General features: G+C 44.2%; 2 protein-coding genes across 6 annotated transcripts in view; one reads left to right on the forward strand and one right to left on the reverse strand.

The window, feature by feature from the left end:
- The first annotated feature begins 31,042 nt into the window (after positions 1-31,042).
- Positions 31,043-121,566, forward strand: rfc1 (replication factor C (activator 1) 1). Of its 3 annotated transcripts, XM_070870433.1 has the most exons (26): positions 31,091-31,111; positions 39,009-39,221; positions 52,738-52,863; positions 53,050-53,125; positions 56,531-56,647; positions 66,467-66,702; positions 71,401-71,475; positions 74,638-74,715; positions 76,389-76,485; positions 85,299-85,684; positions 86,457-86,564; positions 89,514-89,693; positions 90,138-90,242; positions 94,635-95,022; positions 97,468-97,577; positions 100,361-100,475; positions 100,595-100,683; positions 102,190-102,327; positions 102,910-103,005; positions 106,926-107,024; positions 107,531-107,685; positions 108,633-108,750; positions 117,996-118,141; positions 118,828-119,041; positions 119,260-119,454; positions 121,157-121,566. In XM_070870433.1, exons 3-26 carry the CDS (start codon positions 52,810-52,812, stop codon positions 121,250-121,252), a joined length of 3,471 nt encoding a protein of 1,156 aa, XP_070726534.1. In that variant the 5' UTR covers positions 31,091-31,111; positions 39,009-39,221; positions 52,738-52,809; the 3' UTR covers positions 121,253-121,566. The 3 variants fall into 3 exon arrangements, with proteins under 3 accessions (XP_070726533.1, XP_070726539.1, XP_070726534.1); XM_070870432.1 differs by lacking the exon at positions 39,009-39,221 and having other exon boundaries at positions 31,043-31,111; XM_070870438.1 differs by lacking the exons at positions 39,009-39,221; positions 86,457-86,564 and having other exon boundaries at positions 31,043-31,111.
- Positions 121,567-127,802: 6,236 nt separating this feature from the next.
- wdr19 (WD repeat domain 19) overlaps positions 127,803-142,312 on the reverse strand; it is a 207,555-nt gene continuing 193,045 nt past the window's right edge. For all 3 annotated transcript variants that reach the window (XM_070870424.1, XM_070870419.1, XM_070870426.1), the window contains 7 exons: positions 141,401-141,525; positions 140,650-140,731; positions 137,075-137,225; positions 135,427-135,550; positions 134,006-134,082; positions 133,594-133,738; positions 127,803-127,947 (listed from right to left, as the gene is read on the reverse strand). In XM_070870424.1, coding sequence (XP_070726525.1) covers positions 133,627-133,738; positions 134,006-134,082; positions 135,427-135,550; positions 137,075-137,225; positions 140,650-140,731; positions 141,401-141,525 — 671 coding nt within the window. In that variant the 3' untranslated portion in view covers positions 127,803-127,947; positions 133,594-133,626. The remainder of the gene's footprint in view (positions 127,948-133,593; positions 133,739-134,005; positions 134,083-135,426; positions 135,551-137,074; positions 137,226-140,649; positions 140,732-141,400; positions 141,526-142,312) is intronic.

Here is a 142,312-nt window from a genome sequence, read left to right on the forward strand (position 1 = left end):
TGTCCATAATTGAGTGCAAACACAGGATCATTGACCTCAATATCACGTGACAAATTTGCGCGGTCATGGTACATACTTTGTTGATGTCACCTGCCCTCGACGTGATCATGGAGATTAGGGTGGACAAAAGAGAGCCTTGTTTTAAGCGCCCTTTCCATTAGCAGCTCGGCTGGGGGAACCCCGGTGAGCGAGTGAGGTCTTGTGCGGTAGCTGAGCAGAACTCGGGACAATCGGGTCTGCAGGGAGCCTTCCGACATTCGTTTCAAGCTTTGCTTGATGGTCTGGACTGCCCGCTATGCCTGGCCGTTGGATGCGGGCTTGAACAGAGCAGATTTGATGTGCTTGATCCCATTGCGGGTCATGAATTCCTTGAATTCAGCACTGGTGAAACGCGGCCCATTGTCGCTGACGAGGACATCAGGCAGGCTGTGTGTGGCAAACATGGCTCGTAGGCTTTTGATGGTGGCGGTGGACGTGCTTACAGACATTATTACACATTCAATCCATTTCGAATAAGCATCCACGACAACCAAGAACATTTTGCCTAGAAATGGGCCCGCATAGTCAACGTGGATCCTAGACCACGGTTTGGAGGGCCACGACCACAAACTTAGTGGTGCCTCTCTGGGTGCATTGCTCAGTTGAGAGCAAGTATTGCATTGGCGCACGCATGACTCTAAATCTGAGTCAGTGCTGGGCCACCATACATGGGATCTGGCTATGGCTTTCATCATTACAATGCTTGGGTGGGTGCTGTGTAGGTCACGAATGAACGCTTCTCTGCCTTTCTTGGACAGAACCACGCGATTGCCCCACAAGAGACAGTCCACCTGCAAAGACATCTCGTCTTTGTGCCTGTGGAACGGCTTAATCGCCTCCTGCATCTCCACTGGGACGCTGGACCAGTTCCCATGGAGGACACAGATTTTTACCAGGGACAATAAAGGATCCTGGCTGGTCCAGGTCTGATCTGGCAGGCCGTAACGGGTGACTTTTCGTTTTCGAATGCATCCATCACCATGAGCAAGTCTGCAGGCTGTGCCATTTCCACCCCGGTGGTGGGCATTGGAGCTGACTGAGAGCATCAGCGCAGTTCTCTGTGCCCGGTCTGTGGCGGATTACATAGTTGTATGCTGACAGTGTGAGCGCCCATCTTTGGATGCGGGCAGAGGCATTGGTGTTAATCCCTTTGCTCTCTGAGAACAGCGATATGAGCGGCTTGTGGTCAGTTTCAAGCTCAAACTTGAGACCAAACAAGCACTGGTGCATTTTTTTCACCCTGTAAATGCACACCAGAGCCTCTTTTTCAATCATGCTGTCGGCCCTTTCGGCTGTGGGCAGACTCCTGGATGCATAAGCGACCGGTTGCAAAATTCCCGATTCGTTAGCCTGTTGTAACACACACCCGACCCTGTATGATGACGCATCGCAAGCTAGCACTAATTGTTTACATGGGTTATACAGAACAAGGAGTTTGTTTGAACATAACAGATTTCTGGCTTTCTCAAAGGCAGCCTCTTGTGAATTCCCCCATATCCAGTCGTCTCCCTTGGGCAGTAGCACATGTAAGGGTTCTAGCAAGGTGCTTAACACGGGTAGGAAATTACTGAAATAGTTGAGGAGTCCCAGGAACGACCGCAGATTTGTCACGTTCTGTGTTCTCGGCGCGTTCCTGATGGCCTCCGTCTTGGCGTCGGAGTGTCTGATGCCGTCTGCTACGATTCTTCTTCAAAAGAACTCGACCTCTGGCGCCAGGAAAACACACTTCCAGCATTTCAACCTGAGTCCCAAGCGATCTAGCCGATTTAGAACCTCTTCCAGATTCTTCAAAGTGTTCGATGGTGTCCCGACCTGTGACCAGTACGTCGTCCTGGAAAACTACGGTGCGAGAAACCAACTTTAGCAGGCTCTCCATGTTTCGTTGGAAAATTGCCACGGCCGACCGAATCCCGAACGGGCATCTGTTACAGATGAACAGACCTTTGTGCGTGTTGATGCAGGTGAGGCCTTTCGAAGATTCCTCCAGCTCCTGCATCATGTAGGCCGAGGTCAGGTCCAACTTGGTGAACGTCTTTCCTCCAGCCAGGGTCGCAAATAGGTCGTTTGCCTTGGGTAGCGGGTACTGGTCCTTTAGTGAAAAACGGTTAATCATTACTTTATAGTCTCCACAAATTCTGACCGTGCCATCACCTTTAAGTACCGGGACAATCGAACTGGTCCACTCATTGAATTCCACCAGCACGATGATGCCTTCTCGCTGCAGCCTGTCCAGCTTAATTTCCACTTTCTCTCACATCATATACGGTACCGCCTGTGCCTTGAGGTGGATGGGTCGTGTACCGGGAACCAAATGGATCTGCACTTTCGCTCCCGAGAAACATCCAATTCCTAGCTCAAACAACGATGGAAATCTGCTGAGAACCTGGGTACGTGAGGCGTCGTCGACGGACAAAAGCGCTCGGATGTCGTCCCTGTTCCAGTGGATTTTTCCCAGCCAGCTTCTGCCGAACAGTGTGGGGTCATCCCCGGTACAATCCATAGTGGGAGTTCGTGCACTGCTCCATCATATGAGACTTTGACTTCTGCACTGACAATTACAGGGATCAGTTATTTGATCTAAGTCCTTAGCTTGGTGTGAATGGGGCTGAGCTTGGGCCTGTGTGCCTTGTTGCACCACAGCCTGTCAAAGGCCTTTTTGCTCATTATGGACTGACTCACCCCCGTGTCCAGTTCCATGGATACTGGAATTCCGTTCAATTCAACTTTTAACATTATTGGTATACATTTCGTAGTGAAGGTGTGTACCCCGTACACTTCTGCCTCCTCGGTTCAAGTTGCTAGTTCAGCCTGATCCACCATGGATCGATCTTCCTCTGCAACGTGGTGGTTTGCAGGGCTTGCAGCTCACCTGCACATTCGCTGGAGGTGCCCCATTGTTCTGCAGTCATTGCATGCATTGTGCTTGAAGCGGCATTGATGGGCCCGATGATCACCTCCACAACGCCAACAAAGTGTTAACTGCCTCGCATTAACGATTGATGGCAGACTCTGGGTCATCTGGGATTGTACAGCAGCTGGCGTGTTCATTCTGCCATGTATATTCCTGCTCGAAAACGATGTTATTTTGTGCACAGTACTGGCCGAAACCTCTTTATGTTGCGAAATTTGTTTGGTGTTATCGTTGGTGGACGTAAACGCCTGGGCTATCATTATGGCTTTGCTCAGATTCGGAGTTTCAACAGTCAATAGTTTGCAAAGGATTACCTCATGGCCAATGCCAAGCGCAAAAAAGTCTTTCAGCACTTGTAGAAATCCTTCAAATTCACAATGTCCTGCGAGGCACCTTCGTTCGGCGATGTAGCTCGCCACTTCCTGGCCCTCCGACCATTGACACGTGTAGAACCGATACCTCACCATCAAAACGCTTTTCTTTGGATTTAGGTGCTTCTGGACCAGCGTACACAATTCTTCATAGGATTTGGTTGTTGGCTTTACCAGAGCTAGAAGATTCTCAATGAGGCCATAGATTGTTGCCCCACAGACGGTTAGGAGGATCGCCTTTCGTTTGGCAGCGTTCTTGTCCCCTTCCAGTTCGTTGACCACGAAGTATTGGTCAAGTCTCTCCATGAAGGCCTCCCAATCGTCCCCTTCTGAGAACTTCTCCAGGATGCCAACTGTTCTTTGCACTTTTGCGTGGTTGTTCGGCATCTCCTGGCCAATTGTTACGTTCATAATAAAGGATGAAACTGAGTACTGTATGCAATGAGTAAGTGTGACCTTAGCTTCTTTAATTAGACTCCAGAGTGCAGGTACCGCTTGGGTGGCCTGCTTATATACAGTGCTCCCAAGGGATGCTAGGATCCCTTGGGACTCCAACAGGTAGGCCTTCTGGTGGTGGTGTGATACAGGTTGCCAAGGGTTAAATACATAACAAGTCCCTTACAAGATAAGATACTGATGGATAAGGAAGGCCCCCCTTATATACAGTCGGGAGGGAGTGGCCCTGGGAGTCCTCAATATTGACTCTGGACCCCATGAAGTCTCATGGCTTCAGGTCTCAAGCATGTGCAAGGAAACCTCCTGCTGATTACCATCTACCGCCCTCCCTCAGCTGATGAATCAGTACTCCTCCATATTGAACACCACTTGGAAGAAGCACTGAGGGTAGCAAGGGCACAGAATGTACTCTGGATGGGGGACTTCAATGTGCATCACCAAGATTGGCTCGGTAGCACCACTACTTACCGAGCTGGCCGAGTCCTGTGACAGGTGGTGAGAGAACCAAATCGAGGGAAAAACCTATTTGACCTCGTCCTCACCAATCTACCCATTGCTGATGCATCTATCCATGATAGAATTGGTAGCAGTGACCCGCACAGTCATTGTGGAGAAGAATTCCCGTCTTCACACTGAGGACACCCTCCATCATGTTGTGTGGCACTACCACTGTGATAAATGGAATAGATTCAAAACAGAGCTAGCAGCTCAAAACTGGGCATCCATGAGGCGCTGTGGGCCATCAGTAGCAGCAGAATTGCATTCCATCACACTATGTAACCTCATGGCCTGGCATATCCCTCACTCTACCATTACCATTAAGCCAAAGGACCAACCCTGGTTCAATGAGGAGTATAGAAGAACATGCCAGGAGCAGCACCAGGCATACCTAAAAATGAGGTGCCAACCTGGGGAAGCTGCAACACAGGACTACATACATGCTACATGCATGCTAAACAGTATCCTATAGTCAGAGCTAAGCAATCCCACAATCAACAGATCAGATGAAAGCTCTGCAATCCTACCACATCCAGTTGTGAATGGTGGTGGACCATTAAACAACTAATGGGAGGAGGAAGCTCCATGAATATCCCCATCCTCAATGATGGCAGAGCCCAGCATGTGAGTGCAAAAGACAAGGCTGATGTGTTTGCAACCATCTTCAGCCAGAAGTGCCAAGTGGATGATCCAAATTGGCCTCCTCCTGAGGTCCCCACCATCACAGAAGCCAGTCTTCAGCCAATTCGATTCACTCCACATGATATCAAGAAACAGCTGAGCACACTGGATACAGCAAAGGCTATAGGCCCTGACAACATCCTGGCTGTTGTGTTGAAGACTTGTGCTCCAGTACTAGCCGTGCCTCTAGCCAAGCTGTTCCAGTACAGCTACAACACTGGCATCTATCCGACAATATGGAAAACTGCCCAGGTATGTCCTGTCCACAAAAAGCAGGACAAATCCAATCCGGCCAATTATCACCCCATCAGTCTAATCTCAATCATCAGCAAAGTGATGGAAGATGTCGTCAGCAGTACAATCAAGCGGAACTTGCTCACCAATAATCTGCTCACAGGTGTCCAGTTTGGGTTCTGCCGGGATCACTTGGCTCCAGACCTCATTACAGCCTTGGTCCAAGCATGGACAAAAGAGCTGAATTCCAGAGATGAGGTGAGAGTGACTGCCCTTGACATCAAGGCAGCTTTTGACCAAGTGTGGCATCAAGAAGCCCTAGTAAAATTAAAGTCAATGGGAATCAGAGGGAAAACTTTCCACTGGCTGGAGTCATACCTAGCACAAAAGAAGATGGTTGCGGTGGTTGGAGGTCAATCATCACAGCCCCAGGACTTCACTTCAGGAATTCCTTAGGGCAGTGTCCTTGGCCCAACCATCTTCAGCTGCTTGATCAATGACCTTCTCTCCGTCATAAGGTTAGAAGTGGGGATGTTCGCTGATGACTGTACAGTGTTCAATGCAATTCGCAACTCCTCAGATAATGAAGCAGTGCATGCCCGCATGCAGCAAGACCTGGACAACATTCAGGCTTGGGCTGATAAGTTGTAAGTAACATTCGCGCCACACGAGTGTCAGACAATGACTATCTCCAACAAGCGAGAGTCTAACCAATGCCCTTTGACATTCAACAGCATTACCATCGTCGAATCCCCCACCATCAACATACTGGGAGTCACCATTGACCAGAAACTTAACTGGACCAACCACATAAATACTGTGGCCACAAGAGCAGGTTAGAGGCTGAGTATTCTGTGGTGAGTGTCTCACCTCCTGTCTCCCCAAAACCTTTCCACTATCTAAAAGGCACAAGTTAGGTGTGTGGTGGAATACTCTCTACTTGCCTGGATGATTGTAGCTCCAACAACACTCAAAAAGCTCTACACCATCCAGGACAAAGCAACCTGTATGATTGGCACCCCAGCCACCACCTTAAACATCCACTCCCTCCACCACCGGCGCACCATGTTTGCAGTGTGTACCAACTGCAAGACGCACTACAGCAACTTGCTAAGGCTTCTTCAGCAGCAACTCCCAAACCCGTGACCTCTACCATCTAAAAGGACAAAGGCAGCAAGCACACGGGATCACGGGAACCTCCAAATTCCCCTCCAAGTCACACACCATCCTGACTTGGAAGTATATCGCCGTTCCTTCATCGTCGCTGGGTCAAAATCCTGGAACTCCCTACCTAACAGCACCGTGGGAATACCTTCACCACATGGATTGCAGCAGTTCAAGAAGATGACTCACCACCACCTTCTCAAGGACAATTAGGGATGGCAATAAATGCTGGCCATGCCAGCAACGCCCATATCCCATGAACAAATTTTTTTAAAACCTTAAATCATTCCTCCTGAAGACCCTACATTTCCCCTTCCTCCACGCCCATTGCTACATCTAATTGTTTCTTAAGTGATTCCAGGGTGTTTGTGTTTTGGAAGTTAAAGTACACGAAGTTATAGGTTTACCACTTGCCACTTGGATTTCATTTTCTCAAAGAAATGAAGGAGATTGGTCAGGCAGGATCTTCCACTTCGAAAGCTCTATTGACTGCTGTTTACAAATTCGATTATAGAGATGCTCCTCAGACTTACTGCTGCTAATCGATTCCATTATTTTACATAGAATTCAAGTACAACAAATACTATCTCCAATATCTCATCCATAGCATAAAACAGATGCACGCAATCAAAGAGGGTAGGAAGAACCATACCAGCATCCGCAGTATTTTGCTTTGGTGTTGTTGCTCCAAGTACTTTTGCAGGTTCAGTAAGACAGAGGTCCTCCGCCAGCCTGTCCTCACCGCACAGCACTGTCTCCCAGTCATCAAGATCCACGGCGCGGCCCTGGACACCGTGGACCACTTTCCATATCTCGGGAGCCTCCTATCAACAAGAGCAGGCATCGACGATGAGATTCAACACTGCCTCCGGTGCGCCAGTGCAGCCTTCGGTCACCTGAGGAAAAGAGTGTTTGAAGACCAGGCCCTCCAAACTGCCACCAAGCTCATGGTCTACAGGGCTGTAGTAATACCTGCCCTCCTGTATGGCTCAGAGACATGGACCATGTACAGTAGACACCTCAAGTTGCTGGAGAAATATCACCAACGATGTCTCCGCAAGATCCTACAAATCCCCTGGGAGGACAAGCGCACCAACATCAACGTCCTCACTCAGGCTAACATCCCCAGCATTGAAGCACTGACCACACTCGATCAGCTCCGCTGGGCAGGCCACATAGTCCACATGCCAGACACGAGACTCCCAAAGCAAGTGCTCTACTCGGAGTTCCTTCATGGCAAACGAGCCAAAGGTGGGCAGTGGAAACGCTACAAGGACACCCTCAATGCCTCCCTGATAAAGTGCAACATCCCCATTGATACCTGGGAGTCCCTGGCCCAAGACTGCCCTAAGTGGAGGAAGTGCATCCAAGAGGGTGCTGAGCACCTCGAGTCTCAACGCCAAGAGCATGCAGAAATCAAGGGCAGGCAGCAGAAAGAGCGTGCGGCAAACCAGTCCCACCCACCCCTTCCCTCGACGACTATCTGTCCCACCTGTGACAGAGTCTGTGGTTCTCATATTGGACTGTTCAGCCACCAAAGAACTCACTTCAGGAGTGGAAGCAAGTCTTCCTCGATCCCGAGGGACTGCCTATGATGATGATGATGATTTTGATAAAATTAATTTGGATTTGCATTGGATATCAAATACCTGTATAATTAAAATAAATTATTGTTTTGATGCAAATTGAATAATATCTTGGGTGTTAATCAAAAGTTATTTTAGATTTGTGATTTCTATTAAACAGAACTTTCACTCTTCAGGTAAACCAAAGGCGACATAAGATAAAACTTTTTTTACACAGCAAGTGCTCAGGATCTGGAATACGCCACCTGAAAGGATGGTGGAGGCAGACTCAATCACAGCTTTCAAAAGGGAATTGGATAAGTACCTGAAAGAAAAAAAGTGCAGGTTTACGGGGAAAGGGCGGGGGAGTGGGACTAGCTGAGGTGTTCTTGCAGAGAGCTGGCATGGGCTCGCGGATCTAATATCCTTCTTCTGTGCTGTAACCATTTTATGATTCTATGATTCTATAATCCCTAAGTGGGTGATAATGACTGTGTCATAGAGTTTACTCCTTTAAAATTACACTGCAGCATTGTGCATGTTGTTGTCAAATAAAGTATCGACTTAATTGATCATTGTCCTACATGCATTTGCACACCTTCACGGTACCATTACCATCTTTCGCTCCCTTCTTACATACAGTAATGGTCCATTGGACTACACATCAACTGAACCTGCAAAAGTATTTGGAGCAACAACACCAAAGCAAAATACTGCGGATGCTGGAATCTGCAAAGTACTTGCAGCAGTTTATATTTATCAAATTAAAACTTTTGACAAAAATTCTGCAGAGAACATTACAAGTAAATATATCGACCCGGATTTTACAGTAATAATAACAATGAGGCGAACAGCGCTCACCGTTATTGTGGAGTAAATCGGACAGCAACTTCTGGAATCTGCACATGCACAATTAAACTCAGAAATCCAGTAGTTGCTGTCTGATTTGCTCTGCTCCTCCACAAGCTTTGCTTTATGGCCCGCAGGGGAAATTGCCCTGCAGGAGCAAGGTTGGCGCGAGGCGATACCATCGTCAGCTTTACGGGTCACAAAGCTGTGCTGGCTGGGGTGCCCCAGCTGCCATTAAATGGTGCCGCGGCCGGCATCTTTTTTTTGTCGGACGACTTTGTAGTCGACCCGACAATGGCAGCATTGGCCCGGCCAAAACCCTCCCTGCTGGCCCAGTGGATGCCAGGAAAGCAGCTGCAAAGTTCGCAGCGGCCCTCACCTTTAAAAGGGGAGGGATGTTGTGTCGCGCTGGTGTCATCAGTGCTGTGCTTCCACCCCTCTATCACCCCGCTACCGCCCCGCATAGGCGAATTAAGCCTCCGATACTGCCCTGCAGATTTTTTTCATTCAAAGACCCCCAATTCCGGAATATTTAGCTGCCCATCTCGCTGGATGCTAAATTTTCATTTATTTTGAATTTAGCGCCCCAAATGAGGCACAGGGCAATCTCACCCCCTATGTGTCTCAGTGAGGATTCTTCAATGTGATTGGTTGAAGAGCCATGCTGTTGCTTGACATGCTTACACAGGTCTCAGATCCCCTGCACTTTCCCCATTGTATGTAATTGGTATACTTGAAAAACATTCCTTAAAAACATTGTGTAGAAAATCATAGCATCATACAGCACAGAAGGAGGCCTTCCTGCCCATGTGTCTGTGTTGAGACTTTGAAAGAGCTATCCAATTAGTCCCACTCTCCTGCTTTTTCCCCATAGCCCTGAAAAGTATTCCTTTTCAAGTATGTATCCAATTCACTTTTGAAAGTTACTACTGAATCTGCTGCCACCACCTTTTTAGGCAGTGCATTCCAGATATTAACAACTCGCTGCGTAAAAGAAATTCTAATTTCCCTTGTTTTTTTTGCCAATTATCTTAAATCTATTCCGGCTGGTTACCCATCCTCTTGTCAGTGGAAATAGTTTCTCCTTATTTCGTCTCTGAAAACCCCTCATACTTTTGAAAGCCTCTATTAAATCTGCCCTTAACCTTCTCTGCTCTAAGGTAAACAATCCCAGCTTCTCTAGTCACTTCACATAACTGAAGTCTCTCATTCCTGGTACCATTCTAGTAAATATTCTCCGCACTCTCTCCAACACCTTGACATCTGTCCTAAAATGTGGTGCCCAGAATTGTACATTATACTCTAGCTGAGGTCGAACCAGTGATTATTAAAGTTTTACCCTAACTTCCTTGCTTTTGTACTCTATGCCTGTATTTATAAAGCCAAAGGTCTCATAGGTTTTATTTAACAGAATTCTCAACTTGTTTTGCTACCTTCAAAGATTTGTGTATACGAACCCCCAGGGCTTTCTGTTCCAGCACCCCTTTTAAAATTGTACCATTTAATTTATATTGCTGTTCCTCATTTTTCCTCAAAATGCATTCTTCACACTTCTCTGCGGTAAATTTGATGTGACATGTGTCTGCCCATTTCACCATCCTATAACCTCCTGAAATCTGCTCTATCGTCTGTTTACTACATTTCCAAACTTTGTGTCATCTGCAAACAACTTGTATTTATAAAATGCCTTTAACGTAGTAAAACATCTCAAGGCACTTCACAGGAGTGTTATAAGACCAACATCCCCAACATCGAAGCGCTGACCACACTCGACCAGCTCCATTGGGCAGGCCACATCGTCCACATGCCCGGCACGAGACTCCCTAAGCAAGTACTCTATTCAGAACTCCTACGTGGCAAGCGAGCCCCAGGTGGGCAGAGGAAACGCTTCAAGGACACCCTCAAAGCCTCCTTGATAAAGTGTAACATCTCCACCGGCACCTGGGAATCCCTGGCCCAAAACCGCCAAAAGCGGAGGAAGAGCATTCAGGAGGGCGCTAAGCACCTTGAGTCTCATCGCCGAGAGCATTAAGAAACTAAGCGCAGACAACGGAAGGAGCATGCGGTAAACCAGGCTCCCCACCCACCCTTTCCTTCAAACACTGTCTGCCCCACCTGTTACAGAGACTGTAATTCCTGCATTGGACTGTACAGCAACCTGAGAGCTCACATTTAGAGCGGAAGCAAGTCTTCCTCGATTTCGAGGGACTGCCTATGATGAGATGATATGACAAAATAAAAATTTGACACCGAGCCACATAAGAAGAAATTAAGGCAGATGACACAAGTTTGGTCAAAGAGGTAGGTAAACTTTGAAATTATGCCCACTACACCCAAGTCCAGGCCGTGGATGTATATCAAATTATTTTATCATAGAATCACATAAGCTTACAGCACGGAAAGAGGCCATTTCGGCCCATCATATCCATGCCGGCCAATAATCCCACTTTCCAGCTCTAGGACCGTTACGGCATTTCAGGTGCACATCCAAATACTTTTTAAATGTGGCGAAGGTTTCTGCCTCTACCACTATTTCAGGCAGTGAGTTCCAGACCCCCACAACTCTCTGCATGAGGAAATTTCCCCTCAAATCCTCACTAAACTTTAGAAACATAGAAACATAGAAAATAGGTGCAGGAGTAGGCCATTCGGCCCTTCGATCCTGCACCATCTCTGATCATGCAACTTCATTACCCCTTTCCTGCTTTCTCTACATACCCCTTGATCCCTTTAGCCGTAAGGGCCACATCTAACTCCCTTTTGAATATATCTAATGAACTGGCCTCAATAACTTTCTGTGGTAGAGAATTCCACAGGTTCACAATTCTCTGAGTGAAGAAGTTTCTCCTCATCATGGTCCTAAACGGCTTACCCCTTATCCTTAGACTGTGACCCCTGGTTCTGGATTTCCCCAACATTGGGAACATTTTTCCTGCATCTAATCTGTCCAATCCCATCAGAATTGTATGTGTTTCTATGAGATCTCCTCTCATTCTTCTAAATTCCAGTGAATATAAGCCTAGTTGATCCAGTCTTTCTTCATATGTCAGTCCTGCCATCCCGGGAATCAGTCTAGTGAACCTTCGCTGCACTCCCTCAATAGCAAGGATGTCCTTCCTCAGATTAGGAGACCAAAACTGTACACAATATTCAAGGTGTGGTCTCACCAAGGCCCTGTACAACTCAGTAAGACCTCCCTGCTCCTTTACTCAAATCCACTGCTATGAAGTCCAACATGCCATTTGCCTTCTTCACTGCCCGCTATACCTGCATGCCAACTTTCAATGACTGATGTACCATGACACCCAGGGCTCGTTGCATCTCCCTTTTTCCTAATCTGTCACCATTCAGATAATATTCTGCCTTCCTGTTTTTGCCACCAAAGTTGATAACCTCACATTTATCTACATTATACTGCATCTGCCATGCATTTGCCCACTCACCTAACCTGTCCAAGTCACCCTGCAGCCTCTTGGCATCCTCCTCACAGCTCACACTGCCACCCAGCTTAGTGTCATCTGCAAACTTGGAGATATTACATTCAATTCCTTTGTCTAAATCATTAATGTATATTGTAAATAGCTGAGGTCCCAGCACTGAACCTTGCGGTACCCCACTAGTCACTGCCTGCCATTCTGAAAAGGACCCGTTTATTCCTACTCTTTGCTTCCTGTCTGCCAACCAGTTCTCTATCCACGTCAATACATTACCCGCAATACCATGTGCTTTAATTTTGCACACCAATCTCTTGTGTGAGACCTTGTCAAAAGCCTTTTGAAAGTCCAAATACACCACATCCACTGGTTCTCCATTGTCCACTCTACTAGTTACATCCTCAAAAAATTCTAGAAGATTTGTCAAGCATGATTTCCCTTTCATAAATCCATGCTGACTTGGACCGATCCTGTCACTGCTTTCCAAATGCACTGCTATTACATCTTTAATAACTGATTCCAACATTTTCCCCACTACCGATGTCAGGCTAACCGGTCTATAATTCCCTGTTTTCTCTCTCCCTCCTTTTTTAAAAAGTGGGGTTACATTACCTACCCTCCAATCCATAGGAACTGATCCAGAGTTGATAGACTGTTGGAAAATGATCACCTACTATTTCTAGGGCCACTTTCTTAAGTACTCTGGGATGCAGACTATCAGACCCTGGGGATTTGTCGGCCTTCAATCTCATCAATTTCCCTAACATAATTTTCTGACTAATAAGGATTTCCTTCAGTTCCTCCTTCTCGCTAGACCTTCGGTCCCCTAGTACTTCCGGAAGGTTATTTGTGTCTTCCTTAGTGAAGACAGAACCAAAGTTTTTGTTCAATTGGTCTGCCATTTCTTTGTTCCCCATTATAAATTCACCTGATTCTGACTGCAAGGGACCTACATTTGTCTTCACTAATCTTTTTCTCTTCACATATCTATAGAAGTTTTTGCAGTCAGTTTTTATGTTCGCTGCAAGCAAGCTTCCTCTCATACTCTATTTTCCCCCTCCTAATTAAACCCTTTGACCTCCTCTGCTGAATTCTAAATTTCTCCCAGTCCTCAGGTTTGCTGCTTTTTCTGGCCAATTTATATGCCTCTTTCTTGGATTTAACACTATCCCTAATTTCCCTTGTTAGCCACGGTTGAGCCACCTTCCCCGTTTTATTTTTACTCCAGACAGAGATGTACAATTGCTGAAGTTCATCCATGTGATCTTTAAATGTTTGCTATTGCCTATTCCACCGTCAACCCTTTAAGTATAATTTGCCAATCTATCTTAGCCAATTCACGTCTCATACCATCGAAGTTACCTTTCCTTAAGTTCAGGACCCTAGTCTCTGACTTAACTATGTTGCTCTCCATCTTAATGAAGAATTCTACCATATTATGGTCACTCTTCCTGAAGGGGCCTCGCACAACAAGATTGCTAATCTTTACCAATTACTTTAAATTTATGACCCCTGGTTGTTGACCCCTCTGCTGAGAGAAATATGTCCTTTCTATCCACTATATCTAGGCCCCTCATAATTTTATACACCTCAATGAGGTCTCCCCTCAGTCTCCTCTGTTCCAATGAAAACAAATTCAGCCTATCTAATCTGCCCTCATAGCTTCGATTCTCCACTCCCGGCAACATCCTCGTAAATCTCCTCTGTACCCTCTCCAGTGCAATCACGTCCTTTCTGTAATGCAGTGACCAGAACTGCACGCAATACTCTAGCTGTGCCCTAACCAGTGTTTTATACAATTCAAGCATAACCTCCTTGCTCTTGTATTCTATGTCTCGGCTAATAAAGGCAAACATTCCGTATTCCTTCTTAACCATCTTATCGACCTGGCCTGCTACTTTCAGCGAACTGTGGACATGCACTCCAAGGTCCCTTTGTTCCTCTACACTTCTTAGTATCCTACCAGTTAATGTGTACAGGTGCAGCATCGAGAATCCGGAGTTCCGGAATCCGGAATGTTCCAGTATCCGGACGATCGGTGGCAGGGTCTTCCGTAATCAATAAAATGTTCCGGAATCCGGACCCGACGACCCTGCCGATCTCGGGGCCTCCTTGCCAACCCGCCCTAACACCTCCTCGGGGGGGCCCGCCCAAACACCTCCTCGGGGGGGCCCGCCCAAACACCTCCTCGGGGGGGCCCGCCCAAACACCTCCTCGGCGGGCCCCTCCTGACGACATCCTTGGCGATCCGGCATGCCCAACAACCTCCTTGGCGGGGCCCACCCAACAATCTCCTTGGCGGGGCCCACCTGAATACCATCTTGGCGGGCCCCGTCTGAACACCACCTCGGCAGGCCCCGCCCGAACACCACCTTGACGGGCCGCGCCTGAACACCGCCTTGGCGGGCCCCGCCCGCCGACATCCTCGGCAATCCGGCCCGCTCGACAGCCTCCTTGACGGGGTTCGCCCGACAACAATATCTTTGTCGGGGCCGGCCCGACTGTTATGTATTGATGCTTGGGGTCACTAGACACCAGGGGGCGCCACTGTCGGAGGTAATCGGGCTTTACGTGCTTTGGCGCGGGCCTTGTATATAAGAGCGAGTACCATGTCATGTGCACATTTTGGGCACAAATAAAGTTGAACCAGGTTTGCACCTGAGTGAGTTTACAGTAAAAGTCTTTCGAGTCATTACATAGAACATAGAAACATAGAAAATAGGTGCAGGAGTAGGCCATTCGGCCCTTCTAGCCTGCACCGCCATTCAATGAGTTCATGGCTGAACATTCAACTTCAGTACCCCATTCCTGCTTTCTCGCCATACCCCTTGATCCCCCTAGCAGTAAGGACCTCATCTAACTCCTTTTTGAATATATTTAGTGAATTGGCCTCAACAACTTTCTGTGGTAGAGAATTCCACAGGTTCACCACTCTCTGGGTGAAGAAGTTCCTCCGCATCTCGGTCCTAAATGGCTTACCCCTTATCCTTAGACTGTGACCCCTGGTTCTGGACTTCCCCAACATTGGGAACATTCTTCCTGCATCTAACCTGTCTAACCCTGTCAGAATTTTATATGTTTCTATGAGGTCCCCTCTCATTCTTCTGAACTCCAGTGAATACAAGCCCAGTTGATCCAGTCTTTCTTGATAGGTCAGTCCCGCCATCCCGGGAATCAGTCTGGTGAACCTTCGCTGCACTCCCTCAATAGCAAGAATGTCCTTCCTCAGGTGAGGAGACCAAAACTGTACACAATACTCCAGGTGTGGCCTCACCAATGCCCTGTACAACTGTAGCAACACCTCCCTGCCCCTGTACTCAAATCCCCTTGCTATGAAGGCCAACATGCCATTTGCTTTCTTAACCGCCTGCTGCACCTGCATGCCAACCTTCAATGGCTGATGTACCATGACACCCAGGTCTCTTTGCACCTCCCCTTTTCCTAATCTGTCACCATTCAGATAATAGTCTGTCTCTCTGTTTTTACCACCAAAGTGGATAACCTCACATTTATCCACATTATACTTCATCTGCCATGCATTTGCCCACTCACCTAACCTATCCAAGTCGCTCTGCAGCCTCACAGCATCCTCCTCGCAGCTCACACTGCCACCCAACTTAGTGTCATCCGCAAATTTGGAGATACTACATTTAATCCCCTCATCTAAATCATTAATGTACAGTGTAAACAGCTGGGGCCCCAGCACAGAACCTTGCGGTACCCCACTAGTCACTGCCTGCCATTCTGAAAAGTACCCATTTACTCCTACTCTTTGCTTCCTGTCTGACAACCAGTTCTCAATCCATGTCAGTACACTACCCCCAATCCCATGTGCTCTAACTTTGCACATCAATCTCTTGTGTGGAACCTTGTCGAACGCCTTCTGAAAGTCCAAATATACCACATCAACTGGTTCTCCCTTATCCACTCTACTGGAAACATCCTCAAAAAATTCCAGAAGATTTGTCAAGCATGATTTCCCTTTCACAAATCCATGCTGACTTGGACCTATCATGTCACCTCTTTCCAAATGCACTGCTATGACATCCTTAATAATTGATTCCATCATTTTACCCACTACCGATGTCAGGCTGACCGGTCTATAATTCCCTGTTTTCTCTCTCCCTCCTTTTTTAAAAAGTGGGGTTACATTGGCTACCCTCCACTCCATAGGAACTGATCCAGAGTCAATGGAATGTTGGAAAATGACTGTCAACGCATCCACTATTTCCAAGGCCACCTCCTTAAGTACTCTGGGATGCAGTCCATCAGGCCCTGGGGATTTATCGGCCTTCAATCCCATCAATTTCCCCAACACAATTTCCCGGCTAATAAGGATTTCCCTCAGTTCCTCCTCCTTACTAGACCCCCCGACCCCTTTTATAACCGGAAGGTTGTTCGTGTCCTCCTTCGTGAATACCGAACCAAAGTACTTGTTCAATTGGTCCGCCATTTCTTTGTTCCCCGTTATGACTTCCCCTGATTCTGACTGCAGGGGACCTACATTTGTCTTTACTAACCTTTTTCTCTTTACATATCTATAGAAACTTTTGCAATCCGTCTTAATGTTCCCTGCAAGCTTCTTCTCATACTCCATTTTCCCTGCCCTAATCAAACCCTTTGTCCTCCTCTGCTGAGTTCTAAATTTCTCCCAGTCCCCAGGTTCGCTGCTATTTCTGGCCAATTTGTATGCCACTTCCTTGGCTTTAATACTATCCCTGATTTCCTTTGATAGCCACGGTTGAGCCACCTTCCCTTTTTTATTTCTATGCCAGACAGGAATGTACAATTATATACATTACATTTGGTAATGAGGTAACTTAAGAACCTTCGCATGCACAATGGGCACCATTGGAATTCTGGAGAGATTCGTGGATGGCAAGGATTGGGCGGATTTTATCGACCGCCTGGATCAGTATTTCGTGGCCAACAAAATGGAGGAAGCTGGTGATGCAGTTCGGCGCAGGACGGTTTTCCTCACCGTTTGTGGTCCAAAAATTTATGGCCTCATAAAGAATCTTCTCTCGCCTGCACGTCCAATGGACAAAGAGTATGGGATTTGTGCGCTTTGGTGCATGAACAAATCAAGCCAAAAGAGGGGATCATCATCTCCCGCTATCGCTTCTACACACATGTTCATGCTGAGGGCCAGGATGTGTCGGGATTCGTCGCAGACCTAAGACATCTGGCTGAGCCGTGTAAGTTCGAAAATGCGTTGGAAGACATGCTGTGAGATTTCTTTGTGATAGGCATCAACCATGATGTGATCCTTTGAAAATGATTGGCTGCAGAAACACTGGATTTGAGCAAGGCCATCGCGACTGCCCAGGCATGCATGGCGACCGATGATATTTAAGGCAGATATCATCAAATATCATCAAAGAGTCGGAGCTCCACGGCAAGTACTGTAAACAAGATTGTGTCGTCGTCTGGCAGAGCTGCTTATGGCAGGGCCTACTCAACTGCTTATGTGAAAACTGTAGCTACTCAAAGTCTGCCAACTGGTACGAATCCGATTTCACCCTATTGGCGTGGTGGGACCTATCATCGGCCTCATCAGTGTCGGTTTAAACAGTACATCTGTAAAGACTGTTCGAAAGTGGGGCATCTTCAGCGAATGTGCGCACAATTGAGCAAGCATGCTGCTGCTCATCACATTGATGATGATGACCAGTCCAGTGCCAGCCCGGATATGCAACCTAAGATACCAGAGGAGGAAGTGTATGGCCTGTATTCATTCCTGACAAAGAGCCAACCGATAATGGTTCATCATCATAGGCAGTGCCTCAAAGCGAGGATGGCTTGCTTCCACTCAAAAAGGGATGAGTTCACAAGTGTTTCAATGAAGGACCTAATATTCCAGGTCCTGAACTACATCGTGAGGGGTGGAAGATGCCTGTGCATGGATTTTTTTAACGTGGGTAGCCGTTGCACACCAGCCACCACACGGGCTTGACGGAGCTAGGTCTTGGTCCAGTGGCAAGGATTACTCAAGACTAACTGGAGATCAGCTCTGCTGCACGGACCTAGTGCGCACACATATCGCAGTGTGGGCTGGCCCGTGCTGCCCCTGGGCCCTCGCCGTTTCTGGGCCCCAAACTCACGCCTCTCCTGGGCTCCGGTCACTTCCCTCTACAAACTCTTGCCGCTCCTTCGCCCCTCCTGCTGTGTCTGCTCGCACTGCAATCAGCGACCTGACTTCGCAGCCGTCGCCCTCCTGCAGCAGCACGTGCTGCTCCCTGCAGTGGTATCCCGCAGGACACTGCTCCCTCCAATGGCCCCAGCCTGCTGATGGTCTTGCAGGCCGGGACCACGCCGATTTCCGAGCTGGACCGCTGCACAAACACACACACACAGAAACACATACACAGACAGAGACACACACACGCACACACACACATAGAAACACACACACAGAAACACACACACACACACACACACACAGAGAAACACACACACACAAACACACACACACACACAGAAACAGACACACACACACACAGACACACACAAACAGAAACACACACACACAAACACACACACACACAGAAACAGACACACACACACACACACACACACACACAGAAACACACACACACACACACACACAGAAACACACACACACACACACACACACACACACACAGACAGACACACATGTCGAGGAGGCCAGCTGGTGCAGGGGCCAAAGGTAAAACAAAGAAGCAGAAAGAAATCAAAGGGTGACGTCACAGCCAAGCGAGTAAGCGGTTGGTTGGTGGATTGGTATTTAATCTTTTTTTTCTTCTTTTTGTTTCCTTATCGGTTTTCTGACATTGTTGCCAAATTAAGTTAATCTAAGGGTTAAGTCATGGCAGGAGAGCCCAGACCCGTGTCATGCTCCTCCTGTGCTATGTGGGAAGTCAGGGATGCCCCCATTGTCCTTCACTGCTATATGTGCAGGAAGTGCATCCAGCTGCAGCTCCAGACAGACTGCATTGCGGCATTGGAGCTGCGCATGGATTCACTCTGGAGCATCTGCGACGCTGAGGATGTCATGAAAAGCACGTTTAGTGAGTTGGTCACACCGCAGGTAAAGGTTACTCAGGCAGATAGGAAATGGGTGACCATCAGGCAGAGCAGCGGAAGGTAGTGCAGGAGTCTCCTGCAATCATCCCTCTCCAAAACAGATACACCACCTTGGGTGCTGTTGGAGGGGATGACTCATCAGCAGCCAAGTTCATGGCACCATGGGTGGCTCTGCTGCACAGGAGGGCAGGAGAGTTATAGTGGTAGGAGATTCTATTGTAAGGGGAATAGATAGGTGTTTCTGCGGCCGCAATTGAGACTCCAGGATGGTATGTTACCTCCCTGGTGCAAGGCTCAAGGATGTCTCGGAGCGGCTGCAGGACATTTTGGAAGGGGAGGGTGAACAGCCAGTTGCTGTGGTGCATATAGGTAGCAATGATATAGGTAAAAAAACAAGCTAAATTCAGGAAGCTAGGAGTTAAATTAAAAAGCAGGACCTCAAAGGTAGTCATCATCAAGGCAGTCCCTCGGAATCGAGGAAGACTTGCTTCCACTCCCAAAATGAGTTCTTTGATGGCTGAACAGTCCGATACGAGAGTCACAAACCCTGTTACAGGTGGGACAGACATTCGTCGAGGGAAGGGGTCGGTGGGGCTGGTTTACAGCGTGCTCCTTTCGCTGCCTGCGCTTGGCCTCTTCATGCTCTTTGCGTTGGGACTCGAAGAGCTCGACGCCCTCCCAGATGTACTTTTTCCACCTCGAGCGGTCTTCGGCCAGGGTCTCCCAGGTGTCAGTGGTGATGTCGCACTTTACCAGGGAGGCTTTGAGGGTGTCTTTATAACTTTTCCGCTGTCCTCCTTTGGTTCGTTTACCATGAAGGAGCTCCGTATAAAGCATTTGCTTCGGGAGTCTCGTATCTGACATGCGAACTATGTGGCTTGCCCAGCGAAGCTGATCAAGTGTGGTCAGTGCTTCGATACTGTGGATGTTAGCCTGGTCGAGGAGACTGATATTGGTGCGCCTGTCCTCCCAGGGATTTGCAGGATCTTGTGGAGACATCATTGGTGATATATCTCCAGCGACTTGAGGTGCCTTCTATACATCATCCGTGCCTCAGATCCATACGGGAGGGCGAGTATTACTACAGCCCAGTAGACCATGAGCTTGATGGTAGATTTGAGGGCCTGGTCTTCAAAGACTCTTTTCCTCAGATGGCCGAAGGCTGCACTGGCGCACTGGAGGCGATGCTGAATCTCCGCATCAAGGTCTGCCTTTGTTGATAAGAGGCTCTCGAGATATGGGAAATGGTCCATGTTGTCCAGGGCCGCGCCGTGGATCTTGATGATTGGAGGGCAGTGCTGAACGGCGGTGACAGGCTGGTGGAGGACCTTTGTCTTACAGATGTTAAGCGTAAGGCCCATGCTTTCATATGCCTCAGTGAATACATTGATTATATCCTGGAGTTCAGCCTCTGAATGTGCGCAGTCACAGGCGTCGTCCGCATACTGCAGCTCAACGACAGAGGTTGAGGTGATCTTGGACCTGGCCTGGAGGCGGCGTAGGTTAAACAGCTTCCCACTGGTTCTGTAGTTTAGTTCCACTCCAGCGAGGAGCTTGTTGATTGTGAGGTGCAGCATGGTGGCAAGGAAGATTGAGAAGAGGGTTGGATCGATGACGCAGCCCTGTTTGATCCCGGTCCGAACGTGAATTGGGTCTGTAATGGATCCGTTGGTAAGAATCACGGTCTGCATGTCATCGTGAAGCAGGCGAAGGATGTTGTCAAACCTTTGGGGGCATCCGAAACGGAGGAGGACGCTCCATAGACCCTCACGGTTGACAGTGTCAAAGGCCTTTGTAAGATCGAAAAAGGCCACATATAAGGGCTGGCGCTGCTCCCTGCATTTTTCCTGCAACTGTCGCGCTGCAAAGATCATGTCTGTTGTGCCCCGTAGGGGACGAAATCCGCATTGCGATTCCGGGAGGAGCTCCTCGGCCACAGGGAGAAGATGATCGAGGAGAACTCTAGCGACAACTTTCCCAGTGGCTGATAGCAGGGAGTTTCCCCTGTAGTTGCCGCAGTTGGACTTGTCCCCTTTTTAAAAAATGGTCACAATCACTGCATCTCTGAGATCTCCCGGCATGCTTTCCTCCCTCCAGATGAGAGAGATGAGGTCATGTATCCGCGCCAACAGCGCCTCTCCGCCATTCTTTAGCGCCTCAGCAGGGATTCCATCCGCACCCGTAGTTTTGTTATTCTTGAGCTGTTTTATGGCTTTGCCTACCTCGTGCAACGTTGGAATTTCACTGAGTTGGTGGCGGGTTGTGGCGCATTGGTTCCGGGATAGGGTAATACGAAGAGTCATGAGGCGTTCGTTAACTCCACAGGGGGACTATTTGAGGCGGTCGACCAGCTCATTCTTAACGGCAAAGCCGACTCCATGAAGGTGGCGTTCTGCCTCTGGTTTCCCTTTCCAGAAGAAGGTGTAACCTCCACCATGTTCCTTCAACTGGCCTTCCCCTGCCCACCGGGTCTCGCTTAGAGCGGTGATGTCAATGTCAAAACGCCTGAGTTCCCGGGCAACTATGGCGGTGCGGCGTTCTGGTCTGTTGCTGTTGGAGTTGTCCATGTGGGTCCTGATGTTCCAGGTCCCAAACTTCATACTGACGAAGTGGAAGATGCCTGTGCGTGAGTTCTTTTAACCGCTGCACACCGGCAACCACACGGGCTTAGCTGAACAAGGTCTTGGTCCAGTGGCAAGGGGGTCCAAGACAACTGGAGACCAGGCACAGCTCTATAAGTCTAATTGCCTACGGCGAAGTGTTGGCCGCAAGCTCGGCGCCAAGTAGCGCCATTGATGGTAGATGGCCCGAGGATTGGTTGGGGGGCAGGCATTAGGAAGGTGACTTCCAAAGTTATTTTAAAAGTTAAAGGTTGATAAAGATTCCAAATTTATTTCAAAAGTTTCTAAGAGTTGTTAAAAAGTCTAAGATGTAAATCAATAATAGGTTATAAAAGTTTCCCCAATTTAAAAAGTTTCTAAAGGTTGTTAAAAAGTCAAGGATGTAGTTCAATAATAGATGTTTAAAAGTATTTTGATTAAAAGTCTAAAATGCAAGTTTTAAAAGTTCTCCCAAATTGTTTAGAAAGTTTAAAAGTTGATTAAAAGTTAAAAAATTTATTAAAAGTTGGTTAGGAGTTTAAGACGTTGGGTTGAACGCCGCTGCCGCGGTCCCTTCGGCCAGTTCAGTGCCGGCGTGGAGTCCCTTCGGCCAGTTCGACATCCCCCCGAATCTGTCAGCACAATGAACACCTAATGTACAACCACAGGGACAGGTGTGGAGTCCTTTCGGCCCGTGCCTGCCGCTTCTGTCCCGGCCGAAGGGACCCCGTGCCGGCTGCTTCTATCCCGGGCCAAAAGGGCCCTGCGCCAGTCCCGGGCCCCAGCGGGACAACATACAGCAGGCCCTGAACAACCCAACGGGCCCTGAGCAGCCCCAGTGGGACAACATACAGTGGGCCCTGAGCAGCCCCAGCAGGATAACAAATAAACATTACCTTGCAGTTATCAAAGGGAACCCGTGCCGGCTGCTTCTGTCCCGGGCCAAAGGGATCCCGCGCCGACCGAAAGGACTCCTTCAAAGGTAGTAATCTCAGGATTGCTACCAGTGCCATGTGCTAGTCAGAGTAGGAATTGCAGGATAGCTGAGATGAATACGTGGCTTGAGAAGTGGTGCAGGAGGGAGGGATTCAAATTCCTGGGACATTGGAACCGGTTCTGGGGAAGGGGGGACCAGTACAAACCAGACGGTCTGCACCTGGGCAGGGCCGGAACCAATGTCCGAGGGGGAGTGTTTGCTAGTGCTGTTGGGGAGGGGTTATACTATTATGGCAGGAGGATGGGAACATATGCAGAGAGACAGAGGGAAGTAAAATGCGGGCAGAAGCAAAAGATAGAAAGAAGAAAAGTAAAAGTGGAGGGCAGAGAAACCCAAGGCAAAAATCAAAAAGGGCCACATTACAGCAAAATTCTAAAGGGACAAAGTGTGTTAAAAAGACAAGCCTGAAGGCTCTGCATCTCAATGCGAGGAGTATTCATAATAAAGTGGACGAATTAACTGCACAGGCAGCTAATAACGAATATGATATAATTAGGATTATGGAGACATGGCTCCAGGGTCAACAAGACTGGGAACTCAACATCCAGGGGTATTCAACATTCAAGAGATAGACAGAATGGAAAAGGAGGTGGGGTAGCATTGCTGGTTAAAGAGGAAATTAATAAGGAAGGACATTAGCTTGGATGATGTGGAATCGGTATGGGTGGAACTGCGGAATACCAAAGGGCAGAAAACGCTAGTGGGAGCTGTGGACAGACCACCAAACAGTAGTAGTGAGGTTGGGGACAGCATCAAACAAGAAATTAGGGATGCATGCAATAAAGGTATAGCAGCTATCATGGGCGACTTTAATCTACATATAGATTGGGCTAATCAAACTGGTAGCAATACGGTGGAGGAGTATTTCCTGGCGTGTATTAAGGATGGTTTTCTACACCAATATGTTGAAGAACCAACTAGAGGGCTGGCCATCCTAGATTGGGTGATGTGTAATGAGAAAGGACTAATTAACAATCTTGTTGTGCGAGGCCCCTTGGGAAAGAGTGACCATAATATGGTAGAATTCTTTATTAAGATGGAGAGTGATACAGTTAATTCAGAGACTAGGGTCCTGAACTTAAGGAAAGGTAGCTTCGATGATATGAGACATGAATTGGCTAGAATAGACTGGCGAATAATAGTAAAAGGGTTGACGGTGGATAGGCAATGGCAAACATTTAAAGATTACATGGATGAACTTCAACAATTGTACATCTCTGTCTGGAGTAAAAATAAAATGGGGAAGGTGGCTCAACCGTGGCTAACAAGGGAAATTAGGGATAGGGTTAAATCCAAGAAAGAGGCATATAAATTGTCCAGAAAACGCAGCAAACCTGAGGACTGGGAGAAATTTAGAATTCAGCAGAGGAGGACAAAGGGTTTAATTAGGAGGGGGAAAATAGAGTATGAGACGAAGCTTGCTGGGAACATAAAAACTAACTGCAAAAGCTTCTATAGATATGCGAAGAGAAAAAGATTAGATAAGACAAACATAGGTCCCTTGCAGTCAGAATCAGGTGAATTTATAATGGTGAACAAAGAAAGGGCAGACCAATTGAATAAATACTTTGGTTCTGTCTTCACTAAAGAAGACACAAATAACCTTCCGGAAATACTGCGTGACCGAGGGTCGAGCGAGAAGGAGGAACTGAAGGAAATCCTTATTAGTCAGGAAATTGTGTTAGAGAAATTGATGGGATTGAAGGCCGATAAATCCTGATGGCCTGATAGTCTGCATCCCAGAGTATTTAAGGAAGTGGCCCTAGAAATAATGGATGCATTGGTGATCATTTTCCAACAGTCTATCGATTCTGGATCAGTTCCTATGGACTGGAGGGTAACTAATGTAACCCCACTTTTTAAAAAAGGAGGGAGAGAGAAAATGCGGAATTATAGACCGGTTAGCCTGACATCAGTAGTGGGGAAAATGTTGGAATCAATTATTAAGGATGAAATAGCAGCACATTTGGAAAGCAGTGACAGGATCGGTCCAAGTCAGCATGGATTTATGGAAGGGAAATCATGCTTGACAAATCTTCTAGAATTTTTTGAGGATGTAACTAGTAGAGTGGACAATGGAGAACCAGTGGTTGTGGTGTATTTGGACTTTCAAAGGCTTTTGACAAGGTCCCACACAAGAGATTGGTGTGCAAAATTAAAGCACATGGTTTTGGGGGTAATATATTGACGTGGATAGAGAACTGGTTGGCAGAGAAGAAGCAGAGAGTCGGGATAAACGGGTCCTTTTCAGAATGGCAGGCAGTGACTAGTGGGGTGCCACAGGGTTCAGTGCTGGGACCCCACCTATTTTCAATATACATCAATGATTTAGTTGAGTGTAATATCTCCAAGTTTGCAGATGACACTAAGCTGGGTGGTGGTGTGAGCTGTGAGGAGGATGCTAAGAGGCTGCAGGGTGACTTGGACAGGTTAGGTGAGTGGGCAAATGCAAGGCAGATGCAGTATAATGTGGATAAATGTGAGGTATCCACTTTGGTGGCAAAAACATGAAGGCAGAATATTATCTGAATGGCGGCAGTTTAGGAAAAGGAGAGGTGCAATGAGACCTGGGTGTCATGGTTCATCAGTCATTTAAAGTTGGCATGCAGATACGGCAGGCGGTGAAGAAGGCAAATGGCATGTTGGCCTTCATAGTGAGTGGATTTGAGTATAGGAGCAGGGAGGTCTTACTGAGTTGTACAGGGCCTTGATGAGACCTCACCTGGAATATTGTGTTCAGTTTTGGTCTCCTAATCTGCGGAAGGACCTTCTTGCTATTGAGGGAGTGCAGCGAAGGTTCACCAGACTGATTCCCGAGATGGCAGGACTGACATATGAGGAGAGACTGGATCGACTGGGCCTGTATTCACTGGCGTTTAGAAGAAAGATAGGGGATCTCATTGAAACATATAAAATTCTGATGGGACTGGACAGGTTAGATGCAGAAAGAATGTTCCCGATGTTGGGGAAGTCCTGTACCGGGGACTAAGGATAAGGGGTAAGCCATTTAGGATTGAGATGAGGAGAAACATCTTCACTCAGAGTTGTTAACCTGTGGAATTCTCTACTGCAGAGGGTTGTTGATGCCAGTTCATTGGATATATTCAAGAGGGAGTTAGATATAGCCCTTACGGCTAAAGGGATCAAGGGGTATGGAGAGAAATCAGGAAAGGGGTACTGAGGTGAATGATCAGCCATGATCTTATTGAATGGTGGTGCAGGCTCGAAAGGCCGAATGGCCTACTCCTGCACCTATTTTCTATGTTTCACACACATACAGAAACACACACACACAAAGAGCAACACACACACACACACAGAAACACACAGTTAATGTGAAGCTGAATGGTGTGCTTGTATCAATGGAGCTGGACACGGGTGCGAGCCTGTCAATAATGAGCCAAAGGACATTCGACAAGCTGTGGGACACTGAGGCTGTGAAGTCTAAGCTGAGTCCAGTCAATACCAAGTCGCGTGCTTACACTAAGAAACTCATACCGGTGATTGGCAGTGCAGTAGTCAAGGTGTCGTATGATGGTGTGGTTCACGATTTACCATTATGGATCGTCCCAGGCAATGGCCCAATGCTGTTCAGCAGGAATTGGCTCGAGAAAATCAAGTGGAACTGGAATGATATCAAAGCGTTGTTCTCGGTGGATGACACTTCGTGTGCTCAAGTGCTGAAGTAGTTTCCTTCTTTGTTTGAACTGAGCATTGCCAATTTTACTGGAGCCAAGGTGCAGATTCACCTGGATTCTGATGCAAGGTCTGTCTATCACAAAGCTCAGTCTGTGCCGTACATGATGAGGGAGAAGGTCGAAATTGAGCTTGACAGACTCCAACGTGAAAGGGTCATATCACCAGTCGAATTTAACGAATGAGCCAGTCCTATCATTCCTGTGTTAAAGAGTGATGGCACTGCCAGGATCTGTGGAGACTATGGTTATGATTAACCGATTTTTGAAACAGGATCAGTATTCCCTACTGAAGGCTGATGACCTGTTCACCAAGCTAGCTGGTGGAAAGTCATTCACTAAACTCCATCTGACGTCGGCCTACATGACACAGGAGTTTGTCGGCACTTCATAGAAACTCACCTGCATGAACACTCATAAAGGACTGTTTGTTTACAACAGGTGTCCTTTTGGAATCTGTTCGGCTGCAGCCATATTTCAGATGAATATGGAGAGCCTACTGAAGTCCGTTCCTAGAACTGTCGTGTTTCAAGATGACATTCTGGTCACAGCGACATTGCTGAACATGTGAACAATCTTAAAGAAGTCCTACACCGTCTGGACAAAGTGGGACTCAGGCTGAAACATTCGAAGTGTGTCTTCATGGCAGCTGAAGTTGAATTCCTGGGGAGGAAGGTTGCTGCTGATGGCATCAGGCCTACTGATTTGAAAACCAAGGCCATCAAAAATACACCCAGACATCAGAATGTGACGGAGCTGCATTCATTCCTTGGGCTACTCAACTACTTCGATAATTTATTACCCAGATTGAGCACTTTGTTAGAGCCACTGCACATGCTGCTAAGAAAAGGTGACAACTGAGTCTGGGGTGTATCTCAAGATAAAGCTTTTGAGAAAGTCAAGAATCTGCTCTGTTCGAACAAGCTGCTTGTTCACTATGATCCATGTAAGTGTCTTGTATTGGCCTGTAATGCTTCATCATATGGGGTTGGCTGTGTACTCCAACAAGCAAATGAGTCGGGTAAGCTACAACCTGTTGCGTATGCTTCGAAAAGTTTGTCAAAGGCAGAAAGTGCTTACAGCATGGTAGAAAAAGAAGCTTTGGCCTGTGTGTATGGGGTCAAAAAGATGCATCAGTACCTGTTTGGTCTTTATTTTGAACTCTAAACGGATCACAAGACACTCATTTCATTGTTTTCGGAAAATAAAAGTATTAATACCAATGCATCGTTCTGTATCCAGAGGTGGGCGTTGACATTGTCTGCCTATGATTATGTTATTTGTCATAGACCTGGCACTGAGAATTGAGTCATCTGCCGCTGCCCACACCTGAAGTGGACATGCCTCAACCTGCAGATCTACTGTTAGTAATGGATGCTTTTGAGAGTGAAGGAACACCTGTCACTGCTCAACAAGTTAGGATCTGGACCAGCCATGACCTTATTTTATCGGTTGTGAAACGTGTCCTCAGTGGTGCTTGGTCTGCAATACCTATGGAGATGTGTGGTGAGACCAAACCTTACAATCGTCGCAAAGATGAACTATCCATTCAGTCAGATTGTCTACTGTGGGGCAATCGTGTTATAATGCCCAAGAAAGGCAGAGAAAGATTTGTATGTGAACTACATAGCACTCATCCTGGTATTGTCATGGTGAAAGCCATTGCCAGGGCTCATGTATGGTGGCCTGGAATTGATTTTGATCTGGAACCATGTGTGCATCAGTGCAATACTTGCATGCAGCTAAGTAAAGTACCAGTGGAATTTCCGCTGATTCTTTGGTCGTGGCCATCTAAACCATGGTTGAGGATGCACATCGGTTTTACGGGTCCTTTCCTGGGAAAGATATTTTTTGCTGCGGTGGATGCATATTCTAAGTGGATAGAATGTATTATTATGTCATCCAGTCCATCCACAGCTACTATTGAGAGCCTTTGTGTCATGTTTGCTACTCATGGTTTGCCTGACATTGTTGTGAACGATAACGGATCTTGCTTCACAAGTCTTGAGTTTCAGGAATTCATGAAACTCAATGGTATCAGACATGTAAGGCCTGCTCCATTCAGTCCTGTGTCTAATGGTCAAGCAGAGCGTGCGCTTCAAACGATCAAGCAAAGCATGAGCATGAAACATGTGACTCAGGGTTCACTACACACTCATTTGTCATGTATATTGCTTAGTTACATGACAAAATCTCACACGCTTACTGGGGTCTCCCCTGCTGAACTATTGATGAAGAGAAGTCTCAAGACCAAGCTTTCTCTTGTCCATCCTGATTTGAATGAGCATGTTGAAAACAGACGTCAAAAATCAGCAATGGTATCATGATCGTGCTACTGCGTCATGTGACATCTCTTTCAACGATCCAGTTTATGTGCTGAATTATGGTCAAGGTCCAAAATGAATCGTCGATACTGTTACGGCCAAGGAGGGTAACAGATTGTTTATTGTCGTGCTCAAGAATGGGCAAACATGCAGGAAACATGTTGATCGGATAAAACTGCGGCACACGGATGAACTCGAACCGGTTGAGGAAGATGCAGTCAGTGACCAACCAACCAATGTTCATTCATCAGAAGACTCTGCTGTCATTACTGAATCTGGACTTTAAGTCTCTGATAGGGTCATTACCACTCCCATCAGATCGGTTACTCAGTCTCCAGTTATAGCTGACTCAGAACGCTCGCCCAGAACTGGAGTTGAACTGAGACGATCAACTCATGGGCAAAAAGCCCCAGACCGTCTTCATTTGTAAAAAGACTGATACTAAGATCTTGAAGGGGGATGTTGTCATGTATTGATGCTTGGGGTCACTAGACACCAGGGGGCGCCACTGTCGGAGATCATCAGGCTGTACACGCGTTGGCGCGGGCCCTGGTATATAAGAGCGAGTACCATGTCATGTGCGCACTTTGGGTGCGAATAAAGTTGAACCAGGTTTGCACCTGAGTGAATTTACAGTAATAAGTCTTTCGAGTCATTATATACATTACATCGACGACATCCTCCTCGGCAGGGCCGGCCTGTCGACATCCTCCTCGGCTTGAACAGCTCCTTGGCGGGGAATCTCCCCCCACCACCACCCCCTGCCTTTCTGACATTCCGAAATCCGGAAATACATGAACCTGGGCTCGGGTGTTTCCGGATTCGAGACGTCAGAAAGCAAATCGAAAGTACTGGAAAAGCCTGGAATCCGTAACGGCCTCGGTCCCGAGGGTTCCGGATTTTAGGCGCTGCACCTGTAATCCCTTTCCTTTTTTGCTCTCCACAAATGCATTACCTTACACTTCTCTGGATTAAATTCAATTTGCCACTGTTCTGCCCACCTGACCAGTTGATTGATATCTTCCTGCAGTCTGCAGCTTTCTTCTTCATTATCAACCACACAGCCCGTATTTGTATCATCTGCAAACTTCTTAATCATACCCCCTATATTCAAGTCTAGATCATTGATGTATACCACAAAAAGCAAGGGACCGAATACTGAGCCCTGCAGAACCCCACTGGAAACATCCTTCCAGTTGCAAAAACACCTATCAACCTTCACCCTTTGCTTCCTGCCTCTCAGCCAATTTTGGATCCAACTTGCCACTTTGCCCTGGATCCCATGGGCTTTTACATTTGTGACCAGTCTGCCATGTGGGAACTTACCAAAAGCTTTGCTAAAATTCATATACACTACATCATACACTTTGCCTTCGTCGACCCTCCAGATTACCTCCTTGAAAAATTCAAATCAAGTTAGTCAGATACAACTTTCCCTTAGCAAATCCGTGCTGACTGTCCTTGATTAATCTGTGTCTTTCTAAGTGAAGATTTATCCTGTCCTTCAAGATTTTTTCCAATAATTTTCCCACCACTGACGTTAAGCTGACTGGCCTGTAATTACTCGGTCTATCCCTTTCTCCCTTCTTAAACAAAGGTATCACATCAGCAGTCCTACAATCCTCTGGCACCACACCTGAAGCCAGAGAGGACTGGAAAATGATTGTCAATGCCTCTGCGATTTCCTCTTTTGCTTCGCTTAACAAAGTAAGGATGCACAAAATAAATGTATGATTTAAGAATTTAAAATCCTGAGATAAGGATATTTCAGCTGTGGATCAATGAGACAGCACTCGAGGTAGTGGATCTTATTTTTAGCAGTGTCATTCGTGATGAGCAAGAGTGAGTTGGAGTAAAAGCACAAACAAATGCAATAGCTGGTCTCCATGATGTTGTCTGACAGTAATCTGGGTCTGGAGAGTGTAATATTTAGCTGCTAAAATGGAGCTGTTTTAACCTGGCTTGTACCGTGTAGGCGGCTGCTGAAGAAGGAAATGGTCCAAATATGCACATCCCGAGGTAAAATACAGTTTTCATTGTAACTGCTTGCTTTCTTCTTTGTGACCTAAATGTCGCCAGTTGCCTGCTGGCTCGGCACCTGTCAATCAAACGTCACCTGATTCGAGCTCCGCGGCCAGCTGGAGCCTGACGTCATCCCCATGCGCCGCACGCCTGCGCGTTGAAATTGTTGGCGCCAAATGTAGTGGCGGAAGGACGGCGACATGGTGAGTGCGCAGGGAGTGAGAGGGCCGCGGTGAGTGAGTGAGTGAGGGCGGGCCCTGGCCGGGAGCAGTCTCCGTGCACCGGCCTTTGCTGCCGGCCGAGTGGTCCCGGGGCCGAGTGTTTGGTGAATGGGCCCGGTGTCGGGGCGGGGCCTGCTCCGCTCCTCTCTCTCTCTTCCCCCCCTCCCCCCCCCCCTGCTCTCTCTCCCTCCCACCCCTGCTCTCTCTCCCCCGCTCCCCTCTCTCGGGTCTCACCGACACTCCGCCCTTCTCTCTCGGGTCTGCACCTCTTCTTTGGCCGCAGTTCCGTCGCGATCATGACATTTGTTTTTTTTATTGTAATCTCTTTTTTTCCCTCCTTTTTGAGCATTTGATGGATGGGGTGGGGTTGGTCTGCCGTGGTTCCCTGACTGTTATATATGAAGGAATCTAGGTAAAGCCCATCACTCTGATTACTCTGCCTGTGTGTTGGGGTCAGATGGCATTTGAAAAGCTCCCTGTGTAAATATTTGCCTGTCTTGAGTCCAGCTGATTGAGACACTTCTTCTGGCTGAAAATCATAACTTATGGAGGGAGTGGAGTTTTTCTGTGACAAGGAGTTGAATTGGTCAGTAGAGTTATACATAGAAATCTAAGCATGTACAGTTGATCTAATAAAGGTGATCCATGTTAGTGAATGGGAACAGTGGGTCCACACCCTGCTGAAATCTCCTGTTCAGGCTGAGGGAGGGGAAGTGAATTCCATCAAAAGTTGTGGATGATCATCTCTGGGAGAATTCAGAAGTGAAGTGACCACTCATGGAGCTGAAACCCCAAGGGCAACTTTTGAACTTTTCATATCTTGGGGATCAGGAGTAGGACAAGAGCCTGTTTTGTGAAAGCTCCTTTATGTTCCTCTGGATTGATGAGGGACTTCTGAGACTTGTCTGTCAATAAGTGCATTTGTGTGTGTGTGTGTGTGTATATGTTGTGCAAAGATGTAAATTCCTTGCAACCAGATTGGAAGAACAATATACAAACCAGCTCCAAAACTTCTATGACTTGACCAAGGAGAAATCGGGTAACTACAGATGTCTCTGTTTAAAGTCAGGTGTGGAGAACATAAGAAATAGGAGCAGGAGTAGGCCATCTGGCCCCTTGAGCCTGCCCCACCATTTAATAAGATCATGCCTGATCTGATGGGCTTAGCTCCACTTTCCTACCTGCTCCCCATAACCCTTCACTCCCTTATCGCTCAAAAATCTGTCTATCTCCACCTCAATGGCTCAGCTCTGTGGGGCAGAAAATTGCACAGATTTAATGACCCTCTGAGAGAAGAAATTACTCCTCGTCTCAGTTCTAACTAGGCGATCCCTTATTTTGAAACTATGCCCCCTCATTCTAGATTCCCCCTCTGCATCTACCTTGTCGAGCCCCCACATTATCAACATGTTTCAATAAGATTCTTCTGAACTCCAATGAGTATAGGCCCAGCCTGCTCAACATTTCTATGTAAGTCAACCCCTTCATCTCAACAATCAACCAAGTGAACCTTGATATTGGCTGAAATGATCAGGATGTTGAAACAGTTTGGGTGGAGATAAGGAACAATAAGGGGGAAAAGTCACTGGTGGGCGTAGTCTATAGACCCCCTAACAGTAGCAAATCTGTTGGTCGGAGCATAAACCAAGAAATAGTGGGGGCTTGTAAAAAGGGGACAGCAATAATCATGGGTGATTTTAACCTCTTATATTGATTGACAAATCAAGTGGATCAGGGTAGTCTTGAGGTAGAGTTCATAGACTGCATAAGGGATGGGTTGGAGCAGTATGTAATGGAACCAACCAGGAGACAGGCTATCTAAGATCTGGTCCTGTGTGATGAGACAGGATTGATAAACTATTTCCTAGTAAAGGTTCTCCCTGGAATAAGTGACCATAGCATGGTTGAATTTCAAATTCAGATGGAGGGTGAGAAAGTTGGATCTCAAACCAGTGTACTAAACTTAAATAAAGGTGACTACAAAAGTATGAAGGCAGAGTTGGCTAAAGTGGACTGGGAAAATAGATTAAAGTGTGGGGCGGTTGATGAACAGTGGTGTACATTTAAGGAGATATTTCATAACTCTTAAAATATATTCTAGTGAGGAGGAAAGGGTGTAAAAGAAAAGATAGCCATCTGTGGCTAACCTAAACAATAAAGGATGGTATTCAATTTAAAAACAAGGGCATACAAAGTGGCCAAAACTAGTGGGAGGACAGAAGATTGGAAAGCTTTTAAAAGCCAGCAAAGAATGACTATAAAAGAATGATTTAAGAAAGAGACGATAGACTATGAAAGTAAGCTAGTATGGAATATAAAAACAGATAGCAAGAGTTTCTAAAGGTATATAAAAAGGAAAAGAGTGGCTAAAGTAAATGTTGGTCCCTTTAGAGAATGAGACCAGGGAATTAATGATGGGGAACATGGAGATGTCAAACTCCGAACAAATATTTTGTATCAGTCTTTACGGTAGAGGACACTCAAAATATCCCAACAGTGGATAGTCAAGGGTCTATAGGTAGGGAGGAACTTATCACAATCACTAAGGAGGTGGTACTCGGTAAGATAATGGGACTAAAGGTGAATAAATGCCCTGGACCTGATTACTTGCATCCCAGGGTCTTGAGACAAGTAGCGGCAGGGATAGTGGATGCATTGGTTGTAATTTACCAAAATTCCCTGGATTTTGGGGAGGTCTCAGCAAATTGGAAAACTGCAAATGTAATGCCCCTATTTAAAAAAGGAGGCAGACAAAAAGCAGGAAACTATAGACCAGTTAGCTTAACATCTGTGGTTGGGAAATTGTTGGAGTCCATTATTAAGGAAGCAGTAGCAGGACATTTGGAAAAGCATAATTCAGTCAGGAAGAGTCAGCATGGATTTATGAAGGGGAAGTCACGTTTGATAAATTTGCTGGAATTCTTTGAGGATGTAATGAACAGGGTGGATAAAGGGGAACCAGTGGATGTGGTGTATTTGGACTTCCAGAAGGCATTTGACAAGGTGCCACATAAAAGGCTACTGCACAAGATAAAAGTTCATGGGGTTGGGGGTAATATATTAGCATGGATAGAAGATTAGCTAACGGAAAACAGAGTCGGGATAAATGGTTCATTCTCGGGTTGGCAATCAGTAACTAGTGGGGTGTGGCAGGGATCAGTGCTGGGACCCCAACTATTTACAATCTATATTAACGACTTGGATGAAGGGACCGAATGTAAAGTAGCCAAGTTTTCTGACTATACAAAGATAGGCGGAAAAGCAATGAGTGAGGGGGACACAAACCTGCAAAAGGACATAGACAGGCTAAGTGGGTGGGCAAAAACTTAGCAGGTGGAGTATAATATTGGAAAGTGTGAGATTATGCACTTTGACAGAAAAAGATCGAAGAGCAAGTTATTATTTAAATGGAGAAAAATTGCAAAGTGCTGCAGTACAGTGGGATCTAGGGGTCATGGTGCATGAAACACAAAAGGTTAGTATGCAAGTACAGCAAGTGATCAGGAAGGCCAATGGAATCTTGGCCTTTATTGCAAAGGGGATGGAGTATAAAAGCAGGAAAGTCTTGCTACAGTTATGCAGGGTATTGGTGAGTCCACACCTGGATGTTGCTTTCCATATTTAGGAAAGGATATATTTGCTTTGGAGGCAGTTCAGAGAAGGTTCACTAAGTTGATTCCGGAGATGAAGGGGTTAACTTACGAGGAAAGGTTGAGTAGATTGGGCCTCTACTCATTGAAATTCAGAAAAATGAGAGGTGATCTTATCAAAATGTATAAGATTATGAGGGGGCTTGACAAGGTGGATGCAGAGAGGATGTTTCCACTGATGGAGGAGACTAGAACTAGGGGGCATAATCTTAGAATAAGGGGCCATCCATTTAAAACTGAGATGAGGAATTTCTTAGAGTTGTAAATCTGTGGTATTCGCTGCCTCAGAGAGCTGTGGAAGCTGGGTCATTGAATAAATTTAAGACTGAGATAGACAGCTTCTTAACTGATAAGGGGTTATGGGGAGCAGACAAGGAAGTGGACCCGAATCCATGGTCGGATCGTCCATGATCATATTAATGACGGAGCAGGCTCGAGGGGCCGTATGGCCTACTCTTGCTCCTGTTTCTGATGTTCTCTGAACTGCCTCCAATGCAAGTATATCCTTCCTTAAATAAGGTGTACACAGTACTCTAGGTGTGGCCTCATCAATACCCTGTACAGTTGTAGCACGACTTACCTATTTTTATACTCTATTCCCCTTGCAATAAAGGCTAGCATTCCATTTGCCTTCCTGATTAACTTGCTGCACCTGCATGCTAATTTTGTGTTTCATGCACAAGGACCCGCAGGTCCCTCTGCACTACAGCATTTTTTAATTTTTCTCAGCTAATTTGTTTATTTTTCCTGCTAAAGTGAATAACCTCACACTTTCCCACATACTCCATCTGCCAAATGTTTGCTCACTCACTTAGCCTGTCTATAATCCCTTTGCAGATTTTTTGTCTCCTCACAACTTGCTTTCCCAACCATCTATGTATCATCACCAAACTTGGCAACATTACACTCGGTCCCTTCATCCAAGTCATTAATATAGATTGTAAATAGTTGAGGCCCCAGCACTGATCCCTGTGGCACCCCACTAGTTATCGTTTGCCAATCGGAAAATTATCCATTTATCCCGACTCTGTTTTCTGTTAGTTAGCCAATCCTCTATCCATGTTAATATATTATCCCAACCCTGTGAGGTTTTATCGTGTGCAGTAGCCTTTTATGTGGCACCTTATCGAATGCCTTTTCGAAATCCAAATACACCACATCCACTGGTTCCCCCTTATCCACCCTACTCGTTACATCCTCAAAGAACTCCAGCAAGTTTGTCAAACATAATTTCTCTTTCATAAAACCATGCTGACTGCATATTTTATGTTTTTGTTTTTCCAAATGTCCTGCTACTGCTTCCTTAATAATGGACTCCAGCATTTTCCCAACGACAGATGTTAGGCTAACTGGTCTATAGTTTCCTGCGTATTGTCTGCCTCCTTTTTTTAAACAGGGGCATGGCATTTGCGATTTTCCAATCCGCTGGGTGCTCTCCAGAATCCAGGGAATTTTGGTAGATTACAACCAATGCATCCACTATTTCTGCAGCCACTTTTAAGACTCTAGGATGTAAGCCATCAGGTCCAGGGGACTTGTCCACCTTTAGTCCCATTATTTTACTGGCTACTTTTTCTTTAGTTTTAGTGATTGTTTTAAGTTCCTCTCTCCCTATAGCCCCTTTATTATCCACTATTGGGATGTTTTTAGTGTCTTCTACTGGGAAGACTGATACAAAATATTTGTTCAAAGTCTCAGCCATTTCCCTGTTCCCCATTAATTCCCCAGTCTCATCCTCTAAGGGAACAATGTTTACTTTAGCTACTCTCTTCCTTTTTATATACCTGTAGAAGCTCTTACTATCTGTTTTTATATTTCTTGATTTACTCTCATAATCTATCTTCCCTCTTTTTTTTATCGTCCTTTGCTGGTTTTTAAAAAAAATTCCCAATGCTCTGGCCTCCCACTAATCTTGGCCACTTTGTATGCCTTTGTTTTCAATTTGATGCCATCCTTTACTTCCTTAATTAGCCACGGATGGTTCTCTCTTCTCTTCGTCTATCCTTCTCACTGAAATATTTTTTTGTTGAGAGTTATGAAATATCTCCTTAAATGCCTGCCACTGCTCCTCAACCATTTTGAACTTTAATCTATTTTCCCAGACTACTTTAGCCAATTCTGTTTTCATACCTTTGTAATCACCTTTTATTTAGAATCAGGAGACTGATTTGGTTTGAGATCCGACTTTCTCACCCTCCAACTGAATTTGAAATTCAACCATGTTATCGCTCTTTCCTAGAGGATCTTTTACTAAGATAATTTATTAATCCTGTCTCATTACACAGTACCAGATCTAAGATAGCCTGCTCCCTGGTTGGTTCCGCAATGTACTGTTCAAGGAAACCATCCCGGATACACTCTGAACTCTTCCTCAAGGCTACCTTGGCCAATCAATCATCTGTGCTCTATGATCAGAGACATAGTGATTGCTCAGCCCATATTTATTCTAATGCTCAGAGCATGAATTTCAGCTGTGTTTCAATTGGTAGTGCACTCATCTGACTCAGAAGGTTGTGGGTTCAAGACCCACTTCAGAGATGAGCACAATATCTAGGCTGACACTCCAGTGCAGTACAAGGGAGTGCTGCACTGTCAGAAGTGCATCTTTTGGATGAAACATTAAAGCTAGCTCCCCGTCTGTCCTCGGGTGGATGTAAAAGATCCCATGGCACTACTTCAAAGAAGTCCTGGCCAATATTTATCCCTTAACCAACATTGCTAAAACAGATTATCTGGTCATTATCACATTGCTGTTTGGTAGACCTTGCTGTGCATAAATTGGCTGCTGCGTTTCAATGACAAGTTGCAATTATATAGCACCTTCATTTGTAGTAAAACGTCCCCAGGAGCATCATGAAACAAAATTTGACACCAAGGTGATATTGGGTGGGTTTTAAGGTGTGCCTTAAAGGAGGAGAGCGTGCTAGGGAGGCGGAGAAGTTTAGTGAGGGAATTCCAGAACATAGGGCTGAAGGCACAGCTGCCAATGGTGAAGCAATGAAAATTGGGATTGTGCAAGAGGGCAGAATTGGAGTGTGGTGATCCCGGGGGGTTGTACGACTGGAGGAGGTTAGAGAGATGGCAGGGCGGGGCCATGGAGGGATTTTAAAATAAAGATGAGAATTTTAAAATTTCATACATTACAACAGTGACTACACCAAAATAAATACTTCATTGGCTGCATACTGTTTTGGGATGTCCTGAGGTTGTGACAGGTGCTATATAAATGCAAGTTTGCTGTTTAAAGGGATTTTGAAAGTGGGATGTAATGATGCGAAGGGAGAGAAGTTTCGAAGTGTGTGGATAAGATGTTGAAGGATCTGCTGTTGATAGCAGAGTCATAACTGGTGTTTGAAAAGTGGAGGGCACAAGTCATGGCACAAGCCTAGTTGAGGTTGGGAGAAGCAGTACTGTGGAGGGATTTGACCGGTGGAGAACTTTGAAATCAATGCACTGAAGGGTCAGAAACCAGTTGGGAAAGCTGGTTGGGAAGGATAAGGTAAAAGGTGAGTGGGAATTTATGTGGAATAGGATGTGGGCAAGAGTTTTGGCGAACTGTATGCAAGCTGGCGTTTGGGAGGGTGTTGAAAAAATAGTCTGAAAGTGACAAAAAGCATTAATGAGGATTTCAGTGAGGTTGGGGTGGCGACTAGTGGGGTTGGAGGTGAAGTAGATGATCTTGGTAATGGATGGGATGTTGGGTTTGAAGCCCAGTGTCGTGCAGTGGTATTCAATTTAGCAATGGGGAAATCTGGGTTTCATCAGCATACATGTGAAAGCCAAACTCATGCTTGCAGATGATACTGAAATGCAACATGAAAATGAGGAATGGGACAATGTCAGGGATGGAACTTTGGTCTGAATTGGAGAAAAATGTATTGCAGGAGATGTGGTGGGATATGTAAGAATGGAACAACGCGAGGGCAGTGCCACTGAGGTAAGACGGTGAAGGAGGATGGTGTGGTTCACTATCAAATGCTGCCGGGAGGATGAGGAGGAATAAGATGTATATATGCACAGAATCTGTCAATCTGAGCATAGCAGGATCATGTCTTCGGCACCCGATTATGTCCTTGCAGGTTTTCTACTGGCTCTGTTGCTTCTATTGAGATTACAAGCTGACAAAAAAGATGTGCTGTAGTGTTTATTTCTGCCAAAAACTTTTTCTGTCTAATGTGGGTGCAATGAACAGGGGCCTTGTTCTGTAGTATTTGTACATCACTGTACAGGTTTTGTGTTGGTGTGGAACCACCCAACTGTCCATGGCTTCAAAGAACTGCCGATGTGAAAAGATGCTTTCTCTTCCGACTTTATTCTGCTGCGATGTTACTACTGACATCCTAAACTGGACAACAAGCAGCCTGAGAACAAGAACTTTTCTAACATTGTGGCAGTGCTGAATTGGACCGTCACAGCAAGTGGCATGAGACCCACCTGTTGAGGTATGACTGTAGATAGTATAATTTCAAAAACTGCTGGTATTAGGATATTAATGCTAATTTGAATTGGGAGGGAGAAGAAACTGGAGCTTTTCATAATTTAGAGCTTATCCTGAGTGAGTATTTCAAAATCTTTTTTTTGCGAGAAGGAAATGTGATGCAAAATCAATCAATTTTTATTCCTCTTCTCCCTTGGTTTAAAAAGCCCAAAAGGGCAGACACCCTCTGTGCTTGTGATATTACTTAAGTTGTCCTAAATTTTATCTTCCATCCTTTTCTACCCTCATTCTCCAAGATTTTATAAATGGCGGGCGCAAAAAAAATAGGAAATTACTTGTCAAATTTTAGCATAGGATCTTTTCTATATTAGAGTTTCTTGCTAAATGTGCAGTTTTGATTCATGTTACTCACTTCCATTAAATGAGATTAATTATGTAAATTTTATATTTTGGGACCATGGGTCTTGCAGCGATCGTACTGGTTTTCCTAGTGTGAAATGTTTCTTGACTGGAAAGTGAATTGAGGTGACCGCCCATTTGAGTGAAGGTGGGACAAGCAATAGACAATACAAAATTAAGAGGAATTGGTCTGCAGCTGGAGTGGTGGGAACTGCACTCGAAATGAAGAGCAACGGGAAGATTTGCCTGCACAGAGGCACTGACTGATCTCAATATAGCTGTCCTTTTTGAAGACTGGTCTGTCTCCTGTTAAGCCATGTACAATTACAGTTTGAGAGTTTATTTTAATGTCACCATATTCACACTGCGCTGACCTGTAACACACTTTGATATTCTTGTACTCACACATAAAAATAAACACGGTGTAGAAAAACTCCTGAATTTTGAATTCTCTTTTTTTTGGGGCATCAGAAATGTGGAATCGAGGACTGCGCAAGCCTGGAGCACTATTGCACAGGGATAGTAGGGGACCGGATTCTCTTTGCCAGTCAGAAGCTTTCATTGAACATGCATCAACAAAGTTATACAGTTTGGGGGGTGGTGGTGGTGGGGGGGGGGGGGGGGGCGGCTGAGCTCAATTCTTTTTTTCCTGCTCTTAAAGGTGTTGACACTTTGCTGTGTTATGGCTATACGGGCACTGGTTCCCCTCCATTGTCTCGCCCAAGTGCATTTTATTCATTTGTGAACCTTGAAAATAATCTCCAGCAGGTTGTTCAGCTATGAGGTGGACATCACAGTTAAGTCCAATCGTCTTTATCTAATGCTCACAAATGCACTTTCAGCAGGAGTTACAGGAAAGCAATAGAGGAGATCCAAATTTTGAGCCATCTTGGCTGAATCAGCAAAGACTGGGAATTGAATTTTGGACTTTCTTGGTCTGTATGACTCTGCTATTTACTGGGTAGATTCGCTGGTGTGTCAAACCACTTGTTGCTAATGTTTTGTTGACTAGGTTCTTGCTTTGAAATAAGTAGTGGGCTCAGCAGTGTTTGTTTATTGCCTCTTGAAATGGTGAGTTCCTAGTCTCAGCCAGGCTGTCTGGAGATGTAGTTTGGTGGAATAATTGGATGTGTCATTGTGCACCATTCCAGCACCATCTCAGCACTGTTGGAGGAAACTGGTCATTTACCTGCCCCGTGCATAATTGTCTAGTGTGGAATAAGAACGTATTAAAAAAAGTTATTGATGGAGGAGGTGGGGATACCTGCATTGATCATTTTAGGCTTGAACATTGTTACTGAACTGTCCACCATTTTATATATTGAAATATTAGCAAAAGAAGCAGTAGCAGGACATTTGGATAAGCAAAATTCGGTCAGGCAGACTCAGCATGGATTTATGAAGGGGGAAGTCATGTTTGACAAATTTGCTGGAGTTCTTCGAGGATGTAACGAACAGGGTGGATAAAGGGGAACCAGTGGATGTGGTGTATTTGGACTTCCAGAAGGCATTTGACAAGGTGCCACATTAAAAAGTTACTGCACAAGATAAAAGTAAACAAGGTTGGCGATAATATATTAGCATGGAGAGAGGCTAGGCTAACTAACAGAAAACAGAGTCGGGATAAATGGTTCATTCTCTGGTTGGCAACCAGTGGGGTGCTGCAGGGATCAGTGCTGGGACCCCAACTATTTACAATCTATATTAACGACTTGGAAGAAGGGACTGAGTGTAACGTAGCCAAGTTTGCTGACGTTACAAAGATGGGAGGAAAAGCAATGTGTGAGAAGGACACAAAATCTGCAAAAGGACATAGACAGGCTAAGTGAGTGGCAAAAGTTTGGCAGATGGAGTACAATGTTGGAAAGTGTGAGATCATGCAATTTGGCAGAAAAAAAATCAAAGAGCAAGTTATTATTTAAATGGAGAAAGATTGAAAAGTGCCAGTTTCAGCAGGTACAGCAAGTGATCAGGAAGGCCAATGATATCTTGGTCTTTATTGCAAAGGGGATAAAGTATAAAAGCAGGGAAGTCTTGCTACAGCTAGACAAGATAGTGGTGAGGCCACACCTGGAATACTGTGCAGCTTTGGTTTCCATATTTACGAAAGGGTATACTTGCTTTTGGAGGCAGTTCAGAGAAAGTTCACTAGGTTGATTCTGGAGAATGAGGGTTGACTTATGAGGAAAGATTGAATAGGTAGGGCTTCTACTCATTGGAATTCAGAAGAATGAATGGTGATTTTATCTAAACAGAGAAGATTGAGGGGGCTTGACAAGGTGGATGCAGAGAGGATGTTTCCATTGATGGGGGAGACTAGAACTGGAGGGCATGATCTTAGAATAAGGAGTTACCCATTTAAAAAAGATGCGGAGACATTTCTTGTTGTAAATCTATGGAATTTGTTGCATCAGAGAGCTGTGGAAGCTGGGACATTGAATAAATTTACGACAGATTTAAGACAGAAATAGAAAGTTTCTTAATATAGAAACATAGAAAATAGGTGCAGGAGTAGGCCATTCATCCCTTTGAGCCTGCACCACCATTCAATAAGATCATGGCTGAGCATTCCCTCAGTACCCCTTTCCTGTTTTCTCTCCACACCCCTTGATTCCTTTAGTCGTAAGGGCCATATCTAACTCCCTCGAATATATCCAATGAACTGGCATCAACAACTCTCTGCGGTAGGGAATTCCACAGGTTGACAACTGAGTGAAGAAGTTTCTCCTCATCTCAGTCCTAAATGGCCTACCTCTTATCCTAAGACTGTGTCCCCTGGTTCTGGACTTCCCCAACATCGGGAACATTCTTCCTGCATCTAACCTGTCCAGTCCCGTCAGAATCTTATGTTTCTATGAGATCCCCTCATCCTTCTAAACTCCAGTGTATAAAGGCCCAGTTGATCCAGTCTCTCCCCATGTCAGTCCAGCCATCCCGGGAATCAGTCTGGTGAACCTTCACTGTACTCCCTCAATAGCAAGAATGTCCTTCCTCAGATTAGGAGACCAAAACTGAACACCATATTCCAGGTGAGGCCTCACCAAGGCTCTCTACAACTGCAGTAAGACCTCCCTGCTCCTATATTCAAATCCCCTAGCTATGAAGGCCAACATACCATTTGCTGCCTTCACTGCTTGCATGCCAACTTTCAATGACTGATGAACCATGAAACCCAGGTCTCGTTGCACCTCCCCTTTTCCTAATCTGCCACCATTCAGATAATCTGCCTGTGTGTTTTTGCCCCCAAAGTGGATAACTTCACATTTATCCACATTATACTGCATCTGCCATGCATTTGCTCACTCACCTAACCTTAAATGATAAGGGGTTATTGGGAGCGGGCGGGGAAGTGGAACTGAGTCCATGATCAGATCAGCCTTATTTTATTGAATGGCGAAGCAGGCTTGAGGGGCTATATGGCCTACTCCTGTTCCTATTTCTTATGTTCTTATAAAAGATATTACTGAGAAACTTTGATCCTGTTTGCCTGAATGCGTTAGAATTGTTTTTTTTGGTTGGGTGCCACTTGGATAGAGCTTGACTGTTTTAAACTGTGTGGAGAAAAAAGATGCATTGTGTATGTCAGTCTTGCTAAATAGATTGTTTTGCTCTAAAGTTATCTTGCTGTTAGTATTGCATTACATATTTTCCTGATGTTCATAGCAGAGAATGACTAGTTACCTAAATGTTAATATGTAGATAACCCTGGTAGTTGGTGCTGGTGTCTCGTTCTTTGAGGGTGTTGTCGGGTTTCTTGCAGAGGCAGTTATGCCGCCTTATCTGGTTGTCCTGATTTTTGGATACTTTAGAAACATAGAAAATAGGTGCAGGCGTAGGCCATTCGGCCCTTCGAGCCTGCACTGCCATTCAATGAGTTCATGGCTGAACATGCAACTTCAGTACCCCCTTCCTGCTTTCTCGCCATACCCCTTGATTCCCCTAGTAGTAAGGACGACATCTAACTCCTTTTGAATATATTTAGTGAATTGGCCTCAACAACTTTCTGTGGTAGAGAATTCCACAGGTTCACCACTCTCTGGGTGAAGAAGTTTCTCCATCTCGGTCCTAAATGGCTTACACCTTATCCTTAGACTGTGACCCCTGGTTCTGGACTTCCCCAACATTGGGAACATTCTTCCTGCATCTAACCTGTCTAAACCCGTCAGAATTTTAAATGTTTCTATGAGATCCTCTCTCATTCTTCTGAACTCCAGTGAATACAAGCCCAGTTGATCCAGTCTTTCTTGATATGTCAGTCCCGCCATCCCGGGAATCAGTCTGGTGAACCTTCGCTGCACTCCCTCAATAGCAAGAATGTCCTTCCTCAAGTTAGGAAACCAAAACTCCAGGTGTGGCCTCACCAAGGCCCTGTACAACTGTAGTAACACCTCCCTGCCCCTGTACTCAAATCCCCTCACTATGAAGGCCAACATGCCATTTGCTTTCTTAACCGCCTGCTGTACCTGCATGCCAACCTTCAATGACTGATTTACCATGACGCCCAGGTCTCGTTGCACCTCCCCTTTTCCTAATCTGTCACCATTCAGATAATAGTCTGTCTCTCTGTTTTTACCACCAAAGTGGATAACCTCACATTTATCCACATTATACTTCATCTGCCATGCATTTGCCCACTCACCTAACCTATCCAAGTCACTCTGCAGCCTCATAGCATCCTCCTCGCAGCTCACACTGCCACCCAACTTAGTGTCATCCGCAAATTTGGAGATACTACATTTAATCCCCTCGTCTAAATCATTAATGTACAATGTAAACAGCTGGGGCCCCAGCACAGAACCTTGCGGTACCCCACTAGTCACTGCCTGCCATTCTGAAAAGTACCCATTTACTCCTACTCTTTGCTTCCTGTCTGCCAGCCAGTTCTCAATCGACGTCAGCACATTACCCCCAATCCCATGTGCTTTAACTTTGCACATTAATCTCTTGTGTGGGACCTTGTCGAAAGCCTTCTGAAAGTCCAAATATACCACATCAACTGGTTCTCCCTTGTCCACTCTACTGGAAACATCCTCTCAAAATTCCAGAAGATTTGTCGAGCATGATTTCCCTTTCACAAATCCATGCTGACTTGGACCTATCACGTCACCTCTTTCCAAATGCGCTGCTATGACATCCTTAATAATTGATTCCATCATTTTACCCACTACCGATGTCAGGCTGACCGGTCTATATTCAAGTGGATCGCTCTCGACCCCTCCATTGCCTCTGATTTGTCACGTTGCTTGTCTGACATCCAATATTCAATAAATGGAAATTTCCTCTATCTAAAGATAGAGGAAACATTAAGACGGATTGCAAAAGTTTCTATAGATATGTAAAGAGAAAAAGGTTAGTAAAGACAAACGTAGGTCCCCTGCAGTCAGAATCAGGGGAAGTCATAACGGGGAACAAAGAAATGGCGGACCAATTGAACAAGTACTTTGGTTCGGTATTCACTGAGGAGGACACAAACAACCTTCCGGATATAAAAGGGGTCGGAGGGTCTAGTAAGGAGGAGGAACTGAGGGAAATCCTTATTAGTCGGGAAATTGTGTTGGGGAAATTGATGGGATTGAAGGCCGATAAATCCCCAGGGCCTGATGGACTGCATCCCAGAGTACTTAAGGAGGTGGCCTTGGAAATAGTGGATGCATTGACAGTCATTTTCCAACATTCCATTGACTCTGGATCAGTTCCTATGGAGTGGAGGGTAGCCAATGTAACCCCACTTTTTAAAAAAGGAGGGAGAGAGAAAACAGGGAATTACAGACCGGTCAGCCTGACATCGGTAGTGGGTAAAATGATGGAATCAATTATTAAGGATGTCATCGCAGTGCATTTGGAAAGAGGTAATATGATAGGTCCAAGTCAGCATGGATTTGTGAAAGGGAAATCATGCTTGACAAATCTTCTGGAATTTTTTGAGGATGTTTCCAGTAGAGTGGACAAGGGAGAACCAGTCGATGTGGTATATTTGGACTTTCAGAAGGCTTTCGACAAGGTCCCACACAAGAGATTAATGTGCAAAGTTAAAGCACATGGGATTGGGGGTAGTGTGCTGACATGGATTGAGAACTGGTTGTCAGACAGGAAGCAAAGAGTAGGAGTAAATGGGGACTTTTCAGAATGGCAGGCAGTGACTAGTGGGGTACCGCAAGGTTCTGTGCTGGGGCCCCAGCTGTTTACACTGTACATTAATGATTTAGACGAGGGGATTAAATGTAGTATCTCCAAATTTGCGGATGACACTAAGTTGGGTGGCAGTGTGAGCTGCAAGGAGGATTCTATGAGGCTGCAGAGCGACTTGGATAGGTTAGGTGAGTGGGCAAATGCATGGCAGATGAAGTATAATGTGGATAAATGTGAGGTTATCCACTTTGGTGGTAAAAACAGAGAGACAGACTATTATCTGAATGGTGACAGATTAGGAAAAGGAGAGGTGCAACGAGACCTGGGTGTCATGGTACATCAGTCATTGAAGGTTGGCATGCAGGTACAGCAGGCGGTTAAGAAAGCAAATGGCATGTTGGCCTTCATAGCGAGGGGATTTGAGTACAAGGGCAGGGAGGTGTTGCTACAATTGTACAGGGCCTTGGTGAGGCCACACCTGGAGTATTGTGTACAGTTTTGGTCTCCTAACCTGAGGAAGGACATTCTTGCTATTGAGGGAGTGCAGCGAAGGTTCACCAGACTGATTCCCGGGATGGCGGGACTGACCTATCAAGAAAGACTGGATCAACTGGGCTTGTATTCACTGGAGTTCAGAAGAATGAGAGGGGACCTCATAGAAACGTTTAAAATTCTGACGGGGTTAGACAGGTTAGATGCAGGAAGAATGTTCCCAATGTTTGGGAAGTCCAGAACCAGGGGACACAGTCTAAGGATAAGGGGGAAGCCATTTAGGACCGAGATGAGGAGAAATTTCTTCACCCAGAGAGTGGTGAACCTGTGGAATTCTCTACCACAGAAAGTTGTTGAGGCCAATTCACTAAATATATTCAAAAAGGAGTTGGATGAAGTCCTTACTACTAGGGGAATCAAGGGGTATGGTGAGAAAGCAGGAATGGGGTACTGAAGTTGCATGTTCAGCCATGAACTCATTGAATGGCGGTGCAGGCTAGAAGGGCCGAATGGCCTACTCCTGCACCTATTTTCTATGTTTCTATGTTTCTATTGCAAAGTCAATGGCCCCCACCATAAACTCCATTCCCTAGCTACCAACTCCATTCCTCTCCCTGTCCACTGTTTGAAGCTGAAGCAGACTCTTCGCAACATTGGCGTGCTATTTGACCGTGAGCCCATATCCTCTCCCGTCACCAAGACCTACTTCCACCTTCATAAGTTGCCCGTCTCAGTCCCAGCCTCAGCCCATCTGCTGCTGAAATCTTCATCCATGCCTTTGCTACCTGAACTTGACCACTCCAATGCTCTCCTGGCCTCCTCGCCTCTCCCACCCTCTAAACTTGAGCTCATCCAAATCTCTGGTACGAGTTGGGATACAGGCGGCAATCATCGATTACTCTTGTGATTGCTGACCTTCATTGGCTCCCGGATCAGCAATGCTTCGAATTTGAAATTCTCATCTTTGTGTTCAAATTCCTCCTTGACATCGCCCCTCCCTATCTCCTGTAACCTCCTCCAGCCGACAACTCTGAGGCTTTTCAAAAGGGAACAAGCAATAATCATGGGTGATTTTAACCTCCATATTGATTGGACAAATAAAATTGGTCAGGGTAGCCTTGAGGAAGAGTTCATAGAGTGCATAAGGGATGGGTTCCTTGAGCAGTATGTAACGGAACGAACCAGGGGGCAGGCTATCTTGGATCTGGTCCTGTGTAATGAGACAGGATTAATAAACAATATCCTCGTAAAGGATCCCCTTGGAATGAGTGATCATAGCATGGTTAAGTTTCAAATTCAGATGGAGGGTGAGAAAGTTGGATCTCAAACCAGCGTACTAAGCTTAAATAAAGGAGACTATGAAGGTATGAGGGCAGATTTGGCTAAAATGGACTAGGAAAATAGATTAAAGTGTAGGACAGTTGATGAACCGTGGTGTACGTTTAAGGAGTTATTTCACAACTCAAGAAAAATGTATTCTAGTGAGGAGAAAAGGGTGTAAAAGAAAAGATAGCCATCTGTGGCTAACTAAAGAAATAAAGGACGGTATCTAATTAAAAACAAGGGCATACACAGTGGCCAAAACTAGTTAGAGGACAGAAGATTGGGAAGCTTTTAAAAGCCAGCAAAGAAAAGCCCCAAAAAAATGATCAAAGAAGGACGATAGACTATGAAAGTAAACTAGCGCGAAATTTAAAAACAGATAGCAAGAGTTTCTATAGGTATATAAAAAGGAAAAGAGTGGCTAAAGTAAATGTTGGTCCCTTAGAGGATGAGACTGGGGAATTAGTAATGGGGAATATGGAGATGGCAGAAACTCTGTTTAATCAGTCTTAATGGTAGAGGACACAAACAATGTCCCAACGGTGGAATAGTCGAGGGACTATGGGCGGAGGAGGGGGGAGGGAGGAAGTTAATACAATCACTAAGGAGGTGCTCAGTAAGATAATGGGACTAAAGGCGGATAAATCCCCTGGACCTGATTGCTTGCATCCAAGGGTCTTGAGAAGTAACAGCAGGGATAGTGGATGCATTGGTTGTAATTTACCAAAATTCCCTGGATTCTGGAGAGGTTGCAGCAGATTGGAAAACTGCAAATGTAAGGCCCCTATTTAAAAAAGGAGGCAGACAAAAAGCAGGAACCTATAGACCAGTTAGCCTAATATCTGTGGTTGGGAAAATGTTGCAGTCAATTATTAAAGAAGCAGTAGCAGGACATTTGGAAAAGCATAATTCAGTCAGGCAGAGTCAGCATGGATTTATGAAGGGCAAGTCATGTTTGACAAATTTGCTGGAATTCTTTGAGGATGTAACGAACAGAGTAGATAAAGGGGAACCAGTGGTGTGGTGTATTTGGACTTCCAGAAGGCATTTGACAAGATGCCACATAAAAGGTTACTGCACAAGATAAAAGTTCATGTGGTTGGGGGTAATATATTGGCATGGATAGAGGATTGGCTAACTAACAGAAAAGAGAGTCGGGATAAATAGTTCATTCTCGGATTGGCAATCAGTAACTAGTGGGGTGCCGCAGGGATCAGTGCTGGGACCCCCAACTATTTACAATCTATATTAACGACTTGGAAGAAAGGACTGAGTGTAACGTAGTTAAGTTTTCTGACGGATACAAAGATAGGAGGAAAAGCAATGTGTGAGGAGGACACACAAAATCTGCAAAAGGACATTGACAGGCTTAGTGAGTGGGCAAAAATTTGGCAGATAGAGTATAATGCTAGAAAGACACAAAAATATCAGAGCAACTTCTTATTTAAATAGAGAAAAATTGCAAAGTGCTGCAGTATAGCGGGACCTGGGGGGTATTTGTGCATGAAACACAAAAGGTTAGTATGTAGCTACAGCAAGTGATCAGGAAGGCCAATGGAATCTTGGCCTTTATTGCAAAGGGGATAGAGTATAAAAGCAGGGAAGTCTTGCTGCAGTTATACAGGGTATTGGTGAGGCCACACCTGGAATACTTCATACGGTTTTGGTTTCTATATTTACGAAAGGATATACTTGCTTTGGGGGCAGTTCAGAGAAGATTCACCAGGTTGATTCCGGAGATTAGGGGGTTGACTTATGAGGAAAGGTTGAGTAGGTTGAGCCTCTACTCCATTGGAATTCAGAAGAATGAGATGTGATCTTATCGAAACGTGTAAGGTTGAGGGGGCTTGATTAAGGTGGATGCAGAGAGGATGTTTCCACTGATGGGGGAGACTAGAACTAGGGGGCATAATCTTAGAATAAGGGGCTGTCTATTTAAAACTGGGATGAGGAGGAATTTCTTCTGAGGGTTGTAAATCTGTGGAATCGCTGCATCAGAGAGCTGTGGAAGCTGGGACATTGAATAAATTTAAGACGGAGATAGACAGCTTCTTAACTGATAAGGGATTAAGGGGTGATGGAGAGCGGGCAGGGAAGTGGACCTGAGTCCATGATCGTATTAAATGGCGGAGCAGGCTCAAGGGATCATATGGCCTACTCCTGCTCCTAATTCTTATGTTCTTATGTCACTGCATTTCTCTAATTCTGGCCAGTTGCGCAGCCTCAATTTCCTTTGCCACTGTCTAAACCTGAAGTTCTGGAATTTACTCCCTAAACCTCTCTGCCCTCTCTCTCCTCCTTTAAGACGCTTTTTAAAACCTACCTCTTTGACCAAGCTTTTGGTCTCCTGTCCTCATGACAAATGACACATTTTGTCTGATAACCCTCCTGTGAAGCTCTTTGGGCCATTTTACAGCAGTAAAGGCTCTATATGCATGAAGTGGTTGTGACTATTGACTTGACCCATACATGTGCAGTGACTGCTTTAGCTTTAGGGTTGTTGGTTTTATTGCTTGCTGTGAGAAATACACCAAGAATGAGGGCCAAGTTTTCTCACATCCAAGTTATTCAACCAGTATATAATTTCTTCAGATCCGCCCATCTGCTGCATTTGTACTTGTTTGAATTGGGGAGGGGTGTGTTCGGTCACTTCAGAGGGATATACCATGATGAACTTGCAAGCAGGAGGATCCCAGAATTTTTTCCACCATCGACCTTGAGGGAATTTCTTTCAAGGGAAGTCCTAGGATGCACTGTATCTTTTTGATTGCTGGCATGTTTATAATCTTTGGACCATTCAGAAGATGTGTAAGATTGTGCTTTCTCCACATCCCGCCAGCATTTTTCAGATGTCTTGTGATGCCACTTGGCCACACAGGTATGGTATGCCCTGTGTTTTTTCTTAATTTCTGGACTCTCTCGATACTAACCACAGTAAGACACACATTGTGTAATTGTAGTACAATGGCGAGAAAAGCAGGACATTCATGTCATTGCTTTATTACATACAGTGGAATGAAACTACAATTCTGATGGTGTTGCTGCCTCCAGAGAAACCACTTCCTGGGGTGAATCTCTCATCCTCTGGAGGCAGCAACATTTCATTCGTTACAGCGTTGCTGGCAAAGTCAAGTCTGCTGTCGAAAGAAACACTGCCACTGATAAGGGCCATTTAACTGGAACCGTTCTTGCTCGACAGTGGACTGTGGAGATGAGACAACAGAAAGCAGAGGCAAATCGGGACAAGAATTCAAAACCCTGCTGAACAAATTAAATCTGTGTTGTCATTGAGTAATACCATCTAATTGTACCGGACTGTACAAGACCTCCAATGTATACATTGGGAAGTACCATGTATTCTATTATACCACAATCAAGAAAGTGGTCCTAATTTGTGCTGCTCAATAATTTTCTTTTAAGAAAGGAGGAAAAAATGGAAATTGTGCCTGTTTTTTTTTTAAAGAGTGGATTAATATCCCTCTCAATGGCTCAACCCGGTTAAGGCGATTGAAAAGATTCCAGGTTTGATCATGTATAAGACAGTGGTTAAGCCTCAGCTGGGATATTGTTTAATTCTGGGCATCACACTTTAGGAAGGATGTCTACGATTGGATCGGGTGCAGAAGAAATTTACTGGAATGGCACCCGGGGTGAGGGACTTAAGTTATTTGGAGAGAGTGGAGAAGCTGGGGTGGTTCTCCTTAGAGCAGAGAAGGTTAAAAGGAGATTTGATAGAGGTGTTCAAAATCATGAAGGGTTTTGATAGAGTAATTAAGGAGAAACTATTTCCAGTGACAAGGGTCAGTAACCATAGGACATAGATTTGAGGGCGCTTGAGCATCCCTGATTGTAAGTGCTCCACCATTGGTGGCCATGCCTTCAGCTGCCAAGGCCCTAAGCTCTGGAATTCTCTACCTCTCTTTCCTTCTTTAAGATGTTCCTATCACTTTGACCAAGCTTTCCTTATGTGGCTCGGTGTCGATTTTTTTTTGATAATGCTCCTGCGAAGCGCCGTGAGCCATGTTAAAGGCATTATGTAAATGCAAGTTGTCGTCGCCTTCGTCCGAACCAGAGGCGAGATGAGGAAACTTTTTTTACGCAGCAAGTTGTTGTAATCTGGAATGCACTGCTTGAAAGGATGGTGGAAACTGATTCAATAGTAACAGTCAAAAGAGAATTAGATAAATACTTGAAGGGAAAAACATCATCAGGCTATGGGGAAAGAGCAAGGGACTTGGGACTAATTAGATAGCTCTACCAAAGAGCTGGCAGAGGCATGATTGGCTGAATGGCCGCCTCTTGTGATGTATCATTCTATGATTGGTTATTGCTGAGATGCTTGTAGCAGTGTTACAGTTGGCCAATTGCCAGGGATCTGCCCCTGTTGGAAGTGTGAGTGCACTGATGTCATTTGAGGACAGGATTGAGCTTACATAAGAACATATGGCTGAGACACCCATGGTAGGATAGTCTGCTGACACTACATGAAAATTGACCATTTCTGTGAGGAAGCTACATGCATCTGTGGAATTGCACCTCAGCGAGGAGTTCAATCTTTCAGGAGGGAATGGAGCTAATTAGCAAGAAAAAAAATGGAGTAATTATTGTCTTTAAATCTTGGGGTTTATTGTATGAAACATGCTGGCTGTTAGTTCACAGAAGTTTTCCAGAATAAGTAATAAAATTGGCCTATTTGGCCCGTCCCCCTTCGAGAGAGACTCTATACCCCACAATTGCAGCATCTAATTTCTTTCTAAAATTGATCCATGAATTTTGCCTTCAGTAGTCCACCCGGAGGTCTATTTGATGTATTGGATCAGTCCTTGCGTGAAGAAATTTGTGATGCATTGGTTTTACATTTGCTATTCACTAGTTTTGAAGTCGGAAGTCCCCTTGTCCTAACCTTGCCCTAGTTTGAAATAATATTCCAGATATACCCTTCCATAGTGTTTACTATCCATCTGCTTTCAGGGCAGAAGTGTTTTCAGGCTTCCCTTGTAACTCTGATCTCCGACACTGAGTGTGTCTGTGAATTGCCACTGATGGGCCATTTAGTGTACATATGTTCACTCAATCTGAATTTTGGTGCACCAGCCTATGTGCATTTTTCTATTATGGAAATGCAATTTATCTCAACATTCTCACTAAACAGTTGTTTTAATGTTTTATATTCATAGGACATCAGAAGATTCTTTGGTGGACTTCCTACTGGGAAAAAAACTGGGAGTGAGGCTTTGGAAAAGAACAAAATGAAAAATGTTGGCAAGGGAACTTCAGACGCGAAGAAGAAAACGGATGTCAAGGTCAGTTACTTTATGCCCATTTTATAAGGTACTGAATGCTTCACTGGCATTAATGCTTCATTGAAATAAGGTGTAGATACAAGGACTGCCAACTTGCATCTCAGGCAATGGGCAATATAATCAGGACTCTTGTCCAACTTCAGCTAATGATGCACGCTGACTGGTTTGTTTGCTTTTTATTTTCAGGGAAAGGATTCATCCAATTCGATATCAGCAAAACAAAAACCAATACACAGGAAAAAGCACATTATTTATGATTCAGGTAATGTTTTGAGGAAATTGTCTTTTCTGTATGAAATATAATTAGCGTAGAATGAGCTACCTGGAAGAGAGCTGATCTCTCCAATTTTCCTTCTTCCAGTAAAGGTATTGACTCATTGTTAGTGTGGTTTCACTGGCGCTGGCCGCTCTCTGACGCCTTTTCTATATGGCCATTATTAATGTGTGAGTCTTCTCGATGAGTATCGGCACAGGTGAGTAGGGAGCATCAGAGCCTGGCCCTGTTTTCAGCAGACATCCAGATGCCTGAACGTTATTGGCCGGCAATCAGGAATCGGACCCCTGACTGAATTTACACCCCTCACACCAACCTATGGATGTTGAGGCCTATTGTAGTGTCTGTACCACTGCTCTGGCTGAGATCAGCTATTTCCCACCCCTCACAGGTGGGGCATTGAACGCAAGATTTTCCTGTTATGTGTTTTTATTAAAAGGCTGTAATTGTGTTGGGGAGCAGTGGACCATCCACATGACATAAATTGCTGAAGTTTGTTTCTCATGGCTTTTTAGCTCTATGTTTGCAGTTTGAGCACTCTTGGTTAGCTAGCTTTATTGGTGATGCTGGCCAGGCCTCTTGCCTCTGCCCATTAATTCTAGTAGATGAACAGCCCTGTGCCAGAGCAAGATGTTGGGGCTGAGATGTTTTGATGGCAGTTGTTCGTCCTTTTTGTTGTTGTGGGTGATTGTGGATGATGTTTGGTCAGATTGGCAGCTTTCATATGGACTGTTTATTTTTCGAGCATGAAGCTGCAGCTGAGATTTAGTTAGACAGGGGTCTGTCTGGATAGCTGTTTCATTTTTTTTTCTTGTAGAACCCTGTTGGTGAATCAAAAAAAATGAGTGTTCTTTTGATGGGTCACCTTCCACATAAACATTCACAAGAAAGCAGTTTTCTGTGATATTCATGGATTTGTATGGATCAAACTCATAGTTTAAAATATCAAATGAAATTAATTAGCGAAAAAACAGAATTAAACGCAGTACAACTTCAAGTTCACTCTCATGATCAAGAAAATTGTTTATGAAGCAGGAATTGTTCAGAAAATATCTTCAAAAATAATCAGCACAAACCATTAATTTAAGCAGAATAAATTTACAACAAAACAAAAAGTAATCAATAGCAGACACTGAAGGCTTAGTGCTAAATTAGGAGGGCCCTGGCCTCCCTCCCCTGTGTTGGTGAGGGTTGGTGCTTTTTTTTTGCTCTCAGTTGGAGCATGAAGTGGGAGGGAAGTGGTGGCCATGTCATGGCAGTAACCTGGGTGGGCATATCCCAGAGGGCTGCACAGCCCTGGCAAGTGAGATGTTTTATCTTGCACTCCTTTTTTTTCTGTTTCTTGGGCGTGCTGTAGAGACCAAAGGTGAAATTGATGGAGAAATACCATGGCGACATGTCTTTTTTTTTTGTGGAATACGATTGATGAGATAGGGAGATGCAATAATAACTTTTATTTATTATAGCGCCTTTAATATAGTAAGTACAGGAATATCCCAAGGTGCTTCACAGCAGTGTTATAAGACAAAACAGATAAATTTGACACCGAGCCACAAAAGAAGAAATTGAGGCAGATGACCAAAAGCTTGGTTAAAAAGAGAGGTTTTAAGGAGCATCTTAAAGGAGGAAAGAGAGGGGGAGAGGTTTAGGGAGGGAGTTCCAGAGCTTAGGGTCCAAACAGCTAAAGGCACTGACACCGATGGTTGAGCAGTTATAGGGCTCAATTTTGGCCTGGAGTTGCTTCATTTTTTTTTTGGAGTAACTTGGTTTTTCTGGCATAACTTAAAAATCCCCATTTTCCCCAATCAATTTGCACCAGTGTAACTGAGTTAGTTATGATTTTTTTGGGTTAGTTTTTTTTCTCAAAAGGGGACGTTACCAGCCACCTACGCCAGTTCTGCACATTTAGGCAACTTTGGCCAGCGAATAGTTACTCCATTTACTTAGGTGGCCACTTCAGAAAACCCTTGCGGAGAGTTAAAGAAATTGACGCAGGTAGGTACATCGGAGGCCATTCGACCTGGGATAGGGGCGGGAAGGGAAGCGGAGAGGACCTGCACCTAAACCACCAAGCCTGGCAAACAAAAATTGAAGTAAGTCCTACTTTCATCTTCAAACTCTGCCCGGAAAGGCAGCGGGCCAGCTGGTGCGAGAGGCCACTCGGCCAGGGCTAGGGGCGGTACAACGCACCGGGAGACCACTCGGCCTGAGCTAGGGGCGGTACAACGCACCGGGAGACCACTCGGCCTGAGCTAGGGACGGTACAACGCACCGGGAGGCCACTCGGCCTGAGCTAGGGGCAGGTAGGAGAACTGAGAGTGCACCTGCCTGCCGATGATTTCTATTTTTTTTAAAACTACCAGGGATGCAGTTGGTATGTTCTGTGTGAATTGCAGTCATTCTAAAAGTATTCCGCTGTGCAGTGGGCTGTGCTGACCTTAGACCTATTCAGCAACATTTCCATGTACTTTTGTTTTCCGTTTACTTGGTAAATACTTCTCTATATAAACATTGAAAACATCTGCATAGTAACAAAGTAAGCAGAGAGATTGGCAAGTACTCCTGAGGGGTATACCAGCGATGGTTGTAAATTTTAACTCTTGTGAATAACAATGATGGAAGCTGCTGGATTGTCATTAAAAACCCAACTACTTCACTATTGTTCCCTACCTGACCTATAAGTGGTTCCTGTCCCACACTATGTGGTTGATTCTTAATGCCCTCGGGGCAGAAAATGTTGACTTGAAGGTGTTGACCATATTCCAAGAACAAATAAAAAATTATTTGTTTTAATAAACTGAACAGTCAAGTGTAGTGAGTAGATTTTTTTTTTTCTGTTTCCTCCCCTCCTTTCTGAAAGTGCTTAATACAGCTGGGATACAGTTCCATTGGTGTCAGAAGCTCTGTGGTACCTTACTCAAATGGCTGTTCTGCATGTGCGAGTCTAGACAATGAGTGTTGGCAGGTAATTTGATCATGGGAGGCATCACAGCTGATGCTGATCCTGGTCCAGCAGGGTCACTGGAGTTCCCTGGTTTTTCCTTCCCTCTTCTGTAGCACGGGTGCATTGATGGGTGATAGAAAACATGAGCACAGATTTAATGGGTAACATAGCATGTTCCTGTACTGTAATAGTCTATGATTCTACGATGGCAGTTGTGTCCCTCCTTCCATCTCTCATCTCCAAATCAGCTAATGCAGCAAAGGCCACCGAAGAACATTGGTCCTTCTGCGTCTCTGATTTAGTACACCACCACATAGTGCATTTACCCACTGGGCTACGGTGCAAGCTTGTCATTCCAGCATGTTTTGCATTGATTTGTATTGGCATAAAGATATGCTACCTGTAAAGAAATGTATATTTAAAAAAAAACATCTATTACTATAATGCAGATTCTGAACCAGAAGAATCACCTCCAGTTAAGAAATCTAAGAAAAGTTCCTCCTCTTCCTCCTCCAAACCTACAAAACCCACCAAATCGGCAATTGTTACTGTGGTTTCTGAAACTGGTAAGAAACTGATTTGATCTGTGTTCCTGTATATAGTCCTATTCTCAGTTCTTGTGAAATAGCAGAATAATGACAGATTGCCTGTGTTTTCACTAATTCTCACTTATATTTTTACTTGTGCCTGTTGTACATACACTAATCTAGGCCAGTACATTTAAAAACCCTGATCATTTTATTGTCTGTATTCTTAACTTAAATTATAGTTTGAAAGTTCTGAAATTAAGTTCGTGCAATCCAACTATGATGGAAAATAAATTACTACAGGAGATTGAATGTTAGCCTGATGATGAGCAGAGATGTCTGAACAGCTAGGTGCACCACTTTTGTGTAGGATCTATTTCAATAATAGAAACATAGAAAATAGGTACAGGAGTAGGCCATTTGGCCCTTAGAGCCTGCACCACCATTCAATAAGTTCATGGCTGATCATTCACCTCAGTTACCCCTTTTCTGCTTTCTCTCCATACTCCTTGATCCCTTTAGCCGTCAGGGTCATATCTAACTCCCTCTTGAATATAATCTAACGAACTGGCATTAACAATTCTCTGCAGTAGAGAATTCCAGAGGTTAACAACTCTTGAGTGAAGAAGTTTCTCCTCATCTCAGTCCTAAATGGCTTACCCCATATCCTTCGACTGTGACCCCTGGTTCTGGACTTCCCCAACATCGGGAACATTCTTCCTGCATCTAACCTGTCCAGTCCTGTCAGAATTTTATGTTTCTATGAGGTCCCCTCTCATTCTTCTAAACTCCAGTGAATACAGGCCCAGTCGATCCAGAGTCTCCTCCTATGTCAGACCCGCCATCCTGGGAATCAGTTTGGTGAACCTTTGCTGCACTCCCTCAATAGCAAGAACGTCCTTCCTCAGACTAGTAGACCAGAACTGAACACAATATTCCAAATGAGACCTCACCAAGGCCCTGTACAACTGCATTAAGACCTCCCTGCTCCTATACTCAAATCCCCTAGCTCTGAAGGCCAACATACCATTTGGGGCCTTCACTACCTGCTGTACCTGCATGACAATGACTGATGTACAATGATACCTAGGTCTCGTTGCAGCTCCCCTTTTCCTAATCTGCCGCCATTCAGATAATATTCTGCCTTCATGTTTTTGCCACCAAAGTGGATAATCTCTCATTTATCCACATTATACTGCATCTGCCATGCATTTGCCCACTCACCTAGCCTGTCCAAGTCACCCTGCGGCCTCTTAGCATCCTCGTCACAACTCACACTGCCACCCAGCTTAGTGTCGTCTGCAAACTTGGAGATATTACTCAATTCCTTCATCTAAATCATTGATGTATATTGTAAATAGCTGGGGTCCCAGCACTGAAACCTGTGGCACCCCACTAGTCACTGCCTGCTATTGAGAAGGACCAGTTTATCCCTACTCTCTGCTTCCTGTCTGCTATCCACGTCAATACATTACCCCCAATACCATGTGCTTTAATTTTACACACTAATCTCTTGTGTGGGACCTTGTCAAAAGCCTTTTGAAAGTCCAAATACACCACACCCACTGGTTCTCCCTTGTCCACTCTACTAGTTACATCCTCAAAAAATTCCAGAAGATTTGTCAAGCATGATTTCCCTTTCATAAATCCATGCTGACTTGGACCGATCCTGTCACTGCTTTCCAAATGCGCTGCTATTTCATCTTTAATAATTGATTCCAACATTTTCCCCACCACTGATGTCAGGCTAACCGGTCTAATTCCCTGGTTTCTCTCTCCCTCCTTTTTTTTTTTAAAAGTGGTGTTACATTAGCTACCCTCCAGTCCATAGGAATTGATCCAGAGTTGATAGACTGTTGGAAAATGATCACCAATGCATCCACTATTTCTAGGGCCACTTCCTCAAGTACTCTGGGATACAGACTATTAGGCCCTGGGGATTTATCGGCCTTCAGTCCCATCAATTTCCCTAACACAATTTCCTGACTAATAAGAATGGTGTTTACTGCCTTGAGCTTGTAACTCTTTGCAGAAACATTCCATTCAGTTTGACTTCAGTTGGAAGCATGCTGATGTTTATTGCCATCTCTAACCAATAGGATAAGGGGTGAGCCATTTAGGACTGAGATGAGGAAAAATGTCTTCACTCAGAGTTATGAATCTTTGGAATTCTCTATCCCAGAGGGTTGTTGATGCTTAGTCGATGAGTATATTCAAGGCTGAGATCGATAAATTTTTGGACTCTCCTAAGGCAATTAAGGGATATGGGGATCGGGTGGGAAAGTGGAGTTGAGGTTGAAGATCAGCCATGATCTTATTGAATAGCGGACAGGCTCGAGCGGCCGTATGCTGCTCATATTTCTTGTGTTTTAATGATATAGAGCAACACTTAACGGTTGAACCCTTACTCAGTAATTTGCTTGCACTAATAAATCATAAATGCATTTCTGATTTGTATCTGTGGCATATTTCAAACTTTGAGGAATTAAGATAAGAATTGGTATTTTAACCCCCTCCAAGATCTAAAATTGTTCCTGAGATGCGATGCCCAAAACTGAATGCAGTACTCCAGGTGGGGTCTGACCAAGGCTCTATACAACTGAAGCATGACTTCCACCCCTTTGTATTCCAACCCTCTTGAGATAAGCCCAACATTACATTAGCCTCTTGATTGTTTTTGTATGGTTTGTGTAGTTGCAATCTCAAATCTCTACAGTCCCTAGGGCCTGAAATTGATGTCTCACTGCCGCCCGTTTCTTGGCGGTATTCGGGCGGCCCTTATTTTTTTACAGCCAGCTGCTGCTGAGATCCTCCAGCGGGAATTTCATGGTGATGTAGTGGGGTTTGGCGGGCGGTGCAGGCCATTAGACTTGGCAAAGTTCGGAGGCTGAGTTCTGCGTATGCGCGATTTTTTTTTTTGACAAATTAATTCTGCGCATGGGGTGGGGGGGGAAGAGAGAGAGGGAGACGGAGGAGGAGGGGGGGGAATACTTTGTACTTTGGCTGGGGGATAGATGCACTTGGACTGCATAGTTCCCTATAAATCCTACTATTAAGCTCTCAGCAGCCTTTCATCAACTACTCCCATTTTCAAAATGGCGTCCGCTTAAGATCGGCTAGGATCAGGTAACACCTCACTTTTCAGTGAATGGATCTTATTGATCAAATTTGCGTTTTTGGGGCCGTGGGCAGTAATTGATTTTTTTTGATCAAATTCGCATTTCTGGGCGGTAATGTGATGAATTTCCAGCCCCTAGTTTCTCTATTTAGAAAATTCTTCAATTTATCTTTCATGGGTTAAAATGGATGACCTCACACTTGCCCACATTAAACTCCATCTGCCATAGTTTTACCCACTGACTTGTGACTCCACAGCAATGTGGTTGACTCTTAAGTACCCTGCTTCTCAAGGGCAATTAGGGATGGACAATAAATGCTGGCCTTGCCAGCGACGCCCACATCCCAGAAACAATTTTTTTTTAATTCTATGATTCTAAGTCAAAAGACTGCCTCCAATTCCGTGCGCTCCCATTTTTGCTGCTAATCTTTTTCATGGAACTTATTGAATGCCTTCTCGAAGTTCATATAAATAATGCCTATAGCCACTCCCTTATGTACCTTGAGAGTGACCTCAAAATTGAACTCTATTAGTTAGATATTACTTGGCTTTAACAAATCCATGCTGGCTCTGCCTAACCAGCTTATATTTGTTCAAGTGTTCAGTCGCTCTATCCCCAACAAGTTCTAGTTGCTGCCCCAGAACTGACGTTAAACTGGCAGGCCTGTAGTTACCGAGGGGCCGGTTTTCATCAAGGCCTCCGCCCGCCGATGGCCGCCGAGGTACGGGATATTCATCGCAGAGGTCCCTCGAAGGTTGGCGGGTGGCAAATGGATGACGTATGCCGCCAATCTGGGTGGCAGTGGGCGGGAGGTCTCATTCTCAGCGGCAGAGATGCTTGCTGCCTAAGTGCCGCCGAGGTTGGAGTTGGGCCCACGGAGGATCGAAGACCTGAAAAAAAAATCAACGGTAAAAATAAAAAAACTATTGGAAGACCTTCGGGGGACCCCATCCAGGTAAGTCGCTGTGGAAAATTAAAAAAAAATGTTCTTATCTTTTTTCAGGTTCTTCAAACTTACTGTTGGGGACAGACCAGCCTTCTCGCAGCGGTCCATCCCCATTCTGCCGCAGATTCCGCAGGAATCTGAGAGTTCGGCGGGCGGGAGGTCCGTTGCGCCATTCGGCCGTCCGCTGACTTCAGCGGGTGGTTCCCGGCGGCTCTGTCCTCCGGCCCGTGCCAGGCCACCTCCAAAATGGCACTGGGCGGATCTTCACGAGGAATGTCGGCCGCAGCGGGCGGTGAGTTGCTGAATTTCGGCCCGCTGGTTTCTCTCTCGCCCAGCTTTCTTAAATAATGGAGTTCCATTAGTAAATTTCCAGTCTAACGGTAACATTCTCAATCAAGAGAGCTTTGAAAGCTTATAACTAATGCTTCTGTGTTTTTCTCTACTACTTTCAATACCGTGGGCAGCATCTGTAGAGAAAGAAACTCTCCACTTCACCTGAGTGTCTCCAGCATTTTCTGTTCTTATTTCAGATTTCCGGCATCTGCAGTATTTTGCTTTTGTTGTATATAATAAATACATTGGGGCAGAAATTGCCCTCCGCCCAAAACGGGGCACACTTACCGCTTTGTAAGTGTTCTGTCATGGGGTGGATAATCCGGCAAAATTCAGGACTTTTTTTTTCTGGTCGGAGCAGTGTTGCAGTTGTCAGCGGGGCGGAGGTGCGGGCGGGTCGGAACAGCCGTCGCTCCAAGTCACCAAAGCCTCGCTGATGACTCCCTCCTTCAGTTAAAGGGGAGGGCTACAGCGAACAGTGCAGCCACTTTAGTGCGAAGCACTGGGCCAGTCGCTGTAGAAAATTCAAAAGCGGGGGTGCCAGACTGCCTGTTGGCGGCCCGGCCGAACCTATGGGCATAATTGTCGGCCGACAATAAAAAAAATAACGTGAAGTCACCAACAGCGCAACCTCCCCTTTAAGGGCTGTCACGTCGCCAAGCCACAGACAGCTCTCCGCTGGGGAAAGTTGCCAGTGGCATCGACTAGTGGCGGTGCCGCTCTCTGACCGAGGGGGTGGGGGGCAATTCCGCACGGGTGTCGGAAAGGGGGCCGCCGCCAGTTGGTAAGGGGTTGGCACGTGCCTGACGCTGTGGGAAAATGGGCAGTGTGGTAACCGGTTCTTGCTGCTTCCGGCCCGGGGGCAATTTCAGTCGGGCCGGTCCATCCATCTGCCCCCCCGGTCGATAAGGCCCCTCTGCTCCATTACCGCCTCTGAGGTTGACGAAGAAGCATATGGCAGAAGCTGGGCAGCAGGATACAGGGGGTGGGGAGTTTTAAGTTACCTACGAAGCAGTTGAAAGCAATAGAATAAATGGGTTTAGGAGGCAACTGAATCTGTTTCTTGAGTGAAATGGTGAGGGCAGAGAGCTGAGGCTGAGATCAACCAATAGGAGTGGGTTTATTGAGCTAAATGGCCTTTTCCTGATGAAAAATTTCTATATGTAAAAAACCACAGCATATGCACAACAAAAGCACCACCACTATCAAAATCATCAGAGACTTCACATTTCATAACCATCAACACATGCTGCATTATAATGATTTTCATTAGGCCAGCATTATTTATAGGACAATTTTAGAAATCATCTATTATATTATTGTTCGGATGTGAGTGGGTGTGGTACCTATTGACTGAATTGGTGCTAATCCACTGTGTTCTTTAAAAAGAGGTTGCACAATTAACTGCCTGGATTATTGGGAAGAATTTAGGCCTAGTGGTTAAGTAATTAGGGAACACTGGTGATTTATTCAGTGAATGTTTGTAGGAAGTTGATAAGGCTGTTGTGGATTTTTCTGAAAGTTCTGGCTGGTCTTCTCCCTTTCCTCAAACTTTGGATGGCTAGGTGGAGGCCATGACAAAAATAGTTGTGTATAATATAGAGATTGGGCCTGATGGGCTGAACGGCCTTTACTGTTTCATAGTTTCTTATATTAAAACTAAATGGTTGAACATTCTATTTTTGGAAATTATGATTTGAGCACTGTCGTATGGTCACTTCTGGCAGTGGATCTGGTGTACATGATGCTTCTGATTTTGGTGAGTGGTGGAGTCACTTTAGTTTAACACAACATTTAGATTACACCTTTGACACGAGGGACCGCAAACTATAAACCAGATGCCATTAATGCTCCGGTGCCACAGATGCACCCACAGAGGTGGCTTCTACCTGTGTCGCTGGAATAAGCACAAACGGTGCCGTATGCAGGATGTGCTGAACTCTCAGTGGAAGCAATTTTCAATGTAAATGTGGTAACCTGTGTCATGTTGGCTTTGTTCTCTGATGGGATGTAACACGTTAGTGCTCACTTTCTCACACCATTGCATACCTTGCAGCAAAGTTTTGTTTTATATCCTGTGAAATATATTCAGTTTGTGTGAGCTTGTATAGCTGAAATTGTGGGTTGTGCTTCTGACATCACCTGGATCCATTTTGCAGTAAGGCACTTGCAGCAGGTCGGTTATTTCGTGCTGTGTCTGCTCACTTGAGTTTGGCTTTTAATCGTGTTTCCTTACTGTCAATTTTCTCCCCATTCCTCCTGAAGGTGGTAAATCCTGCTGGGCTATGGTTCTATGGACACTGGCAGCACTGAGATACTTGCATTCAAATGCAAATTAGACAGATTTCCTTCAGAAAATAGTATTTTAGGTTGCAGTATGAGTAATTTGAGGCGTAGCATATGGTAAGTGAAACATGCTTGGGAGGTACAGGTGACTTTGGATCTATGGTTCCCAAAGCTTTCCGCCACTGGGATTTTCATAATCCAGCATGCCTCTGACCACATAATATCCATTAAATTCTTCCCCATATGGTGTCTGTGAGAAGCACAGAGAAGAGGTAAAGTGGGAGACAGCCTCAGAACAAGTTAAATCTTGATGTCCAGCACCACTTCGTGTCTGGAACAGAACATATTTGGTTTTGGGCACAGGCTTTGTTTCCACAGTCATGGGCTGACAAAATAGAGAGATAAAAAAAGAATAAAACTTGACTAACAGCAGCTTGGATTTATATAACGCATTTAATGTAGTAAAAGCATCCAAAGGCACTTCATGAGCGTTACCAGACATAATTTGACACCGAGCCACATAGAGATAGTAGGACAGGTGACCAAAGCATTGGTCAAAGAGGTAGGTTTTAAGGAGCGACTTATAGGAGTGGAGAGAAGCAGAAAGGTTTAGGAAGGGAATTCCAGAGCTTAGAGCCTTGGCAGCTGAAGGCACAGTCACCAATGGTGGAGTGATGAGAATCGGGGATGCGCAAGAAGCCAGAATTGGACGAGCACGGAGATCTGAGTGTTGTAGGGCTGGAGGAGGTTAGAGAGACAGTTGCAAAACCACGGAGGGATTTGAACACAAGGATGAGAATTTTAAAATCAAGGTGTTACCGGACCAGGAGCCAATGTGGGTCAGCGAGCACAGTGGTGAGGGGTGAACGGGACCTGATGAAAGTTAGGATACGGGCAGCAGAGTTTTGGATGAGCTCAAGCTTACGGACGGGAAGGCCTCATTTAATCTGGATGTCAGACAAGCAGCTTGACAAATCAGGCAGTGGAGAGCTTGAGAGGTAGGAGGGTTTGTGCGGCTGAAGGAGACTAGAGATAGGGAGGAGTGAGGCCATGGAGGGATTTGTAAACCAGGATGAGAATTTTGAAATCGAGGCATTGCTTAACTGGGAGCCAACATAGGTCAGCGCGCATAGAGGTGATGGGTGAGCGGGACTTGGTGAGGGTTAGGACACGGGCTGCTGAGTTTTGGATGGCCTCAAGTTTATGTAGGGTAGAATGTAGGCGGCTAGCTAGGAATGTCTTGGAGTAGTCAAGTCTAGAGGTAACAAAAGGCATGGCCGAGGGTTTCAGCAGCAGATGAACTGAGGCAGGGGCAGAGATGGGCAATGTTGCAGAGGTGGAAAATAGGCAGTTTTAGTTATGCTGCAGATATGTGGCCGGAAGCTCATTTCAGGGTCAAATATGACCCCTAGATTGCGAACAGTCTGGTTCAGCCTCAGACTGATACTAGGTAGAGGGATGGAGTCGGTGGCTAGGGAACGCAGTTTGTGGTGGGGCCCGAAAACAATGGCTTCAGTCATCCCAATATTTAATTGGAGGAAATTTCTGCTCATCCATTACTGGATGTCGGACAAGCAATCTGACAATTTAGAGACTGTGGAGGGGTCGAGAGAAGTGGCATGGAAAATCTGGCAAAGAGCAGAAGACTCTTATGGCCCAGGAATTTGGTGGAGAAAGTAGTAAACCCTAGGGGTGCAGACCACCATACAGGCTGTGTACCTATAGAGGATCCCCAGCCCACACCACCTTCACTCTGATGCAGCCACCCTCGATTACCAGCACCTGCTTTCTGAGAAAATGGGAGTGGTGGTTAAGATCTATAGTTTTTCAACAATGTTGAGGTGGAAGGTTGTAAAGTGTTTAATAGAAAGATGAGATGTCGTTCTCTGAGCATGCATTTAGCTTCGTTGGAACAGTATAGGAGGTAGAGGTCAGAGTGGGGCGGAGAATTAAAAGGACAAGTGACCAGAAGCTCAGGGTCATGCGTGCAGACTGAACGGAGATGTTCAGCAGTTCACCCATTCTGTGTATGGTCTCCAATGTAGAGGAGACCGCATTGTGAGCAGTGAATACAGTATACCAAGTTGGAAGAGATGCAAGTAAATTATGGTTTCACCTGAAAGGACTGTTTGGGACCCTGGATGGTGGGAAAAGAGGAGGTAAAATGGCAGGTGTTGCAACTCCTGTGCATGCACGGGAAGATGCTGTGGGAAGGGGAGCGAGTGTTGGGGATGCTCTAGAACAACATCTGTTGTTTGTGTTCTGTCAAGTGATCTAAGGAACACCAGCATGGTGCCAATATGAGATATTGTCCCATATCGACATCTGGCGGAGCAGATAGCCATGGGATAGCACTTGTTTGATTATCTTTAGTAAAGTTAACCTGATTGAAGAATCCCTCTGCTGTAATGCACTGAACAAAAAGGAAAAAGTGTGAAGCCTACAATATATCAGCAAGTAGTCTACTTTGGAGAAACTGTAGCAGACTCTATTTCACTGACCATTGTGTGAGGTACTTCTTTCTAGTCTGACAGTTTATTGTACTAATGAGACTCAGCCGCTGGCAAATACTGAAGCTGTCACTCTTGTGCCTTGTGTTTCTGGCCGTGTATGAGTTAATTCCCTCCAAAGCTAGAAATTGTATTGTGTGCAAGTTTTCCTCTCCAGAAACAGTGTGATTTTTAAGGTCAAAACTTCCCATACTTCTCTTGCGACTGCAGTGTGACCTGGTGCAGAACTCTTCACAAAGCAATTTGTATTTTGCTTTCCTGTAATAGTCCCTAGCTAGTATATTTAGTAAGTAACCAGGGATATAGTAGAGTACTCTTTCTTTCTGTTTCCTCTTTTCTTTCCTCACTGTATCCTATCAGTAAAGTTCATTGAAATTTGGAGATGCTAGATTATCTCTGGACAGCTAGGCTTTGAAGGAGGAGTTTTTTTTTGAAGATTTGTTGACCAATGGAAGAAATGGGTTAAATTCACTGCAATTAAACGGTTCAGATATCCTGCAGGGTGATATTGGTTGCATTTAAAAGTGTATTTTCAAAAGCCACATTAGCAGCTTTCATACGCACTTACTGATGCTATCTGGCACTTAGTACTGTATATCCTTTGGAATGCAGGCAACACTTCTCATCATGTTTTTCACCCTCTTCCTCCCGCCATCATCTCAAGATGAAGAGGATGATTTTCTGCAAAGTAGGAAGATGACCCAGAAATCCAGAGAAAATGGCGGCCACCCTGGAACGTCAGGCTCTGGAAGGTCCGCAGACAATAAATCACAGGTCAAACCGACGCAATCCAAACCAGCGAGTCCAGTGAAATCCACCCGCACGTCAGTACGCGATTACTTTGGCACAAGCAATGTGCAGAGATCAAATAAAAAACTGGTGGCTAGCAAAAGGAAAGCAGTAAGGATTGTTTACATTTATTTTTTGTACAAATACAATCCCTGTCTTTATCATATTTACCCTTGGTTCTATTTGCAACTGGGTTGTCTGGACATGGTGCAAGTGTATTAAAAACAGAAAATGCTGGAAATACTCAGCAGGTTAGGCAGCATCTGAGGAGAGAGAAACAGAGTTAACGTTTCAGGTCGATGATCTTTTAATCAGAACTGGAAAAAGTTAGAGTTGTAACAGGTTTTAAGCAAGTACAGAGGCGGGAAAAGGGAAGGGAGGAAAGAACAAAGGGAAAAGTCTGATCTGGTGGAAGATAGGTGAGATTAAATGATAAGGGATGATGGTGCAAGGCAAAGGCACATGGTAATGGGACAAATACAAGATGGGTGTAGAACAGGTGTAAATGGAAATCTCAGAATCATCAGCAACAGCTGCCGTCCGAAACAAATGGGGGCAGAGCTTATGATCTGAAATTGTTAAACTCGATATGGAGTCCGGAAGACTGAAATGTGCCTAATAAAAAGATGAGGTGCTGTTCCTTGAGCTTGTGTGAAGCTGAGCCCATGATCAGATCAGCCATGATCTATTGAATGACGGAGCAGGCTCGAAGGACCAAATAGCCTACTCCTGCTATTTCTTTTATGTTCATTGGAACAGTGTAGGGGGTTGATGGCAGAAGTCAACTTGGGAGTGGGGTGGAGAATTAAAATGACAGGTGACCGGTAGCTCGTGAAATAGAACGGACATGTGGTTCACGGGGCCCTCGACTGTGTCCGTTCCATTTCCCGCACTTCTGCTTTCACCCCCTTCTCCCTCCCAGAACTATGATCGGGTTCCCCTTGTCCTCACCTTCCGCCTCATCAGCCTCCACCACCTCCAGCGGGATCCGACTATCAAACACGTCTTCCACTTTCAGCATTCTGAAGGGACTGCTTCTTCCGCGACACACTGATCCACTCCGCAATCACCCCCTCCCCTTCCCACGCCACCTTCCCACACAAGTGCAGGGGATGCAACACTTGTCTTTTTACCTCATCCCTTTCCACTGTCCAGGGCCCCAAACACTCCTTCCAGATGAAACAGCGATTTACTTGTAATATCAATTTAGTATACTGTATTCGCTGCTCACAATGCGGTCTCCTCTACATTGGGGAGACTGAATGCAGATTGGGTGACCGCTTTGTGGAACACCTCCCAGTCTGCAGGTGTGACCTCGAGTTTCCGGTCGCCTGTCACTTTAATTCTCTGCTCCACTCCCACTCTGACCTCTGCCCTCGGTGTCCTTTGCTGTTCCAACGAAGCGCAATGCAAGCTCGAGTCACAGCACCTCGTCTTTCTATTGGGCACTTTACAGCCTTCTGAACTCAACATTGAGTTCAACAATTTCAGATCATAACCTCTGCCCCCCTTTTTTTTTGGACGGCAACTGTTGATGATTCTGGTATTGCCATTTACATCTACTCAAGACCCATCTTTTTGTTTCTTTACTTGTCCCATTATCATCTCCTTTGCCTTGCACCATCATTCCTTTTGACATTTAATCTCTCCTGCTTTTCACCCTATCACAGATCTATTTAGTTCTTCCCCCTCCCCCACCTTTCCCTACCCCTACACTTGCTTAAAACCTGGTACAACTCTTAACTTTTTCCAGTACTGATGAAAGGTTATCAACCTGAACCATTATCTGTTTCTCTCTCCAGAGATGCTGCCTGACCTGAGTATTTCCAGCATTTTGTGATTTTAAAAAAATCAGATTTCCAGCATTTTTAGTATTTTGCTTTTGTCTAAAATCACAAGATTATTACCTTGTTAAAAGGGACCATCCATAATTATTAGACTTTTCACTTTTCTTCTCCCCTCTTGCATTTGTTTACTTTTGCGAAATCAGTGATATTGGATGACCATGAACTTTAGATCTGTCTTTCCCTTCCCTACCCCTCTTTTTTCCTTTTGTGGGAGTCATTCTGCATGAGTTTAGATAGTGAGTATTACGTAGAAACATAGAAAATAGGTGCAGGAGTAGGCCATTCTGCCCTTCGAGCCTGCACCGCCATTCAATGAGTTCAAGGCTGAACATGCAACTTCAGTACCCCATTCCTGCTTTCTCGCCATACCCCTTGATCCCCCGAGTAGTAAGGACTACATCTAACTCCTTTTCGAATATATTCAGTGACCCGGCCCCAACAACCCTCTGTGGCAGAGAACTCCACAGGTTCACCACCCTCCGGGTGAAGAAGTTTCTCCCCATCCCGGTCCCAAATGGCCCACACCCCATCCCTAGACCGTGACCCTGGTTCCGGACCTCCCCAACATTGGGAACATTCTTCCTGCATCTAACCTGTCTAAACTCATCAGAATTTTAAACGTTTCTATGAGATCCCCTCTCATTTCTCTGAACTCCAGTGAATATAAGCCCAGTTGATCCAGTCTTTCTTGATATGTCAATCCCGCCATCCCAGGAATCAGTCTGGTAAACCTTCGCTGCACTCCCCCAATAGCAAGAACGTCCTTCCTCAAGTTAGGAGACCAAAACTGTACACAATACTCCAGGTGTGGCCTCACCAAGGCCCTGTACAACTGTAGCAACACTTCCCTGCCCCTGTACTCAAATCCCCTCGCTATGAAGGCCAACATGCCATTTGCTTTCTTAACCGCCTGCTGTACCTGCATGCCAACCTTCAATGACTGATGTACCATGACACCCAGGTCTCGTTGCACCTCCCCTTTTCCTAATCTGTCACCATTCAGATAATAGTCTGTCTCTCTGTTTTTACCACCAAAGTGGATAACCTCACATTTATCCACATTATACTTCATCTGCCATGCATTTGCCCACTCACCTAACCTATCCAAGTCACTCTGCAGCCTCATAGCATCCTCCTCGCAGCTCACACTGCCACCCAACTTAGTGTCATCCGCAAATTTGGAAATACTACATCTAATCCCCTCGTCTAAATCATTAATGTAGAATGTAAACAGCTGGGGCCCCAGCACAGAACCTTGCGGTACCCTACTAGTCACTGCCTGCCATTCTGAAAAGTACCCATTTACTCCTACTCTTTGCTTCCTGTCTGCCAACCAGTTCTCAATCCACGTCAGCACACTTACCCCCCCCCCCCCCCCAATCCCATGTGCTTTAACTTTGCACATTAATCTTTTGTGTGGGATCTTGTCGAAAGCCTTCTGAAAGTCCAAATATACCACATCAACTGGTTCTCCCTTGTCCACTCTACTGGAAACATCCTCAAAAAATTCCCGAAGATTTGTCAAGCATGATTTCCCTTTCACAAATCCATGCTGACTTGGACCTATTATGTCACCTCTTTCCAAATGCGCTGCTATGAGATAGAGGATCAGCCATGACCTTGTTGAATGTCAGAGCAGGCTCGAGGGACCAAATGGCCACTACAGCTGTGGCCCGATATCAAATTTTAAGTTATAATGCTGTGTAGCGCTTTGGAATGTTTAATTACATTAACAGCGCTATATAAATACAAGTTGTTGTTGCTGTATTAAGCTAGGCTGTTAAATCCCTCCTACCCCACATTTTACTGTCAACAGGAATGATGCCAATATACGCACTTTATCTTTTGCACACTCGCTCAATGGTGTAGAGGGGTCACTGACCCAGACACTCAGCTGTGAAGTATGTTTATGAGCTACTTAAACCGCCTCTGCCCACCTGCTGCTGAATCTCTCCTCCATGCCTCTGTTATCTCCAAACTCCATTATTCCAACCCTCTCCACCCTTCCTTCCACCCTCTGTAAACTGGAGCTTATCCAAAACTCGGCAGCCTGTGTCCCAACTCGCACCGAGTCCCGCTAATTAGTGACCTATTTGGCTGTGGAAGCCATCTCAACTGGAAGAGGGTTGTTTCGCTGTGGGTTTTGTTCCTTTTTCAAGCAGTGGGATTCTGAGGACAATAATAACACACCATCTGAACTCGACCAATGCAGAACTGATTGGGTATTGAACCTCACTCACCCCCGACCCTCCTAAACCTGCAACCCCCAGGCTTCACTCACTCACCCCAAACCACCCCCCAAATCTGCGAACCCTAGCCCCATACATATTTAGCAGTTGTGCCAAGGTTGAGGTAATTGATGTATCCCTCTGGAATGCTAAAGTGGAGTTTACTTTTTTTTTCCAGGTGGAAGTCAGCTAGCTCAGCAGAGACTGGGAATTGAACCTGGGGCCACCTTATTTGTATACTTAGTAATACATTTGCTGATCTCGTTATCCATTTGTTCATTAGAGGAGTTAAAACAATTTTTTAAAAAAGTGGTTAGAGATAAAGTCGCTGCCACTGAGCTGGTCAAACCAGGAATGTTCCAGGTTCAAGGCCTGGCCTGTATGGAGTAGCTGATCTCAGCTGAGGCAACAGTAGAGGAACAGCAATTGACTAACACCCTTGGATTAGGGAAAGCAAAATTGGTAGTGGTTCCAACTCCTGATTGCTATGCAGCATTTCTCGCTGAAAGTGTATGTGTGTGAGGACAAGACTGGGTCTGCTGTGATGCCCTATGCATTTGAATAGCCAGATGATGTGCGCTACTAAGGCTCATGCATGGTTGGCCACTTGGTGAGGAAGTGAAGGGTGAAGCTGTTGGTGGAACAATACACCAGTAAGGGAGTCAACAACCTGAGATGGGGAAGAAAATTGGAGGGAAAGATAAAATGGGTTAACTTTGTTCCTGTGATCTTAGCCTACAGGCAGCGCTGATTCCACAGTAGATGATGAGGAACTAGCCCGACAGCTGCAGCTTGATGATGATGCAGAGGTAACAGAACCTGAAAGACTTATTATGCATTTGAAGGGAAGATGCAGTTTTTTTTAATGCAATGTCTCTTCTAGAATTAATCCACTTTTATTTAATCTGAACAGTAAACATAAGCATCAGTGAATGTTTTATACTTACTGCATAGAAAGTGAGTACGTGTGCTAGCCCAACTTGTTTTCATAGAATCATAGAAATTTACAGCACAGATGGGGGCCATTTCGGCTCCTCATGTCAGTGTCGGTCGACCAAGAGCTATCCAGCCTAATCCCACTTTCCAACTCTTTGTAGTCTTGTAGGTTACGGCATTTAAGTGCACATCCAAGTATTTTTTAAATGTGAGGGTTTCTGCCTCTACCACCCTTTCAGGTCATGAGTTCCAGACCCCCACCACCTTCTGGGTGAAGAAATTTTCCCTCATATCTCCTTTAAACCGCCCCCCGATTACTTTAAATCTATCCCCCCTGGTTGTTGCCCCCTCTGCCAAGGGAAACAGGTCCTCCTTATCCACTCTATCCAGACACCTCCATTTTATACACCTCTAAGTTCTCACCTCAGCCTCCTCTGTTCCAAAGAAAACAGATCCAGCTTTCCTCATAGCCAAAATTCTCCAGTCCAGGCATCATTCTTGTAAATCTCCTCTGTACCCTCTCCAATGCAATCACATCTTTCCTGTAATGCGGTGACCAGAACTGCACACAGTATTGCAGCTGCGGCCTAACCAGTGTTTTATACAGTTCAATCATAATCTCCTTGCTCTTGTATTCCATACCTCGACTTATCAAGGCAAGTATGCCATATGCCGTCTTAACCACCTTATCTACCTGGCTTGCTACCTTTAGGAATCTGTGGACCCTGTACTACTTTGCTCCTCTACACGTTTCAGTGTCATACCATTTAATGTGTATTCTCTTGCCTTGTTAGACCTCCCCAAATGCATTATCTCACACTTGAATTCCATTTACCACTGTTCCACCCACCTGACCAGTACATTGATATCGTCCTGCAGTCTGCAGCTTTCTTCTTCATTATCAACCACACAGCCTATTTTAGTGTCATCTGCAAACTACTTAATCATACCCCCAACATTCAAGTCCAGTCATTGACATATGCTGTACCACAAACAGCAAGGGAACCAGTACTGAGCCCTGCCTTTAGAGATCTGTGGACCCTGTACTACTTTGCTCCTCTACACGTTTCAGTGTCATACCATTTAATGTGTATTCTCTTGCCTTGTTAGACCTCCCCAAATGCATTATCTCACACTTGAATTCCATTTACCACTGTTCCACCCACCTGACCAGTACATTGATATCGTCCTGCAGTCTGCAGCTTTCTTCTTCATTATCAACCACACAGCCTATTTTAGTGTCATCTGCAAACTACTTAATCATACCCCCAACATTCAAGTCCAGTCATTGACATATGCTGTACCACAAACAGCAAGGGAACCAGTACTGAGCCCTGCCTTTAGAGATCTGTGGACCCTGTACTACTTTGCTCCTCTACACGTTTCAGTGTCATACAGCCTTCCAGTCACAAAAACACCCATCAACCATTACCCTTTGCTTCCTGCCTCTGACACAATTTTGGATCCAACTTGCCACTTTGCCCTGGATCCCATGGACTTTTATTTTCGTAACCAGTCTGCCATGTGGGACCTTATCAGAAGCTTTGATAAAATCCATATACACTACATCATACGCACTGCCCTCATTGACCCACTTGGTTACCTACTCAAAAAAACTCCATTTGGTTAGTCAGACACGTCCTTCCCTTAACAAATCCATGCTGACTGTCTTGATTGATCCATGTCTTTTCAAATGAAGATTTATCCTGTCCCTCAGGGTTTTTTCCAATATTTTTCATAGCACTGAGGTTAGGCTGATCGCCCTATAATTACTCAGTCTATCCCTTTCTCCCTTTTTAAACAAAGATGCAACATTAGCAGTCTTCTGGCACCACACCTGTAGCCAGAGAGGATTGGAAAATGATGGTCAGAGCCTCTGTTATTTCCTCTTTTGCCTCTTTTAACAGCGTGGGATACATTTCATCGTGGCCTGGGGATTTATCTACTTTCAGAGCTGCTAAGTCCCTTAATACTTCCTCTCTCCCTATGTTTATCTCCTCTAATATTTCACACTCCTCCCTCATTGCAAAGTCTGCATCGCCCCTCTCTTTTGTGAAAGATGCAAAGTATTCATTAAGAATCATACCCACGTCTTCTGCCTCCAGACACACATTTCCCTTTATGGTCTCTAATAGCCCCCATGCTTTCTCTAGTTATCCTCTTGCTCTTAATGTATTTATAAATCATCTTTGGGTTTTCCCTGATTTTACTTGCCAACATTCTTTCATGCACTCTTTGCTTTCCTGATATCTTTTTTAATTGCACCCATGCACATCTTGTACTCTAGAGTCTTTGCAGCATTGAGTTCTCTGTATCTGTCACAAGCTTCCCTTTTTTTCTTTCTTGCCTTGTATGTCCCTTGACATCCAGGAGGCTCTAGATTTGTTAGCCCCGCTTTTTTTTTAAGGGAACATACTTGCTCTGTACCCTCATGATCTCCTTGAATGCCTCCCAGTGCTCTGTCACTGATTTATCATCAAGTAGCTGTTTGCAGTCCACTTTGGCCAAATCCCATCTCAGCTCAGCAAAATTGGCTTTACCACAAATTGAGAACTTTTATTCCTGGTCCACCTTTGTCCTTTTCCATAACTACCCTAAATCTTACTGAATTATGATCACTAGCACCAAAATGCTCTCCCACTGATACCCCTTCCACCTGTCCCTCTTCATTCCCCAAAACAAGTCCAGAACCACCCCCTCTCTTGTTGGGCTTGATCTGGCATAGCCATTCTCATCCATGTTCATGTTAGGTGAGGTCTCCATTCTCCTCCAATCAATTGGTGTCTGATGGGGATTGTTGATCTGACTGCACCCATTTTCTCTTGGGATTGTGCCACTTTCCTCATATAGCCTTTGTTTGCAGGTTTGCCCTTTGCAAATCATTGTGGCCAAGTTGATTGAGACACCTATTACGTGTTGGTACTTTTGTTTGCTCACTTGTTATCTGGGGAATAATCCAAAGACTTTGTATGTAATGCTTATGGATTTTTGTCCAGTTTCTTTTTAACCATGTTCTGTTTTCTGACCTTTTTCAGCTTGAGAGGCAGCTCCATGAGGATGAGGAATTTGCTAGAACATTGGCCATGTTGGATGAACTGCCAAAAAGCAAAAAGGTAACTTCTGAAATAAAGATCTACCATTTTAAACTAAACCTACTTTGTATTTCATTGTGATATTTAATTTGAAAATGTTTTAATTGCAGCTAGTAGCAAAAAGTGGTGTTTTAATATTTCTTTTATGCAAGGAATGTATTTCAATGCAGCACTATTATCCATGTGGAAGGAAGGAATGGATATAGTTTCTTCAAAAATATAAATGAATAGGAAAAAAGGCTAAAGAAGCCTGTGCTTTTCAGGCCTGAGCTGCACTGACCAGTTTTGGATCATATTTATCAATTTACTTGTTAATTCTGTCTTAGAGAATCTAAACTCCAAAGCAGACCTCTTTGAGCTCTTGTCCCTGATCAGCCCAGAGAATTGAATGGCCTCCACACTATGTGTATAGGGAAAATTATTTATTCCAACAGCTGGGCATTCGTGGGTCTCATCCCAAGCAGCCATGTAGTGAATACAACTCTGCCAAATGAAATAAACAATCTGGTTGCAACACCAGAAGGCCTTGGAGCTCTATACACACAAAGTAATGATTTTTCAGACACATCATCTGCAGAAAGACTTTGACACTGACTCTGGATGACTAACAGTGACTAATCAGGTTTTATCAAAGACTTGCCCCTCGAAGTATTCAGCACAGGCTTGGATGCTTTGCTACACAGTTGGAGGCAAGAAACAGGAGAGTGATGATCACGCTTAGCTACTTAGATTGACTTTCCAGGGAAACATTTCAGTAGACACAATGGTAACCTGTGAGCAGGTTTCTTTCTGGACCTGTAGTAAAAAAGAGTAAGGACTTGTGGTTAAAGGCACACTGTAGGACTGAGTCATACAGACAAGAATGTCCCATGTTCGATTCTTAGTCTGCTGAAGTAGATAAACTCAATTGGGGTAACGATAGGGTTATGAGAGGAAGAACTTGCATGTGTATAATATATTTCACATCCTCAGGACCTGCTGAAGACCTTGCAGCCAATTAATAAATGCAGCAGCCAATTTGTGCACAACAATGTTCCACAAATGGCAAGATAAATTATTAGCCAGGTCTCCAGGAGAACTCCCCTGCTCTTCTCAGAATCATGATAGAACAGCACAGAAGGCGGCAAGTCAGCCCATTGAGTCTGCACCGGAATTGTTTGTATTCACCTGAATGCAGGTTTAACAACTCCTCTGAAAGGCCGCACCTCCAGTAATGCAGTACTCCATCAGCATTGCACTGAACTGTCAACCTAGATTATGCACTAGTGTCCTGGAGTGAGGCTTGAACTCACGAGTTTCTGATTGAGTCAAGAGTGCTACTGCTCTACCAATGCTGACTCTTACTAGTCAGCTACAGTGGCTCTGGGGTAGAAAGAAAAGTCCAGATTCCTACTGCAGAACACTCCAGGAATTCCTGATAGGGAGGTGCTAGTGTGTGGTGTCATGTGCTTGGCTGTGATGCTGTCCACAAAGGCTCGTGCAAGTAGAACATCGCTCACCAAGGAATATACACATTCAGGAGAGGTGGTGTGAAACTTGAAGATGGAGCCATGTCCTCAAAATTTTGGGAACTTTTTAATTTATTGGATTGTAGGAGCAGTTTTTTTTTCAAACCAGTACCATAATTAAAGCCATTATAGGCCCCCTCCTTGATTTATTTCTTCAACAATTAACTTTACTTCAATCCTTTTCAGGCACGCACTGATTCTGAAGGCCAGGAACTGTCTTTATCCTTGGTTGTAAAGGCTGAACCTAGAAAAACGGCAGATGAACAAACAGCAGAACACTCTGGTAAATGCACGTTTTAAAAATGTGGTACATACACTTTCCAGAGGCCCCAAGGTTAAGCCCTAAGATTGTTTAACCCTTAATTTGCTGGCAGCTCCAGGCTGCCAAGGTCAATCAGTTTTTTTGAATTATACTGCAGTAGACTCTAATACTGGGGTAATGCTAGTTAGATGCCAAGAGTGGCTTTATTTCTTTGGTGTTGAGTTTTAAATACTTTAACTCTGCTTTCCCAATTACTTTTTCCCCTGTTCATTGTTTTCTAACTTCTGAATAATATACCAAATTTAAAATGTTCTGAAATTTAAACAAAACCTTTTTTTTTAAGTTTGCCTGTATCCCAGTGCCACTGGAATCCCTTCATCCACTCTGGAAGTGAGGCAATAAAACATCTTAATCAACTTTTGGCTGATTGTTTCCCAAGTACATTTTTACCCCAACCATTTGAGGCTCAGTACAATAAGTCTTTAGTGCTTCACAATATTGAAGCCATGTAAAAGGAACGCTAGCAGCCTGGACACAATTTAGTTGACTGGTATGAAGTAAAATGTTGGGGTTAATGGGTGTTGTTTGGTCTGGGGAATGGTTAGATTCCCAGGGTACACTTTTGTTTTTGGTATATACAGATGATTTGAACTTGGGCAATGGCAGCATGATGATGGAATTTGTTGAAGACCCAAAAGTAGGGCAAAGTTTTGGCAAATCTGTTAAGTTTAAAAAAAAAAACAACTTCAGAGAGACACAAACAGGTTAGCGGAATGGAAAGATAGCAGGTGCAATTTAATGCGGAGAAGGGTGAGGTAAGAACTTTTGGGAGGAAAAACAAGGAATAGGAGTATACGCTCAATGTAAAGATGCAGAAGGGTGTGGATGAACAGATTCCCAAAGCAAAATACTGCGGATGCTGGAAATCGGAAATGAAAACCGAAAATGATGTAAATACTCAGCAGGTCAGGCAGCATCTGTGGAGAAAGAAACAGTTAATGTTTCAGGTCACTGACCTTTTGTCTGACTGGTAAAAATGACAGATGTAACAGGTTTTAAGCAAGTACGGAGGTGGGGCAAGGGTGGGAGGAGAGGAAGTAACAAAAGGGAAGGTCTGTGATGGGTTGGAAGGCAAGAGTGATTAAATGACAAGAGGGATGATGGTGCAAGGCAAAAAGAGGTGGTAATGGGATAAGTAAAGAAACAAAAGATGGGTCGAGAGGAGCTGTAAAGGGTAACAGGAGAAGCATTACATGCACCTGCTGTTTGGGGAAATAAATGGGATCAGTGGTTATGCTCTAATTGTTGAACTCCGTGTTGAGTCCGGAAGGCTGTAAAGTGCCTAATAGAAAGATGAGATGCTGTTTCTTGAGTTTCCGTTGAGCTTCATTGGAACAGTGTAGGAGGCCAAGGTGGGACAGAAAATTAAAATGACTGGCAACCGGAAGCTCGGGGTCACGCCTGCGGACGGAATGGAGGTATAAGAAACATAGAAAATAGGTGCAGGAGTAGGCCATTCGGCCCTTTGAGCCTGCACGACCATTCAATAAGATCATAGCTGATCATTCGCCTCAGTATCTCTTTCCTGCTTTCTCTCCATACCCCTTGATCCCTTTAGCCGTAAGGGCCATATCTAACTCCCTCTTGATGCCAGTTCATTGGATATATTCAAAAACTCTCTGCAGGAGGAAATTCCACAGGTTAACAACTCTGAGTGAAGAAGTTTTTCTTCATCTCAGTCCTAAATGGCCTACCCCTTATCCTTAGACTGTGTCCCCTGATTCTGGACTTTCCCAACATCGGGAACATTCTTCCCACATCTAACTTGTCCAGTCCCGTTAGAATCTTATAAGTTTCTATGAGATCCGCTCTCCTTCTAAACTCCAGCGTATAAAGGCCCAGTTGATCCAGTCTCTCCTCATGTCAGTCCAGCCACCCCTGGAATCAGTCTATTGAACCTTCACTGCACTCCCTCAATAGCAAGAGCATCCTTCCTCAGATTAGGAGACCAAAACTGAACACACTATTCCAGGTGAGGTTTCACCAAGGCCCTGTACAACTGCAGTAAGACCTCCCTGCTCCTATACTCAAATCCCCTAGCTATGAAGGACAACATACCATTTGCCGCCTTCACCGCCTGCTGTACCTGCATGCTAACTTTCAATGACTGATGAACCATTACACCGAGGTCTTGTTGCACCTCCCCTTTTCCTAATCTGCCTTTGTGTTTTTGCCCCCAAAGTGGATAACCTCACATTTATCCACATTATACTGCATCTGCCATGCATTTGCCCACGCACCTAACCTGTCCAAGTCACCCTGCAGCCTCTTGGCGTCCTCCTCACAGCTCACACCGCCACCCAGCTTAGTGTCATCTGCAAACTTGGAGATACTACACTCAATTCCTTCATCTAAATCATTGATGTATATTGTAAAGAGCTGGGGTCCCAGCACTGAGCCCTGCGGCACTCCACTAGTCACTGCCTGCCATTCTGAAAAGGACCCGTTTATCCCGACTCTCTGCTTCCTGTCTGCCAACCAGTTTTCTATCCATGTCAGTACATTAACCCCAATACCATGTGCTTTGATTTTGCACACCAATCTCTTGTGTGGGACCTTGTCAAAAGCCTTTTGAAAGTCCAAATACACCACATCCACTTGTTTTCCCTTGTCCACTCTGCTAGTTACACCCTCAAAAATTCCAGAAGATTAGATGAGCATGATTTCCCTTTCATAAATCCATGCTGACTTGGACCGATCCTGTCACTGCTTTCCAAATGCGCTGCTATTTCATCCTTAATGATTGATTCCAACATTTTCCCCACTACTGATGTCAGGCTAACCGGTCTATAATTACCTGTTTTCTTTCTCCCTTTTTAAAAAAAAGTGGTGTTCCATTAGCTGCCCTCCAGTCCATAGGAACTGATTCAGAGTCGATAAAATGATCACCAATGCATCCACTATTTCTAGGGCCACTTCCTTAAGTACTCTGGGATGTAGACTATCAGGCCCTGGGGATTTATTGGCCTTCAATCCCATCAATTTCCCTAACACAATTTCCCGCCTAATAAGGATATCCTTCAGTTCCTGCTTCTCACTAGACCCTCGGTCCCCTAGTACATCCGGAAGGTTATTTGTGTCTTCCTTTGTGAAGTCAGAACAAAAATATTTGTTCCCCATTATAAATTCACCTGAATCCGACTGCAAGGGACCTACGTTTGTCTTCAGTAATCTTTTTCTCTTCACACATCTATAGAAGCTTTTGCAGTCAGTTTTTATGTTCCCGGCAAGCTTCCTCTTGTATTCTATTTTCTACCTCTTAATTAAACCCTTTGTCCTCCTCTGCTGAATTCTAAATTTCTCCCAGTCCTCAGGTTTGCTGCTTTTTCTGGCCAATTTATATGCCTCTTCCGTGGATTTAACACTATCCTTAATTTCCCTTGTTAGCCACGGTTGAGCCACCTTCCCCGTTTTATTTTTACTCCAGACAGGGATGTACAATTGTTGAAGTTCATCCATGTGATATATAAATGTTTGCCATTGCCTATCCACCGTCAACCCTTTAAGTATCATTTGCCAGTCTATTTTATCCAATTGACGCCTCATACTGTTGAAGTTACCTTTCCTTAAGTTCAGGACCATTGTTTCTGAATTAACTGTGTCACTCTCCATCTTAATAAAGAATTCTACCATATTATGGTCACTCTTCCCCAAGGGGCCTCGCACAATAAGATTGCCAATTAGTCCCTTCTCATTACACATCACCCAGTCTAGGATGGCTAGCTCTTTAGTTGGTTCATCGACATATTGGTCTAGAAAATCATCCCGAATACACTCCAGGAAATCCTCAACCGCATTGCTACCAGTTTGGTTAGCCCAATCAATATGTAGATTAGTCACCCATGATAACTGCTGTAACTTTATTGCGCAAACCCCGCATTTCTTCTTTAATGCTGTCCCCAACCTCACTACTACTGTTTGGTGGTATGTACACAACTCCCACTAGCGTTTTCTGCCCTTTGGTATTCCGCAGCTCCACCCATACCGATTCCACATCATCCAAGCTAATGTCCCTCCTTACTATTGCTTTAATTTCCTCTTTAACCAGCAACGCCACCCCACCTCCTTTTCCTTTCTGTCTATCCTTCCTAAATGTTGAATACCCTTGGATGTTGAATTCCCAGCCTTGGTCACCCTGGAGCCATGTCTCCGTGATGCCAATTACATCATATCCGTTAACTGCTATCTGCGCAGTTAATTCGTCCACCTTATTCCGAATACTCCTCGCATTGAGGCACAGAGCCTTCAGGCTTGTCTTTTTAACGCACTTTGCCCCTTTAGAATTTTGCTGTAATATGGCCCTTTTTGTTTTTTGCCTTGGGTTTCTCTGCCCTCCACTTTTACTATTCTCCTTTCTATCTTTTGCCTCTGCCTCCATTTTATTTCCCTCTGTCTCCCTGCATAGGTTCCCATCTCCCTGCCATATTAGTTTAACTCCTCCCCAACAGCACTAGCAAACACTCCCCCTAGGACATTGGTTCCGGTCCTGCCCAGGTGCAGACCGTCCGGTTTGTGCTGGTCCCACCTCCCCCAGAACCGGTTCCAATGTCCAAGGAATTTGAATCCCTCCCTTCTGCACTACTCCTCAAGCCACGTATTCATCTGAGCTATCCTGCGATTTCTACTCTGGCTATTACGTGGCATTGGTAGCAATCCTGAGATTACTACTTTTGAGGTCCTACTTTTTAATTTAGCTCCTAGCTCCCTAAATTCGTCTCGTAGGACCTCATCCCGTTTTTTTACCTATATCGTTGGTACCTATATGCAACATGACAACTGGCTGTTCACCCTCCCTTTTCAGAATGTCCTGCACCCGCTCCGAGACATCCTTGACCCTTGCACCAGGGAGGCAACATACCATCCTGGAGTCTCGGTTGGTGCCGCAGAAACGTATATCTATTCCCCTTACATTTGAATCCCCTATCACTATCGCTCGCCCACTCTTTTTCCTGTGCAGGATAGCCACCCACGGTGCCATGAACTTGGCTGCTGCTGCTCTCCCCGATGAGTCATCCCCCTCAACAGTACCCAAAGCGGTGTCAGTTTTGCAGGGGGATGACCGCAGGGGACCCCTGCACTACCTTCCTCTTCCTGTTGGTCACCCATTCCCTATCTGGCTGTGTACCCTTTACCTGCGGTAAGACCAACTTGCTAAACGTACTATTCAGGTCATTCTCAGCATCGTGGATGCTCCAGAGTTAATCCACCCGCAGCTCCAGTGCCACAATGCGGTCCGTCAGGAGCTGCAGGCGGATACACATCCTGCACACGTCGTCAGGGGCACTGGAAGCGTCCCTGGCTTCCCACATAGTACAGGAGGAGCATAACACGTGTCTGAACTGTCGTGCCATGACTTAACCCCTAGATTAACTAAATCTGGCAACAACAATGCTAAAAGGTTACTTACTGAAAGAAAAAATAAAACTACTTACCAATCACTTATCCCCTTGGCTGTGACGTCACCTTTCGATTTCTTTCTACTACTTTTTTGCCTCCCTGCTACAGCTGCACCAGCTGGCCTCCTTGAACTCCCCGCTGCCTCCCCAACTCTACGCTGGCCTTTCGTAGGCCTCTCCGACGCTGCTCCGCGTCCTAGAACTCCCCGACTCAACGTGGCCTTTTGTAGGTCTCTCCGATGCTGCTCCGCCTCCTTGAACTCTCCACTGCCTCCCCTCCCCGACTCGACGTGGCCTTTTGTAGGCTTCTCCGACGCTGCTCCGCCTCCTTGATCTGCGTTTGGTCTTCCCAATTTCAAGGAGACTGCATTGTGAGTTGCGAATACATTGAAAGGAGTACAAGTAAGTTGCTGTTTCACCTGGAAGTAGTGTTTGGGGGCCCTGAATGGTGGGAAGGGAGGCGTTGAAAGAGCTAGTGTTGCATCTTCTACGCTTGCACGGGAAGGTGCTGTGGGAAGAAGAGTGGGTTTGGGGGGTTCGAATTCACAATTCCTTGAGTGCAGCTGGATGATCCTGTTAAAAGGCCAGTAGTATTATAAATACGGGCATAGAGTACATGAGTGAAGAAGTGATAATAGATTTCTACTAAACATTGGTTAGGCTAAAGCTAAGAGTCCTGTGTACTGTCAGACATTCCATTATGGAAAGGATATTGAAACTGTAGTGAGTGTATATTTACCAGGGTGATCCCAGGGATAGGAAACAATAGTTGTGAGGAGATACTTGGACTCTCCACTGAAGCAGCAAAAGCCAAGAAGAGATTTAATAGAGAATTTTAAAATTACGAAGTGCTTAGAATCAGAGGAAGATGCAGGACCTATGGGGAGAGAGCAGAGCAGTGGGTTTAGTTTTTGACTGCGTTGGCAAAGAGCCAGCACAAATGTAATGGGCTGAATGACCACTTGTGTCGTAAACCTCTGGTTCTAAGGATCAGTTCAGTCTTTTGGCCTTTATTTCTTGCGCATGCTATTGAGTGCTCCAGCTGCTTAATGTGAGCTTATCACTGGCCACTGAAGGTGCCGTTGATGACTCCTGCTGGAAGTGCACATGTTGGGTTGGGTGTGCTATGAATGCTTCCTCCCTTGAGCTCAAACAGGAAAGATAGCCACTGGATGAGATACTTCAAAATTAGTGAAACTATATCTCGGAATAGGAGAGATGGAGAGTGGACAATGGGGGAATGTCTTTATCTGTTCTTGCACGAGCCACTAGTTAATCTGTGATTAAATGTCACGTTCACATTTTCGGAAAATGTATGATCAATGGTTTCTCCTTGACAACTCCTGTTACTGTTCTCAAATTTCTGTTTAAAAAGACTTAAATAAATGTGTGCTTTTTGTCACCAAAGTTGAAAAGGTTAAGTCACAATTTTTTAAAGCACTTTTGTTCCTAGTTCCATTCTGTAAAAAAAAAAATTGTCACCGTCTAAAATCACAAAAGCAGTAAGAAAACAAATGTTCTGGAATTTGAAATGTGTTTGTGCCGGCTCTTTGCTAGAGAAATCCAAAACTATTCCCACTGCCCTGTTCTCTCCCCGCAGCCCTGTATCCTTTCTCAGCTTTGAAATTCTTCATAATTTTAAAAACCTCTCTCAAATCTTCTGTTAGCTTTTTCTGCTCCAATAGCAGGCATTTGTAACAGTTTAGTCTATAAAATATTTAACTAGGAAAATGCAGAAAGATTTCTGTTTCAGCATGAATACACAGGAATAGCAGTAGGCCATTCAACCCCTTGTACCACTATTCAATTAGATCCTGGTTGATCTGTATCTTCACTCCTTTTACCTGCTTTGGTTCCATATCCTTTTCTATCAATCTCAGTTTTGAAATTTCCAATTGACTTAGCCTGAATAAGAATACTCATTAGAATCCAGTATCAAAAGTTTATTCCTTTAAAATCTCCACTTAATAACTGCTGATTACAGAAAAATAACAGTCCATTGTATTTAAATTATGGCATCTTTTAATGAGCAACAAAAATACATAGAATTAGATGGAATACATAGAAAGACTTAAGTTACAACACAGAAACAGGCCAATCAGCCCAACCACTCTGTTGGTGTTTATGCTCCACTTGAACAAATAGTTCTAAACATATTTACCTCATCATAGGCAGTCCCTCGGAATCGAGGAAGACTTGCTTCTATTCCTAATGTGAGTTCTTTGGTGGCTGAACAGTACAACAAGAGAGCCACAGACCCTGTCACAGGTGGGACAGATATCCGTGGGGGGTGGGACTGATTTAACGCACGCTCCTTCCACTGCCTGTGCCTGACTTCTTCACGCTGGCAGCGTTGCGATTCGAAGAACTCGACGTCCCCCCGGATGCATTTTCTCCACCTACGGCGGTCTTCGGCCAGGGTCTCCCAGGTGTCAGTGGTGATGTTGCACTTCACCTGGGAGGCTTTGAAGGTGTCCTTGTAATGTTTCCGCTGTCCACCTTGGGCTTCTTTGTCATGAAGGAGCTCCGCGTAGAGCGTTGGTTAAGGGAGTCTCGTGTCTGGCATGTGGACTAAGCGGTCTGCCCAGCAAAGCTGATCGAGTGATGGTTAGTGCTTCAATGCTGGGGATGTTATTTACATTTACATACCCTGTTCCCATATCCCTTTGACCACTTTGCCTTCATCCAGCTAACCAATCTAATCTTGCATGTTGAAATAGTGACTGCATCAACCACTAACACTGAAAGTGAATTCTATGGCCTCACCGCTCTCTGAAGTTTCTCCTGCTTCATCTTCTAAATCTCTTGCATTTAATCTTGGATCTGTGGCCCCTCATTCTTGACCCTTCAGCTACTGGAAAATATTTACTTCTATGTACCCTGTCTTATCCTTTCATCATTTTAAAAACTGCTATTGTACAATGTCATGATCAGTGTTGTTCCAATGAAGAAAGACTGCATTAGGGTCAAGTCTGTCGTCTTATTTGTATTTCCTCAGACCAGGCAGCACCTCGTGAATCTACATTCTATCCTCTCGAGCATCAATATCCTTCCTATTGCACACAGTGTCACCTTTAATAAAAAAACTGAATCTGGTATATTGTGGTGAAAATGTTTTTTTAATGTTGCCTGTGGAGTTCCATGCTAAGCAACTGCGTGTACAGAAAGAGAAAATGGTTGGACACCCCCCCCTTCCCCCCCCCCCCCCCCCCCACTGGAGCAGAGGGAGCTATACTCTTTAGTTAGCTATACCTTGTTGGGAAAGCTTAATGCTGACACTGGATAGCTGGATTCCATTCCACAGCATCCTCACCTTGATACCTTGATGTGCACATTTTAAAAAAAACTTCACTCATCAATCTCTACCTTAATTTTCAGCCAAGATGTTGAGTGAAACTGAGAGCAGTGTGAAAAACAGCAGTGAAAATTTAGGAAGTAGTAAATCACAGAGCATGAGGACTTCTTCTCAACCTTCATCTGAATCTTCCAGTACTAAAGTGGAAAAGTCATTTAGTAAAATGTCTCCTGTGACAAAAAGTACAAAATTGGCCATCATGAAACGTAAAGAAGAATTGACACGAGTGATCGAGAACAGTCCAACAAGACCAGTCCGAGAGAAGAGGATTTCGCCAAAGAAAGAAGAGAAAACTGGTTCTTCAAAGAATGGAGCAAAAAAGATTTCTCCAAAGAAAGAGAAAACTCTTTCTCCAAACAACAAGATTTCCCCAAGCAAAGAGGAGAAAATATCTCCAAATAAGTCTGAGGTAGGAAGCACGTTAGTCACATTTGGTGTATTTTGGGTCAGGTACATGCTGGGTCACCTTAGGTTGTGATCTCTTTCAACTTAATGGGGAAAGGAGTATTTTCTGTTCAGATTCCTTCCCCCTCACCTGCCCCCACCCCTCGTCATCATGGGAAAACAATTAAAAAAAAACAATCTTTTTTACTTTTTAAAAAAAAAAGGCCAATTTCCTACTACAGTTAGAGCCCTGCTGCTTTGGGCCACCTTCCCTCCAGTACATGCCACTGATTGAGAGGAGTTGCAACTGTCCAGGTTTGACTCCATATATTTTTACGTGTCACAGTTTTGGAATGGCTTGGAAGTGGAAGTACCTAAAATCCAGGAAAATATGCTACTGATATTGGGCAAGTACTTTGAACAGAAAATACTTGCCTAGACTTTTCCTTACCGTTAACTAATAAAACGAGTTGATTAGATTTCATGAGACAGAGAATTTAAATGAATGAATGGAAACAGGTCAACCATACTAAATGCATTTTATTAAAATGTGTTCATACCAGCTAGTTGGCATGATTGTGTTATATTTTACAACTGGAATGGCTGTACTGACTGAACGTCGAGGAATGTGTTGGTTGCATATGTAGTTTAGTCTATTTTTCATACTGAAGCACACTGATGTTGAACACATTACGCTGAAATGTACGCAGTTTGGTTCAGCATAGTTGTTTCTGGGGTAGTTTGGTATTTTGAAGGCAGCTGCTGAGAGAGCGCTGTTTGCATCTTTGTTTCTCTAGTCCAAAAGTCCAGAGAATGCTGAAAAGAAGCAGCAGAATTACCTGGCCTATCGCAGCTTCCTGAATCGTGATGGACCTCGCGCTCTGGGGTCTAAAGAAATTCCCCAGGTAGGTTGGTAGAAAGATACAGAAGAAAGCAAACCAAAGATATTTGTAGTTATAAACAGAAGCTAAGTTCTTATAATTTCAATGGAAACTAGTATGTTTGAAAACCAACGTATGCTATAGTGTTCTTTTATGCTAATTAATTGTGTGAATTACAAAAATGTTTAAACCAATTGCATAGTTTTATGGTATAGGTCATTCTTATATAATCAGCCAAGGTGGAAGATTATTTCTAAATGTATACCAATTATTTGCTCTTAATTTTTCTACAATTTGGATTTTATTGTACCATTTGTGATGGTATAGTACATAATTTCAAATCTTGTTTAGACAGCATGGTATTCAATAAATTGGGGAATCACTGGATGTCGCATTGCTTTTTTGTGCATTTAATGGAAACTCAATAGGCACTTGAATCTTTATCTAAGTCTGGTGTAAGTTCACTGCAGATGGCACAGAAATGGGCAGAATGATTAACTGAGGAGGGCAAAGACAGGTTAGTGGATTGGGCAGACAGATGCTAAGCTGAACTTGATGCCGAAAAATGTGATGTGATTAATTTTGGAACGAAGAATGAGGAAATATACATTCAGTTTTTTTTTTAAATCGCAGAGACTTGTGTGCTCAGATACTCAAATCTTTAAAAGTGGGCTGTCAAGTGGTTAAGTTTTTTAAAAAGCAGGGGTAATGCCAAATCTATACAAATCATTGTTTAAGTGTAGTTACAACCTTACTTTAGGAAGGATGTCAAATCCAGAGAGAATAGACTCACTAAGATACCAAGGATGAGCGACTAGAGGAGCTGGGGCTCTTTTTATTGGAATTGAAATTGATGGATGTGTTTTAGGAATGGTTTTGATGAGGTAATTAGTGAAAATCTATTTCCACTGGTTAGTGAGTTGGTAACTAGAGGGCATAAATTTAAGATCAAAAGAACATAGGGAGAAGTTAGAAGACTATTTTAATGCATCAAACAGGTGTGAGCAGATTATGGTTTTCAGAGGGAAGTGGATAAATATTTGAAAAAGAATCTACTTTAAAATGGGTATGAGGAAAGGCCAAGAGATTGGGACTAAGTGGATGCTTCTTTTTAAAGAGATCTGGCATGGGTGTGAAGAGTTAAATTGCTTCCAGCTGCACTATAAAATTCTATGATTTTATTTGTTTATAGATTGAAGTGGAAGAAAGATATGTTGTGTGTAATGTTTGCCAGACAAGGAGCACTGTGCTGCTCCTCACTATAGCTCGATTGGTCAGACCCTCTCTTTCCTATGCACCCCCTCTCCCCTTCATTAAACTGTCATGAACCAGGAAGATCCCAGATGTTTTTCTCCATGATCTGTGCTTAGCGTCAGCTAGGTGGCATTAGGGGTGCTGCAAATGGCTTGTGTGTTCCTGGGGGAGGGGAAGGGGGAAATTGGCCACATGTCTTGCTCCTGATTGCTTTTCAGAGATTCCCTATTAGTGTGTGTGCCTGCATGTAAAAATGGAATTGGATGGGGACAGGATTGGTTGTGATGTCCCAAATGGTGGAATAGCTGTGAACACGGAATGTTGAGGCTCATGTACAAAGAATGTCTGAGTGAGATATTTTCCAAACTAGAAAAGGGAAGGAGGAAAAACAATCATAAGTGAGCAAGCTTTGAAAAGAAACCTTTTGTAAATAAGTCCTCATTGACAATGCCATTGACAGTTGCCTGGATAGCTCTGGCAAAGACATAAGATGTGGCTCGTTTTGATGGATGTTAAGTGTCTTCCAAGAGAAGGGGAAAACGGCTTTTTCCTCATTGTGTGAGCTAAAAAAAAGATTTGACAACTCATCCGTTCAAAAGGTTGAAAATTGGAATTTGCTGGAGTTGCGATGTTTGACTGGCCTCTCACTGAGAGTCAGCCATCTGTCATTTCCTCATCTCCTGTAGCCACTCCTGTGAGAATAATTGTCTAAGATCAGGGAGAAGGAAATCCATGTTTTTTTTCTCTTGTTTGTGTTTTAATTCAAAGATGTCTTTGGGCAAATCCAAGCTGAAAACTGAACGCTTTGTGCTCCCAGTCCAGATTGAAATCTCTAGCCAACCAGGGGGATTGGTATTGCTGGGGAAGGAAAGTGACATTTGCACTGACCTCCACCTCCCCACCCTCTGCATCTATCTATTATTTTTCAGTGCATTGGTCAATAGCTGGCAAAGTCAGCATTCGCATTGAGTTATCGGTGACCAATACCTCTAAAGATGCTGTTAGGGAAAGGGAGCAGCACATGCTGCTGTAATAGTTACAAGGGATGCTACAATTGACGTCAACGGCAACACTTCTTTTCAACTGTACTACTCTGTAGAACTGCCCATTTTACTATTTACTTTTGCTGAAAATTTCTCTTTACATTCGAATTTCTTTAGATTGTATGACCTCGGTGCACATAACCTTCATTGCTTTCACAGTGCAGTGCTTAAATCGTTACTTCTTGATGTCCTTCAATGGATCAGTGTAAGTCTTGTTTCACTACATTCTTTGAAGAAATTGTTTCTTCACCTCTCACAAATCAAAAGTACCATGTAGCCATTCTTGCCTTTTTGGCAGCTACTCAGTCTTTCCTCATCTACTGACTTCGGTGTCTCCCGTGCACTCAGGTGGGGCTCTCGCATCTTCTCTATTGTTAAAGCTACCTTCAGGAAATGTTTCCTTTCTGCCAATCACTTTCATTCCTCTCACCAGCTCTTAATTCTCTCTAAAGGCCAAGTCCATCTATTGCTCCCATATATGGGTAGGCTCTTCTAACACCTCTCACTCCTGGAAAGGATACAAAAAAAAGCTTGCCATCTGGTCGGCAATTCTTCTACCTCTAGCCTCAAATCTATTGTCTCGTTGTGTCACACCCTCTCTCAAACATAAAGACCTAGTACAAAGAGTGATTAGTACTTAATAATTAGAATGACTCTTCAAACTCTTATCATTAAGGGAGCTGAGAACTGCTTGGAAGGACTTTCGTTCGTCATTACAGGAGTCCTGGAGTCCATGGAACGCGATGATGCCAAGTCTTTAATTGAACGCCATGGAGGCAAGCTGACAGGAAATGTTAGTAAGAAAACAAATTACCTGGTGACGGGTCGCGAAGGTGGACGATCCAAACTGGACAAAGTGAGTACCTGTCGGTAGCATGAGCTTAGTGAGCACCACTCATATGGCCCAAGTTTCCCAGGGAGTTGCTCCTTTTTTTTTGGAGCAACTTGATTTTTCTGGACTATCTTTTTAATTGTAATTCTGGCCATTTAATTTGCACCAATGTAAGTGAGTTAGTTGGGTTTTTTTAGTTCACGAGTGTTGAAGGTTTCTGTGGCATATGTGATCTGTAATACAGGTATTGCCATTATAAAACTGTAGTGTAATATTCTAACTGCATACAAGTTAGAGATCAGATGTAACTTTTTCATAGTTGCTGTCTTGTCATTCTTTGCTGACCTGAAATGTGTAATAGTGACCTTCCATGACTTTCTGAAAGCACCAAATATATTATCCATTCATAAGTTTTCATTGAAATTAAACGTGGTTTTATTTATTTTATTTAAAAAAAAAACTTTTTAGGCAGAGAGTATTGGAACAAAACAAATTGATGAAGATGGACTACTGGATCTGATCCGTAGAATGCCGGGAAAGAAATCCAAGTATGAAATTGCAGCTGAAGACGAGGTCAGTTTTAAAGAAATAAAGTACTCCATCTATAATCCTTCAGCTTTGTGTCCTGCGTAGGGTTCATCTCGCCAAGATAACAGAACTATGAGTTAGTCAGGTTTGGCGTCCTTTCGATTAAAGCAATTGATAGGTGTATGCTTCTGTTATGGTAGTGAGTTTAGTTAGTATCTGATATCCACACTATTTCCTCATGGGATGATCTAACTTAGAATTATAGAAATTTACAGCACAGAAGGAGGCCGTTCAGCCCATTGTGTCTGCGCTAGTCAAGAAAAAGCTATCCAGCTCTTGGCCTGTAGCCTTGTATATCCAAGTATTTTTTAAATGTGATGTGATGAGGGGTTCTGCCTCTACCACCTTTCAGGCAGTGCATTCCAGACCCTCACCGCCCTCGGTGAAAAGATTTCTCCTCAACTCGCTTCCAATCCTTCCACCAATTAACTTTAGATCTATGCCCCCTAATTATTGACCTCTGCTAAGAGAAATAGGTGCTTCCTATCCAATCTTATCTAGGCTCCTCATAATTTTATACACCTCAATTAAGTCTCTCCTCAGCCTCCTCTGTTCCAAAGAAAGCAACCCTAGCTTATCCAATCTTTCCTCATAGCTTAAAAAATTCTCCAATCCCAGCTACATCCTCGTCAATCTCCTCTGTACCCTCTGTAGTGCAATCACATCTTTCGTGTAATGTGGCGACCAGAACTGTACACAGTACTCTAGCTGTGGCCTAACTGGTGTTTTATACAGTTCAAACATAACCTCTCTGCTCTCTTGTATTCTATGCCTCGGCTAATAAAGGAAAGTATCCCATATGCCGCCTTCACCGTACCCCTACATTGAAGTCTAAATCATTGACTTATACCACAAAAAGCAAGGAACCTAGTTACTGAGCCCTGCGGAACCCTACTGGAAACAGCCTTCCAGTCATATAAACACTGGTTGAACATTATCCTTTGCTTTCTGCCACTGAGCCAATTTTGCATCCAACTTGCCACTTTCCCTTGGATCCCATGAACTTTTACTTTTTTGACTAAACTGCCATGTGGTATCTTGTCAAAGGCCTTGCTAAAATCCATGTAGGCTACATCAAATGCGCTACCCTCATCGACCCTCCTCGTTACCACCTCAAAAAATTCAATCAAGTTAGTCGGCCACGACCTTCCCGCAACAAATCCATTTTTTCCAACAATTTTCCTGATACCGAGACTAGGCTGATTGGCCTGTAATTACTCAGTCTATCCCTTTCTCCCCTTTTAAACAATCGCATAATGTTAGCAGTCCTATGGCACCACACCTGTAGCCAGAGAGGATTAGAAAATGATGGTCAGAACCTCCGCTATTTCCTCCCTTACCTCTCAACAGCCTGGGATACATTTCATCCGGCCTGTCGATTTATCTACTTTCAACAATGCTAAACTTCTTGGGCCCAAGTTTCGGGTCGCGCCTAAAATGGCGCAGCCTGGACCTGGATGCCCGTTTTTCATGCCACAAAGTGCGCCTAAAAAAAAATTAGCTATTCTCCGGCTCCCTGCTGGTCCTCTGGAGCTGGGCGCGGCGCAGCATGAGCTGTGGGGGGCGGAGCCAGGTCCCTGTGCTGAAACCAGTGCCGGGACCTCTGCACATGCGCGCTACAGTGGGCGCGCATGTGCAGTAGCTCCAGGCGCCCAAAACTGTGGGAGGGGCCCGAAGCATGCAGCCCCTAGCCCTGGTCGAATGGCCTCACTGGGGCTGCGTGGATAAGGCTCACCCGACCCGACCCCCGCTCTCTTTTTTCCCCCCCTCCCCGCCCGGAGAAGACCCGATGCCACCAACCTGTAAATCCAGCCCGAAGTCTTCGGCCCAGCCGTTCAGCCTCCATCTCTCCCTCCTCTCCCCTCTCCTTCCTTCCTTCCTTCCTTCCTTCCTTCCTTCCTTCCTTCCTTCCTTCCTTCCTTCCTTCCTTCCTTCCCTCCCTCCCTCCCTCCCTCCCTCCCTCCCTCCCTCCCTCCCTCCCTCCCTCCCTCCCTCCCTCCCTCCCTCCTCTCTCTCTCTCTCTCTCTCTCCCTCTCTCCCTCTCTCCCTCTCTCCCTCTCTCCATCCCTCCCTCTCTCCCTCTCTCCCTCTCTCCCTCTCTCCATCCCTCCATCCCTCCCTCCATCCCTCCCTCTCTCCATCCCTCCCTCTCTCCATCCCTCCCTCTCTCCATCCCTCCCTCCCTCCATCCCTCCTCCCTCCCTCCATCCCTCCTCCCTCCATCCCTCCTCCCTCCCTCCATCCCTCCTCCCTCCCTCCATCCCTCTCTCCCTCCTTCTCTCCCTCCTTCTCTCACCCCTCCTCCTTCTTCTCTCACCCCTCCTCCTTCTTCTCTCACCCCTCCTCCTTCTTCTCTCACCCCTCCTCCTTCTTCTCTCACCCCTCCTCCTTCTTCTCTCACCCCTCCTCCTCCCCCTCTCACCCCTCCTCCTTCCCCTCTCACCCCCCGCCCACACAGACACTGACAGACAGAGAGTGATAGAGACACTGACAGAGGCACACTGGGGGGGCCGACCCAGCACGCTGTTGGAGGACTCCCGGTGCTGCAGTCAGTAAGTAGAAAATGTTTTATTTATTGATTTTTAAATTTTTAAAAAAATTTTTATTAATTTTTTTTGATTTATTGGTTGATATATTGATGTATTTATCATTGATGATGGCTCTATTTGTAAAGCTGAAGTGTTTAATGTTTGTAAACTTCCCTTTTAAACCCCCCCCCCCCCCACCCCCATTCGCTACGCCTAATTTGTAACCTACGCCTGATTTTCTAAAGTGTAGACAAGGTTTTTTCGAACGTACAAAAATCTTCACTTACTCCATTCTAAGTTAGTTTGGAGTAAGTTTTCGCTGCCTAAACTTTGAAAACAGGTGTAAGTGGCCGGACATGTCCCCTTTTGGAATAAAAAATTCTGTTCTAAAGTGAAACTGTTCTAATTGACTAGAACTGGAGCAAACTAAATGCCGAGAATTCAAATTTCTAAGATACTCCATTTTAAACCAGTTGCTCCAAAAAAATCAGGAGCAACTGAGGCCGAAACTTGGCCCCCTTAATACTTCCCCTCCCTCTATGTTTATCCCATCTAATATTTCACACTCCTCCTCCTTAACTACAATGTCCGCATCGTCCCTTTCCTATGAAGACATTTTCAAAGTATTCATTAAGAACTATACCCACGTCCTCCGCCTCCACACACGGATTACCTTTTTGGTTTCCAATAGGTCTTCCGAAAGTGATCCGGTGTGGAAAACCTGGCTATTTCCCCCCCCTTACCTCGTCCAGACACGAGCCTGTTTCACCCTCCACCACTTCTCTGACTGAGATCAGCTAATTCAGCGCAAACCAGGGATTGAACCTAGGACCTTGGTTTGTGTGACTGAGTCCCACATTGCATACGGTATTTTTGTGGTGAGAATAATCTTACTATTTGTATATTAGTGGAGTTTCGATCTTTCACTTTTCACTCTGGTATTTTACATAATTTTCATTCCCACTTGTAGCCAGCTGCACTCCTGGAATAAGGTCTTGGCCAAACACAAAGGCATCTGTGGAATTATGATTGTACCTTTTTTTGGAATCAAACACTTCCAATATGTATTTCCGAGGTCCCAATAAGTGCAGCTGTGATCACATTGATGTGTCCTATGGCAATTTAGCTTCCTAGTGGAAAGTGGCACTGTTTAACTCCCTCTCGGCAAACCAGAAAGGTGCTGTTTGCCAAATGTGTTCCCCTTTAATATAGCTACATAATTAATTTGAAGTTATTGTTGTGGCTGGTTTACAGAATGCTTTTGATGTGAGTTCAGTCCTTTTGATTTAATTTGTGAGATTCAGACTGCAATATTTTTTTCATGAAGATTTTAAATCACAAAATTTAGTTTTGCAACACCCTAAGCTTGGTGTGAGCTGTGTCTTAGTACTGAATGTTAACCATTATTAGAGGTAACAAATGAGTATTTGTGCATGCACAAATCAATTAAGACAGCTCACCTGTAAGGTACAATTTCATAATGCAAGTGATGTCCGGCTATCCCTCGTCTGGCTATCCCTCGTTCAGTTATCCCTCGTCACTTTTTAAAAAAAAAAACCTATAGATTATCTGGTTATTTATCTCATTGCTGTTTGTGGGACCTTGCTGTATGCAGATTGGCTGTCACTGTTCCCTGCTTTACAACAGTGAAGGTACTTCAAAAATGCTTAATTGACCGTGAAGCACTTTAGGATGTTTTCGGGTCATGAAATGCTTTCTTTCATTGTATGTTGCTTAATGAGCACCTCTGCAAATGACCAAAAAGAAACTTGCCTTCAGAACTATGTATTGATTTAAACCTCAGTTGACTTGATGATATATTTTCTTTTCTTAATTTTTAAAATTACAGGTTAGAAAATCAAAGTCCAATGTAAGAGAAGCAGGTAAGGTCACTGCAAAAGGTGAGCACAGCAGGAACATCTCGCCAGCATCAAAGAAACAAACTGAACATAAAAAGACCAGTCCTTCACCACCAGAGAAAGGCGAGTCCTGGAGATGTATGAACAGGAGTATTTCATTCAAAGCAGAATCTTTCACCAATAGGTCTGCACTGAAGTGTGAACCTCAGTCGCGGACTTTAGCGAAGGAGGAACCAAGTTTGCTGTGGGTGGATAAATATAGACCTGCAGCACTGAAGAATATAATAGGACAACAAGGGGAGCAAAGCTGTGCAAATAAACTAGTCCGCTGGCTGAAAAAGTGGCACATGAACAACTCTGGAGACAGCAAGCCTGTAGGTGAGGATGACACAACGTTTCTTTGCAACTTTCTTGGTGCACCATAAGTTTAGTCCGAATTGGTTGAGTCTTGAGCTGGCCCTATAATCAGTAAGTTCCTGCTTCTCCGCCAATTCCACTTGCGCTTCTTATCCTGTGTGCTTCACCCAGTGCTCGCCCCTGAATCTCAAAATCTAAATCCTGGCGTTAATGCTGATGCTTGGGATGAGTGGAATGAGTGATGATGGGTGCTGTGAGATGATCGTGTGGCTGCCAGCTCCTCAGTCTTCTATAGAAACACAGGAGCAATATCTATTACAATGGTATCAGTGACACACTCCTTACCCATGACTTGCCAATACGTGGTGTGCTCTGATCCTGTGGTGCCTGCTAGATTTACAAATGACAAGACTGCCTAAGCGTGTCAATGCAACAGCATCTACGATGTGTACTAGCCTGCAACTGGGGAGACACACTGCAGCATAAACCTTTTCAATTGGTTCTTTTGATTCCAGGCCCACTGCATGGAGAATCATTTTCCCGAGAGGGTTTTGAGGATGGGGATCCCATTATCTGTTCTTTGTGTCTCCCTTCCATTTTGTGCTGCATTTTCCTGCAAGTTGAAACAAGTTGAAGTGCTGGTGCTTTGACGAGCACAGCCATTACGGTACATGGCCACCATGCCTCCTAAAGTATGCAGGAGTTAGTGAGCATGCCGCATGGTGAAAGATAAATTAGTGGGCCAAAATTTTCTGATTGAGCCACTTTTAAAGGTTTCCTTGGAAACCTGAAGGTGTAATACCTATCTATATTGGCTGGTTTTGTATTTGTGTAATTAAAAAAAAAAAATCTAGGCTAAACCATCTAAAATCTCAAAGTGCAGCTGTATGCAGTGAAAGCCTTTGTTCTAGGCATGCTGTACCATTATACTTGAAGCAGCTATATGCAGGGGACACTTACCTTCCTCAACTTGACAAAAATGTTGCTCGTCTGTGTGCTAACCTCCATGTCTGAAACTATGCTCGCCTGCTTTGCCAGATTCTCCCTGGCAGCAGCAGGGAGGCGAGTAAGGGGAGAGGAGTGACCCGCTGTCCTTTGCTGCACTTCCCCTCAGCATGACCTCCTCCAGGGCTCGTTCAATTTTCTTTCCCCTGTGCCATTGTGCCGCCTTCAACCATCAATTGCAAACCAGTGAATGGAATTTCTGCAGCATCCACAAATTGACACAATCTGTGGCTGCCCCTTGAGGCACAACAGCAGCTCTTTAAATTTGTAGCCGCGCTGGATATTCTGCACCCGCGACCTACATGTTTCCTCCACGGTGTTATTTAATTATCATCTGGGTACAACTAACCCGTCTCGGACAGTTGACATATATTACGTGACCCAAGCCACTGGCAGACATGTCTGGGTGTTTGTTTGATTTCAATGTGACTTGAGAATAGAGGGAGACAGAGGCTCTAGTTTCTTTTAAATTGATTTATAATCATTTAATATTCCAGCAGAACATTCTGTATGACTTGCTGCGTGCTTTCCTCTGAGAGAACCTGGGTCTTGTGCCTAATAAGTCTGTCGGCTCTGTTATCACATTGCCAGACTAACCTGTTTTGGGGTATTCCTAACCTGCGACTCCTCTTGTCAGATGAAAGCAGTTCACCTCTCCTCTACTGACTTTTATAACCTACTTGTCAGCACCAGTTCCCATGACATCTTTGGAACATCACATCAGACCCGGCATCTGTTGTTCTCCCTTATGTTTTTAAACATCCTTGAGGTCTTTTTGCTTGTTAGCAGTCCTTTGTTATTCATTCGTAATTTGTCTAATGAGCACAACCTTTACCCGTGTTTTTAATCATATGCACATCTTCATATAACAATTTGCTCTAGACAAATCACAATTTTGTCGTCTTCCGTTAGAAATGTCCTTGTTTATAGGCACATTTGATTCCAACTGGCATTGGAATCTAATCTTTTTCCTGCATAGTTAAATTTTTTCCAGAAGCTTAACTTTAGTTAACCTAGTATAATGATCCACAATAAACATGCATATCATAGAATCATACAGCATAGGAGGTCATTCAGCCCATCGTGCCAGTGTTAGTTCTTTGAAAGAGGTATTCAATTAGTCCCACTCCCCTTCTCTTTCACCATAACCCTGCAAATTATATATTCAATTCCTTTTTGAATGTTACTATTGAATCTGCATCCACCACCCTTTTGGGCAGTGCATTCCAAATCATCATAACTCATTGCAGAAAAAAAATTCTCATCTCACCTCCGATTCTTTTACCAACAATAAGGTCCAGTCAGTGCAGGATCACCAAATAATTGCTAATGAGGGGATCTCAAGATCACTAGGGACATGAGTTGTACAAAAAACAGCCCTTGTATGCTTTCTCTTAGTAATAAATTGTGCCCTGCTTGGCTGTATAATGTAGAGCAAGGAATTACTTTGTCTTTGTGCAGTGAAATTCGGCAAATTTGGTGGGAAGGACAATGGTTCAAGTTTCAAAGCTGCTCTGCTGTCCGGTCCTCCTGGTGTAGGTAAAACGACCACAGCCACTCTAGTCTGTAAGGTAAGAACACAGTGCTGGAATAGAATGTCTTTCCCTTCCACGATTAACATGCGATGTATTTATAATGCAATTTTTGAGTTTCACAGTAACACTAAAGCTGCAATATCAATCCAGAGATGGGATCCAACCTGAATCCAGAGAGATGCAATGTGATACTCTGAGCAGATAGTCTCATTACTTGGGTTTGAGAACACCATGGAGTATTCCTCCAACACCATGTGTTCTGACAATAGTCATGGACTGAAACATTAACTGTTTCTCTCTCCACAGACGCTGCCTGACCCGCTGAGTATTTCCAGCATTTTCTGTTTCTATTTGATTTCCAGCATCCGCAGTATTTTGCTTTTGTACCATAGAGTATTACTCCAACTATGATTGATTTAGGAAGTGCCAGTCAGTCCCTTTAACTTACGGGACAATTTTTAAACCCACTTGCAGTTCATTTATTTTTACAGTGTGGATCTTGCTGCTCGCATTCTCTAAACATTTACATTTTAATTGCCTGTGTGCGCAGAGCTCTCCTCGGCAGGAGCACAGCAATTCCAGCCAGTCAGTGTAAAGAAGGTGCTGACTGACTACAATCCTGCTACAGCTTTTCACAGCAGGATAAATGCAGCAATGGATCAGTGCACTAACATTGAGTACAGTGAACTTTCTTAATGTCGAAACACAAATATCACAATCTCGTGTTATCTCAGCACTTTGTTCAGTTATACGCATATGTCACGATGAGAACTAGGCAGTGTTTGTATTTGTTTCTCCCTAGTAATGCACAGTATTTAATTAATAGATGAATCACAGCACTGAATGGATTGGTACAAAAGAGAAAATGTGCAAATATTGATGAATATTTACAATCAATTTGCACAATCTTTGAAGCAACTCTCAATGGAAGCGTTGATATCAATCTTCATGACCTATAAACTTGAATTTTGGAAATGATACAGGACCTGAGATTATTTTTCCCCCAGAGAAAGCATTATGATGATGGATTGTTTTGCATGAACAATTGGAGAAGATAATTCTGTTCACGTGGCACTGATTACCTGCAGATTTTACAGCTAGGTTTAAATAAAGAAGGCTGTTTGGCTCATTTGATCGGATTCTTCCAGAATACCAACCTTGTCCTCTCTGTATTGCAGCATCTATTTGTTTCATAAATGAGTCCAATGTCCTGGTGTGTCTCTTCCTGGAAAACCCATCCTAGCTATAGAGCCCACTCATTACTTCAATCTGTGCCCTCTTGTCTTTCTGCCCTGCTGCATAAGAAAGTACTATTTGGATTAATTTTCTCCATTCCCATTGAGTATGGTCTGTACCTTTTTTTTTTTATAAGGTGCCATCTGAGATGTGTCTTTACCCTAGTTTATCAAGTCGTTCCTCTTCCTTCGGACACTAGGAATCGGCCTCATTTCTCTCCTCTGCACTGCCTGTAAGGCCTGGATGGCTCCCTTGTTATGGTGTCCAGAAGTGTGCATAGCACTCCAGGTTTGACCTGACCAGACTAGTATCTTGCAGTGCATTCCCTCAAGTCCCGGTCCTATGCTTACCCTACCATACTCTTAGACACTCGTGCAGGCTGACAGTATTACCTATCTCAAGCCTTTGTAAATCTTTCATTAAGTATTCATATGAACACCATCGGTAATAAAAAAAAACACTGCTAAGATCTGCTGAGTTGAAGGCTTTTGAAACCTTTATGTGCCCAACCACTATAGTACTAGATGCTTGGACAATTTAACAACTTCATTATTTTACTTGGTACACTGCTATGATTCATAAAGAAGTAGAATTACAGTATTATTCATTGGTAAGAATCATAAAGTGACACATTCACGGGAGCTAATTTCTCAGAGCTGCATCCCTGTTTGCAAAGACATTTTGGTTAGTTGGGACAATGCAGGTTTTAAACACTGGAGCATATAATACATAAATCTAACCAAGAGCAAATGGGAAAAAATGAATATGATGATAAACACAATTCTCTTGATGGCAAAGTGTCCTTATCCAATGAGTTGAGCTATACAGATGGGTGTGGACAGAATATGACTGAGCAGTGATTCTTTCTTCAGTGAAATAGCCTGCCAACACTCCTGATCAAGTCTCACATCTAAAGAATGGCCCCTTGAGTGAGGCACTAGAGGATCATTGGAGTCTGTGGAATCTTACCCCAGCAAGGAGTAAATATATTTGAGGGGAGAACTTTGTGCAGAAAATGGACAAAGAAAGGGAGAAATTTGACAAACATTGCATTAGGATGTCCTGTTGTCGTCATTAACCATGGCTCTGCCTCATCAAATTGCTGTGACTTGAAACTCTAGTTATGAAATCTGAGATGAAACTGATTTCCGTATCCAAGGGAACAGTAAGCAATTGGGTTGTACATTGAATGCGCCCATCAAAACATATCTTTGCACACTCATCTCTCATAAAAAGCCTAATAATGAACTGAGTGGCTATAACACTAATGGAAGTCAATTTAGTTTCTTGCACTCAGCAAAACTGTTTTCTGTTTTGCTGCTTTTGTTCAGTTGGTAAGTTTGTTTCTGAATAGGGGAACTTACTTTCTCCTCGGTTCTTCAACTTAAATAAAGAACCCTACAATCTACAGGTCTCTAGATCCCAAGCTTGGTGTCACTTAACCCGTTTCTTTATTTGCTTTACCTTCTCTGACTTTGGTGTCCTTCAACAAGGGTCTTGGCCCTTCCTCTGGATTTTCTTTAAATAAATTTTAACAAAGAAAAAAAATTGACAACAAATTGTATTTTTTTTTTCCCTGGAAGGATATGGGGTACAGCTATGTTGAACTCAATGCCAGTGACACTCGCAGCAAGAACACATTGAAGGAAGTGATAGCAGAGTCGCTGAACAACACCAGTATCAAAGGATTCTATTGTGGTATGTGCAGATGGGTGTAGTGGGTTCAGATCAGTATTTGCCAGGACACTGCTGGTACGGTTTGAGAGTTGGTTGACAAGAATTTTTTTTATTACAAATTAATGCTTTCTTCTTTCCAGGAGCTTCATCATTAGTAAGCACCAAACACTTACTAATCATGGATGAGGTGGATGGTATGGCTGGTAATGAGGACAGGGGCGGGATTCAGGTAACACAGTTTGACTGCTTCATTTGATGTAGAGCATTGTTCATTTAAATAACATTTAACCAGGGAACTCAATCAAATACCACATCTTGTTTATGTTTGAGCACTGGGGTGGCTGTAGAAAGAGGAACTGTTGTTTATCATTATATTTGCAGGGCGCTGTTTCCAACAACACAGTTAGTATTTAGTGTGAACGCCAGTGACCCAGTGCAATCTTACTGATTTCCTGTAGTATTGACTGAGCTGGAGACTTCTATCCAGTAAAGTTGTTTTTGGAGTACAGATTTCTTTTTTTTTTAATCTCCCTGCCAATGTGCAATTGGTTCCTGAGAATCTCTTTGTTCTTGAGATGCGGTGACACTGGTAAGCCAGTTTTTATTGCCCATTCCTCATTGCCACGGTGGCATTCAGAGTCAACCACGTATGGGACTGGAGTGACACGTCGGCCAGACTGGGGAGGGGTGGCGATTCCCTTCCTGTTGGTGAACTAGTTGGATTTTACGATAATCCGCCATGGCCACTTTCTGGTGCTCGCTCACAAATGACCAGATTTGTTGAATTCACATTCGTACCATGATAGAATTTGAACTCCCGATCTCTGGGTAACTACTCCAGTACCATAACCACTGGGCTACCGCAGTAGTATTAGTCTTAATCTGGAAGAGAAATCTCTGGTTGGGAACTGGGGATGTTTGGGTGGGGGATAAGGAGTCTACATTCTGTGCTTAGTCTGCTGATCTTAGCTGAAGCAGCAGTTAAAGTGCAACAATTGGCTTCAGTACGCTCTGGGCTAAGATGAAGAAAATTAGCCAGAATTCCTACTCCTGATTCGTAACTAGTGATCACTCTTGGAGAGTTCTAATGATGACAGACTGTAAAAGACCCACTGGATCATCCAGCCTGACCCATACAACTGCAATACCTTGTGTATCTCAATATATATACTCCCCACCCAAAAGCCATGATATATCCTGGGAGAGGTGCAACACCAGATTAAAAACCCAGGACAATTAAAGGAAAAAAATCTGGAAAATTCCTGACCTAATTACAGTTGCATGTCTGGACCTGAAATGAGGACTGCCTTGGGATCAGTGGTGATGCTAACATTGACTGTCTAGGTGAAGAATGGCCCCTTGGGGGAGGTACCAGAGGGTGACTTAGCCAATGGAATCCTTAGAATCCTACCATGGAGGGGGAAACCAGGATACATAGAAAAATTATCCAGAAAACCATTTTCTCATCACGGTGGAATAAGATGCCAAAATGCCAGGTTTGGATACCACCTACTAATCTGAGCAGCACAGATCCACCTCATAGTAACAAAGGAAAACGATATGCTGTAATTATTGAGGTGTGACGTAATCCGACTGTCCGTCTGTGTAGGACCTGGATTAACATTCATGATTTCCTTCTCGGTTTTGTCACGAGGGCAGATTCAGAGTGGCTGTTCTAACCATCTTAACAGGAACTTGGGTGTGACATTGGATGTATTGTGTTTTTCTGTTTCAGGAACTGATTTCTCTCATTAAACAGACCAAGGTTCCTATAATCTGTATGTGTAATGACCGTAACCATCCCAAGATCCGTTCATTGGCCAATTACTGCTTCGACCTCCGCTTCCAGCGGCCTCGAGTTGAACAAATAAAGGTGGGGTTTCAATAGTTCTCCAGGTTTTGTTAAATGACTCCGCTCTGCTACTGTGTGGGTTCCTGGCTGTTTATATTTTAGTTTACTAGTCTCGCTGCCATGAAGGTAGCAACTATTACACAGTTTAGCCACCCAAGTATTGATCCTTTTGACGCATGAATTGTGTGTCCAATGTCACCCCACCCCCATTTTTCTGATTTTTGCCCTCGCTTGCCATGCTTGCAGAAGAGCTGGGTATAAGCTCTTTCATACATGCTCGGGTATAAATAGCAGGTGAGTGTAGTACTGAGAACTCATCACCGTTGTGTTCAGCGCGTCCAATTAAACTGCTGATTTTAGCACTTTGGAAAAGTAGAAGGGGTGACGATTGAAGAGGCTATTTTGTGAAGTAGAGTAAATTTGTGTTTTCCCCATGGGGACAAAAGCAGCATTATATTTTATAGCAACATATAACTCCCATCATCCACAAACACACCAATAAACGCGATTGAAAATAAAACTAACATCGTACGCTGTGCAATTTCTGTAGAAGAACTGATATTGACCCTTCAATGACTTCTGAAAGCGCCTCTCTCTTTTCAGGGTGCTATGATGACTGTTGCTTTTAAAGAAGGCTTGAAGATTCCCCCTCCAGCTATGAATGAAATTATACTTGCAGCCAATCAGGATATCAGACAGGTTAGTGATTGCAGTGATGATGTGACCCGAAATCTTGGCAGAGAGCTAAATTTGATGACTAAATGTTTGTAAGACCGTAAAATGAAATGTTAGAACTGTCAGTTTGCATGTATCTTCTCGTCACCTCAATAATGTAAAAATCTTTTACTAGACTTGTATCAAAATTAATGATACTAATTATCACCACTAAGTCCCTTTTAAGGTGCAGAATACGTTTTCCTACTCTTGGTTTTCAATATGATTTGACTTCTTAATACAGTGCATATTGCAGTTACAACAGTGGCTAAAACTTCATAACTTGTATCTTACAACTACTCCCAGAATTATCTGAAAATGGGAACAAAAATAAAAGAAAGGTATAGATAAGGCAAAGGCAGACAATTTTCTTCAAATAGGAGCTAGGGGTAGAGGACTGAGGATCATTGAGTTAGCTTGCACAGATGTAATTAGGAACATGGGAACAAGAGCAGGATATTCAGCCCTTCGAGCTGGTTCCGTCAGTTAGATCATAGCTAATCTACCCCAACTCCATTTAGAAACACAAACATAGAAAATAGGTGCAGGAGTAAGCCATTCGCCCCTTCGAGCCTGCACGACTATTCAATAAGATCATGGCTGATCATTCGCCTCAGTACCCCTTTCCTGCTTTCTCTCCATACCCCTTGATCCCTTTAGCCGTAAGGGCCCTCTTGAATATATCCAATGAACTTGCATCAACAACTCTCTGCGGTAGAGAATTCCACAGGTTAACAACTCTGAGTGAAGAATTTTCTCCTTATCTCGGTCCTAAATGGCTTACCCCTTATCTTTAGACTGTGACCCCTGGTTCTGGACTTTCCCAACATCAGGAACATTCTTCCTGCATCTAACCTGTCCAATCCCATCAGAATTTTATGTTTCTATGAGATCCCCTCTCATCCTTCTAAACTCCAGTGAATACAGGCCCAGTCTCTCCTCATATGTCAGTCCTGCCATCCCGGGAATCAGTCTGGTGAACCTTTGCTGCAATCCCTCAATAGCAAGAACATCCTTCCTCAGATTAGGAGACCAAAACTGAACACAATATTCCAGGTGTGGCCTCACCAAGGCCCTGTACAACTGCAGTAAGACCTCCCTGCTCCTGTACTCAAATCCCCTAGCCAACATGCCATTTGCCGTCTTCACCGCCTGCTGTACCTGCATGACAACTTTCAATGACTGACGTACCATGACACCCAGGTCTCGTTGCATCTCCCCTTTTCCTAATCTGCCGCCATTCAGATAATCTGTCTTTGTGTTTTTGCCACCAAAGTGGATAAACTCACATTTATCTACATTATACTGTATCTGTGATGCATATGCCTACTCATCTAACCTGTCCAAGTCACCCTGCAGCCTCTTAGCATCCTCCTCAGAGCTCACACTGCCACCCAGCTTAGTGTCATCTACAAACTTGGAAATATTACATGCAATTCCTTCATCTAAATCATTGATGTATATTGTAAATAGCTGGGATCCCAGCACTGAGCCCTGCAACACCCCACTAGTCACTGCCTGCCATTCTGAGAAGGATCCGTTTATCCCGACTCTCTGCTTCCTGTCTGCCAACCAGTTCTCTATCCACGTCAATACATTACCCCCAATACCATGTGCTTTAATTTTGCACACCAATCTCTTGTGTGGGACCTTGTCAAAAGCTTTTTGAAAGTCCAAATACACCACATCCACTTGTTCTCCCTTGTCCACTCTACCAGTTACATCCTCCCAAAATTCTAGAAGATTTGTCGAGCATGATTTTCCTTTCATAAATCCATGCTGACTTGGACCGATCCTGTCACTGCTTTCCAAATACACTGCTATTTTATCTTTAATAATTGATTCCAACATTTTCCCCACTACTGATGTCAGGCTAACCGGTCTATAATTCCCTGTTTTCTCTCTCCCTCCTCTTTTAAAAAGTGGTGTTACATTATCTACCCTCCAGTCCATAGGAACTGATCCAGAGTCGATAGATTGGTGATCATTTTCCAACAATGTATCCACTATTTCTAGGGCCACTTCCTTAAGTACTCTGGGATGCAGACTATCAGGCCCTGGGGATTTATCGGCCTTCAATCCCATCAATTTCCCTAACACCATTTCCTGACTAGGATTTCCTTCAGTTCCTCCTTCTCACTAGACCCTCGGACCCCTAGTATTTCCAGAAGTATTTGTTCAATTGGTCTGCCATTTCTTTGTTCCCCATTATAAATTCACCTGAATCTGAATGCAAGGGACCTATGTGTGTCTTCACTAATCTTTTTCTCTCCAAATATCTATAGAAGCTTTTGCAGTCAGTTTTTATGTTCCCAGCAAGCTTCCTCTCAGACTCTCTTTTCCCCCTCCTAATTAAACCCTTTGTCCTCCTCTGCTGAATTCTAAATTTCTCCCAGTCCTTAGATTTGCTGCTTTTTCTGACCAATTTATATGCCTCTTCCTTGGATTTAACACTATCCTTAATTTCCCTTGTTAGCCATGGTTGAGCCACCTTCCCCATTTTATTTTTACTCCAGACAGGGATGTACGATTGTTGAAGTTCATCCATGTGATCTTTAAATGTTTGCCATTGCCTATCCACCGTCAACCCTTTAAGTAGCATTCGCCAGTCTATTCTAGACAATTCACGTCTCATACCATCGAAGTTACCTTTCCTTAAGTTCAGGACACTAGTCTCTGAATTAACTGTCACTCTCCAACTTAATAAAGAATTCTACCATATTATGGTCACTCTTCCCCAAGGGGCCTCTCACAACAAGATTGCTAATTAGTCCTTTCTCATCTGCCTTTGCTCTGTATCCCTTGATACGTTTACCTAACAAAAATCTATCGATCTCTGTCTTGAAAGCTTCAATTGTCCTTGGAGCCACAGCCTTTTGAGTCAGTCCCAGATTTTTACCACCCTTTGTGTGGAAAAGTGCTTCCTAATTTCACTCAATGGCATAGCTCTAATTATAAGATTATGTCCCCTTGTTCTAGATTCCTGCACCAGAGGAAATACTTTCTCGATATCGAACCTATCAAATTGTTAATATTTTAAACACCTCGATCAGACCACCCCTCAAATCTTCTGTGCTCAAGGCAATACAAGTCAAGTTTATGCAACCTGTCCCCATAATTTAACCCTCTAAGCCCCGGTATCATTCTGGTGAACCTGTGATGCACCCCTCCATGGCTAATATACTCATTCTGAGGTGCGGTGGTCAAACTGAATGCAGTAATCAAGATGGGGTCTGACCAAGGCTTTGTACAACTGAATCATGACTTTCTCATTTTTATTCCATCCCCCTTGAGATGAATTCCATTAGCCATTTTGATTACTTTTTGTGATTTGTGTACCTGGACATCCAAATCTCGTTGCTCCTCTAACAGTGCAAACTCCTTGGCACTATCCAGTACCGGGAATTAATTTTAATTAATTTACTTCCCTTGTTTCCCAGTATTACTTTACAGCAAGCCTTTGAATATAGAGTCTCTTCAATTGTGAGAGGGACCTACACTCGTTGCTCACGAGTATCTTGGTCAACCTGCACTTGTTTCATCAGTTAATTTTTCAGCTTCAACAAAAGTTTAAATAACATTGGTAATAATGTCATCAGATTTTTAAAAAACTTGAATGGTAAGGCCCTACAATGGACATATTGTTGGGTATTTGTTGGAAAGTACTCCACCACTTTTTCCTCTTACATTTTAAACAAAATCGTGCCAGATGTTGGGGGCGGGAGAAGAAAATAATTCCAAAGTCCTCAGTATGCAGTTTCTATTCTGGAACAGGGCCCTTGAGCTGTTGTGGTCTTGTACTTTGCCATCTGCCCACCAACCCAGCCTGAGTCCTACATGTTCATAAACTCTATTATTGACCTTGTATTTTGAAGCTGTATGCCTTTCTTTCCCATGCTTTCTAGGTTCTGCATAATCTCAGTATGTGGTGTGCAGAAAACAAGACTCTGACTTACGATCAGGCCAAAATCAATGGCAGCCAGACCAGGAAAGATATTAAACTGGTGAGGACATCATTTAGACAATAATTTATTCTTTATTGTTGAACATATTGTAGGAATAGAATTCTTGTATAATTTGTGGAGTTTTGGACTTCCCGTCAAACGCAAGAATTTGTATCTCAGCGCTGACTGATTTGCTCTTGGTGTAATTTGGTAACCTTTAGAATTGTCTTTTGGTGAATTTTCTGGTCAAGGGTGGGGAATGTTGGTGCTGGGAAGTGGATCACATTCCCATTTAGGACATCCAGCATTAGTATCAAGTACTCCCAGGAAAAACTACGAAGGGGAAAAGGGATATAAATACAAATTAAGTATTTGGGGAAAATCACATTGTTCTCTCCTTAGTGTTATATTTGAGTATTATTTGTGACTATTAATATTTTGAGCAAGACATGAATCTTGATTTTTTTTTTTTAAAAGACCTTTTGGATATTCCATTAGATAAACAGACCATTTTACTTATTTACAAAATAACACCTATATAAAACAGTGATACCTCCTGATTTCAGGGTCCCTTTGATATTGTGAGAAAAGTGTTTGCTGCTGGGGAGGAAACAGCCCATATGAGTCTGATAGACAAGTCAGACCTCTTCTTTCATGATTACTCAATAGCACCACTTTTTGTGCAAGAGAACTACTTGCATGTGAAGCCAGCGGCTGCTGGGTAAGTAGCAGAGTATATTCCCCATGTCCTGTAGTATTACATTTTGTGTAATATCTTTTGGAATGTATTTCCGTCTTTGAATTTAAATGTTTCTGTACAAAAAGATTGAAATAAGGTTGGGGTGAGTGTGTGTTCTCTGATCTGGTGATGCCATTGTTAGTTTATTAGTAATGTGTCCAAATGACTTCATCGAGGACTATTAAGCCATTCTGGGTTCAATATGACAATTGATGATTACCTGTTGACTTGAAGTAATTTGGTAACGAAACCTTTCAACTGCTGCCTAAGGTTAAAACCAGGTGATTCAGCAGTAGACCAGTAGATTGTTGTAAAGGGTAATGTCACGGCAGAGATAGTTTCACCGGAAACTGCCCAAGAGAGTGCAGAGCACAATTTTTAAATTATATATAGAACTTTTAAGGTGTGTGGTTATATAGCAGGTCCTTGAATCCCTTTGACTTCACATAGCCATGATGATGATATCTCACTTGGACAAATTGCATAAAGTTTATATATCATTAATATTTACATAATGTACAGTCCTTCCATAGTGATGCCACAAGCTGGAGTTTTCCACAGCACAGCGACATGTAACTTAGGGCATCAGGCAGTGGGTTGTGTTGGAATAAATGACTGACTAGAATTCACCATTTTTGTTAAATGGACTCTCCTTTTAATAGTTATACATTTGCACAGAATGAACCTTAAAATCGCAATACTGAATGCCAGTTTTGAATATTTGTGTCTAAACACTTTCATCCTGTAGGTTAGACAGTTGCTGAGTTTAATTGCTTTCATTGTTTGAATCTCTTTTTATAAACTGTCGATCTGCTTGTTCAAGGCTGTCTTTCCCCAGTATCTTTCATTTGTTGCTCATTACATGATGAGTGTAGTCTCTGAATCCCACTGCACTTGCAGCTGTTATTTGTGCTGTGCTTATGATTCAGAACGAACCTGAGGAAGCACCTAATGCTGTTGAGTAAGACAGCAGAAAGTATCTGTGATGGGGATCTTGTTGATAAACGAATCCGTTCTCTGCAGACGTGGAACCTACTCCCAACTCAGGTCAGTGCTGGTGTGAGGTGTCCTGTGTTGATTAGGAAGGCATTCTCTCATTCTTTCCTGTTGCTTTGTATATCTGTTGATCCCAAAATGTGCCTCTGTTGAATTGTTTGAAATAACTTTGTTTCACAAGTTCTAGAATTGCGGTTTGAAGTTAGTTTCCATAGTTGCAGGCTACTTTGCAAGTAACTAAGAATAAACCAATTTATTTATAATGCAGTATGTCAGTTTAGCTCTATTGGATACTATTAATGAATAAAAAGAATGTGGGTTCAAGGCCCACTCCAGGCCAGAAGTTTATAATCCAGCCTGACACTTCAGGCTGGATTTTAGGGTGGTTTGCAAGCGGGTTTTCATCACGTTTTGACCCTCCGCCAGTGAAAACCCAGTTGCTAAGCCTGGTCGCGATCCTTGGTTCCTTGTTTGCGGCCACGCTTGGAAGCACCGCTGGGGAGAGCTGTGCCGGACATGTAACTACTCGAATTGTGTTACCGTCTTGAGCTTCGGCACTCACCCGGACCCGTATGCTGCGCCCAGAACACCGCCAGGTAAAACCTAGCGGTGCAGCCCTGCCAGCAGCAGTAAGTTGGAAAACCTGAAAAAAAGGTAAATTATCAAGTTTTTTTTTTTTTTGCAGCGATTTGTTATGGTATTATGGTAAGGGTCTTGGCAATGAGTCTTGAATGTTTTCTTGGATTTTTTTTCTCCTTCCCCTCCTCCTCCCCTCCCCCCAGGCCCCTCTTGAGCGCTCCTGGCCCTGCACTAAAGTTGGCGAGGATCGCGTTTTTGAGCTGCGAATATTTGTGCGATGCCTCCCTTTGCGATGCAGACACCAAGTACCGAAAGTTAGGCCTTAAATTGGTAACGCAGCGAAAATGGTAATTTTCACGTCGCTTACGTTTTCGCCCAAAATCCAGCCGTTGGTGCAGTACCGAGGGAGTGAATGCTGCATAATTAGAGCTGCTGTCTTTTGGCTGAGATGTTAAACTCATTATTCTTCTTCAAGGACATGTGAAATAAAATTCCATACAGCTATTCAAATAAGCGCAGAGAGTTATATGTAATGTCCTGGACAGCATTTCTCCCTTAACCAACAGCATTAAAAAACAGATTAGCTGGTCACTCATCTTATTTGCTATTTAAAGAAGACCAGAGGTCCATTTTGTGGAAGGAGAGGTCAGAGTGACCACAACCATTGTGCACACCATGTGCTCGACAGGGACTCCGGTGTTGAGTGGGGCCAGCAGCTGGGGGGAAGGCCAGAGCGTTGCTGGAGGATGAGAGGCCTCGTTGGAAGAAGGGAGGCCCGGTTGCTGTTGGAAAAAGGGAGGCCCGGTTGTGTCTCACCTCCTTCCACAAAATGGACGTCTGACCTTCCCAATGCCTGCCCCCAACCAGGCCTCGAATCTCTTACCATCTCACCGAAAGGCGCTGCTCAGCGCCAAGCTTACGGCCCACATTTTGATGTAAGCAATTAAGCTCATACAGCAGTGCCTGGTCTCCAGTCGTCTTGGACCTCCTTGCCACTGGACCAAGACCGTGCTCAGTTAAGCCCTTGTGGTAGCTGGTGTGCAACGGCCATCCTATGTTAAAAGAACTCACGCACAGGCACCTTCCACCTTTCAATATGAAGTTTGGGACCTGAAACGTCAGGACAACTCCAACAGCAACAGGCCGGAATGCCGCACCGCCATAATTGCCCGAGAACTTAGCCACTTTGATGTCGACATCACCACCCTAAGCGAGACCCGGTGGGCAGGGGAAGGTCAGCTCAAGGAACAAGGTGGAGGCTACACCACCTTCTGGAAAGGCAAACCAGAGGAAGAACGCCGCCTTCACGGAGTCGGGTTTCGCTATCAAGAACAAGCTGGTCGGCCGCCTCAAATCGTGGGATTAGCGAACGTCTCATGACTCTTCGACTCACCCTATCCTGGAACCAGTGCGCCAGTCATCAGTACACCCCAACACTCGATGCAACAGATGAGACCAAAGAGAGTTTTTACTCCAGCCTCAAAATCCCTGTCCCGCGTCCCTAAGGACGACAAACTGATCCTCCTCGGCAACTTCAACACCAGGGTCGGCAAGGACACAGACCTCTGGGGAGGTGTGATTGACAGAGGGGGCGTAGGGAAAACCAACTCCAGCGGTATCCTGCTCCTGACAAAATGTCTAGAACCTTGTCATCGCTAACACCTTGTTCCGCCAGAGGGACAAGTACAAGGAATCGTGTCAACAATCCTGCTCCAAATGCTGGCACCTGCTCGACTAAGTCATCGTTCGAGCCAGAGATCGCAAGGATGTGCGCATCACCCGCGCCATGACAAGAGCTGATGACTGCTGGACAGACCACTGCCTAATCCGTTCCATTATCAACATCAACATAGCCCCAAAGCAGCGACGGCAGCAGAAGCAGTGCCACAAAAAAAATCAATGCCGGGGCACTCAAAGACTCAGCTAAGAGAGCCCTATACAGCCAGCGTCCTATACAGTCATTGCTAACCTTACGACCCTTGATGATCCTGAGACGCAGAATGCCCACATCGCTTGATCTGCCCTCCAGGCCACCATAACCAGTGCTTGCAAAGAGACGCTCGGTCACTCAACCAGGAAACACCAGGACTGGTTTGATGAGAATGATCAGGAGATCCAAGTGCTAATAGATCGCAAGCGCAGGGCATTTCTGAGACTTAAACAACAACCCAACTCGGGAGCAGCATTAAGGCTGAAGTCCAACAAAAAACCCGGGACCTAAAGAACAGGTGGTGGATGGAGAAAGCAAAGGAGATTCAGGAGCTGCCAGACAGCATGATGTGCGAGGATTCTTCACCGCAGTCAAGGCCACCTATGGTCCAAGCACCCAAGGCCCCACCCCACTGCTGGCCAAGAACAGGGAGACACTCAAGAACACCGAGGCAGTCAGGACCCGCTGGAAGGAGTACTTCGAAAATGATCTCAATCGAGACTCTGCTTTTGACACGTGTCATCGACTCCATCCCGCAACATGTGACCCGCCACCATTTCAGCAAAACTCCAGCCCTGCACAAGGTAGAAAGGCCATCCGCCAGCTCAAGAACAACAAGGCAAAGGGGCGGATGGCATCCTCGCTGAGGCACTAAAGTATGGCGGAGAGGCATTATTGGCACAAATGCATGACCTCCTCTCATCTGGAAGGAGGAGAGCATGCCAGGAGATCTGAGATGCAGTGATCGTCACCATCTTTAAAAAAGGGGACAAGTCTGACTGCAGCAACTACAGAGGAATCTCCGTTATCAGCCACTGGGAAAATCGTCGCTAGAATCCTCCTCCATCGTCTTCTCCCTGGGGCTGAGGTGTTCCTCCCGGAGTCACCGTGTGGATTCTGTCCACTATGGGGTACAACGGACATGATCTTTACGGCTGCAAAAAAATTGCAAAGAACAGCACCAACCCTTGTACATGGCCGTCTTGGGCCTTACAAAGGCCTTTGACATTGTCAACCCCGAGGGACTATGGAGTGTCTTCCGTTTCGGCTGCCCCCAAAAGTTTGTCACTATCCTTCGCCTGCTCCACGACGACATACAAGCCGTGATCCTGACCAACTGATCCACCACAGACCCAATCCATGTCCGGACTGGGGTCAAGCAGGGCTGCGTGATCGCGCCAACCCTCTTCTCGATCTTCCTGGCTGCAATGCTCCACCTCGCACTAAACAAGCTCCTCGCTGGAGTGTAACTAAACTACAGAACCAGTGGGAACCTGTTCAACCTTCGTCATCTCCAGACCAGATCCAAGACCGTCCCAACCTCTGTCGTTGAACTACGGTATGCGGACGACGCTGGTGTCTGCCCACATTCAGAGACTGAACTCTTGAGTCATAGTCAACATCTTCACTGAGGCATACGAAAGCATGGGCCTTACAGTAAACATCCGTAAGACAAAGGTCCTCAACCAACCTGACCCCGCCCCACAGCACTGCCCCCCCCCAGTCATCAAGATCCACGACATGGCCCTGGACAATGTGGACCACTTTCCATACCTCGGGAACCTATCATCAGCAAGGGCAGACCTCGACATCGAGGTTCCACACCGCCTCCAGTGTGCCAGTGCAGCCTTCGACCATCTGAGGAAGAGTGTTCGAAGATCAGACCCTCAAATCTGCCACCAAGCTCATGGTCGACAGAGCTATAGTGATACCTGCCCTCCTGTATGGCTCGGACATGGACCATGTACAGTAGACACCTCAAATCGCTGGAGAAATACCACCAACTATGTCTCTGCAAGATCCTGCAAGTCTCCTGGGAGACAGACACACCAACGTTAGCGTCCTCGACCAGGCCAACATACCCAGCATCGAAGCACTGACCAGTTGCGTTGGGTGGGCCACATTTTTCGCATGCCTGACACAAGACTCCCAAAGCAAACGCTCTACTCGGAATTCCTACATGGCAAACGAGTCCCAGGTGGGCAGAGGAAACGTTTCAAGGACACCCTCAAAGCCTTCTTAATAAAATGCAACATTCCCACCAACAGCTGGGAGTCCCTGGCTGAAGACCGCCCTAAGTGGAGGAAGAGCATCCGGGAGGGCGCTGAGCACCTCTAGTCTCGTCGCCGAGAGCATGCAGAAAACAAGCGCAGGCAGTGGAAGGAGCGTGCGGCAAACCTGTGACAGAGACTGTTCAGTCACCTAAGAACTCATTTTTAAGAGTGGAAGCACGTCTTCCTCGATTTCGAGGGACTGCCTATGATGATGATTATAGAACCTTGATATATACATATTAGATGTTTTTCCCTACAGAACAGCAGTGTCTATACTCCAACAGTAATTCATTAGATAGGAAATGTTTTACATAAGTGCAAATTCTTTCTTTCAAATTAAGTTTAGACCAGTTTAGATTTAACCTTAAACAAAGTAAGTATGATGATATTCTGCTTCATGTCCATTGGACTAAATCAATTCAGGCCGGGCATAAATAAATCTTTATCCAACCCACTCACTTCTTGGCTTGCTACCTTGACCTATGCAATGCTGAATATGTTACTTATTTGGCTTGGTTGGCCCTATTCTATGCAAGAAGATTTCAATCTACCTTTTCCTGACTTGCTGTTTGTGAGATCTTGCTGTGTTCAAATGGCTGCTGATTTTGTCTAAATATTTGCTGCACTTGAAAGTAATTAATTAGATGGGAAGACTTTAAGACAGTAATGTAGTGTGTCCTGTATTACAGGTTTTATAATGGAGAGGAATGTAATGCTATCATTTCACTGCATCAGTTTTAACTAATTTTCTAAGCCGTTACAAAAAAATTGCATGTTGTGATGGCTAATTTGCTGCTATATTTTTAATAGTCACTGGATATGCATTATTCAGTTTGTGTATTCAAATTAGAGAATAGATAGTTCTGTTTGCTTGTAGACTTTGCATTGTATTTCTTGTGAGAAGGCCTTGGATAAGTTGCACAAATCTGTGGTAATTGTCAATTGTATTGTTTTGTGATAATTGTGAATTTTGTACTTGGAATCATAGAATGTTTGTTATAGTACAAAAGGATGCAATTCGGCCCACTGGAGCTATACCAACTTTAGAGCTATCCAATTAATCCTGCTCCTCTGCCTATTCCCCACAAGCCTTTATTTTTTTTACATTTTTTCAAATATTTATCCATTTTCCATTAAAAGCTATTATGGATTGGTGACCATTTTGAGGGCCTGGTCTTCAAACACACTTTTCCTCAGGCTGCACTGGCGCACTGGAGGTGGTGTTGGATCTCGTGGTCAATGCCTGCTCTTGTTGATAGGAGGCTCCCGAGCTGAGCTCCTCGAGTCTCGTCGCCGAGAGCATGTAGAAATCAAGCGCAGGCAGCGGAGTGTGCGGCAAACCAGTCCCACCCACCCCCTTCCTTCAACGACTATCTGCCCCACCTGTGACAGAGACTGTGGCTCTCGTATTGGACTGTTCAGCCACCTAAGAACTCACTTCAGGAGTGGAAGCAAGCCTTCCTCGATTCCGAAGGACTGCCGATGATGATGATCATGATGGATTCTACATCCACTCCTTTTTCTGGTTGGGCATTCAATATCATAACAACCTTCTGGGTTTATAAAACAAAAGCTCTCCAAACTTCCCTTCATTTTTCTGATGCCGATTTTAAATTTATCCCATCTAATAACTGACCAATGGAAATAGAGTTCCCTAACTCTCGTCAAAACCCCTCAGAATTTTGAGCAACTCCATCAGATCTCATCTTAACCTTCTCTATAATGAAAAATGGTCCCTTTTTTCTATTTTCACAATTAAAGCCTCTCAGTCCTGATAGTGTCTTAGTAAATACCTTCTGCGCATTCGCTATGGCATTGCTATCCTTCCTAAAATAGGGCACAATAATCTTAACTGCAATGTAGCCAATGATCTTTTATAGATTTAGCATAACATCTTTACTTTTGTACTGTAAACCCCTATTTATAAAACCAATGCTTTTTTACATTATCACTTTTTCCTCGTCACTTGTCCTGATTTGTCATACGTCTTCTGTTTTACTCAAGTTTTTTTTTACCATTTAGTGTGTTTCCTTCCCTCCCCCCTCCCAAAATGGTCCCAACACTGACCCTGGGCGCACACCACTGTTTATATCCCTCCAGTCTGAAAATCTAATATCAACCACAACTGTTTTCTGTCCTTTCACCAATTTCCCATCCATGCTGCTTTGTTCCCTTTAATATCATTTGTATTAAATTTACCAACCAGCCTCCCATGCAGCAACATGACACCTGCCTTTGCAGATCTGTATACAGAACATCCACTGTATTTTCTTTTATCATTTCACTCTGGTTATTTCCTTAAACAAATTAACTTGCCTTTTACAAATCTTTGCTGGCTTTCCTTAATTTACCACTGTCTCTAAGTGAGTAGTAATTTTATTCTGTATCATGGTAGCTAGCAGTTTACTCATTATCGATGTTATGCATAAATATGACTGTTTATAGTTACCAGCTTACCACTCCCACTAGTCCCTGTTCAATCTCTTTTTTAAAAAAATCTGGTTTCTGTCCTGCGCACAGCATGGAGACCACTTTAGTCAGTCACCAACGATATCCTCTGTGACTGTGACCATGGAGCGCATATTCTTTGACTTTTCTGTAGTATTCAACAATGTCAAACATACCATGCTTCTCCACTGTCTCTCCTTTATGCTCCGCCTCAGCGAGACTGCCTTTGTTTGGTTCCAATCTTTTTGCTGGAAACTATTTTATACTGCCCCATGAAAGCCTGAGTGGGAAGGCCCGGAATTGCGTATTAGCCAGTCTATGCACCTGTCTGCCTGCATTCGGACGCAAACATGTAGAAGCATAAATAGTTTCTGCTTATTTAGCAGCCCAGAGCAGGAGGTGCCCAATCTGATGAAAGCTTGCGGCACCCATGAGAACGTGGAGCTTCCATAGAACTGGCCTCCTTTTTATATATCCCATTTTTGTTCCCGCCCTCCTCGAGGGGAAAGACCTGACCTAGGAGCTGCACCTTTTTGCAGTGAACTTGGCAAAGTGCGGGGTCAATCTTATTTCCCACCACTCTGCGACGGTGCCGGTTGGTTTTCCCGTGCACAGCACCAAGGTGCCACCAGAATCCCTGTTTCCTGAATTGTAATTATTAGCTATCTGTGCAGAAATTTTGATTCTACAACTACACGAGTAAGATAAAGTCAAGCATTAAAAACCAGAATACTAACTGCAAAAAGAACCTGGTCAGATTACTAATGGAACAAAGTCAAAGAATGAAATAGGCAAGCACTAGATTGAAGGATTGGTTACAAATTTGAAGATGGTTTTTTAAAGAACTGTATAATAAGTGTACTGATGTACACGATGAGCTCTATGGGCTCAAGTTTCGGCCTGAGTTGCTCCTATTTTTTTGGAGCAACTAGTTTAGCATGGAGCATGTTAGAAATTGCAATTCTCAGCATTTAGTTTGCTCCAGTTCTAGTCAGTTAGAATAGTTTCATTTTAGAACGATTTTTTTAAAAAAGGGGACGTGTCCAGCCACTTACGCCTGTTTTGCAAGTTTAGGCAGTGAAAACTTACTCCAAACTAATTTAGAATTGAGTAAGTGTAGATTTTTATACACTCAGAAAAAGCTTGCCTACACTTTTATAAATCAGGCGTAGGGAACGAAAGATAGGTGGGGGTGAGGGAAGTTTACAAACATTAAACACTTCACTTTTACAAATAAAGAGCCATCATCAATAATAAATAAATCAATTAAAAGAAAATTAAAAAAAAATATTTTTAAAAAATCAATCAATAAATTATTTCTACTCGCCTACTGCAGCAACGGGAGCCCTCCAACAGCGGGGTTTTCGACAGCGAGGGAGGGGGAGGGGAAGAGGCTGAACGGGCCGCTGCCAATTCGGGTGGGGCCCGCCCCCAAGCAAGATGCCAGGCAGGCCCTGCCGACGACATTGGGCGGGGGGGGCTGAACGGGCCGCCGCCGACACTTCGGGCGGGGCCTTGCCCCCAGCGAGATGCCGGACGGGCGGGCCCCGCCGCCGCCGACTGAGCTGGGGAGGGTGGAGAAGAAGGAGGAGGGGGCGCGGAGGAGAGAGAGACAGAAGAGGTGGGGGAGGGAGCTGAACGGGAGGGAGGTCCAGTCCGATCTTCACCTGGTGAGCCCATTCGGCCCTCGCGCCCTCGGGGGCCTGGAGCTACTGCACTCTAGCGCGCATGTGCAGAGGTCCCGGCACTGTTTTCAGCGCCGGGACCTGGCTCAGCCCCCGACCCCTTGTGCTGCACCACGCCGAGCACCAAGACGTTCTGAGGAGACCGGAGAATCACAAGGTAAGTTTTTGACGCCCTTTTTCTTCCAGAAAGTGGACGCACCTTATCGAGATGCGTCGTTTTTCCAGAGGGCGTTAACTTGTGCCCTGTATCTCCTGATTATATTTTTGATTGCAATTTCAAGGCAGTTTGGTGCTTGCCTCATTGACTGAGGCCTAGCTCTGCCTGTCAGTTACATTCGTTGCAATCTGAGTGTTATTGGTTGTCGGTTGGAACAAAATGTGATAAAGGGAAACTGAGCAAATTCAGCCTGCCTTGCTTGAATTGTACCTGCTGTGTTGGTAGGTCAGAAAATAAGAGAAATCTAACCGAGCATTCCAAGCTCCTGGGTTGTGACCAGTGGAGGGGGCTGGGTATGAATTAAGGATGATAGTGAAAATATAGTGAATGTTGAAATGAATTTCTGCTGCAGACTGTTGAAGTCTTGCTGTCTTGCTTTTCAGGCTATTTATGCTAGTGTGATCCCTGGCGAGTTGATGAGAGGTTACATGTCGCACTTTCCAAGTTTTCCGAGTTGGTTTGGAAAATTTTCATCCACTGGCAAGCACGATCGTATCATACAAGAACTTACCAGGCACATGTGCCTAAGGTATGGGGGATGTGATTTCAGCAAAGCAGCCACTTCTGTAGTATTCATGGTCCCTTTTGTTTAAAAGGGACCTCATTGTAAGGATCTCCTAATAGCTTAATGGGAAGTATGATGCTGAGCTATACATATCCAAAAGAGCGAGGTTCAATTGGCACCTCTAGCTATGGAGGTAGGATGGGGCGGGTGGAAATCAACCAGAATTGTCAATCCTGATGACTATAAGTCACCTCTGTTAGAAAAAGGCCGGGTGTGGACATCGGGTCAGAATGGATCGATTTGTAATGCTTCGGTGGAGGGATAGCCAGTCAGCGCTCAGGGTCTAGGTTCACACACAAAAAATGGTAACTTGGGGTAGGTACTGGCCAAATACTGCGCTAGTATAGCCCAATGTTGAGTCAGTGCTTTGAATGGGGAGTGGGAGAAGCTAAGGAGGGTGTGTATGCAGCTTCAGGGGAGTGACACACTCCAGTGTTGGTCAGCTCAGTGCTTGGTGGCTTCTAGTGCTCCCTGTTAATTGGTGCGGAGTCCGTATTTGTAGCTAATCCTGTGAGCTGACCAGCCAGGGAAGAATACTGATGGTTCATCAAGATACCAAATTCGGATGAAGACGGCTTTTTAATTGTTCTGCATTTGTTGATCTTTCTTCAACCTCTCACATCTATACTTGTTTTTAAAACTGACAAAAGGACACACGCCAGTAAGCAGGCCGTTAACCTGGATTATCTTCCTTACCTGCGGGACACTCTGGTGCAGCCTCTGACACTTCAGGGAACAAATGGTGTTCAAGAGGCAGTTGAAACGATGAACGCGTATTATCTGATGAAAGAGGATGTGGATTGCATCATGGAGATCAGCAGCTGGGGTGGTCGAGCCGACCCTTTCTCTAAACTAGACCCGAAGGTAACTCCAAACCCCTTTCTGCTGCTCACACGTTATTGCAGTCTGTTTCTAGTGAAACTGAATTTGATGCTTATTCCAAGTCTAAGCTAAATTCATATCTGACACACACTCGGTATTGTTAAACTTCTCTGCTGTAGTAGATCCAATAGTCTGTGTAATCCTTACCCTTATAGATTACTTACAGCATCTCAAACCTCACCCCCCCCCCGCCCCTTCAGGTGAAAGCTGCATTTACTCGGACCTATAACCGAGAGACTCACATGACCCCCTATGCACTGCAAGCTGTAAAGAAATTGAAACGTGGAAGTGCAGCTGGATCGTCGCTAGACTCTGAGCTTAATGACGAATTACAGATAGAGGATGCACAACCAGATGAGGCTGAGGATAACCTGGAATTAGATGGAATGATTAAGGTAGGATCACATCTTTCACTTAATGTTTCTTTTTGAAACCACTTAAGGCACAGTAAAATGATTTGAAGTAAAATATTGACTGAAGAATTTTACCTGGGACTGCTTGATGTTTAAAATTGCGGAACCAAATGAAGTCGCTCTGTAAAGAAGGATTGATGTGGAAGAGCAGTGGCATAAATAGGATGCTTTGTGAAAGTGCAAGTGAAAGAGGGCCGCCTTTGTTCCTCTGCTCTCGACCCAGCTGTAGAAAGTTCGTACTGGACCTGAGTAGTTTGAGCATTTTAAAGATGATTTTATTTTGCACTAAGACCGGTCCTAGTGGCAGCCAAACTGCATCCTAAAAGTAATCCTCCCACGGTCAGGAAGATACATTTTTAACCGTAGAGGTTTACAGTATAGAACAAAGCCATTTAGCCCATGTCGGTGCAGGCTCTTTGCAACACAAAACTATTAATGTCCTGTTCTCTCCCCATGACTGCTGAATCTTCCTCTACTTCAAATGTTTATTTACTCTTCCTTTTAAAAGAAGCAATGGTTTCTGCTCCAACCACTCCCTGTGGCAAAGCAATCCAAACTCCAGCAACTCGCTGATTAAAGAAACTTCTCCTCACACTTTTGCTGACACTTTTAAATTGATGGCCTCTCATCACTGACTCCCCAACGGCAGAAATAATCTGTCCCCATCAAATCCTCCATTAACTCTCCCCTTGGCCTTCCCACTCCCAGTGGTAGTACCAGTATCTTAAGTCTCTCCTCATAATTATAGTTTCTAATCCTGATATTTTGAGCCTGGTCTTCCTGACCATAGAAATTTGAAATGCAGCCAGCTGTGCATGTTGGGAATCTGCTCCACTAGCACAGAAAAGAAGCCATGTAATATCCTGAGAATGGCTGAGGATTGTTTGTGTATTCTGAAAGGTATGGGCCCACTGCTGTTTGGGGTATTGAGTCTGAGTAGATCTATGGTATTTAGAAGGAGGGCAATGTTTACTAGATGAACAGTGTACCTTTAAATACTTTGTTTTATTGAAAGGGATTTTGGACTTTTCTGAGGTTGTAAGCATCTGTTTGTGGGGCAGTGTTAGATTGAATAGTGGAGATATAAGAATGGATGAATATTCTGCAAAAATTTTTCTCAATTATCTTTGGAAACCGGGAGTACTGTGCAGAACTTTCCTCGGGTAATTTTAGGAGTGGGGTAGAGTCCATGGTCAGATATATTGAATTTTTAAAAAACACTATGCATTCACAGGATGTGGATGTCGCCGACAAGGCCAGCATTTATTTCCCATCTCTAATTGCCCTCGAGAAGGTGGTGGTGAGCTGCCGCCTTGAATACAACCGAGTGGCTTGCTGGGGCAGTTAAGAGTCAACCACAGAGCTGTGGGTCTGGAGTCGCAGATAGGCCAGGCATTAGTGAACTAGTTGGGTTTTTATGACATTTCGGTAATTTCATGGTCACTAGCTTTTTATTCCAGATTTATTTAATTGAATTTAAATTCTCCAGCTGCTTTGGTGGGATTTGAACTCTTGTCTCTGGATTATTAGTCCAGTAACATAACCACTATACCACCGTGTCACTGGAAGGAGCAGGTTTGAGGGGCTGAATGACCTTTTCTCATTTCCTGCTTTGTTACGGTTGTTTTATTTCTGTGTAATCCTTTCATGGTTAAGATTCCTTATAAATTGTTTTTCTTTTCAGCCAAAGAGGTCTAAAGCATCAAAGAGCAGAAAAGAAGAAAAAATAACACAGCAGAAAGGAAGAAATGATAAGGGGAAACGAAAGGCAAAGAAGTGATAGTGCCTAGAGATCAGCTGCTTTTTCACTGGCTGTTGCTCTGCTGAAAATAGGACTGCAGAGACCAGGCTGTGAATACCTGGTGCTCAATATGACCATTCATTCCAGAGCGCAGTTTCTTTTGGATTCTTAAATTTTATTTACTGTCTTTACTCACTGAAGTAGAGCTGTGTGCGAGAATTATTCACTGTATATATGCAATACAAAAAAACTACGCTTTGGGTATTTTTTGAAACTGTACATTAACAAAATGTGGCGCAGGTTCCTTTTTTTTTTGAATAAAGTAATTTTTGCAGTCTTATCTGCACCAGGAAGGCGAGCCCTGTGTTACTTTCCTGTGCAGACATAACTACAAACTGCTGAGAAAGGATTTAAGGATTAGCTGGACTATTCCCTGCAGTGGCCTCTCTTGAGCTTTGAGTCCTGCGCATCGGAATCTGTACAAGCATTGTCATGTTTTTGCTGTGCCGTGCTTGGAGCTAGTTTGCCCCTAGGTGACCAAAGCAATACCAGTGTGGTGAAGTCATGTTTCCAGCCTGGCACCCATCATCCCTTCCCCCACAAACAATTCAAACTCACAGTTCTGCACTTTATATTTGAGAGGCCATAAATAGTCTCGTAGGTCTCTGTTACAATCACAGAAACTAAAGATGTCAAATTGCTCCCATTAGAACGAAGCCATTAACTCAGGAATACATTTTGATTTGGTGTTTTTTGCCCATTCACGAAGGGCTTTCCACTTGCAGTATGATGCGGGGAAGTGTATACAATATAAATATAATGCAGTGGTATTACTTCTCAGTTGCTGAGTAAACACATCCTGAAGTGAGCAAGCAGACATTGCTGCATGCCATATTTTGCAGGGTCTAGTTACCACCAATTTAATTGGGGACAATTTATTCCAGTGGTTTCTGTAGTGACCAAGCCTGGCACCTGGTCCTATCGGATCGCCCAGGTTTCACGCAGTCACTGACTGGGTTGCTTTTTCCATTGAGGTATAATGCAGAAAGCGTGGTGTTCAGTGGAATATTCCTGTTCCTCACTCCAGTGACAGCCAAAGGAAGTTGATGCATAAAGAGGCTTTTACTGATGCTTTAAATGCTCTAAAGGCTTGTGGTCTTTCACCAGAGATTGCAGCTGAAGTTTGAACATAAAGTCTATTTATATTGCCAAAGCTACTGAAACTTTCTGCCATTATTTGGAATCGGATACAAGCTCCTGTGTATAACATTCACCAGGGGACTGAGCTGCTACACCAACTGGCCATGATAGTGGTTGTTGGGTCTGGCCATGACAGCAGTCTGGTACATTGCCCCTATCGCTCTCCGGTCAGAATATTTGGCTTCCTACTAGACTTGCAGAAAAGGTTGCTGGTCCTTTTCTTTTCAGCTCAGTTTACTGGGGGCGGGGGGGGGGCAAACCTTGGCGAGCTTCAAAAAGCAACAATAAAATCTGAATTCTCACCTTGATGTGTCAGTAACGGGTCCAGCTTTCCAGAAACAGTGTGACTGCTGCCAACAACCAGAAGCTGCGCAGAAACATTTTGTGCATTAATTTTGAAGATGCTATCTATGATGATTCTGTTTTTTTTTCCACAGAGCCCTTGGGTCCTGAAGGCCTGCTCTGTTCCAGGCAGCTTTTCCTTGAGTCCTGACAGCCCACACCATGTTCCCAGCATTTTTTTTCCCCAGACCCCGTGAGTCCCGAAGGCCCGCTCCGTATTCCTGGCATTTTTTCCCCAGAGCCTGAGAGTCCAGAAGTGAACAACAAAAAAAGTTGCAACTACTTCAACTTTGTTGGCAGCAGTCGCGTCCTTTCAAAAATACCCATTTTAACCAAGAAATCATCTCTTCCGGGACTTTAGGGTTGAAATTATATGTTGCAATATTAGTAACAAATATGAATGAAAGAAGTTAAGACATGCATTTATATAGTGCCGTATCAAATCCCACAAACATTTCAAAGCACTTAACTGGTCATAAAGGACCGGTTAATGTTTTTCATGGTGCTTGTTGAGCAGAAGAGCTTCGTCCCACAGGAACTTTTAATGTTCACTGGAGCAGGCACACAGGATTTTAGATTAATGTCTCATTTGAAGACTATCACCGCTGACAGTCCAGTATTGCTCTGGATTGTTGGTCTACTTTCCTGGAGTGGGGCTTGAAACCATAAACCTCCACCTTGAGATGAATGCTACTTAACTGCCAAGGTAAAATATTTTAAAATGGCAAATAAGATGGACTGTTACTAATACTATGCAGTGTGACTTCAAACCATGAATATCTTCTTTTTGAAGAATGAGGAAATTTATTTCTGTGGAAGGCAGTCCAATGTTTAGTTTTAATTGTGATAAATGGAACTATAGAAAGCAACAATTATAAATGATTCATTGTAAAAATGGTAGTAATGAAGTAACGTGATGGTTAGGAAAACTAGGTATATTAACAGCATAATACATTTAGAGGGGTATGTACAAAGTGTTCAGAATATTCAAAGCTACTGACTTTGATGCAGTTCAAAGTAAGCATTAGTCTGGGAGTAACCTATGTAAAATTTTGAATTTTTAAAAAAGCTGAAAAGGCAATCAGGATATTATGTAAAACAAAAAGCAAATGCAAATAAAAATCCTTAAGATAGCGATTTTAAATTTATTTCTAAAAGGACAAAAATGGGACAATAAGGAGCAGCTACGGCACAAAGCACGTAGAACAGACAGACTTGTGCACACAAGGGGCTGTACATTTGAGTAGACATCTATCTAAAGTTTTCAAGGGTATATAACTTGAGTTTAAAATGATAGTAACTGAATTGGAGAAAGAAGTAAATTGGTACATACTATTTACAGCACGGAAATGGGCCATTCGGCCCAACTGATCTATGCCACTTTTTAATGCTCCACACGAGCCTCCTCCTGCCCTTCTTCATCACATATCCTTCTATTCCTTTCTCCCTCATGTTTATCTAGCTTCCCCTTAAATGCATCCATGCTAGTCGCTTCAACTACTCATTGTGGTAGTGAGTTACACATTCTAACCACTCTGGGTAAAGAAGTTTCTCCTGAATTCTCTATTGGATTTATTAGTGACTATCTTATATCTATGGCCCCTAGTTCTGGTCTATAATCTTAACAACCTCTGTCAGCCCATATCCAAGTCATTAATATCTATCAAGAAAAACAGTGGTCCCGGAACCGACCCCTGGGGAAAACCACAGTATACCTTCCTCCAGTCCAGTAAACAACTGTTCACCACTACTCGGTTTCCTGTCACTTAGCCAATTTTGTTTCCATGCTGTCACTGTCCCTTTTATTCCATGGGCTTCAACTTTGCTGGCAAGCCTATTTTGTGGCACTTTGTTGAATGCCTTTTGGAAATCCATGTACACCATGTCAACAGCATTGCCCTGAACAACCCTCTCTGGTACTTCATCAAAAAACTCAAGTTGGTTAAACACTATTTGTCTTTAACAAATCAGTGCTGGCTTTCCTTAATGAATCCACACTTGTCCAAGTGACTTAACTTTGTCCCTGATTATTGTTTCTAAAAGCTTCCCCACTACTGAGGTTAAACTGACTGGCCTATAGTTGCTGAGTTTATCTTTTATGCCCTTGTTCAAAAAAGGGTGTAACATTTGCAATTCTCCAGTCCTCTGGCACCACCCATTTCTAAGGAGGATTGGAAGATTATGGCCAGTACCTCCTGCGATATCTTCCTTGACTTCTCTCAGCGTCCTAGGATGCATCCCATCCGGTCCTGGTGACTTACCTACTTTTAAGTACTGCCAGCTTTTCTAGTACCTCATCTTTATCAGTTCTTATCCCATCCACTATCTCCTCTACTTCCTCCTTTCCTATGTCTATGGCAGCATCATCTTCCTTTGGGAAGACAGATGCATAGTTCTTCAGCCATACCCTCTGCCTCCATGCGTGGGTCTCCTTTTTTGTCCCTAATAGGCCCCACCCCTCCTCTTACTACCCATTTATTATTTATATGCCTATAGAAGACTTTTGGATTAGCTTTTATGTTAACTGCCAATCTATTCTCATACCCTCTGTTTGCCCTTATTTTCTTTTTCACTTCTCCTCTGAACTTTCTCCATTTAGCCCGATTCTCAGGTATATTCTCAGCCTGACATGTCATACGCGCTCATTTATTTTGCTTCATTCTCATCATCCAGGGAGCTCTGGCTTTAGTTGCCTGCCTTTTCCCCCTAATGTGAATATAATTCTACTGTACCCAAACTATTTCCTCTTTAAAAGCAGCCCATTTTCCCACTACAGTTTTGCTTGCCAATCTTTGATTTCAATTTAGCCTGGCTCGATCTGTCCTTATCCCACTGAATTTTGCCTTCCTCCAGTTAAGTATTTTTACTCTAGATTGTTCCCTCTCCTTTTTCTTAATCTAAACCTTGTGATACTATGATCGCTGTTCCCTAAATGTTCACCTACTGACACTTGCTCCACTTGACCTACTTCATTCCCCAGAACCAGATATATGTAATAGTACCTCTGCTCTCTTTCCTAAGTTTTAATATACGTGGATGCAATCCGTCTGGCCCAGGGATTTTATCCTCTCCAAGTTTGATTAGTTTATCAATTACCTCTGCTCTTTCTATGTTAAATATCTTTTGACCTCTTCGTCTAATGTCCACCATATTGGTCTCCTTGGTAAATACCAAGGGCATAGTAATTTAATATTTCTGCCATTTTGCTGTCATTGCTTGTGAGTTTATCATATCCCTTGGTCCGATCCCAATCCTGATTTTTGTTTCGTCTGTAGAATACTTTATATTCCTTGATGATCTAATTTCGTAGTTTCTCTTTGTCTTCCTAATTTTCTTTTGGTATCCTCTCCTTTGTTGTCTATGTACTTAGTGTATGCCTTTTTCTTTAGTTTCAATTTTACATAGAAAATAGGTGCAGGAGTAGGTCATTTGGCCCTTCAAGCCTACACCACCATTCAATAAGATCATGACCATTCACCTTAGTATCCTTTTCCTGCTTTCTCTCCATATCCCTTGAACCCCTTAGCTGTAAGGGCCATATCTAACCTTTTGAATATATCCAATTTTGCCCTTTTTCATTATTTATTCATTACTGGCTAGATTGTTCATTTTCAGTGGATTATATTTCTCCTGGACTCTGATCACAATTTTTAAATGTTTCTCATTGCTATTCTATTTTTGTTTTATCAGTAATTTTTTTTCCAGTTTACTTGCCCTAGTGCCATTCTCATCCCCATAAAATCTTTTTTTCCAATTTATAACTTTGGTCTTTGTCCTTCTCAGTCTTTACCTTAAACCTGTTGTGATTGCTGTTGCCTCGATGTTCCCCTACACTTCTCATCTGATCTGGTTTGTTTCCCCATTACTAGATCCAGTAGGACACTTGCCTCTGAGTCAGAAGGTTGTGGGTTCAAGTCCTACTCCAGGAACATGAGCACATAAATTTAGGCTAACACTCCAGTGCAGTACTGAGGGAATGCTGCATTGGCTTAGGCGGATGTAAAATATGTACAAAAAATGACACGGATTTACATGGCCAACCTAAATATCATAAACATTTTTTAAGCACTATTTTGAAGAAGAGCAGGGGTGTTATTCCTGGTGTCCTGGCCAGCATTTAATCCCTCAATCTACATAACAAAAACAGATTATCTGGTCATTATCACAATGCTGTTGTGGGATTTTGCTTTGCGCAAGTTGGCTGCTGCGTTTCCCACATTACAAGTGATTTCATTGGCTGTAAAGCCCTTTGAGACGTCTGGTGGTTATGAAAGGCGCTATATAAATTCAAGTCTTTTTACTTATCCAGTATGTAAAAAGAAGATTCCTGTATACATTGTAAAAACGCCATCAAGACACCCAGAAGCAATACAAGATCATGAAATCTTCAGAAGGCAGAACTAGTCGCCTTGTCCCAGAGTTGTGACTGGATGAGGAAGAGGGGGAAAGTACAAGGTGATAGCCAGATACTTATCAGGGAGTTGTAAAGTGGACCAAGATTATGAAAGTGTTTCATAAAGTGGCAACATAGGCTCTCAATTTCCACTCGAGATGGACCTACAAATGGCAGGTCTTTGGCTTAAAGATTGCATTTTTGAAAATTTGAGGTGGACTGAATTTAGTCAGACCCAGTGAGGGGATGGTGCTATCTCCCACTCTGTATGCTGTCAAGATATGGGGTCCACTCAATGTGGCCATGGTCTGGAAGATCTCAATTTTAGGGCATTTAAGTTTTAAAATCGGTCTTCCTTAAGGGGGCAGATTAGCAAGGACTTTATATCCAGGCCTGCTAGTTACTCTCCCACATAGCAATGCAGCTCTGTATTTTCCACTAAACTTAATTTGTTTGATGTATTCTTTATAGGACATGCTTTCAAAATTAAAATCTACTACCATGATTTACTCAATCTTTCAAAGGGCAATTCAAGAACATATTGCAGGAGAGTGCAGGCAGATGAGATTGAACAACTCTTATATATTGTTCAGATAACTGGTCTGTCACCATAGAATGTTTTTTTTAAAATCAGGCTCATTAAACAGATTTGCGTTTACTATAAACTTTAATACTAATTTTCATTTCTTCAGAAAAGGGTATTTACATTTTCTGGACATAAATATGCTTAAAAATGAAATGAATTTGGAATGTAGATCAGCTGGGGCTTCAAACAAGATACGAGTGCCTCGGGGTGCATCTGTAAAACAAACAAAACAGTGGGTGTAATTTTCACCACCACTTTGGCTGTAAACTGGCAGAATAGATCGCCTGCCTGCTTTTCATTTCTGCCCCATCATTACCACTCAAGCTTGTGAAGATGAGAAGTTACCCCATTGTGTTTGATTATATAGCAGTTGACTGTACATGACATAGTCGACGTATTTGCTGAGGCATACGAAAGCACGGGCCTTATGCTAAACATCTGTAAGACAAAGGTCCTCGCCGCACAGCATTACTTACACACACCCCCCCCCCCCCCCCCCCGCCCCCAGTCATCAAGATCCACGGCGCGGCCCTGAACAATTTGGACCATTTCCCATACCTCGGGAGCCTCTTGAGAGCAAACGTTGATGACGAGATTCAACACCACCGTCCATGCAGCCTTCAGCTGCCTGAGGAAGAGTGTTTGAAAAACAGGCCCTCAAAACTGCCACCAAGCTCATGGTCTACAGGGTTGTAGTAATACCTGCCCTCCTGTATGGCTCCAAGACATGGACCATGTACAGTAGACACTTCTAGACACTTCAAGTCACTGGAGAAATATCACCAATTATGTCTCCGCAAGATCCTGCAAATCCCCTGGAAGGACAGATGCACCAACATTAGCGTCCTCGACCAGGCCAATGGCCCCAGCATTGAAGCACTGACCACACTTGATCAGCTCCACTGGGCAGGCCACATTGCTTGTAAGCCAGCGTTATACTCGAAACTCCTTCACTGCAAACGAGCCAAAGGTGGGCAGCGGAAATGTTACAAGGACATCCTCAATGCCTCCCTGATAAAGTGCAACATCCCCACTGACACCTGGGAGTCCCTGGCCAAAGACTGCCTTAAGTGGAGGAAGTGCATCTGGGAGGGCGCTGAGCTCCTCAAGTCTCATTGCCAAGAACATGCAGAAATCGAGCACAGGCAGCGTGCGGCAAACCAGTCCCCCCTCCACCCTTTCCCTCAATGACTATCTGTCCCACCTGTGACAGGGACTGTGGTTCTCGTATTGGACTGTTCAGCCACCTAAGGACTCATTTTAAGAGTGGAAGCAAGTCTTCCTTGATTCCGAAGGACTGCCTATGATGATGATGGACTATACAATTAAAATTCATAAGTTGGTGACTTCCAGTTATCTATTGATTATTAGATATTTGCCTGAAGTATTCCATAGTTGATACAAGGCTGAAGCCATCACCCTCTCTTTTAATGTGAACATCAGATCAAACATTTGATGTGGTGGATCAAGTACTGTTGAACTGAAAATGACATGGGTATTTTCAACAAGACATCTAGTTTTAAAAATAATCACATGCACAATACTAAGTCTACAGCTGTCAAGAAAACACAAGCATATGTTAATTTAGTGCAGCTGTTATGGAGTCAAAAGATATTTCCTCCTTTTCAGTTCAAAATGAAGGCAATGTGATACCAACATTCAGTGATTCTCCACTATGTATTATTTAAGTGTTTCACACCAAGTATTATTGACTTGGCAGAGGCCAGATGTTGACCTCGAGTGTCACTTGCAGACAGGTCCTCCAGTTAATGACTGCTGAGAGTGTACCACAGAGCTGGATGACTTGGGTTCACACCACATTCTGAACAAAGTGAACTCAGCTCTAGGTGTCTGGGGAACTACTGAGTAGATGTGAGGACAGAACCGGAATCCTGTTGCTTCACGTTGCTCATATAGGGGTCCTTACCAGAAGGCATTGCAGGGATTGGAAGCAGATCACTGCTCTCGGAAATAGAGAGCCAAATGATTTAAAGAAAAAGACAAAAATATTACAAGTACTGCAAACAACTTTGCTTGTCAGTTAATTGATAAATGGATTTGAACCTGGTTGAAATGTAACACATGGATTAATCATAGAAAACTAGGCACTAGGCAAATTTCTCCCAAAGCAATAACTTGTTTTAAATCAATATATAATAAACTCTCGTTTATCTGGATCGCTTGGGGATTCGGCAATTCCGCGTAAACGAATTTTCCATGAGGGCGAGTTTACATTTTAAAGCTTTATTTGAAGGTGATAGCCACCCACGAAGATTTAGTTCGTGTTATCGGAACGTGAATGTAATAAAATACATGAAAATCGATTCATAACGTCTCAATTAAAAATTATTTTATTCTGTTAAAACTGAGCTTGATTTTGAAAATAGCAATCTTATATCTGCTTGTTTAAATGAATTCATTTTCTTAATTAAAATGTTGTGGATGATATGCAGAACCTCGTGAAGTAAAATGAGAATTCTCCTCAAAAAACCAACAACGTATTTCATTGCTTCTTCAGCACGTGTCCAAGTCTTTTTCTTTTTCTTTTTCTTCAATTTCATTGTCTGAATCGCTCATCTTTTCGTCAGATGTCTTTATTGGTGACTATGCCGATGAGTTCCTCGTCAGTATGAGTTTGTGCTGCATCTGTGTCGATGTCAACATCTATCCACTTAGCAATGTCATCATCTGCTCGGGATTTAAGTGCGTTTGTTTCGTGTACACTGCTGACAATCTGCACGATTTCTGTGACAACCTGTTTTTTTCTTAGTCTGTACATAGAAACCTTCGAATTCTTCGTCATCAGAAACACTGTCTTCGAATATGACATTGGGCCATAACTTGCACCAACACCTCTTCAATGTAACGTTTTTTTACTTCTCTCCATGCCAGAGAGCATGCATAGATGACATCTTTAATATTGTATGCTCTCTGGAAATTAATTTGCACATGAAGTTATTCCTATAGTGGCACTTGAAGTTTTGTATGACACCCTGAATGAGCGAGGTCACATTGGGGTGCAGATAGCATGCGAAGATATTGCCACAACTGGACACTATTTTTAACCCCTGCGGGTGTGCTCTGCAATTGTCCAGAAGCAGCACACACTTTCCACTAGGTTTGCCTATTTTTCTTTCTTGTTTTCTCGAACTTGGGGGACGAATTCTGTTGAAAACCATTCCGTGAATATGTCCTTGTCCATCCATGCACTTTTCTGAGCCTTATAGCTAACTGGTAAATGAGCAATTCCTTTTAAAGCACGTGGTTTCCTTGATTTGCCAATCACAAAGTGGAAGTCTATGTTCTCCAGAGGCGTTGGCACAATTCAAGATTGTTAACCTCCTTATTCATTTTAAAGCCTGCAACTTTCCCCTCCCCTGCTGCAGCCAACGTAGCAGTTGGCAAACACCTCCATAGCAAGCCAGTCTCATCGGTGTTATATATTTGATCTGCGGTCAATTTCATTTCCTACACCATTTCAACAAATGTTATTGAATAATTCTGTGCAGCCTCATTGCTGACTTTTTTTCTCGCCCGACACATCCAGTTGCCGAATGCCATGGCGCTGCTTAAAACGTGTGAGCCCGCCGTCTGAGAAAATGCACTCTTCAGCTAGATTCATTTTCATCTTGAAATCCTTGGCCTTTGCTGTAATCATTGGCCCTGAAAATGCACAACTTCAGACCATTTCAAAGAAAACCATTCATAAAGCACTTGGTCTAGTTTGATAAAGCTTCTGCTTTCACAAGTTCTTGCGGGACATTGCCTTCACGGAGATTCAGAAGCAGCGGTGAAACTTTCTAAATCTTTTGCTTCTTTATATCGTAAATTGTTGATGATTCAACTTCATATTCGTCTATCAAGGTACGCACACTTCTGCCAGCTTCAGGCTTCTTTATAATTTCTAATTTCTGCTGAATGTTCAATACTTTTTGTTTCCTTTTAATGCCACATTTTAAATTGTACACCCAACTGCTTGAACTGCTTTCAATGCGTGTCACAGTTGAAAAGTGAGAAAGTTGTCCACGCCTGCGTCAATTTAGGTGTAATTGATAGTTGAGGTGAGTGAGAGATTCACGTGTGAAACAGTTATTTTAAATTCCGTTACAGCGGGTTTTCAGTTAGATCCGTATCTGGATAAACGAGAGTTGCCTGTATTCCTTTTCACCTGAGAGACTATTTAATTTATAAGTTAGCTAGGTTACAGGAGGGCCTTATGTAAAATGGAACACCAGGTAAGCTGCTGTTGGTGTAAATCTTATTGTAGGATATTGTATGAAACAGAAGAGAACCTGATTTGGAAGGTAACATTTCTTGTGCAGTGTGTAGTCTTATTTTATCCCCTTCTAATTTCCATTTCCCCTTTTCTTGGGTACAATACCACAGATGCCAGCAGCCCTGCAATACCCTGCTCAATTAGCAATTGAACATCTGAGATGTGACAATGAGTATTGGGATGAATCATGTCTGTTGCCACTCTGTATCCATGCATGCACATTTTTCAGCAATTATTACTGGATAGTGAACAGAAGTGGCAACCCAAGCTGAGAAACCCCCCTCTAGGCCATGGAATGATGAGGCTAATTGTAGTGCCAAAATGAGCATATTCAGCACTGACGAGCTACCTTCCTGCTCTATTTCACATTAGGGAGAGCATTCACAACATAATCATTTGTTTCTAAGAGTAGAACAGGCTCAATTATGTACTTGTGCACGTGGAATATAGGGGAAGAAAAGATGCATCAGTTTTGTTTATTTTAAAGGAATACAGTAATGCAGCAGTCTATTGAGCAGGTTGCCTACCAGAGCTTTTGCCCAAAGGATGATGCAGAGTACAGAGGGACTCAATTAGCATTAAAAGAGCACTCCAGAGAGGGTTCATGAAAAAGCCTTGGAGCAATATGTATGTCAATGATACCCTAGGCATATTTGGATGTTGCCATTAAAATAATTTTGATAGTTACTTAGATTAGATTCTAATCCACCAAAGGTTGTCCCATTTACTTGTAACGTTTCAGCCACTAATCTTAAATGTGCAACACTTGCATATCAAATACCAAAAGTTAGCTGCAGAATGAGCTAATGGGTGCATTCGTTCCAGAGTAGGCTGCTGACTGGAAAATTTGATTTAAAAATAACAGGTTCAAAATTAATTTTTATTTTTAGCATTTGCCAAATAAGAGTATTTACCAACAGGCCTTTGCCACTCTGTATCTAGCTACGATGCTTGGGGTGACCAGTCCTCAGATTAGCCTCCTCATTTTCATCCTAGACAGTATCCAGTCTATGTTTAATGAATCAGTTTGGTTAGCTGTCATCTTTGACTCTACTGAATGCCTTTGTTAACAGCGTTAAAATACATGTACCAAAAGAATCTGTACTGTTGGGAACTCAATTTTAAAATGACACAGATTAATTGAAATCAAACACATTGTTGGTAGACTCTTCAAACGGCTGTGCACAATTCAACCAAGAGAAATGCTGTAACCTTATTCTGGGAAAGATTCTGGATTGGAGGTGGTGAAATGCAATCCCTCACCAACATGCACATAAGCGAGCCGAAGGTAGGCAGAGGAAGCGTTTCAAGGACACCCTCAAAGCCTCCTTGATAAAATGCAACATCCCCACTGACACCTAAGTGGAGGAAGTGCATTCGGGAGGGTGCTGAGCACCTCGAGTCTCATCGGCGAGAGCATGCAGAAGGAGTGTGCGGCAAACCAGTCCCACCTGTGACAGAGATTGTAATTCCTGTATTGGACTGTTCAGTCACCTAAGAACTCATTTTGAGAGTGAAAGCAAGTCTTCCTCGATTTCGAGGGACTGCCTATAATAATACATAAGACTGTTCAACTTTTGTACCTTGTGTCTCGTATCTCCATTCAGCTCTTCTCACTAATCAGCTTCATCTGAGAGTAGGTATGGTGCTGGTTCAATGATTTTTGACAGCTGCTCCACACTCAGTTTTTCTGAGCACATAGGACAAGCTTTCTCTGTAGCTAGTAGACTAAGATACAAAAAAAACCCAATGTCTTTAATTTACAATGATGAATGAATCCATTTTTTGTGCTTTCTAATGTTAGAGATGTTAAAGTAAATTGTACCTCTGAAAACAAACTGTTAGAGAGCACAAGTTAGGCTGAAGATCTTTAAGACGCTCCCCCTCCCAGCAATCTTTCTGGTAAAGACCACATTTAAAGCCACAACATCTGGTAATACTACTCCACTTATCAGACTTTACACATTAGAGATATTTTGAATACTATCTACTCACACTTTGAACTCTGAGTACAAGCCAGGAAAATCACAGTGGGGGCAAACTGTCCAGTCATCCTTCACCATATGGCGGCCCTGGTGAAACAAATTCTAAATGTGCACTCTGCCAGCTCCCATTGAATGCTGTGATATACACAGGCTCATTTAAGTTTCTGTTCATACCACAATCCAATGATAACTTTTCAAATAAAGAAATAGTCCAAGATTAAAAAGGTATTTTCCTTGAATATTGCTTCAAAGAAAAATATCCAGTTATTTTTTTTAATTTATTTTAACGTAGAAAAACGGTTAAATTTGTTGGAGGAAAGTCCGCCTCAAAGGAAGCTGCTAATTTACATAGTTTCTAAGCTTTGTTAAGTCACGGTGATTCACAGAATGATAGAATACTTGCTACCTCCTACAATCCTCCAGACAATGAACACCACATATTTAGATCAAAATTTGAGGCTTAGGTATATACAAAATGGCAGTTCTGCTTGGGAGCCTATCCACCTCAAGGCAAAAGTCTGTATATAACTGTTCAATTTTTATTTTAAAAATAATTATACACATCCCAGGATGTATTTGTCAAAAATAGTAAAGCTTAGAAATGATGTGAAAATTAACCGTCAATTGGTGCAATCCTTTAGTTATGTGCAGGCTGGAATTTCAGCTATTCAAATTAATGTTCACAAATCAGTCTGCAAACAGCTGAATGAACAGGTCTTTACCAAGTTTGGAGAGGTTCCATCCAGATCAAAAGAGGGATAAAGAAAAGATTCAGTGATTGGTCAGAAATCAGACCAGTTCTCGGGACACTAACAACATGCTTTAAAGAGATTCCCTCTGCTTGTGTTTGGTAGATTACAATGAATAATAAGTATAGTAAAACCACAATTTGTTATCACAATAATGGGATACATGCTGCCTTCTACACAATGAGTTCACAACCTCTCAGCTGCCCCATCATGGGAGGTGTGAGCTTCCTGTGGGGAGGACTGAAAACTGGAAGGAGAGCCGTCACAGTCACATACATTCATGGCTGATTTCAGAATGGAATTGGTGGATGTGGGAGCAGGTTAGCTGGCTCTATCCGCGTGGAAGAAACAAGGGGAAAGCGATGAATAACTTAAAAATCGGGAGAATCTACTAAAAACAAATAAAAGATGAACTGTTTAAAAACAAACCACAAACTGTATCTATGGGTAGTAGAAGGTGCCAATCCCAAGAATCACTTTCTATTATAACACTTTGAAATTGTGTGATGAACAGTGAGTTTCTGAAGACACAAAAGTGAATGTTCACCCCGCACTCCCTGCTGCCCATCATTAATACTGAAGATGCATCATCTCACAGGAAAACAACATTTAATTTTAATTTGAAAAGCAATTTTGCCCTTTATTATGATGGAGGATGGTGCAGCCATTTTTTCATACTCACAGTTATGATACAGTACGGCAGATTGTTTTTACAACCTGGACACAGTAGCTCACATTCTGGCAACTGAAAAGCACAGTATGGACATGGTGAGGTAAACTCTTCCACCTCCGATGAGTCAGGTCGCCTGTAAAGATTAATCATTTTACTTGTTGCAGAGGTGATGTTTATAATATTGTAACAAGATAAGCTCCTCTCCTCCTTTGTCCACCCAGGGCTCTTCCCTACCTCTCCAGCCTTCCAACATAAGGTCTTTTGTGGTCTCTCAATCCCATCCAAACAAAGTCTCCCAGATTCACTATGAGCAATGCCACAGGAAATCCAATAATTATATTCTCTGATACACAAATATTAGATGTCCTGTGACACTACTTATGGCAAGTCATGTCATAACATAAGAAATAGGAGCAGGAGTAGACCATTTGGCCCCTCGAGCCTGTTCCCCCATTCAATATGATCATGGCTGATCTGATCTTGGCCTCAATTCCACTTCCCTACCCGCTCCCCATAACCCTCGACTCCCCTATCGTTCAAAAATCTGTCTATCTCCACCTTAAATAGCCGCCACAGCTTTCTAGGGTACAGAATTCCAAAGATTCACGACCCTCAGAAGAAATTCCTCCTCATCTCAGTTTTAAATGGTCGACCCCTTATTCTGAAACTATGGCCCCTAGTTCTAGATTCCCTCATGAGGGGAAACATCCTCTCTGCATCTACCCTGTCAAGCCCCCTCAGAATTTTATATGTTTCAATAAGATCACCCCTCATTCTTCTAAACTCCAATGAGTATAGGCCCAACCTGTTCAATGTCTGCGGCTCTCTCCCGCTCTGGGTAAACCACTTTTCTAAAACCTGTCGAATCCCCTGCTCATTGCTGGCTGGTGGGGGCACTGCTGCACGTGCGCACTGGATGTTCCTCCTCCATCGAGTCATGGCTGCTCATCTCGACCACTCATTTATCGAAGAGAATGGCGCTACATCTCTCCTCTCCTGGTATGCAGAGTACGATGGCTGGGTGGTTCTTATTGCCGTCTTAGGCACGGGAGTGGATCCCGGAGCAAAAGGATTCCAGGTAACGCGATTGTAGTTCAGGCCATGTGAAGCCTCGGGCTCCCGTACACAACACATTAAAAAGAGAACACCTCTCTCGTTGGAGGCTCCACAGACTTGTGCCCGTAGACTTTGTGAAACAGGTCGATCAATCATCTCATTCATTTAACAACGGAAGATTTTACACTACATTGTGCATTTAAGATCGTATCTGACTACTATCTGAATTTATATTTATGTAGTGTTCCCTCTAATTCCTTTTCGTGCACGATCCCTTTAAATTTGCTGCACATGCGCAGTATCACTTCCAACAGCTGAAGCTGGTGAGCAGACTGCTCGATACCTTGCGATTGCTGCGCACCTTAGGGGACACATTGCTGTATGGCCTTCAACAGCTGACCAAAACGTGTTAAGTGGACACCTGGTCTAGTATCACACTCATTGCTGCGTGTCTTCATACAGCTAGGTCTGACTATCTTTAACCTGAATTTCTAAACAAGGTGCATTATACCAGAGGCTATCATTTAACACAAGGAGAGGCACCATAAATATGCGAGGACTTTTGAAGATTTCCAAAGTGGCACTTGAAGCTGATGCTTACCTAACCATAGCCTCGATTTTCTTCTTGTATTTTGCATCAATTTTGTTTCTGTACTCTGGTCTCATCAGCATGGCAGCAAAACTAAAGGCAGAGTTCCTCAACCCTGCTCGGTGACATTCAATTACTGTTGATGTCAAAATGGGCACAATATCTGACAAAAAGATGCAAATATGAGCAATGAGCAACCTATAGAGTAAAGGCAACTTTTGAAACTTTTATAGCTGATTTGTGATTTTAATTGCGTTGTAATGCACTAAACAAGGGCCATACAATTTATATCAGAATTTAACAGAGGGAATGAAAGTATAATATCTTTATATAATATCTTTGGTAACTATTAATAGATTTCTTTTTAATCTAGTTTTATGTAGTTGAGTATTCAGATGAGATAACTTATGGTGTCAAATAGAAATACCATGTAATCTCAGCTGAGTTATTAGGAGCACTGTCGAACACTTGCCTCTCCCAGGAGATCTGTGGCTGTGTGAATGGTGGGAGTGATGGTGTACACAAGTTACACCATGCTAGGGCGGGACAGACTTGATTGACCAGTTGGTCTTTACCTGTCGTTTTTTTGTATGTTTGTAAGATGCTAAACCAACAGAAGGAATGAAAACTTAGCTGCGCTCCCATTTTGATTGAAACTTCAGCATCTCTGCTGACCAGGCATCTGTCTGTATGGCCTCTTTGCCAAAGTCTAGGTGTGTATTCTGATAATATATGAAAGGGGCGAATACGATACACGAAAATAACTAATTTTAATTCATGCTTTAAAGAGGTTGAGGTCAGAATTAAGTATTATTCCTCAGGGATATACTTAATAAGAGTGAGACACATAACATATCTTACACTGTGAGGCAAATTGTTTGAGGTTATAAATCTTGTGTTACAACTAGTTAATGCAAATAGTAAACATAAAGGGCCCAAGTTTCCACATGATAAAAAACGGGCGCCCCTCTGAGCTGGGTGCCCGTTTTTTGCGCCTAAAACGGCGTCGGAAAAAAAACGAGCGATTCTGGAGCGCTTTGCAGCTCCTTGTCTGCTTGGCGCGGCGCCCAGGGGGGGCGGAGTCTACACTCGCGCCGATTTTGTAAGTGGGAGGGGGCGGGTACTATTTAAATTAGTTTTTTTCCTGCCGGCAACGCTGCGCGTGCGCGTTGGAGCGTTCGCGCATGCTCAGTGTGAAAAAAACATTGGCACTCGGCCATTTTTGTAGTTCTTTGTAGCTGTTTAGTTTTTGAACATTTTTTAATAAAAGTACATTGGCATCAGCACAGAGGCTTCTTGTAGCAGTGAGAAGGGTGCAGGAAGCCTCAGAAAGTTGAGGCAGCCGTTTCCCGACGACCTCCCCCTTTTGCCGTCGGGAAATGGCTCCTCAATTTCTGAGGCTTCCTGCAGCCTTCTCTCTTTCCCGCCAGTCGTCTGGAATGGCTCCATTCCCTTCCCCCCCCCTCCCCCGCGTTCGGTCGGATCCCTCCTTCTCCTTCTCCCCCTCCCCCCCCCGCGTTCGGTCGGCTCCCTCCCTCCCGCCCGCGTTCGGTCAGCTCCCTCCCCCCCCCTCCCCCCCCCCCCCCCGCGTTCGGTAGGCTCCCTCCCGCCCGCGTTCGGTCGGCTCTCTCTCTCCCGTGTTCGTCGGCTCCCGCATTCGTCGGCTCCCTTCCCTCCCCCCCTTCGTCGGCTCCCTTCCCTTCCTTCCCCCCCCGCCCCCGCGTTCGTCGGCTCCCTTCCCTCTCCCCCTTCGTCGGCTCCCTTCCCTTCCTTCCCCCCCCGCCCCCGCGTTCGTCGGCTCCCTTCCCTTCCCTCCCCCCCCCCCCGCGTTCGGTCAGCTCCCTCCTCCCCTGCCCGCCCGCGTTCGGTGGGCTCCCTCCTCTCCCCCCTCGGCCCGCGTTCGGTCGGCTCCCTCGTTTTGTGAGGCTTGCTGCACCATTCTCCGTGGCTGAAGCACTTTCACACAGGTAGGAAGATGGTTTATTTAATCTTTTCTTTGCTTATAAATGTTTATTCAGGTTTTATTTGTATAATATTTGTATATGCATAAATAAGGATTGATTGTAGAATTTAATGAGTTCCCTCCCCTCCCCCCCACCTCGTTCTGGACGCCTGATTTGTAACCTGCGCCTGATTTTTTAATGTGTAGAACAGGTTTTTTCAGTTCTACAAAAATCTTCACTTGCTCCATTCTACTTTAGTTTGGAGTACATTTTCACTGTGGAAACTTTCAAATCAGGCGTCAGTGGCCGGATACGCCCCCTTTTGAAGAAAAATTCTGTTCCAAAGTAGAACTGTTCTACCTGACTAGAACTGCAGAAAGAAAAATGTGGAGAATTGCTAATTCTAAGATAGTCCATTCTCCACCAGTTGCTCCTAAAAATCAAGCGCAAATCATGTGGAAACTTGGGCCCAAAGTGCTTAATCACTGATTGCAAAACAAAAAAGAGTTTCATAGCATAGTCATTCTGCCCTGGATAAGCACATGAAACATGCAAAGTACAGGTTAAATCTCCCTTATCCGGCACATGGCCTGTGCCGAATAAGGGATTTTACTGGATGAGGGGAGGTCAGCGGCTGGAGGTCGGCGCCCCGGACAGGCCCGAAGTGTCGGCCGGTGGGCCCTCGGCAGGCTGCAAAGGAAGTGTCGGTGGGCCAAATATTGGCGCGGCCCCGGCGAGCCGAGTGTTGGGCAGCCCCAGTGGGCCGAGTGTCGGGGTGGCCCCAAAGTCATGGTAGAGGTCAGCTGTGTTCTGTGCATACACCCCCGGAATCATGCCAGATGAGGGGTGGTGTTGGATAAAGGAGGCCCGGATAAGGGAGTGTTGACACGGCCCCAGCGGGCCGAGTGTTGGGCGGCCCCAGCGGGCCGAGTGTTGGGCGGCCCCAGCGGGCCGAGTGTTGGGCGGCCCCAGAGGGCCGAGTGTTGGGCGGCCCCAGAGGGCCGAGTGTTGGGCGGCCCCAGAGGGCCGAGTGTTGGGCGGCCCCAAAGTCGGGGTGGAGGTCGGCCGTCTTCTGTGTAACATACAGTGGACTATCAATCTAGATTTGAGTGTTTACTTTAGTGATAGTGTTAAAATTCACCATACTGAAAATACTGACTTTATTAGAAAAACAACTGGACCTTGAAATTCTGCAGGAGTTTGCCTGATCTCCCACCGTAACTTCATCAGGAGATTGGCAGAAATCCAAGAGAAATGGTGTAAATGGTTGAAAAAAGCTGTTCATGCTATTTCTTTGGGGATTACGCCTATCTCCAACTGAAGTCACGGTGGGTGATCAGGACAGCTCCCACAGAATTTCCAGGCCCTGCTGTCTCAACTTTTCTCTCAGTAAGTTCCATCTGTTTTATAAAATCAAAGATACCTTAAAAGTGAGAACTACAATAATTCACAATTGAAACATTTACTATTAAGCATACATGCCATATTATACTTGGAACTGAAAATTACTTTATAATTTATCCTACCCCCAGTAAACTATCACTAGTTTGTAGTAATGAAGTAAGATTTGATTTTTGTGAAGAAGCATAAACCATGGCACTTGACCATCCCTTTGTAATTACAACATTCACACGAGATACTTACGAGATGGAAACTTGCTGATGTTGTTTGCAACTCGGATGAGCATCCTTGCTCCTTTCATGTGGTCTCCACGCTTTACATGAGTCTAGAAAGAGAAAAGAAGTCTTCAAATAATAAAAGAATAGAAACAATCATCTCTAAACAATCCCTGCTAAAAGTTTAATTCTACTCATGCTTTCCCTGAATTGGAACAGCTATTTTCGATGTTGTAGACCATTTTTCTTATAAACCTACTTCAATAATTGAAATCAATGTTTAACTCACCTCTTCAAATCTTGGCCACTAGGTGCAGAGAGGAGGAATGTAGGAGTTTTCCTTCCCTCTCTGAGGAAATACATAGCCTTCCACCACCCCAAATTAGATGAGAGACTCTCTGGGCATGATGGTGTCAAACGGGCGATATTGGATCAGCTGCCAATTATTCGCCTCTCCTGATTCTCATTGCATTGACTTTTGGTAGATGGCATATTTTGAAGGTATGATTAAACAAGAATGTTCTATTTACAAATGTAGTGTAGTGTGGGAACTATCATCCTACAACTGGCAGCATATTTCCATTGATAGTTCATAAAAGCCCTTTATATCCAGAATGTGATAAACATGCTGAAGCACATTAGAATGCACCAGTTAAGAGTTGACTGTTAAGCACATGAATATTTTCAAACTACCAATGCCAAGAAAACATACCGTACTATGCTCATCAGCATGAAAGCTCCCATACTAATAGTATACATGAATGGTTTTAGTTCCCTACCTTTACCAGAATGTAGCTGTGCAGAATCATAAGGTTTGTTACCATTTCTGAGGGGATTTTGATTTTCTGTGCTTTGAGCTCTGTGTACATACTAAATAGCACATCATGCGCATTCCTGTAGTTTCCTGAAACAAATCAAATGATATAGTAAATCTCATTGTCTTCTCAGTATCTGCCACTTGCATTGAATTTTGCAGTTTACTCTTTGGCACTTAGAGTATCACTATCTTTTTGGCTACTGGGGATTTAAAGTTATTGGGGTCAAGTTTCGGCCTGAGTTGCTCCTGATTTTTTGGAGCAACTGATTTAGAATGGAGTATCTTAGAAATTTGAATTCTTGGCATTTAGTTTGCTCCAGTTCTAGTCAGTTAGAACAGTTTCACTTTGGAATAGAATTTTTTTTTCAAAAGGGGCGTGTCCGGCCACTTATGCCTGTTTTCAAAGTTTAGACAGTGAAAACTTACTCCAAACTAACTTCGAATGGAGTAAGTGAAGATTTTTGTACGTTCGAAAAAACCTTGTTTACACTTTAGAAAATCAGGTGTAGGTTACAAATTAGGTGTAGGGAAAGGGGGGGGGGGGCTAGGGTTTAGAGGGAAGTTTACAAACATTAAACACTTCAGTTTTACAAATAAAGAGCCATCATCAATAATAAATGATAAATACATCAATAAATCAACCAATAAATCAATCAAAAAATTAATAAAAAATAATTTTAAAAAAAATCAATAAATAAAACATTTCTACTTACCGACTGCAGCACTGGGAGTCCTCCAATAGCATGCTGGGACGGCTCCCCCCAGTGTGTCTGTCAGTGTCTCTATCTCTCTGTCTGTCTGTGTTTCTGACAGCGAGGGGAGGGGGGATGGGGAGGGGGGTGGAGGAGGAGGGAGGGGAGGTGGAGGAGGCATG

This window comes from Pristiophorus japonicus, chromosome 2 (assembly GCF_044704955.1).
Source record: "Pristiophorus japonicus isolate sPriJap1 chromosome 2, sPriJap1.hap1, whole genome shotgun sequence".
Lineage (NCBI taxonomy): Eukaryota > Metazoa > Chordata > Chondrichthyes > Pristiophoridae > Pristiophorus > Pristiophorus japonicus.

What these genes read in the sequence shown, in the direction of transcription:
- rfc1 (XM_070870432.1), top strand. An exon ending in GCACATTATTTATGATTCAG is followed by an intron (nt 53,126 to 56,530) that starts GTAATGTTTTGA and finishes ACTATAATGCAG; the next exon opens with ATTCTGAACCAGAAGAATCA. An exon ending in TGGAGACAGCAAGCCTGTAG is followed by an intron (nt 95,023 to 97,467) that starts GTGAGGATGACA and finishes GTCTTTGTGCAG; the next exon opens with TGAAATTCGGCAAATTTGGT.